Source organism: Thalia democratica, chromosome 8 (assembly GCF_965202585.1).
Source record: "Thalia democratica chromosome 8, ktThaDemo2.hap1.1, whole genome shotgun sequence".
NCBI classification, from domain to species: domain Eukaryota; kingdom Metazoa; phylum Chordata; class Thaliacea; order Salpida; family Salpidae; genus Thalia; species Thalia democratica.
Genome location: NC_139172.1, coordinates 5199100 through 5343278, shown reverse-complemented (window position 1 = coordinate 5343278; position 144179 = coordinate 5199100). Strand labels below are relative to the sequence as shown.

General features: G+C 25.4%; 8 protein-coding genes across 11 annotated transcripts; 5 read left to right on the top strand and 3 right to left on the bottom strand.

Annotated features, from left to right (window-relative positions):
• Window positions 1-14279: 14279 nt before the first annotated feature.
• LOC145842148 (acylamino-acid-releasing enzyme-like) lies at window positions 14280-16663 on the top strand. The gene has a single exon (XM_082949543.1). The coding sequence runs from the start codon at window positions 14532-14534 to the stop codon at window positions 16407-16409; it is 1878 nt and encodes a 625-aa protein (XP_082805669.1). The 5' UTR covers window positions 14280-14531; the 3' UTR covers window positions 16410-16663.
• Window positions 16664-29898: 13235 nt separating this feature from the next.
• On the top strand, window positions 29899-30921 carry LOC145842827 (thioredoxin-2-like). The gene is made up of 2 exons (XM_082950308.1): window positions 29899-29982; window positions 30625-30921. The coding sequence occupies exons 1-2, from the start codon at window positions 29899-29901 to the stop codon at window positions 30919-30921; spliced, it is 381 nt and encodes a 126-aa protein (XP_082806434.1).
• A 3073-nt stretch (window positions 30922-33994) lies between these two features.
• Window positions 33995-42934, bottom strand: LOC145842774 (ADP-ribosylation factor-like protein 8A). Of its 2 annotated transcripts, none has more exons than XM_082950257.1 (8): window positions 42798-42934; window positions 41343-41423; window positions 40971-41044; window positions 39195-39288; window positions 37680-37747; window positions 37267-37337; window positions 36944-36995; window positions 33995-34475 (listed from the first exon to the last, which is right to left on the bottom strand). In XM_082950257.1, the coding sequence occupies exons 1-7, from the start codon at window positions 42918-42920 to the stop codon at window positions 36946-36948; spliced, it is 561 nt and encodes a 186-aa protein (XP_082806383.1). In that variant the 5' UTR covers window positions 42921-42934; the 3' UTR covers window positions 33995-34475; window positions 36944-36945. The 2 variants fall into 2 exon arrangements, with proteins under 2 accessions (XP_082806383.1, XP_082806382.1); XM_082950256.1 differs by having other exon boundaries at window positions 33998-34478.
• An 8849-nt stretch (window positions 42935-51783) lies between these two features.
• On the bottom strand, window positions 51784-59930 carry LOC145842826 (spermatocyte protein spe-26-like). The gene is made up of 4 exons (XM_082950307.1): window positions 59831-59930; window positions 59462-59539; window positions 58428-59302; window positions 51784-51834 (listed from the first exon to the last, which is right to left on the bottom strand). The coding sequence occupies exons 1-4, from the start codon at window positions 59928-59930 to the stop codon at window positions 51784-51786; spliced, it is 1104 nt and encodes a 367-aa protein (XP_082806433.1).
• Window positions 59931-71369: 11439 nt separating this feature from the next.
• LOC145843370 (nucleosome assembly protein 1-like 1) lies at window positions 71370-89684 on the bottom strand. 2 transcript variants are annotated; one of them, XM_082950836.1, is made up of 10 exons: window positions 89551-89684; window positions 83086-83185; window positions 82257-82398; window positions 80448-80561; window positions 78072-78248; window positions 76321-76460; window positions 75035-75200; window positions 74284-74427; window positions 73338-73385; window positions 71370-71898 (listed from the first exon to the last, which is right to left on the bottom strand). In XM_082950836.1, exons 1-10 carry the CDS (start codon window positions 89615-89617, stop codon window positions 71857-71859), a joined length of 1140 nt encoding a protein of 379 aa, XP_082806962.1. In that variant the 5' UTR covers window positions 89618-89684; the 3' UTR covers window positions 71370-71856. The 2 variants fall into 2 exon arrangements, with proteins under 2 accessions (XP_082806962.1, XP_082806963.1); XM_082950837.1 differs by having other exon boundaries at window positions 80463-80561.
• A 17846-nt stretch (window positions 89685-107530) lies between these two features.
• LOC145842469 (protein inturned-like) lies at window positions 107531-109985 on the top strand. Its single transcript, XM_082949923.1, has one exon. The coding sequence runs from the start codon at window positions 107573-107575 to the stop codon at window positions 109781-109783; it is 2211 nt and encodes a 736-aa protein (XP_082806049.1). The 5' UTR covers window positions 107531-107572; the 3' UTR covers window positions 109784-109985.
• Window positions 109986-124366: 14381 nt separating this feature from the next.
• Window positions 124367-130855, top strand: LOC145842659 (uncharacterized). Of its 2 annotated transcripts, none has more exons than XM_082950132.1 (8): window positions 124367-124493; window positions 125488-125632; window positions 126090-126265; window positions 126542-126649; window positions 126942-127074; window positions 128670-128806; window positions 129054-129251; window positions 130427-130855. In XM_082950132.1, the coding sequence occupies exons 1-8, from the start codon at window positions 124418-124420 to the stop codon at window positions 130480-130482; spliced, it is 1029 nt and encodes a 342-aa protein (XP_082806258.1). In that variant the 5' UTR covers window positions 124367-124417; the 3' UTR covers window positions 130483-130855. The 2 variants fall into 2 exon arrangements, with proteins under 2 accessions (XP_082806258.1, XP_082806257.1); XM_082950131.1 differs by having other exon boundaries at window positions 130362-130855.
• A 5112-nt stretch (window positions 130856-135967) lies between these two features.
• LOC145842825 (uncharacterized) lies at window positions 135968-142531 on the top strand. Its single transcript, XM_082950305.1, has 4 exons — window positions 135968-136177; window positions 136438-136624; window positions 137343-137466; window positions 142279-142531. Exons 2-4 carry the CDS (start codon window positions 136552-136554, stop codon window positions 142529-142531), a joined length of 450 nt encoding a protein of 149 aa, XP_082806431.1. The 5' UTR covers window positions 135968-136177; window positions 136438-136551.
• Window positions 142532-144179: the final 1648 nt, after the last annotated feature.

Genomic DNA, 144179 nt, shown 5'->3' with positions numbered 1-144179 from the left:
AATAAATAGAAAGAACTAAATTAAAATATTGTAAACTAAAATATTTAATAAATTATATTTTTCAATATCATAATCAATATAAACCACTGTAATGATAAAATCACTTTTATATTGTAAATTAAAAGCAATTAAGTATACAAGTTTATTAGTTATGCTATATAAGTTTAAGTTTTTTCATGTATTTATTAAAAATAATTTTTTACCTTAAATTATGATTAAATAAGACATCAAATGTATTTAAATTTCAGCTTGATATTGGTGCTCACCTAAAGTTAATCATAACCTAGTTGTTTTTCTACATACTACAAAATTTGTTATAACTCCAATTAAGAATTGGTTTATTTAAAGTTTCAACAGCTGATTGTGAGTTCAATTTGGTGGTAGCCATAACATAACTGGATTGTTGATGTGTTTTTTGTTACACTAACTTTTCTTAGGGATTTCAGTTTTTTTTATTATCTTACATGAAATATTTTTTAGGTAAATATATAATTTTGTGAGAGTTTTTTTCCAAATGAAGTGTAACCGAGAGTTTTTTGCTTTTTTTTTTTTTGTTTTTTTTGTTTTTTAATAATTCTATATTAATTTTTAAAGGGGCTGCTGAATTGCATGTAAAAGACAGAAAAAATGTGAATGCTCACAACTATGGTCAACGGATTGGTGTGGAGAAAGACATTTTGGTCATAGCATCATACATAATGAAAATGATGTAACTTACTTACCTGAAGTAAAAAAAATGATTGTTTTGGAGAAAGAATAAGAATGATGTTTTGCACTTTTTTTTGCTTATCTGAACGACAAACAAATACAGCTCAAAATATTTGGTCTTAGAATTTGGTGCACAAAGAACCTTTCGGTTATTGATTCATACACCACAGATACTTTTTAACATCTTGTCCAGGATTTATCTGTTATTGAGAGTGTTAATTACTGGGTTTAGATCTTGCAAAATTTAACTCTAAGAAATTTTGAAGCCACCTTTGAGACACCTACACCATCAGGACAAAATTGAAGTTAAATATATATACAGTGCTTATTCACTTATCCGGACACTTTCAGTCAGAGAAAAATAAAAAAAAGTTTCAATAACATTCAATAACATTATTGTATGATATAAAAATACTTCAGCTTAATGTTATAAGAAAATTTTAAGTAATTTTATAATTTCTAAAACTTTGTTTGTTATTATGACGTAACAATACTACTAAAGATTACATTCTAAATTTGTTCTAAACTAGTTTAGTTATCAAAAACCTTTGCATGTAAACGTTAAGTCAGTCAGTTTAGAAATCTTAAAAATAACACTATTAGAACACCTTAAAGTTTTTTTTTATATAAACTTTCAGAGCTTTTTGGTAGTGAATTAAATTCTAAGTTGATTTTTGTTTTTGTTTTATAGAAGTTCTGTTTGAATTTCACCTGAAACAATATTACAAATACGTATATAGTTGCAAAGGGTTAGTAAGTCTGATGTTTTTCTATCTTAGAAAAAAAAATATAAAACCAAAAATTTAGCTTTTATTATTTATCATTTTAATATCTACTTCACAATTACTATGTATTTGTATTTATTATGACACTTTAATTATTTATTATGCATTTTATAATAACAGCAGTTGTAATATTTTATGAAAATAAATTTTTTGTAGTTATCCAGACATGTTTACAGAAAGATCTTGCCCAATGTGTCCGGATAAGTGAATAAGCACTGTACTAGCATATTTATTTAATTTTTTTTTGAACTAAAGATAATTTCCAATAAAAAACTTTGATAAGGGCATAGGGGGGGGTAAACACCCTTTTTTGGTTTTTGATCTTATTTTATATAGTCTTTACTAAGCTACAAGATGCTTTTTACAGATTTAAAAAATTCAAAATAATTTTTGAGATATAGCCGGTCAAAGTCGGAGCCGACAATAGGTTCCTTATGGGAGGCGCAAACTAAAACGGCAAATAACTAAAATTCACTAAAAATCTATCTTCTCCTACGTTTTTTGAGATAACTACCTCAAATTTTCAGGAAATGTTCCTTGCAGTATTTAGAAAATTCTGTCGGAAGGAATTTAAAAAAAATTAATTTAAAAAAAATTTATAATAAAAAAAAAAAAAAAACTGTTTTTTTTGTTTATTTTTTATATATTTTTTTTATTTTTAATTTTTGTAAAAATTCCTTCCGACAGAATTTTCTAAATATATCAAGGAACACTTCCTGAAAGTTTGAGGTAGTTATCTCAAAAAACGTAGGAGAAGATAGATTTTTAGTGAAATAGTCTATTTTTGCTGTTTTAGTTTGCACCTCCCATAAGGAACCTATTGTTGGCTCCGACTTTGACCGGCTATATCTCAAAAATTATTTTGAATTTTGTAAATGTGTAAAAAGCATCTTGTAGCTTAGTAAAAACTATACAAAATAAGATCAAAAACCAAAAAAGGGTGTTTACCCCCCCCCCCCTATGCCCATAAAACTTTTTATGTTATTTTCTGTTTTGTACAGACACCTATTTTTTATCTCATGGTTAGTAGTAGCTAATTCTGCTTTATTTGTGGAAGTAAGACTTTCTTGTGTTACATTTTTATGTTATAGTGAGCATTGGCTAGAGTATTTTAGCTCAATAGTCTTAAAACTGTTTATAGAAAAATTATTTATGTGAAAACAGTTTTTAATTGACTTAGTTGTTTTGTTTATAGATTTAAAAAGGCTAAAACAAAACAAACTTACAATTTATAAAATTAAAATATATATTAAGACACTCAAATGCAATAAAAAAATGGTGTCTTTTTTTTTTAATTTCTAAGTCTAGTGTGCACAGAATTTTTGTGAAGTTTACTGTGCACAGCTTATGAAAAGGTTGAAACCAATTTTTTAGCTTCAAGACTATCTTTTACTTCAACTATAAATATTTCTTAAACAATTAATAATATGAAAATATTTTTTTGATACTCATCTTTTTGAAAAAACTATCTGAAGCATAATTGTTTTTATCTGTTGAATTTTTTAAAGTTAGCATATACCCTGTTTTTCAATGTGTAGGTTAGAGTCTATAATGACTTTTTTTCGTTTTAACTTTTCTTAAACTAACTAAGTACTGAATATAATACATAACGTATTCTAATTAATTTGTAAAAAAACTAATATAATTTATAGTCAAGGTTAAAGACATAAAATAATTTGGTTAACAATAAACTTTAGACTTAGGACAAAAACTTTGAGGCACTAAAATAGTTTTAAACAAATATTATCAAAAACTTGAAGGTTTTTAAAAGTTATGTTCTCTTTTTATTTAGAAAACATTAATGACTAACTAAAGTGTAATTTTTAACCGCAAGCATAAAATTAAACATATAAACGAAATATTTTACTAAATAATATGATAAGAAATTATTGCCGGTTATATTTTATTAGCTATCACTTAATCTAAATTTCCTAGTAAAAACGTTTTTTAGCTTTACTTTCTTAAATTTTTTAACTGTTTTTTGTAATTACAAAACCATTTAGACTTAAAGTCAAAAGTAACAAACTAAATACAAATGAAAAAAAAAGTAAAAAATCATACATGAAATAAATTGTCGCAGTTAAATAGATATTAAGTTTACTGCTTTCAAAAGAACTTTCACAGTTTGAAATAAAATAAAAGTTTACAACGAAATTAAATAAACATTTATATAAATATGAGAACTATTCGTATTTAAATTACTCATTACAACTTGTTCAATAGAAAACCAACACATGACCTGTTTTAATTTTGTCCAAAGACTTTTATAAATAGTTAAATCGAAAGACAGTCTTTATTTTTACGTTTTTATATTTTATTAATAAAATTAACATACAAATATACTCTTTATTTTTAAAAAAGTTACATAGATAATTACAGTTAGGTATCGATTGGAAAACAATTAATATGATGAAACTTTTTTTATACTTATTTAGCTTTGGTGAATAATTTAAAGTTACAACTACCAAGTTAGGGACTATATTTGATGACAAAATAAAGTTTGCATAGCAATTCAACCAATAAAATCTACATTTAATTGCAGAACAAAAGTTGCTGACTTTTAATAAAAAGAACATCTAAGCTTTTTCAGACCAACTTTAATTTATTTATTTTGATAAAAAATTAGTAAAACAATTTGCCCCTTACCTCTTTTAAATATTGAAATTTCTTAACTTTGTTTAAATTTTTGCTGAAGTATAAAGAGTTATAAAGAGTTGCAAAACTGTTTGATAATTACCTAGGATGATGTTGCACCAATATCAAACTGAAAATATATTATAATTGATGTCTTTTTTAACCATATTTTAGGCTAAAAATTTGTATTTTATTAGTACATAAATCAAGGTTGCCACTTTACCTGGAATCCTGGAAAAACCTGGAATTTGACAACTTAGGCAAAAAAGAGACTGGAAAAACCTATAATTTTAACAATTTTCACATGTTCAGTTGTAAAATTTCGATTTGACTCAAAAAATCTATTATTGTATGAATAAAAAATGTTTGTCATCATCAAAATTTATTTTATTAGAAAACATATTTAAAGTAGTTTTACAGTATTTTTTCAATGTTTTTGTATTATTTAACTCAGTTTTTTCCTTAAAACTTTACTTTAAACCAAAAATACACCCAAAAATGTGTACTTTTAAAAACATAAAAGAAATTTGGAAAACCTTAAAAAAATTTTTTAATAAGTGGCAACCCTGATAACCAACATTAAACTTATTTATTATAAACTAACAAAACTTAAATATATAATCGTTTTTATTGGCAATATAAAGTGATTATATCAATGCAATAATTAATATTTCTTACAATGTTGTAAAATAAAGTTGATTTAATATTTTAGTTTATTATAAGTAAATTTAATTTTCACTTTGCATATATACAGCTTGTTTAATACAAAGTATCTTTTCAGATTAAACATATTAGGCTTGAAAGATTGATATTTAACCTATAATTAAGGTTATAAAAGACATTAAATATAATCTTTTTTTATTTTAGTATCTCCTCTTTCAGTTTTTTATCATTTTTAAAACTATGTCTGAATAAACTTTTAATAAATTTTAAACAACCCATGGAAACAAGTTTTTTAATTTTCATTAAAAAAGTTTTTTTTTTTGGTTATAATTCTTTTTGGATATAACTCCTACAAGTTGTTTGTAACATCGAAAAGAAGATTTCCTAAAAACTCTAATTAAATTGCTTTAAAAATGAAGGAGGAAATAGGTTTTTAGTGATTTTTCTAAAATTCCAGAAAATCAGTCTTAAAAATGTTCGATTTCATACGGTCGTATATAATGTTTTTTACAAAACTAGTTATATCTCAAAAGTTTATTGATTTTTTTTCTATAAAAATATCTTTAAGTATATACTATAAGCTTTCAAATAAGATTCAATGTTAATTTTTATAAAAAAAAAGTAGCAACCCCCTATTTTATTTTTTTGAATTTTAAGTTAAATGATGAAAAATTAAGTGGTAACACATAAAAAAAAAAAAACCTTGTAAGATGTTAATAAAATAAAATGTTTTTATTTTAGTGATGTAGGATTAATATAATTAATATTTATAAAGTAACTCAAGCAATTCACGTTAAAAATATGTATTGTGTGGATTACTAATCAAACATTAAAGTTTTTTAGGTTAGTTTGATTATTTTTAATAATCTTCAACTTTTTCTATCAAACACACAGGGTTGCCACTCGGTCAGGAAAAGTCAGAAAAATTTAAAAAAATGACAAAAGTCAGGAAAAAATGGGGGGTTTTGAAAAAAAGTCAGGAAAAGTCAGGAATTTTCATAAAATTAAAAAAAAAGTCAGATTTTGTCAGTTTAAACTTACAATAATTACAATTCCTTGTTTTCCAAAGCGTTCAAATGGTAAAAATTAATTAAAAGACCTTTAAAGTCAGAAATTTTTTTTAAATATTTTCCTAGAAATTTACAAAAATATTTAGTATACTCCAATGCCTTCATCTGGTATAAATTAGTAAAATATCCTTTATAAATCTGCAAAAATTTTCTGTTAACATATTGAACAAGTACCCTACTTGAACATGCAGATTTTGTAAGCTTTTTAGTATTGATGATCTGTAGCAAGGACACTTCCATAGTGAAACTTTGATACATAAACAAAAGTTTATCTAGAATAATTTTAGAATCAAAGTGTTTTTTGTTTAAGTAAATAATTGAGTTCTTTATAACTAAGCAGTTAGTTTAGTATTTTATGTAACAAGTTAATGTGTATACTGAAGCTAAATTAAGACCAGATGGAGGAAACCATATCTTCATTAGATGAAGAAGTTGAAGTGCTAATAAAAAACGGAGAAAATAAATTTTAGTACATACATTTTAAAAAAACAGTATTTGATTTAGTTCTTTATTGTTTTAATGTTTTAACTGTAAAAGTTTGTTATTGTTTTAAGGTTTAAGTTGTGAAAGTTCCTTATTGATTTAAGGTTTTAATTGTAAAAGTCCATTATATGTCGTTTGTTTATCTAGATACATTTATGCTAGGAAATGCTATAAAATTGTGTCTTATTTCAGACAAGCTGTTTTTATAATGTGATAATACAAGTATTTTGCTGATAGAGCTGTTTATTACAAACATCAATCATACACAGAAGGTTTAAGTGATGTACTGGAAGTTTGATGATAGAATTCAGCAAAAAACTGTTGTTTTTAACCTATATTAAAATTAAATTGACCTTTATATAATTTTATATAGTTTCAAGTGTTAGGTTATGTATTTTAGAATTAGTTTAATTTAAGAGTTTGATTTAGAAAAGTCAGGAAAATTTTTGTAAAAAGTCAGAAAAACTGAGGAAATTTTTCTCAGCTTGATCAGTGGCAACCATGAACACATTGTTTTTCTAATGGAGAAGGTATGCTTCAAACTTAATTTTATTTTTGACAAAGTTACTGCATGTATTGCAAAAAAAAATGTTTAAATAATATTAATGAGAAGTTAATATTGGCATGAATTAGTTTAAGTTTATCCATCAAGTAATTATAATGTGACAACAAAAAATTTTGGTTGTCCTTCTTTATAAAGATTACATGAAACACAGACTATTTTTACATTTTTAAAGTTTTTGCTTAAATAATAAACTGCTTTGTTTTTCCTTCTATTAAGTTTTGCTTTGTTAAAATAAAATATTAATTAACTAAAACTTTCATCTTTAAACTGTATATTTTCAATATTACATCACAGTTTCCATGCACTCAGGCCAACTCATGTTATTATAAACTGTTTTTATAACTAAAAAAAAATGTTTTTTCTTAAAGTTTTTCTTTTATCTTATAGATGTGAAGTCTTTTTGGTTATTTTATCAAAGTATTCAACATTGATTAATAGATTTTTTTAAATCTTACTACAGTAACTTGCTGTTTTTTTCAACTAAAAATGCAGTATTCTAAATGCTTCTTTTTTTTTTGAAATAATAAAAAATCTAATGTAGTAATACAAAAACATCATATTAAGGAAAAAGTTATTAGCTCAAAAATTATCCAATTTTTAAAACAGACATGTTATAGTTTATTTGTTTAGCATAAGACAGGGTTGTCACACACTCAGGGAATCTCAGGGAATTTTGGCATTTTTCTTTTAACTCAGGGAAACTCGGGGAAGTTTTGATTTTTTCTCTAAATTTCAGGGAAGTTTTTGAAAATCTCAGGGAAACTTTTTTCTAGATCTAGAATGAGGTTTAGTTAATCCAGTTTCAATATTTTGTTCAAAAGTAGTAAATTTTATTATTTAAATGGTTATTTAGAATTTTTTTAGCCTTGCGGCTAGTTCTTCAATATTCTTAGTATTAACATTGTAGTTTTTTTTAAGTTTTAAATTTATATTTACTTAAGTAAAATCAAACAGTTTAGAGAAATGAAAGTTGTTGTTAACTATTCATTGAAAAGTTCTAATAAACGTTTTATTTTTAGTTACTTATGTTGTTTAAAAAACACTATGTTGTACTATTAGTTCTTATTTTTTAAATAATAAAGTTATTTGTGATTTGTTTACAACTACTTGTTTTCAGTAAAAAAATTTAAAATGAATACAGATTAGTATTGTATTACTTTTGTTAAAAAAATAGAGGTTAAATTTTGTTTATAAATAATAATTTCAAAAGTAGTAGCAGAAATGGTAATTAATTTTTTAGTGTGAATGTTTTTATATATTTTACAACTTTTTTGCAGATTTAATTTAAAAGCTTTTGCAAGTATTATGAGTAAAGTACAATTTAAAACCTTGTTTAAAAAAAGTTGGCTTAACCATGAAGACTTCAAAGATTAATTACTTGAGGATGTAGACAAAGAGAAAATTAAATGTAAGTGGTGTGGTGATGATCCACCAATGGCCTTATCCAACATGGGTATAAGGGCATTGAAATTGCACAGTATGTCAAAAAAACATCTTAAATTGAAAGCCTCTAGTAAAAATAATGCAATTACTTCTTATTTTAGTGGGGCTAATAGTTCAACTAGTATATCAGCTGCAACTTCTTCAACAGCTGCTGAAATTTATTGGGCTCTCAAGTGTACCAAAGAAAACTGGTCAGGAAACTCTTGCAATAATAATAACACTTGTTTCCTGATAGTGAAATTGCAAAAAAGTTCTGCATGAATAGAACCAAATATTCATATATAACAAACTTTGGTATAGCCCCTTTTTTTAAAGATGTCTTAAAAAAACAGTTTTGTGCTAGTCTTTTTATTCCATTTCATTTGATGAGTGTTTCAATAAAGTCTTGCAAAAAACTCAACTAGATTTGGTGGTGAGATGCATGAAGAAAAAAAAAATTACACTGTCAATATTTTACTTCAGCATTTTTAGGTCATTGTACTGCAGATAATTTTAAAAAAAGCCCTATTGACCAAAATTCAAGAGTTAAACCTAAAAAATTTGATCCAAATTTCAATTGATGGACCAAATGTGAACGTTGCTCTTGCAAAAAAAGTTGACTTTGATAGAGAGGCTTCAGGTCTACCTCAACTTATTAACACAGGGTCCTGCAGCTTGCACATTATTCATGGTGCATTCAAGTCCGGTGTTGAAGCTACACCTTGGAAAATAAAAAAAGTTTTAAAACATCTCCATTGCTTATTTGATCACACATCGGCCAGAAGAGATGACTATGTAACTGAAACTAGGTCAACCACCTTTCCTTTATCATTTTGCGCCACAAGATGGTTAGAGTCAAAGCAGGTAGCTGACAGAGCCATTTTAATTTGGCCTAATGTTGTTAAAACGGTACAGTACTGGAAAAAACTGCCTGGTTACAAACAGCCACCAGGTCAAGATTTTATAACTATAAGCAATGCTATAAAGGATGATGTATTAATAGTTGTGAAATTGAATTTTTTTAGCTTTGTTGCCTCAATTTTGGTTCCATATTTAACAAGGTATCAGGAAAACAGCCCAAGCATTCCTTTAATGTATGATGATATAAAAAAGTTAGTATACAAGTTAATGAATATTGTTTTTACTACTTCTTTCATGGAAGCCCATTCAAATGGAAAAAAGCTACTTGAACTAAATAATGAGCATTTTCAAAATAAAAGTTTTCACAAAAAAGATGTAGAGTTAGTATGTGCTGCTTCTACTTTAATTCAAGATTTGCTAAATCAAGGTAAAGTTTCTAACATTTTGTTCAAGTCATTTCACAATGAATATAAACTTTTTATATTTGCTATAATAAAAAAAATTAAAACAAGAATGACTGTTGGTTTGAACTTTTTAAGAAGGGCTGCTGTTTTAAATCCAGCATGTCTAATTGGAATGGGTAAAGACCGTTGTGTCAGAAACTTTACAAGGTTGGTCCAACAAGTTGTCAGCATTAAGATACTAAAAGCAAAAGAGGGTGATGACAGCATTAATCAATACATTGATTTGTTAAGTTCTTCTAACACTCAAATACTTTTTGAAAATTTTCTTGAAAAAATTCACAGTTTAGACACCTTTTATTTTGACACACTCGATATCCCAAGCAAGTATAAAGATTTAACAAGAGTCCTTGAGGCTGTTTTTGTGCTTCACAATGGCCAGGCAAGTGTTGAACAGGACTTTAGCTTAAATAAGGAAGTAATATTAACTAATATGGGAGAGATGACAATAAGGTCCCGAAGAATGATCAAAGATCATCTATATGCAAACAGTCTAGAACCAAGCACAGTTGAACTAAGTTCTGAATTGTTAAAATTTGTAAAATCCTCTAGGGCCCAATATTTGGCATATCTTGAGCAACAGCGCTTTGCTAAAAATGTTCCAAGTAAAGGTGATGCTTTGAGCAAGTTAGGAGAACAAAAAAGTAAACTTACAAATCAACTCAAATGTTTGAATGAAGACTATGACAAATATACTGCAGATGCCAACAAACAGTCTGATTTAGAAGCAATGAAAGAATTATTAGCAAGAGGAATAGCTGCTAAGGACAACGCAAATAAACTTGAAAATAAAATTAAAACTATTGATTTAGAAATTGCATACTTAAAAAAACAGTATTAAGATTTTTTTATTAGGTAATGTGAAATTGTTTTAAAATCAAAATTATATTTTCAGTCATTTGAAATAGATTGTGTATGAACATCTAAAAGACATAAAAAAAATTTTTATTTTAGATTATTTTGTATCAGTTGTTAGGTATTAAGTTGTACTTTGATATGAGATATTTCTTTAGCTATTTCTTTAAACTTTCTTTTTGCAGGTTTTTTTACAATAATGTTAAGCTTTAAAGTTTTATTTACTGCATTCAGAACAGTTGCTAGGAAAGACATACAAGTCATAATGAAGTTATTATGTATGAATTTAAGTGAGTTCTTCATATGAAATTATTATTATAGTATGATTAAATTTTGTCAATTAAAATGTCAAACAAATTAAACTTTATTCTTTTATGTAGAAAGTTAACTAACAAGTTTACACAAAGTTGTGCAAAAATTTAGTTTTTAATTTTTAATTGGTTTAAACCTTTTAAGATTGAGTTTTTGAAAACAGTTTTTTTCATAAATTTAATGCAGAAGCATACACATACAACCTTCCTTTTATTATTAAAGAAGAAAAATGAGAATGAGGTATTAATAATTTGTGTTAGAAGAGAAATTTTTTTTTTTTTAATTTGAAAAATACTCAGGGAAACTCAGGGAAATTTAAGGTTACTCAGGGAAATTTTTGGTCACTCAGGGAAGATTTTTTGGCTCAAAGAGTGGCAACCCTGATAAGAGCCAACAGTTAAATTGACTTTGATTGAAAGGCGTAGTTGCCAATGCATGAAGGGACATTTTTGCACAAAGACAATTTTGCATGGATTGAATTTTTTTATTTTATATATTCCTTTTACTTTGTACTATCAATGTTACCCCTAACCCGTGGTTGGTAATTTTTTATTTTTTACTCTTGTGCAAAAATTTTCTTTGGCAAAAAGGACCATTTGTGCAAAAGAGTCTTCCTGCGTATTTGACCTGTTCCCAATTGAAACATTGGAACAAAAGTATATAAAAAAGATATACTAAAGTAAAGGTAAACAAAATAATGAATAATGCAATTGACATTTTTATGTTCCATTAAAATTTCAAAGGAAAAAAATGTAACTAAAACTAAACAAAGCTTGAAGATCTTGAAATTATTGAAACATAAATTTAAAATATACATAACTAGTCAAAAATTCTTAAAGTGAGGATAATACCTGCTTTAGTTAGTTGTTTGTTAAAAATTGAATTATGAGTTTAATTAAAATAGCTTTGCTAATTATGGTCTCAAACTTACTTCTGCCTTTTTATAAAATATCAAAGTTTTTGACAGTTATTCTTTCATCTTTACAAATGTTACAATTACTAATGTGGTCAGATATAGCTGTTTTACCTTTTAGATGTTTTTTGACTCTTTCTATCAGTGGTCTTGATGTAATCCAATGTATTGGATGCTCTTTTCCTTAGAGAATTTATATTCATAGACAACATTGGATTTCAATTCGTCAGGTGTTTTGTCCTTGTTGCTGAAGTAGTTACTTGTTTTGAATATGGTAAAAATGACTTTGAAGTCTTCAATATAATTGTTTAATAGTTTTTCTAGTTTCTTTTTATATTCAGTACTTAATTTTCCAATGTAAAGTATTTTCAAAATAAATTTAAAAATCCTATAAAAAAACTACAGCAAAATAAAAACGTTAAAGGAAAAAATAATGCAACTAAAATTTATTCAAAGCTTGATGCTCTTGAAAACATGGTCAAGTGTAGCTTGTCTTTTGTGTCTAGCTTTTTTTGTTGTTCCCAAATTTTCAAATATTTTGAAAGCTCATTGTAGCTTTCCATAGTCGTTTAGTTCGTATTTGTTTACTTTAGTTTATATGTAGCTTCGTGCATTTCTGCTGAAGACAGCTCTTGTTCTAGAATGAAAGAGTTTGTGTAAACATTTTTATTAAAATTGGTAGCTTATAAACTTTGACTATTGCTACCAACATATATTGGGTACCTCATATGGTATAATATCATCTTTTTCATTCAATGCTTGTTTTCGTTGAAAGTAAAATAATGGTTTGCTTCTTCTCATACTTCTAACAATATTTGAATACTTTTGCTGTCAATGCCTACAAATTCATCAATTCTTGAAGTGTAGCATAAGTGTTGAACTTCTTAAAAAACTTTAAAAAAAAAATCTTAAGTGTCTGTGACAGCAGTATTTAAACTTTTTTCTCAAAATTTTATTTTAAATAAGAATTATTTGATGGCTTCATCTATAACTTTCTCCCATGCCTCTTAAGTATAGTTAGCAGCATCTATCACACTTTCCACAAAATTTAAAACCTTTTATTCATTTTTGAGCTCATAGAATGACAAAACATCTTTAAAAAGCAGGAATTTATGTCTCTTATTAAGTGCTGCAGTAACTCCCAAATCACATGGCTATTTCTAGCTTGCTACATAAAAAATGCACTGCAATACTTTCCCTTTGAAAAGCTTTAAATTTGGCATTATCCATTAGCAAAAGAACTGAGTGGAAGCGTTCTTTAATGTGTCAAAGGATTAAAAGTAGATTAACTAGATTTATTGTAGATAAACAAAGACCAGAATGTCTTCAGTATCCAAAAATATATACCAGAATGTACTTTTGAGCTGTGTTCAAAGTTCCTACTCAAGCGGCAGGATTAGTTTTTAAAAATATTGAAAAAATAGTAGAGTGTCCTGCTGCTTGCATAGGAACTTTTAACACAGCTCAAAAGTACATTCTGGTATATACTTCTGCATACTCAAAACATAGCATTTTTTATCTACAATAAATCTAATTTTTACCCTAAGGCACATAAAAGAATTTTTACCCAGTTCTTTTGCTTTTGGACAATGCCAAAATTAATGCTTTTGAAATGCAAGTATTGAAAATGTGAACCTTACAACTATGGTAAATGGACTTTTGAGGGGAAAAACTTATGGTGTATAGCTACACACTTTAACCTGTACGGCGCTATTTTATTTTTGTATTAACAAAAACAACTTAAAGGTTGAATATAATTTAATAAAATTGACAGATACTTTATATTAGGGGTCAAAGGCACTTCAGTTTAGCAAGGGTTTAGACTTATTTTCAGCAGTGATCCTGACCTTGTGCAGAAAAAATATTCCATGCAGTATTGACAACTTTTGCAAAAATATCAATCCATACAATATTGACTGTTTGTGAAAAAGTGATTTTGTGCATAACAGACCATGTCTATTAATAACCAACTATTAAAGAACTTTCAATGATAAAGAAAGTAGCAGATAATAGTTTTACTAAATATTGTTTTTTTTTTATTTTGAAGGTACTTTAAAGCAAGTTATTTAACTAAACTTTATAGTCTCAAACTATATATCATTCAGGTAAGTTAAACATTGTAAAAAAAGTTTTACAACTATTAACCTATTTAAAAAATGAACTTAATTACTTTAATAGTTTATATTTAAAATAATTTTATAGTTAAATATATAGTAAGTACAGTTGTTTTTTTTATGTTAATAATAACTAAATACTTTAAAAATAAACCTAAACTTTTAAGATAAGATATAGATTTTAAAAGTATAAAATTTTATGTATTCAGTAAACTTAAATTATGATTAATTATTTTTTTAAATTTAGTTATATAGCTTTTATGTTTTATTTAGTTTTTTATAAAACCAGATGATATCTGTTATTTTAGACTAAATATGTTATATTTTCATTCTATAAAAAGAGTTTTTTGACTTTGTAAAGTAATTCTTTTTATGTTATAGTTGGTAAAAAAAACTATAAACAAATTTGTAAGCGATGGTTGAAGAAGTAGTAAAGGAAACAGTGTCAACATATAAGAAGCTTTGCTGTACCCCTGCAATAACTGGGCTTGAAATAACTACAGATTGCGATAACGATGACCTTTTACACTGGGAACTCAGCTATTCTGAAAGAAATTTAGTCAGAAAAAAGAAAGTTGCATATAAAATATTTGGCAGTGTAAATTCGAAAAGTTTTAAAGTGCAAAAATCTCCTTACAACTCAGAAACTAATGAGATCATTACAGCTTACCCTAAGTGTAGTTCCATGAAAGCAAGCGTTGTGCAAGTAAAAAACAAAGATGATTTTGAACAATACATTGAAGTTTGGCAAGATGATTCAAAAATCATGACGTTTGATTTGAAAGCTGAAAACGTCCATGGCCCTGTTTACAACAACCCAATGTTTGGTTGTATGAAATTTTCGCATGATGGCACTAAAATTCTTTACATTGCTGATAACAAGCCTTTTAAATGCACAAAAGAAAAGTATTCTTTTTTGGACAAAAACGCTTTAGATGACTCTGATGAAAAGATCAATGACAGCAGGAGAAACAAATTTGCGTGGGATGACAATTGGGGAGAACAAATGTACAACTGCAAGGAACCAACACTGTGCATTCTTGATTTGAAAGCAAAGAAGATAACAAACTTGCATCAAATGATGCCAAAAGACATATCTATTTCTAGGGCCTTCTGGAGTAAAGATGATAACTATATTGTATTTACTGGTTTTCTTTCCAGTCCTTGGAGGCTCGGACTAATTTATTGCCGTAATAGATCCAGTGGAATTTATGCCTATAAGTTCTCAAATAATTCTTTGAAAACTCTAGTGAATTGCAAGGACTGCATTTATTCTCTAAACTGTACTCCAGATGGATCACGGTTTTTTTATCTACAAACTCATTCCCTCGGTCCACATTCGCAGTGTGCAAAGCTAATGAAAATCACTCTGAGTGATTCCAAATCTTTCACATTTGGGCCACCACAAGTTGTCTACGATTATGTCAAAAATCCCCCTGCAGAAGGCGGCTTTCAGGGGTTTTTCTTGAGAGAAGCTCTTGTTGCAAAGTGCTGGCTGAACAACCACACAATTGTGTTTGAGAGCCAAAACAGGAGCCACATCAGCTTGTTTCAGCTCAACGTTGACACGGGCGAGCTGAACACTTTAGAGCTGGAAGGAGAGTGGAGAATCCTAGGAATAAAAAATCAGCTTCTTTTTGCCTCACACGCGTTGCCAAACATGCCTACTTCATTTAAAATAGGCAGGATTAAGAAAACTGATGGTAAGCTGTCCATGGAGTGGATCTTAGTTCAGCAGTTCCCTCATGACTTGACTGAATTGAAATGGAGCATCATGCAGCATAAACCCAACCTTCACAACGAAAAGTACCCAACAGTGGACTTTGAATCAGTTGTTGTCAGACCAAAAGAAGACAGCAAAGTAAAAGGGCTGTTGGTTTTTCCACATGGTGGGCCGCATGGCTGCTGGAGCACTGGTTTCGATTTTCAAAGTGCCTGCCTGGCAAGATTAGGCTACATAGTACTTAAAGTAAACTACAGGGGTAGCACAGGATTTTCTCAAAATGGCATATACTCACTGATTGGAAATATTGGCACTCAAGACGTACAAGACACCCATCAAGCGGCTCTAGAAGCTGTTGAAATGTTCAAAGTTCCTCCGAGTAAAGTTTTCGTCAAGGGCGGCTCCCATGGGGGTTTTCTCACTTTGCATCTCATAGCTCAGTATCCGGACTTTTACAAGGCTGCGGTTGCGAGAAACCCTGTTTGCAACATCGTGTCCAACACTTGCTCGTCGGATATTCCCGACTGGTCATACTCGGAAGCAGGCCTCAATTTCAACCATTCGGTGAAGCCAAGTGAGCAAGATTACGTTTCAATGCTGAGGAAGTCTCCCGTCAGCATTGCGGACCGCATAAAAACACCACTCATGCTCATGTTGGGGAGTGTTGACAAGAGAGTGCCTCATCAGCAGTCGATTGAGTTCTATAGATTGTTGAAGAGCGGAGGTGTGAAGGTAAAGCTGATGATGTACCCCGGCTGCGACCACAGAATTGCCGAGCTCGAATCTGAAACTGACAGCTTCATCAACACTGTTCTGTGGCTGAGAGAAAATAGTTTATGAAAACGCTGCTGTTAGAATTAGCGTTTTTAGTTCATGTTGTATAGTTCTGTAATTTCTACTTTAAACATATTTACTATATAAATAATCATACATTATACTCATTATACATTTTTTTAAAATATTTTTTAATTAACCATATTTTGATTGATTTCATTTGTACAACTGTGGTATTTTTTACTTTTTTTTCAAGCTTAATTGATTTAAAAACTGTCTTACCATAATATAGACTGAGACGTTCTGATAAGCTAGTATGTTTTCATCATAGTATATATAAAAATTTTGTGTGCTATACAATAAATCTACCTTCATTTTTGCTTTAAGTAAATGTTTTATTCTTTAAAACCTAGAAAGCCAACAAGATAAACTCGTTATTTGTTTATACTAATTTGTTAAAAAGTAAGTTTCTGTTGTTACTTTTCGTAAAATTTTTTTGTTACTCTCTTACAAATAATTGTTAGGGTTGAGAATAAACAAATATACCCGTATAAATACCGTGTTTCGGTGATAAATCCTACGTAAAATTATTTTTCAATTACTTCGTTTCAGTAAATTGCTATAGAAGTTTATACAGTAACCTCTCGGATCTTTACGCACTCGTGACGTTACGCACTCTCGTTTAGTTACGCATTTTAGAATTCTAAAAAATTCAAAAAATAGAAAATTTTAATTCTTTTTAATATTGCGCAAAATAGGTTTATTGTATATTTCTAATTTAAAATATGCTTTTAAATGCTAATTCACCTCTTTATATCTTTATACTTTGTAAACTTATGTTACTTTACTTATTTATAAACATTTAGTTTAGTATAAGATAATAGATAATATTTTAATACAATGTAAGAGAAGTTTATCCTTATGTGGGCAAAGGTCTAATTAAAAAACTTTTAGTAACATAAACAATTTTTATTGAATATTTTTCTTATACTTTATATATTTTTGTTTAAAAGAAGAAATCTATTACAGCACTAAAGGCGAAAAATTTTTAAAGACTATAGAAACAAATTTTAATATAGACACCACACCATTTCTTAATTGTAAAAAAATACTTAATTATAAATTAGGTTCGCGAAGTAGAATAGAATATAAATGTTAAGTATCAAATAAGTCACATACAAACAAATATAAAGCAAAAATCTATTTGTTGCTTAAATTAGTAAATTTTTCTACAAGTATTATTATTTTACATAAATTTAAAACCTTTTTTTTTAAATATGTATAGTTTTATCTTTTGTTTTCAAATTTATAAATAAAGTAAACAAATTATTAAAAGTGGGAAAGTTCCCAGTCTGCTTATAACTAGAATCAATATAAAAAACAGCCATTAAAGTAAGTATATTTGGTACCTCTCGTTTCTTTACGATCTCTCGCATCTTTACGCACTTTTTCTGTGGACACAATGTGCGTAAATAAGCGAGAGGTTACTGTATATTCTAAAAAAATCAACATCTAGATCGAATATTTTATATTAAAAAACAATTACAGTAGACTACCGCTTAAGTACGCAAATTGAACCCGACCAAAAAGTGCGTACTTAGCACGGGTAGTGCGTACTTTTTGACGACATAGTATAATATCAAATTTAGTTGTTTGTTTTCTTTCTTACAACTAGCCACCAAATAATTAAGCCAAATAAACAAGTCTTTTTATTTGAAATAACATTTGATACATAATTATAATCTGCAAAATTTTTTAATAGATTTTAAAATGATTTATTTTTTCTATAAAAAGTTTCTACATAATGCTAGTCAAGCTAAGTTTAGTTAAGTTAATACATTTAATATAATTTTCCATTAACTAAAAAGTGTTTGATTTTTTTTTTTTGAAAGAAAAACGTTTCAGGACTGTTTTTGTAAGAAAGTTTATATCAGTAGAAACATTTATAGTATAAGTGCACAATGATAAGATGCTCATTATATTTTTTTTAATTTTAGTTTTTTGTTGTTGTTGCTTCTTTTTATATGTTTATTTTGACTTTATAAAAATTGTAACTAGTTTTTGTGGTTAACTAGTTTTGTATTATGTCACATTAAAATTAGCCTTTCTTTTGCAGATATTCTGAAAGTTTTTAATAAAAAAAAATTAGAAATTTTAGAAAAATGATTGGAAAGCGTCAGAAAATGACTCTATGGAACAAGTCTTTAGAAAATATCTAAGTCTCAGAAAATTGAGAATTTTTTTTGTCTTTCTATGTAAGTGCGTACTTAAGGCGAGGTGCGTACCAAAAAAAGTGCGTACTTAAGCGGTAGTCTACTGTATATTTGACTAACTTTTCCGAAGTTTTAACTCACTTGACAGATAAAGTATGGAATACAGTAGGCAGTATCAGTTTTAAGTTAAAATCAGCAAAACATTGTATTTTCTTATTCATACTCATTATTTAACTTAGTACCTTAAAAAATATGTTTATCGAAAGAAAGACTCGCATTTTAATAGTTTTTGAAGGTTTCCGTATTTTTAAAAGATATTAAATGTAAACTAAGTAATTTAAAGAGTCTATGTTTTATAAATATATCTTCAAAGTTTAAACAGTCAGTTTTTTTGTAGTTTAAAATAGCTGTTTTATATGAAAAAATTATGATATCTTATTTTGATATTTATCAATTGTTAAACAATTAGATACTTATAACTATGAACAACTAACTAATTTATTTCCATTTAACTTCATCACTTTTTTTGGTTTAAAACATACTAAGCAGTCGAAATTAGTGTACGAGGTGCAAAGATCTATTTTGTATTTTAAAAACCAAAAAATATTTGAAGTTAAAACGACCATCAAAACTTTAGCTTTTCATTTTTTTATAACGTTTTGTGTATAGTTGCTTTATCAAATGCTTTTAAGAGAACGCCTAGAGTAAACTAACTAATCAACAAAATCTAAAAGAATGTTAGCATTGATTTTTTGAATATTAGCTAACGCCTTTTGAAGATTTTTATGTTCTATTAACAATTAGAACTAAGTACTGTCATTTTAGTAAGTTTTACTAATATTTGCCTCAATTTTTTTTGCTCGAAGGACTTAGGTTTTATAACAGCCAAGTTTTACTTAGTTTAAGTGTTTGGTCTATATTGTGGTTTTAATAAATATTAGTGGTAACTCATGACATAATTTAATTTAAAATTTCAATCTATTAATATAAACATATAAAAAAGAAAAATTATTGAGCTAGTTTTTACCAAAATAGTATTCACAAGAGAAAAGTAGAAAGTCACTAAATATTACATCGAAACTCATAGTTCTACAGTTAAAAATCCAAAGTTCTACAGTAAAACAACATTTTTTCAGTTAATAATTGTTCTGCAAAACAATAATTTGAATTTTACAACTGTGTAGTCCGAAAAAAGTAACCAAGTATATTAGAAACAAATTTAAAGACCACATTATTTCTTTTGATAACTAATATAAAAGTTACATGGTTTTTTTGTATAATTTAAATCCTATTAATCAATGTATAATTAATACCAATTATAAAGGTATACTATATAGATTTACCTTTTTTTAAACTTACAAAAAGAATTATCTGTTCTTTATGTAATTTTACCGAAAACCATAAGACTACTGTTTTGCAACGTTTAATAAAAAGAAAATTATAGAATGTTTAACTGAGATCTTTTCCAAGAGCAGTTTTTCATTAGTCTACCTAACATTTCAAGATTCTTTTTTTAAGAATAAAAACAGTGATAAAACAAATTAGTTTATTAAAATTAAAAACATTAAACTAGTCATAAAAAATATTTTCTCATAAGTTAGTTATGTGATTTTTAAAGTATTTATTAGTATTATTAATTTTAGTATTAGCAAGTGATTATCCTGATAGAAATTTTTTTTAATACGAGTTATTTGTGTTACGTTTAAAGCACTGAATTGTTCTACATTAATATTATTTGAAGAAAAAGTTATTTTGATGTCTATATATCTAATAACGTTATAATCGAAGTTGTAAGAATGTTATTAGCTTGTTGGATACAATTTTTAGTCTGACATTTTAGGTTCTGCATGCACAGATTTCTGACTCACTCTAAAAGTAGCAAAAGTTCTTGCATCAATACTTATAATTTTTGAATATTATACGTAGAATATTTTGGCAAACTTGCATGCTTAACGACTGTTTCTTGACAAAGAGGTAGACAGACAAATTAGTAGGGTAGCCACCAATTTTGCTCGATTTGGAATTTATGTATAAAAACAAACCTTAGACTTAGGTATCTTAAATGAGAACGTCAATTTTACTGCATTTGTTTTTATCTGTAGTTTTGTTTTGATTTTACTATGTTCTACCAACTGCGTTCACGAAAACTAGGCTTTCTAGGTCATTTCCATATAGTGAAAGAAAAATAAAAGGCAAAGATACGGAGAGCTCATTGCTGGTGATCGAAATCTCGGACTCCTCAAGCTACACTACTAGTTATATTAAGTACACTAACAGTTGTACCGAATACGCTACTAGTAAGCGTGCGAGTGAGACATAAAGAATTTATATATTTACGTAAACAAAATTTAAAAAACTTTTATAGACTGATATAAGTGCAAGCAAAAACAATAATAACTGCCTTCAAAAACAAACGCAGACTCAAAAATGAAAAAGAAGACAACAAGCTTGGATATCATAATCTAGCCAAATTGTTTATTAAGCGACAAAAAAAGCGCTCAAATATTTGGTCCTAGGACCTAATGCACGAAGAACCTTTCGGTTATCGAGTCGCACACCACGGATGCATTTTAATGTCTTGTCAAGGAGATGATTTTCATAATCATTTTATATTAAAGGAGGTCTATTACTACAACATAATCATTTTAGATACAAAAAAATACTGTTGTAGAAAATAAAACTAGTTAAGCTTATAACTTTTATTTACTGATTTATTCACAAACTTATTAGTTTTGAAACCTTATATCAATAAAATTTTTATAAAATAAAAAATTAACACTTGTTCTACCGTCACTGGACAGTCCTGGACATGACGTTAAACTGTTTTAGTTATAAACCGATAACCGAAAGGTTTTTTTTATTGTACACCAGGTTCTTGGATCAATTTTTTTTGTCGTTCTATAAACAACCACTGCTTTAAACTATAAGCTATAAAAGTACTTGGTAGTAAACTTACTTATTAAAGTTTATATGATTAAGTCTCATTTATTCAAAAGAGCATAATTTAAATGTAAATTTTCAAAGTTTTAATTTAATCGTTTGCCAATAGAGATCCTAGCGAAACAAGTTCACTGGATTATATAAAAACAATTTTTCACAGTAATCTTTCTTTATTACACTAACATATGTTTCTGTGTGAAAACAAGTTAATACACTTCTACGGATCTATGCAAATCCAATGAGTATCTCTTGTATCTGCATAGCTCCGTATATAAATCTTTTTTTAATGTTGAAATATTCTTAAAACACTGAGACTCGCTAAGAGCTTTTTTTAAGGCTGCAAAAACTTCATTTTTTCTTTTTTATAATTCGACATTTCCTCATTAAAGTCCTGGACAAGGCGTTAAACGGTATCCGTGGTGTGCCACTCGATAACCGAAAAGTTCTTCGTGCACCAGGTCCTAGGATCAAGTATTTTGAGCACTTTTTTTTCCTTTAATAAACTAAAAGGCTGCCGAACTCTAAAGTAGAGCGATAAACAAATTCATTTAAAATAACGATTACTTTCTATAAATAATTTGCATGTTTAAATTCAAACGAGCTTAAAATAGTATAAAATTCTGTAGTAATAGGATTTTTTAAATTCGTTTAAAATGGAAAAAGTTGTATCCAATTGTTTATAAGCTGTAATATAAAAAAAACTGTTTAGCTATCAAAACTAACAGATCTAAAACCAATACTTAAAACTTTAGTTTTGTCTTGAAATTTTGGGCTTTTACTTAAACGATTTTAAAGAAATTAAAAATCTTAACTTTTAAAATAAAAAATAGTTTACTTTCAAATATTATTTGTAATTTTTAATATCAGAGATATTTCCATAATATATTTAGTCGTAAAACTAAGTATTATTACTGTAGCATACTATTAAGTTGTATATAACACTTTTTTTTTCTAACAAACTACGCGCATTTTAAGAGTAAAACTTTGTGTCCTTGTATATATACAGTTGTGTGTTTGAAATATTTTATAAAATTGATAGCGTGGCAAAAGTTAGTTATAAAGAAAGGTTACATTAACAATATTTTTTAAGTTAACTACCTATATATTTGTAACACAATACTTAGCGAAAAACGGTAAACTTTAAAATTCAATATCTGAAACAAAACTTTAAAATAAGATTAAACTATTTAACAAAAATATATTTAGTTTTAAACTTCTTATTTAAAATAAGTAAAAGTAGTTCAATTTAAATTATTTAACTTATTTTAAAATTTTCTAAAGTAGTAAAAACTGTAAAATTTTTGTTTGACTTGGTATTTTTAACACTAAAAGACTTTTTAAGTCAATCTTAAAGTATTTCAGTTAATCAATTTCTTTTTTTTTAAGTAAGTAATGCAAACTAAGATGTTCCAACAGGTTAGAAAATAATAAAGTAACTTTTCGTTATTAAACTTGCTTTTTATTTTTCTGTAACTTAGTTTTCCCAATTTTTGTATTTTTTTTAGTATTGCTTAGTTTTTAAGAAATTTTTTATTTTTTTAATCCAAAAATATCTTATGAGCAAGTATTAACTTTACAACTGAACAAAAGTTTTTCATTTTTTAAAAAGATCCTGTTTCTTTTATCGATTTTTTAATTAATTACTGTTTGCAAAAGTTCGGTAACACGTAGCGATCAATTATTTTGAATTTTTATTGACGCTTATTTTTATACTGACTACTTTCAATAATTAATTTACTTTTTACTGATTTTTGTTTAAAATATAGTTTTAATTTATAAATACGAAAGTTAAAACTTTTATCATAGTTAGTAACATTATAGTTTTAGATAATACACTAAAAACACAGTAATGAATAATCTTATACAATGTTACATATTTTATTTTATTAATATATATACTTATAAAATGTATACTTTTTTCTTTTATTTTAATATTTGATTTAATACCAGTTTCAAAACATAATAATAGCTTCTTAAAGCAAAAAAAGATTTGAAGATTAGTTATTTTTGTTTATCATTTCAAAAAAAAAACTTTCAGATGTGTTGTATAAAGTGTGTCCTAATTAGTTACAAGTTTTTAATAACAGTTGTATTAAAATCAAAATATATAAAAGTATATTAATGCTATTATGAAAAATATACAGTCGACTGCAATATATTTACTTTAAGGTATGTGTTTATGTTCGAATTCAAGAACTTTACTTGAAATAACAACATTTCTTTTATTATAGTTTAACTTTCTAAAGAATAACATAAAGCTTTGTACAAACATTTTGACTTTATACTCACAGTTTTAAAAACTTTGTTTATTTATAAAATAATAAAATTGAATTATAAATCAATAAAGAATAATTATTACAACAAACTACAATTTTGCTAAAACTTTTTGAAACTAGACATGTAAGAATGAGTTTAAACGACAAATACATAACAACAGCTGCATGTAAGCTTTTACGAATGATTTTTTTAAATTATAGAATGATTGATATAAAATTATGTCAATATAAATACTTATTTTGGTTTTTAATACTGGTAATTCGTGTTTAATTTTGTTTTCATTTTAGATTTTAAAAACTATTGATAACTAATAAACTAACCATGGATGAACTGGGTTAATAAGTTTTATACATAAAGACTAATCTTTGCTACAATTAACACATTTGAAAGAAAAAAAAACTTTTTTTTGATATGTTTAGCCTCAAGTTATTTTTCTTAATACAACTACAAGTTTTTCAAATAACACTTACTTAATATTATGATATAAAAGTTATTTTTAGTTATTTTTCAGTAGACTAGCCCACGCTTTTTATTGATTGTGTTTTTGTGGAAGCGGCAATTTTGTACATTTTTCTCAAACTAGACCTCAATATTTTGTTAGGAGATTTCGATCTTTGTTCCGACCTCGATTTTATTTTTTTGCAAAATATTTTTCCACTGATACCACTCAATGCTTCCTCGAAAGGCGCTGCAAAAGCAACGTCTTTTTCGACAAAATGAAAATAATTAACAACTTTGTCGTTTTCCGAAGTCTTTACTCTTTTACCAACAAAAACATTTTGCTTGTTCAAAACAGCAAAACTTTGCACGATCGTGTTGCAGTTGTTGTTCTGTCTCACAAGAGGGGATATTTTCGGGGCGAAGCACCCTTTACAAGCGTCGGCGTAAAAATCGCTGTCCGAGTTGTCCGAGTCGCTGGAACACGACACGTGTGACGTCTTTTCAAATATTTTCTCATTACTCTACACGTCTTTGCTGACGACGTTCCTGCTCAAAACCCGCGTCGGCCTCAGAGTGCAGTAGCTCGACCACCTCTTGAGCCTGCTCCCACTCGCCTTCCCCTTGTTTTGGTTGACCGGGAAGGCGAATTTTTTAAAAGGTTTTTTGATGCTTATTTCCTTCGCCCAGTACTCCCTTGCAGACGCTTCGTACAAGCTGCAGTTCATGCTTCTAGCGAACAGCATGCTTTCCCGGCGGGTCACCTCTCTCCGGTTGATCAGGTCGCACTTGTTGCAAACTAGAATAATTGATGGAGCCTTGCTTGAGCTACAGAAAGTAGTTTACAGTTGTTTTTTAGCAGTACAAAACTGCATCACTCTAAAAACAAACAAGGTTTGAATTTATTTTTTGAGCTCAAATGTTTCTAAAACTTATTTTTTCGATACATATAAGTATTAAACTTTCTTTTTCTTTTCTAATTATTCAAAGTTTTTATTTGTAGAGATATTTTTTTGGTTTTTGATAATTTTTATTTCTAAATATTGCAAATATAACACAAAATTCATTAATTAGAAAAACATCAATGAAATAAACACGTGGTGGAAAAAAACTAGCTTAAATCTTTTATTGTTTAGAATATAAAGTAGTGCTACATAAACCAAAAAAAAATGATTTTTATTTTTTGATGATTACAATAAACTTCTTATTTTAAAACCAATGCGTATAATAAACTTTATTACGGTTGATCACAAGCATTCACTAAAATAGTTAAAAATAAGTTAATTAAAATCATAGAAAGCCAAAGATATCGGTTATAAACTAACTTGTATGAAACATTCAAATACAACATGAGTTTTTTAGAAAAAGTCTTCAACTCTTCAAAACTTTGCTTGTCTATTGCAGAAAATATCAAAAAAATGGCAGTAGCCCAGTTTACGTTCCCTTTAATACTTTTACTTTCCATTCCCTGTTTTTCATACACAATAAACTAAACAATATTTGAAATTAAATAATTTAAAGAAGCAACTACTGTATCCTTAAAACTATGTTAGGTTAAACGTTTTTAAATTGAACATGATAATCATACAATCAAATTAAAATACTACTATTTTGTAACTAGTACATAAAAAAATCATGTTTATCTAAGTTGTATATTGTTCTTATGTATTTAAATAAACTCAAAGTAATTTAATTATCTTTATACTTTTTTTTTTCAATAATAATTTCACCCTCTAGTTTAATAACAAAATTTTTGCTTCTCTTTGGATACATGTTAAGTGTATAAAAAAAAGCACAATATCGACAATCAAAGCTATATTTGTAAAAGATTCTAAAGAATGAATTTTCAAAAGTACAAACTGTACCTTTAAACATTTTTAACATTTTTTAGAAGCTAAACGAGATTCATAAATATTAATTTAGATACTATCGATCAAATAACTTTCTGTTTCAAACTTTTTCTGAAGTGTCTTTTATTGTTGTAGATACAGTTTCGTTGTTAATTTTCATTTTTCTTTTATAAGTTTTATCTTTAAAAAACATGTTTTACTTTACTACTTTTCCAAATACATTTTTATTTTTTATCTAAATTAATATTTTAGGTTACTTACACTTTCCAGTACATAAATTTTTTAGTGAAACATTTGTTGAAATAAAATTAAAATTATTGATTTGATAACAGCATACATTTTTCTTAACTAGATGTCATATTTTATACAAAATGTGAGTTGTAAAACGATTTAGTAAAAAAACGAAATTAATTTATCAGTTAAAAAAACTGCTATTGTTTTGATATACCATATGAAAAAGTATTTAAAACACTTTCCTAAAATTCTAACAATAAAAACTAAGTAGGTTTGTAGTTATAATAATTTTACATAAAAACAGTCATAAAATTATTAAACAAACTTTGTAAATAACTTAATAATTAAAGTTGATAAAAAACTGGTAAATTTAATTTTTTTTTCTTTTCTGAAAAGGATATTATTGCTTGATTTTTATAAAATATAATAAAACACTTAAAAGATAGTTTTATTTAAGTATTGTTTGTTAAAGTTTATAGGATAACCTTAATTGAATAATTTTTAAATGTTAAATACTTTATCTATAAATAACTGAACTTAACCTTTATTTTTTTCGTATTCTTGGATGAAACGGGTAGTTAGAAATCGAACAGCAAGTCCTAATAATTTAAAACATGATAATAAACAATTGAAACAATTAAATACAAACTGTTATGTTCGACTTTTTTAGTAAAAATAACAATTTTTACATTTTACAAAATTAAATTTTTACAAGCATCTAAATTTTGAAAAATAGTTAAACATTTGAAAGTTTCATCTGTAGCAAAACCTTTATATAAATAAAAAATCACTATTCAATGAAAAAATATTGCAAAAAAAAAAAAGTTAACAAAAAGCCTAAGTTTTGATAAAATAAATTTTTGTTATAAAACAGTTTTTATACGTTTAAGTTTGTCCCTTGTTCTTATATAGTATTTGAATGATAATTTAGGATTTTAATTAAGTTCGTACGCGAAAAGCATACAAAATGCGTTTTCTTTTGCTTGGTATTAAGTTTTATTTGAACAAAATGTATAAATAACTTTAAACTTTGTTTAACAACAGTTTGTAAGTTTAAAAGAACTCAAAATACGGTTAAACCTCTGTTAACAATATATATCCAGTTTGTAATTCATATGTCGATTAAATTTAATTAAACTAAAAAGTTATGAAGTCGGTGTATAAAAGTTTAAAAAATTGTAATTAATCAGTATTAAATTCTTTTTATGAAAAATATTTCATTTGATAGTAACTTTATAAAATAAGTGGTTTCCTAAAAACTACTATTAATTTTGACACTATATTTTGTCAATAAATGTATTTGTTTTTCTTATGTTATTTTTAATCAACAAATAGTCAAAAGTAAACAATTAATACCAAATTATTTACAAATATATTTTTACTACTTATAGCGTAATTAAACTTTGTTATTAGACTGTGTTGAATGTAACTAATAATTTTACTTATAAAATTGTAATTGAATTGTAATCTACAATTTTCAAATAGGTACAACTAAATTTTATAAATTTTGTGAAATTATTGTTTAATTACAACTGTTTTAGTTTATTCACATATATTTTTGATATATTTTTGCATAGACGATAATTTAAAATCGAATCTGTGAAAAAAAAGTTAATTTTTTTTACTACAAAATTGATTAATTTATCAAGAAAATGTTAATGTCATTTAAACCTTTGTTGATTAAAAAAAAAATACTGTTAATAGATTGCACAGAGAGTAGTCTCCAACTCACGTTTTTTTAAACGTTAAATTGTATAATATGTTTTGGTTTTAAGAAAACAAATAGAGAGATCTCAACTGCTGGAGGAGAAGTAATATATTTATTCTTTCAAAAATTTATTTTACAAACTAAGTTTCGGTCAAAGACCTCTTCAGTGCTTAAATAAATCTAAAAAAAGATATGTGACAGTCATGGAAAATAGCAATTGAACAATTAAATTAAGATAAAAACAAATTATTACTGAAAATTTTTACTTAAGAAACTAAACAAATCAAATTTTAATATTAAGACTGAGTTTTAGTTTTAGTTTTATACTAAAACTCAGTCTTAATATTAAAATTTGATTTGTTTAGTTTCTTAAGTAAAAATTTTCAGTAATATTTTGTTTTTATCTTAATTTAATTGTTCAATTGCTATTTTCCATGAATGTCACATATCTTTTTTTAGATTTATTTAAGCACTGAAGAGGTCTTTGACCGAAACTTAGTTTGTAAAATAAATTTTTGAAAGAATAAATATACGTTAAATTGTATTTTATAAACAATATTTTTTACTAAAAGCTTTTTACTCTCTTTTTCGAAGCTAATGTAAGTTGATATTTTATTCTTCTTCTACTAGTAGATTTTAAATAAAATGGTGAATGTTTATTTTTTCTGATAAAACAAAAGTTTAAAGAACAAGTTGTTTTTTTATCCTGCAAACTTGGATATTAGATTCTATAAATTTAACAAACAAAGCAATCTAACCAGTTTTTCCAACATTCCTAGAGCCGATTAACACTATTTTTAAACTTTCACTTTTACTCATGTGTATGGGACTTTGTTCAAAAAAAACTATCAGTACGAATTTTTATGACTTTGCCACAGCTGTAACTTTATGGAAAAAGTAGTTTTTGCGAGTTCTCTCAAATATACAATTTTTTTTCCCAGTGAAAAGAAAAGTAGTTAGTCTAACACCATATAAAAAATATTTCTGTATACTAACAACAATCCATAAGTTAGCATCTTCAAAGAAAATGATGTTACACTAAATAACTAAAAACTCTGAAAGATATATTCCGTGAAGTTTAATTGTTAATAAGAAATTACGCTAAATTTATATATGTTTTTGTTACAATTCCGTTTTTGATCAATTTCTTTTCAACATAGCAAAAACAAAACAGTATAAACCTAATAAGTTCAAATATTTAGTTCGAATGGCTGACTCTTTTAAAACCTTGTTATGTTTAGTCAACAGTTTTAACTTAAATATTTGGATCATTTTGTAAAAAATAAAATTGACACGTAGTTTTCTTTTAGTGTTTACACTAAAAAGACAGCCAGTTTAATAAATTTTTAAAGTTTAGTATTTAATCGATAATATACTAAGTAAATTAGCGTACTTTAAGATAACTTTTATTATACAAATAATACAGTTCATAAAAAACAAGCTAGAAAATGAATCTGATCTGTTAGTGGTATAAACTTTTTACATTCCTTAAATTCAGTAGATATATCTATGTAAGGTTTATTAAAAATATTTAAATAATAACAACAAAAGGTTTACTATAATATCCATGTATATAAACAAATTTTTTGTTTAACGTTTGTCCCAAATATAGAAAATATTAGAATTTTATTGAGTAAGATATAAGAATATTTTTGCTTTTTAAATAGACAAAAGTTTTTATTTAATATAAGTTTTCGAAAACTCATTTTTGAATAATAAAATTCCAATTTACACAAAAAAAGTGTTCAAAATTATTTTAACTCGAAATCGATAAATTTTGCGTAACATTTTTATTGTTTCGTCAGTATTTTTATACACAAAATATTACTTAAATTTATTTTTATACCATTACAAACTATTTTGTTTATTTTTGTTGTTGTTCCTTAATTTTCACCATGGGTTGTGCCGGAAGCAAAGATAGTCCTCAAAAACATAAAAAACCAACATCATCGAATATAAAGTATATTGAAACACCCGAGGTGAATTTACTATTTATTAAAGCTGCAATCAAATGATTTGGAATTATTTAGTTGTAAAACCTTGCTTATTTCAATTTAGTAGCTAGTATGGTTGCTTTATAAATAAAACTTTTAGGTTTAAGTGCAACATGGTTTTAAAAAGTTAAGATTAAAAGAAGATATTTTAAATTTACTTAAGTTAAAGAATAAACTATCTAAATGATTACTATGTATGAAAGCCTGATCTATGTAAGTGATCTAATCTTTTTTGATTAAATTAACTACTAGATCGTATTAAAATAAACAGTATTAAACAGTGCTTGAAACGACCAATTTATTTTGTTGAATACATATTACTTATAAAGCAGCAATAACAACCAGAAGAATTATCTAGATTAAGAGCTAGTCATTAAAAAAAAAACCTAAAACTATTTCATTGTGTGAACTTTTTTTTACAAGGAACTAAACAGCAAGGAAAAATATTTTATATTTAAAAACTCAGTTTCAATATATAATAATTAAACTTTGCTAGGAGTATAAAAAGTTTTTTTTGTATTCTTTTTCTAATGTATTCAATACAATTATTCATATTCAATATGCAGCGATACTTTGTCAGCTTAAAAACAAGATTTCAATCTTTTATATTTAATTTTTAATTTTCAGGAGTACCACGACGAGATCAACAACCTCAACCTCGGAAAGCTCGTCGTTGTGGACTTCTACGCCCCCTGGTGCCCGCCCTGCAAGTCCATTTCTCCCAAGGTGGACCAGATTGCGAGGGCAAACATCAACCGCATCGTGGTGCTGAAGGTGGACGTGGACGAGGTGCCGGACGTGGCGGGGGAGGAGCGGGTCAGCCAGATGCCCACCTTCAAGTTCTACAAGGACGGAAGGTTGCTGGACGAGTTCAGGGGCGCCCAACCCAATCACCTGCAGGAACTCGTTGACAAGTTGAAGTGAATTGGTAATAAAAAAATTTGTGTAAAAAATTGTTTTGTTTCAATAGTGGAAAGGTAAAATCTAATTTCAATTTTTGCTTGTTGGCAAATTGAATTGAATCTAATACTTGTATCAATCGATGTTCTTTTATTCTATTAAAGTTAAACGCCTGAAAAAATAATACTGTTCATTTAATGTTTATTTATATATAAAAAGGGAAACTCAAAACTAAATTTTTGGAAAAGTAAAACTGAAACTACAACTGCGGCCAATTTTTTAAAACAAAATTATCCCGCGGACACAAAAACGTCTGCCGACTCTTGAATAAGATAGAAATCCGGATCCGATGGATCACAAATGTAATCTTTAATTTTAAAAGTAAAGATAAAGTTGATGCTGATGATCATGAAATATGAAAATATTTCTTAGGAACGACATGAATTACTAAAAATTTAATGAAATTATCTTATCCTTTCAATTAGCTAAAATTTTCAAACTTTTACGGAATTTTATAAAATTATACAACATTTTTGAGTAAAAAACATTTGTTGTTCAAACTAACTAGCAATAACTTAAAATAAGTATCAAATTTTTAATTTTTTTTCTAGTTTGTTAGTTGTAAATTTTATTTATAAGGCAAAAAAGTTTGTTAATGTTGTATTTCATACTTTAAAAATAAAAAGGAGAATAAAAATTATGCAATTTACCTGAAAGACTGTTTGGTTTTTATAAGCTAAGAAACCCTACTAAAATGAAAAGCAAGTCAATTTAAAAAACGGTTTGAAAATATACGATTCTAATCTTTAGACCGCAATCATGAATTTATTGGGACGCGGTCACATACAGTGTAAAACCACAAAAGAAAAGTTGTAGAAAAATTCTAAAATTCGAATTTAAGATCAAAATATTATAGAAAAGTTTTCAGAGAAAATTTAGTGAATATTTTTTTTTCGAAATTTGGCCACCGGATGCCATAAAACGACCAGGTTTCAAGTGGTCTACATACTTTTTAAAATAAGTGATTTTGAAAATGTAAAGACTTTATAACTATAACTAATACATTCTAGTTTAATTGCAATCAAAAAACACTAATATTTGTAAAAATTAAATATGTTTTTACACAAAGTTTTCTGAAAAACTTCAAAACTTTTTTTTAAATTGATAAACTTGCTGAATCACTCTGATGTAATAAAAATCAGATGCTATACTTATACACTATTTTTAAAATAGTAAAAACAAGCCTGTAAGTATACGCTGTTATTTTTCATATTTACAAAAGACTTTTAAAATTAATTTTCTTATACTAAGAGCTAACCAAAGGCGGAAAGTTTTTTTTTAATTTTGAGTCAACGCTGTAAAATAAGCAAAAGTAAAATAATACAACATAAGCTAACTATGTAATATTAAAATATTTAAAACTGAATTAACTTAAAATCATTAAAAAAGCTAGTCTGAGATTAAAAAAAGACTAGTGTGCTTTTAAAAAATTAGGAAAAAACAACTTGAGTTAGCCGGAGATTAAAACTAGCATAAGTAAGTAGAAATTTGGTTTTATGTAATAATTCATAATTCATGGTTGTATGATATGTATAATTTCTTATTTATTTAATAAGTAGTAAGCATAAGTAGCAACCTTGTTTTTTGTCTTAAACCATCAAACTATAATGACTAGATTAAGTTGCTTCTTTTTTATCATAATTTTAAGTTAAACTTGTTTTAAAATTACTCAATAAAAATGTGAACGATTAATATAGTGAAAAATCATCATACGTTTATAATACTTTTGTTTATGTTGTTTTGTTTATTTAAATTAGATTTAAAAAAAATATTATATTTTGTCATGGTTATATGATAAGTATAATTTCTTAAAAAACAAAAAAAAAATAGAAAATCAGGGTCTTTAATCAGTACTTTTAAGATAAGTTTCCTGTAAGAAATTGAATATTGGTTTAACTTTTTTTTTATAATTAATCATATCTTATTTTTGAACCATATTCAAGTTTTTGAATTCTGACTAACAAAAGCTCAGTAGTTGTAAATTTTAAAATGATTAGAATTAAACTTTTAAAATCAAATCAAATTCCAATTTTTTGATACTAATGTTTTTTTTAATTTGAAAGGGACTGATAAAATATTACATGTGGACATGATTTTAAAAACGGTCAGTAGAAAAAATCTTATTTCCATAGAACAAAGATTATGTGCAGCAAGTTACCACAGGATGCAAAATATTTCAAGTTAAAAAGATTAAATGTAAATACTACAAACATCTGTAAAATTTAATAATCCTCATTAATAACAAAAATAATAATTTTAACTAATTATAATTTTTTTACCTCATCTAAATTAACTACTAATCATTTTTTTCAATATAAAATATCAACTATTTTTATCTCCTTACGCCTTCCCCCTTTAGACAATTTATTTACTTTTATTAATTTAGTTGTACCTTATTTACATAAACATGTATCTATTTAGAAACTTTTTTTTTACTTAGTTATCATTTTTTATTTTAAACACGTAAGTTTAAACTTTTAATTTAGGTGTATTTATGTTAGCTTTCTATTCTAAATTGTTGAATATGAGTTTACTTTTTTTTTCTTCTTGTGTGTCCTGTTTAAGTGGCATAGGTTTTGATGCCCGAGTCAAATATTGCACAATAAACAATAATAACATTTTGTACGAGTAAATATTTAACATTGTTTAGTAGTATGCTTGAAACATAAATATATCAATGTAAATAGAAAATTAACTCTCTATTTACAAAATACTAACACAGAAGACGTTTTTGACTTTCTCAAATAAAATTCCATGATTATTAAATCGTTTCAAAAACACATTTGATAAAACATGAAAAGTAAGTTTTACAAAGACTTATAACTGTTACATGGGATCATTATATTAAAAAATAAAGTATCATTACATATGTCACACTCTATTAAGTTATTTCTATACTTTCTATGCCACCAAAACTAATGTACATTAAAAAACCTCTAAAAAGTTAAGAATATAGATAAAATAAATAGTCTTAATTACTAGAATGGTTTATTGCAATAATATTTTTACAAAAATGATATCCATAAAACAAAAACTGTTTAATCTTAGTCAGCAGAACCATTAACAAATTATAGCAATCAGTAGTAAAATATTGTTGAATCAAGTGATAAATTTCTATAGATGAAACTTGCATGTAATTATTTTGACATGAAGGAAAAGAAATGTTAACTTATGTTCATGTTGTTATATGTACATCTTATTAAACTTGTTTTAATAAATTAATATAATGAAACTGTTTTAAATTGTTAAAAAATAACTTTAAAACTTTATTAATATAGAAATATAAATTATATTTGGTAATAAACATCACAGGTCGAAGAAAAACATGAATTATATATATCAAAAAACCTTATTTTTATATAAAACTAGTATAATTAATAGAACATTTAGAATTCCAAAAATATTAAAATATGTTTTAAATAAAAGGCAAGTAAAAATATTCATAGTACTGAAAACTATAAAAACAGATAAATTATAGAAGATTGTAATGACCTTTTTGTCACATCCGTATCACGCTGCTACTGTGAAATGTGTGTTAAATTATGAAATTTATATTAATTTTTTTTATATAATTTAACTTCTTAAAAATTAATTAAATACAAATCAAACTTTGAATTTTAATAATCAAAAATTAAACTAATATTAAGAAATTTTAACACTACAAAAATGTTGTTAGATTAATTTCAGGGTTGCCACTCTTTGAGCCAAAAAATCTTCCCTGAGTGACCAAAAATTTCCCTGAGTAACCTTAAATTTCCCTGAGTTTCCCTGAGTACTTTCAAATCTTAAAAAAATATTTTTCTCTTCTAACACAAATTATTAATACCTCATTCTCATTTTTCTTCTTTAATAATAAAAGGAAGGTTGTATGTGTATGCTTCTGCATTAAATTTATGAAAAAAACTGTTTTCAAAAACTCAATCTTAAAAGGTTTAAACCAATTAAAAATTAAAAACTAAATTTTTGCACAACTTTGTGTAAACTTGTTAGTTAACTTTCTACATAAAAGAATAAAGTTTAATTTGTTTGACATTTTAATTGACAAAATTTAAATATACTATAATAATAATTTCACATCACTCACTTCACACAAAGAACTCACTTAAATGCATACATAATAACTTCATTATGACTTGTATGTCTTTCCTAGCAACTGTTCTGAATGCAGTAAATAAAACTTAAAAGCTTAACATTATTGTAAAAAAACCTGCAAAAAGAAAGTTTAAAGAAATAGGTAAAGAAATATCTCATATCAAAGTACAACTTAATACTTAACAACTGATACAAAATAGTCTAAAATTTTTTTTTTGTCTTTTAGATGTTCATACACAATCTATTTTAAATAATTGAAAATATAATTTTGATTTTAAAACTATTTCACCTTAACTTATAAAAAAAATCTTAATACTGTTTTTTTAAGTATGCAATTTCTAAATCAATAGTTTATATTTTATTTTCAAGTTTATTTGCGTTGTCCTTAGCAGCTATTCCTCTTGCTAATAATTCTTTCATTGCTTCTAAATCAGACTGTTTGTTGGCATCTGCAGTATATTTGTCATAGTCTTCATTCAAACATTTGAGTTGCTTTGTAAGTTTACTTTTTTGTTCTCCTAACTTGCTCAAAGCTTCACCTTTATTTGGAACATTTTTGCTTTGACTCTAACCATCTTGTGGCGCAAAATGATAAAGGAAAGGTGGTTGACCCAGTTTCAGTTACATAGTCATCTCTTCTGGCCGATGTGTGATCAAATAAGCAATGGAGATGTTTTAAAACTTCTTTTATTTTCCAAGGTGTAGCTTCAACACCGGACTTGAATTCACCTTGAATAATGTGCAAGCTGCAGGACCCTGTGTTAATAAGTTAAGGTAGACCTAAAGCCTCTCTATCAAAGTCAACTTTTTTTGCAAAAGCAACGTTCACATTTGGTCCATCCATTGAAATTTGGATCAAATTTTTTAGGTTTAACTCTTGAATTTCGGTCAATATAAATTTAAAACTTAAAAAAACTACAATGTTAATACTAAGAATATTGAAGAACTAGCCGCAAGGCTAAAAAAATTCTAAATAACCACTTAAATAATAAAAATTACTACTTTTGAACAAATATTGAAACTGGATTAACTAAACCTCATTCTAGATCAAGAAAAAAAATTTCCCTGAGATTTTCAAAAACTTCCCTGAAATTTAGAGAAAAAATCAAAACTTCCCTGAGTTTCCCTGAGTTAAAAGAAAAATTCCAAAATTCCCTGAATTTCCCTGAGATTCCCTGAGTTTCCCTGAGATTTTCTACAGTTTGAAAATTCCCTGAGATTCCCTGAGTTCCCTGAGTTCCCTGAGTGTGTGGCAACCCTGTAATTTGTAAAATTGATCAATAAAACGACTGTATTTTTTATGACATCAGTTTTAATCAATTTTGAAAAAATATTGTACGCTTTAAAGTTACTTTTTATATTTAATAAAATTTACAAGTTTTTAAATAAGACTTTAAAACATATGAAGTCTTATAGAGAAAGATTAACACAACCATAAAATAAAACTTTATTTATTGTTTAAATTATGTTGAAAGTTTAACCTAATTTGAATGAGTATTCAACTTTAATTTTTTTTTTAATGTTTAGAGGTTTCAAAAATAATTACATCTTAATAGGAGTAAAAAGTTTAAAAATATTAAATCAACAACTTCAAGTCATGATAGTTAAAAATACTCAATTTTTTTACTGGTAGATATCATAAAACAATTCAAGTAAGTGAAATAAATCAACTCAAATTAAGAAAAAATTTTAATGTTGGAAACAAAAAAAATATTCAGAATGAAAGTTTTCCACAATAATTACTGTGCTAAAACTGCAACATAGATTATCTTAACAGATACAACTAAACTTACAGCACAAAAATATGTTTAAAGTGCTATAAAATCAGCAAAAGTATCAGCTTGTAAGTAAAACAAATATAAATAAAAGAATTTATGATATTTTTAAAACAAACTTTTAGTTAGATTTAGAAGATGAATGTTGAGTGAGCCATTGAAGTGTAATGTCTGAAAAAATAATTAAAAATAAATAATAAACATTATAAATTATCATATAAGAAAAATAAATTAATATTACAAATGAAATACATTTGACTATTTAATAGAAAAATTTTTGTAAAAATTCTTCTGAAAAAAAGCAATTAAAATGTTATTTTCTACTATAAATTGTAAACACTATTAGTTATCGAAATACATATGAACGTTTGGTTGAACAATTTAAATAAAAAAATCATTTTAAAAATAAATTTTGTTTTATGTGCGAAAAATATCAACAAACCAATGTTGTCTTTGTTCTTGCAAGATATTGAATAGCAGCAGATTTCCCGGTCTTGGATAGCTGATAAGTTCCTGGAAAGTTTTTGTTAAAAATTTAACATCAGAAATTAAAACAGATTATTAAAACGTTTACAAATATTTCTTAAAGCTGTTTATTTTTCTACTGAATTTAAAACACTTTCATCATTACTCAACTTCATTATGGAGTACATTTGTTTCTAGTTATCAAAAAAGCAACTGGACTAAAATCAGATTTTAAAACAAACTGCTAATTTTTCTTATGTAATTTTGTCTATTGTTTAATAATGCACGTATTCACCTTTAAAATATAAACGTTTAAAGTTTATACAGCCAGAAAAAACATTTTGAAACTTTGAAAATTGTACATTAAACGAATACTGTATAAAAACAAACATTTTCTCGATGAGTTCTTTTTCATCCAAGGAGGGAGCCAGGTCTCGCTTGTTTCCCAAAACTAGTACCTGGTAATTTTAAACATATATGTATTACGAGCTGCTAATAAAACATACGTAAAATTTATTTTGTATTAGTATTACTTGTTAGCTGACTTGCGTTCTTGTTATAAAAGGAAATAATTTTCACAATTTTTTATATCGAGATAACAAACATATCTACTATTTTTAACTTTCTACTTATATCTATAAACCTAGTAAAGTAAAGTTTTTAAAGCTGGTTCATTTATAAACTATATAATTTTAGTACCTCAATTACCGATAAAATATTTTTATATAATTAAACACAAAACAATTACAAGTTGTTGTTTAACTTGAAAGCAAGAAACTTAAAACTTCTTACAGTAACGACTTTTCAAAACTTAGTTTGCGTGACTACAGATAAATTCTGACATGTTCCTATCATCAATGCGAAATGACTAGTGCAGTGGTAAGTTATTTTAAAAAAATTATAACAAGCAGTATAAACTTAGATAATCAATTATAAACTTGACAGCTAAGTATATAAGAAAGAAATTAAAATTGAAAAAATATAAATATTGAGACTGGCTTATACCTACTTAGATGGACTTATAATAAAGAATCATAACAGTCGGATAAAAAATATATATATAAGAAAAATATCCTTCAAGAGAACCTAGATAAATGACACTTTTGAAAACTAAATACATATATAAATATATACATATATATATTAGAATCTATTTATCTATTTGTTAAACTAATTTTAAACTTTTTCTGTTCATAATCAGCAGCAATGATATAAATTAGTTTAGAAAAATAGTTTGCTATTATCGTATATGAAAAAAAATAATGTATAAAGCTATCTGAAGGTACAAAAAAGATTTTTTTTATTAAATTTTGAAAGACTTTCTAAATGATTAAATAAAATATAATAGCAACTAAACTTAAATTTAAATACAGACAAAACACGTTTATGTTAAGTCACGTGACTTTCTTTTTTTTGATAACTCGCCTTGAGCTAATTTGATAAGTCGCTCACAATATAATAAAAATAGATAATTTTTAGATGTTTAATATAAATAAAGAATCAAAAATATATAAACATATAAAATTTATACTTTATAATGGTTAAAAAAACATTTTAAGATATTAAAATAATTTACGTTTACACTAATTTATTCAATTAGAAAAATGTATGCATTTTTTTTTTAGTTGCATATACAATACATATACTAACAAAACCTTTGATCAATTAGCAAAAGTTCTCTCAGAAAAAAATTAATAAGTAAGAATGTCTAGAAGCGTAGTTTATAATTTTATTGAACAGATACCACATCATATAGACAAAAGTTTATAGAGTCTACACACATATCAATCTGTTTGTTTTAAACTTCTTAGTCTACCTAAATTTATTTCAGTATCAACATATATTAACATGAGTTGACTTATTTTTACAAAAGTAAAGCTAAACTGTACATAATTTAAAACTAACAGGAATGCCTTGGAGTTGAGGTTTTTCAAGCAAGCTGTGAAGTTCATTTCTCGAAGCTTCAACTTTTGTCAAATCAGCAGAGTCTACCATGTATCTGCGAACATTTTGTAAAAAAAATTAATTCAATATAAACTAAAACTATTTCAAACTTTATTTATTAGTTAGCGTAACAAAAATGCTTTACTAGGATTTATTATGATAACCTATGTTTTTTTTTGCTTAAATTACTACTAGTTCAACTTTTTTCAAGATTTATTAAACACTTAATTTGCATTTAATGAATTTTTGTTACAAAATCTATATATTTAAACAATAAAAAGCTTCAAACTTCATATTAAAAAGAACGAAAAAATTACAACTCAGGTTTAATTCTAACTTTTTATATTAGACATAAAGAACAACTTTAGCTAGTAATAAAAGTTATATCAAATCAGGTTGAAAATTAAAATATCAAAATTTCTCACATAAATACAATTAAAACAAACAAAAACAACAACTATAATACTGTGAATTATGTAAACCACAAATTATAACAAAACCAACGTCTTATGAAAATAATGCCTACTCAGTAATAATTAGCTGTATTTGACAATACGATAGTGCTCAATAGTAATCAATATAACTTATAAGTTTCTCATGTATTACAGATAAGCTTTGTAAAAAGTAATCATAATTCTATTCAAAACTAAATAGTTTTAGACTTATATATATGCACCATGAAGTATTAACAAAATCAACAATACATATTTTAAAAAGTACAAATATATTAATTCGATCGTTTTTTATTTGAAAATATACATGTATTACCATCAAATACTACAAAAATCAGATGAAATAATGTAGTTTTTAAAAACAATGACTTTATATTTAAGACTATCATTTTGTTTCAACTAACAAATATATAACAGAATGTAAAAACAAAAACCCACTTATATATTTTAAGCATTTAACTATCTTAAAACATAGTTAAATATAATTTTACTTTTAAGTATAAATAACTACACTTTCATGTTATAAGTTTGTTAACATTAAGAACTGCAAACTTGAAGTAAAGAGATATTTATACTTTTTGTTTCTTCAAAGGGTAGAACTTTAAAAAAAGCTTGTTTTATTCAGCTGACCTTTATCTATACTTAATTTTTTCTTATAGAATTACTTTGTAAAAACGTTACAACTTTAAGGCCATAGGGGGTAAATCACTTTTTTACAACTTGATCTTATTTTATTTTAAACTTATCTCTTGTAATACTTTATTTTTATTTTTAAGACTTTTATTTTTTAAAACCAAACTTTTTTTTTAGTAAATAAATTTTATAAAATTCTCTAAAATTAATTCTTTTATCTAATATAGAGATTTTTGTAAACACTGCAAGATATATTTTTTTAAATTTTAGGTATTTATTTTATAAAACGCAGGAGAAAGGTTTTCTAGTTATTTATACTTATTTATTCACCTTTTTAGTTTTCTCTTCTCATAAGAAACCTATTGTACACTGCAACTTTAACCGTTTATATCTCAAAAGCATGTAAAAATCAACCTGTATATTAGTTGAAATTCTACAAAATAAAATGAAGTTGTGAAAAATTATTTTATCCCCCTTTGGCATTAAAAAAATTTGACATTTAAAACACTTACTTTTATTAAGTAAATATAATCAGAAGCGTTCAGTCCTTGTTTTTTAATAGACTTTTTTTTTAATTTTATATAGCCTACTATCATTAAAGGTTATTTTAGTTTTATATGAATGTACTAAACAACAAAATGATGTTACTAACATGATAGCGTTGACGCCCCTACAATACCTTTCCCACATGCTTCTGAATCTCGGTTGACCGCCAATGTCCCATAACTGTGTATTTCATATTAGAAATAACTTTATATATAAAAATACATGTCGTTTTATTTATCATTAGTATCATTAGTAGTTGTTTTTTGAATTTTTACCTACATTCTAGTGATTAACTAATGTAAGCTGAACAATAATTTTATTATAATTTTTATTTCTACTTAAGTTTGTTTTCACTAAACAAACTAGTTGAAGCATTTGTGACAATGTGTTTAAAAACTTACAAACAAAATATCAAATTCAGATTTTTAACAACTTTATGCTTAGCACAAATAACAACAAATAATTTATCAAATAATACCTTTATAGTGACGCTGCCCTTAGTAACTTTTCTCATGTTGAAGCCAACAGTAGGGATCATGTTTTCATCAAATTGTCCAGACTGATTAAAATTATTTATATTATAATTTAGCTTTTCAATAATGTCACATCTCTAGGTATCACATAAAATAAAAATTAAAAAATTATGTTAAATTATTTAAAAATTAACTTTACCTCTTGTTAAAACATTACTTAAAGTCATTACTATCTTCTCATTGTTTTTAGTTCATCATACTGAATCATAATTTCTTAAACTTTAAAACATACATTAAATACTCAAAACGTAGTATTTATAAAGTTCCAAAAGTTTAAATCTAAAGTGAGATTAAGCATTATCAGGAAAAATCTTAATTTAAAAAGAATAAAATATTTTATTAATTAAGATTACAACATTTTCAGTGTACACTTTGAAACTTTGATTAATTTACAGCATTCACACATAGTATTATTTTAAAGTAAAAGTTGTTTTTATTAGAACTAAATTAATAAAACGAGCTTTCAAAAATTACTTAATGCATTTGTTATCAAATTCATTACTAAAATTAAGAATATATTGTTTATATGTGTTTTAAAAATGTTTTCGTGTAATCATATAGTAAATAATAATTAAAGCAACAAATCTGAAACAATACATTTTAAATACGTTTTCAACAACTATACTAAAATATTTAAATATTTTTTTATTAGAGCATATATTTGTTCACAATTAATATAATCATTATTAACAATTACCAATTTAAGCAAAAATAATACTTAAAGCTTTAGCAACTCACTTAGTATAAATAACTTATTAGCTTCTATTTGAAAACTTTACTCAGCATTATATATTTATTTCTAATTTTAATAACTCAAATATTTTTTGAAGTTAAGAAGTTATGACGAGTAATTAAAACTTTTTTTAACAAAAAACTACTAGAAAAATATCTATAACAGTAGACTATATCAATAAAATATTTAAGTTGCTTTTTTATATACATTAAATAAACAATACATAGAATAAAATTAGAAGCTATGTTTAAATTTACATATTGCATTTTTAAGAATGTTGTTTTATTTAAAAAATAAAAATTATAAAATTATTACACATGTTTAATACAACTATTATTTTACATATACTGTATTTTACATTATTTAAAACTTTGTGATTTTTTATAACATAATCCAATTTTTATAAACAATTTTTAGTATTATAACACATAATAATATACTAAAAAATTATATTAAATACATAAAAATAATGTTACTTAAAAGATGAAAAATTTTTTGCTGCAAGCAATAAATTTAATTCACCTGCTTTACTTTTTATATAGCAAAATTTAACTTTTATTTGACCGTTGTTTTTGGTGATCAAAAAATTTTAGGAAATAATACTGTTTTAGTTTTTTATATAAGTTAAGATACAAAACAATTAAAAAAAAAATATTATAAAACTAACAGCAATGACGTTGACAAATGTAGTTTTACCACTGTTTTGCAGTCCAATCAATGTCAGCTCCATCTCTTCTTTCCAAAACAAAGACTTCAGCCAATCCAAAAACTTACCAATAAATTCAAACATTTTGTTTATTATAACTTCTTTAAAATATTTGTTTAAAGAAAGGCAAAATAACACTATAAACTACTATACTGTAAGAAGAAAGAGCATACAAATTGAATTCTAGTAAACTTTTTTTTCAATATTACCATATTTTTATATAAAAATAAGAGCTTAACTATTTTTTTAAATTATAACTATAATGATCCTTTTGAAGTACAAGGTACTGTTCATTATATAACTAACAAAAATCTATTTTATATTTGAAAATTAAGATAGGTGTCAACTTTGCACAAAATACATTTACATTGGTTAATTTTTTGTAATTTTTTTTGCATAACTGACATGCTTTCACTTTTGTTTAGATCACTTAGTTTTCAGATACCTATTTTTTAAATCATATCTAAGATTTACCACCATACAATTTATTTATATCCTTAACTGTCATTTAATAAAACGCATCCTCAAATTTAACTACCCCAGTCTTAAACATTAAAACATACTCATATCAAAGATTGAACTCCTGTTTTTAAACTCTCACGTAAACTCATAAATCTTAACACAAACTAATTAAATTTAAAACCTAAAAATCTTACACTTCGTTTCTGAACTCTCACTCTATTTGTACAGCAATAGTCTTAAACTTTGACACTTGTAACCTCAAAATAAATATAATATGACACTCTATCCAAAAATAAAAGGTTTAATTGGGCATAACTGACACAAGTCAGGCTCTCACTTGTTCTTAATAATAAAGTATCCTATGTAAAGTAAAAATTATACAATTGAATTAATTATAATAACAGTTAAAGTAACAAATATAACACTATTTAAAACTAGTTAAAGAAATAAACTTGATTGTAGAACACACACATATACATAATTTAAATGGTTGCTTTTAGATACTAACTTTAAATTTTAGCTAAAATTGTGAGGAAAATAATTAGATTAACAACACTTAAATATAACGAAATAAAAGAACTATCAATAAAAAGAAAATTACTTTAACATAATCTGTGCAAAAAAATAGTTTAAAATAAGGTCAAAGAACTTTGCAGATACTAAAAATAAGCAACTTCTTTTAATATTTACTAATGTTATTCATACCTTCAAAATAAAATCATATTTTACTTGAAATAAAAACCTATCTAGTTTTTAAATTTCTATGTATTCATCTAAATCACTTCTGTCACCAAACTTATTTTGGTACTTCATTTTTTTAGATCTTAAATTTTTACAATAAGAATGTCCTTTTCTTTTGTTACTAACTTTTTTTCTCAAACTATTATCCCTTTCAGAATCACTTATTACAATAACCTCATTTTTATTGTTATCATCCGTACAATCATCACTTACTACAATAATCTCATCGTTGTTTAATTTATATCTACGTTTAACACTTATAAAATTTTCATCAATATTATACACTTCTTTAAGAAACCTTGCTCTTTTGGCTATTCCTTTTTCCAAGAAATTATGTCTTTTTCTTGGATAATTTTTATAATCACTTCCTTCTGAATTATAGTTTATGTCTATGTCTGTATTGTTTAAATAGTCATAACTATCATTACTTGAATACTCATAACTATCACAACTCCTCCATCGACGCTTACCAAGCACACAACCACCATTAGGTCCAGTAACATTTGCAGCTTCACGCTTGCCTTTCCGCCCGTACACAACATCAAAACGGACTTGTTCACCATTGCACAATGATGCCATGTACAAGTGAGGGTTTGTTTTGATGATTGCTGATCTGTGAACAAATATGTTAGTTTTGTTGTCATCTCTGGTGATGAAACCGTAACAGTATCTACTGTTGTACCAACACACTTTGCCAGTGACTCCGAGTTCTCTGATTTCTCTGTGAACGTAGGTGACTGTTTGATGGATGGGTTCATTTTTAATTACTGTATCTTCTTCAAGAGTAAGATCAATAAATGCATCTGGTAATTTACGGAGTCTTCTAGATAAGTCAGGCATTTTTTTATTCAAGTAATAATTTAATTATTTTTTTCAATTAGCTGTTTTGTTTATATACTTCTTACACAAAAACAATAATAAACTATATTGGGAAAAATCTGTAAGTAATATAAAATTTAAATTTATATTAAAAATGTGTTTCTTTTAAATTTTATAACAAGGCCATAGGAGTAAATCACTTTTTAAGTAAGTCAAATTTTTTACTTATAACAGTAAGCCAACATTTGTGTTTTAAAGTTGATTTTAAAAAAATATAAGTAGCTTTTGAAATATAAGCAATCAAAGTTAAAGAGTTCAATAGGATCTTTTTTAAGCACAAATTAAAAAAGCAAATACTAACTGTTTTACTAAAACCTATCTCCTTTAGATTTATAAAATTTAATTTTTCAGTCTAATCGTTATTAAGCTTGAAAAAATGTAAGAAAAAGATTTTTTTTTTTTGGAAAAATTTATATATTTTTCTTATAACATTTTTCTTTTTTTTTACAATGTCTGCTTACTACAATTTTTTTGTTTTCTAAAATAACATTTCCTGAATATTTAAAGTAAATTGCTTCAAAAATGATAGATAAATCTTGAGTAAACTTTTTTTTAATTCTGAGAAAATTTGCCATGATTTTTTTTTCACAAAATTTTTCAAGTTTTTTTCCAAACTAGTTATATGTTAAAAGTTGATTGATATTTTGTTGTATAAAAAGTATCCCCTTGAGTGGTAGCTGTCAAATTTGCACAAGTGTACAAAATTGCACAAGATGACAAATTGCACAATGACACAAAATTGAACAAAGATATTCTTGCACAAAGACATTTTTGCAAAGTGACAAAATTAAACTAAGATACTTTTGCACAAAGACATTTTTACAAAGGCTATTTTTTATATTTACTTATTTGTTTTTTAATAACACTGTTACATCTAACCCTTATCCTTGGTCAATAACTTTTTTTTACTATCACTGTTAATGTAGCTTTTTTTATACATATTTTTATTTTGTTTTACGACCACTGTTACCCCTAACCCTTACCCTTGATCAGTTACTTTTTTTTTGTGCAAAATTATCTTCATGCAATTTTGCTCCCTTGTGCAATCTATTCCCCTTGTGCAAATTTGTCTTTTTGCAATTTAGTGCACTTGTGCAACTTTGTTCTCGTGCAATCTAGTCCCCTTGTGCAATTTAGTAACCTCTGCAAATTTGACCTGTCCCCCCCTAGTATATACACTTAAGCTTTTAAAAAAGAGTTAATGGCCTATGGCCTTGAACATCAAACTAACTCTTACAATAAAGTGTGTTTCAAAAACTAAACTTAATAACTTTTTATGAGTTACTTAACTAATATTATAATACAGCTTTAAAATACAACTCCTAAAGAAATTAATACATATGCAAATTATCAAATGAAATTTAGAACAAATTATACTTATTTTTCCAAACATAAAGACTGAACAATAACATATACTTACTCATAAGAATATAATTGATTATCTAGACACAAAATCTCAACTTGAAAAAATGAAATACTTGTAGCTTAGAAACATAAATTATATTTTTCAAATAAATTTACAACAAATATCTTTAAATACAGACTAATTATAAATTTTAAATTTTATTAACAATACAATGTTCCACTTGCATAAAACTATTAAATGAGATCATAAGTTGAATAAAATCTGTAAAAATTTTTATACTAACATGCAGGAAGACAATAGGCTTAACTTGAAAAAAAGAAACTACAAAAAAAAATTAAAACAAAAAACTTAATAAAATCTAAATAAAACTTATAGTTTAAAGTTACTAATAAATGAAAATCATAATTTTATTAGGTTACTTTATTTTAAATTTTGAAAATGTAAGCTATTTAATAATATTATAATCTTAAAACTCAAAAAAATAAATCAATAAATAAGTATACAAACATTTGGCAGCTTTGTAAAATTTGTAAACAGCCAACAAAGAAAATAGCACTTCAACTTTTATAAGGTTACACGCTTTAAGAAGTACTAATCCAAAATAAGGTACGCACTAAATTTTTAATATTACATTTATTACGTTAACCATATTAACCATAACGTCATAAATTAAAATCTACACTAGATACTACAATTACATTGTAGTAGATGAAGAAGAGCAAAAAAAAATCTTAAGCACTTTTAATGGTAGTTTTGAAACTTATATAGGGCTCCCACTAATATTTCAAAAAAAAAGATATAGGGAAATCCATAAATTATAGCAAATTTACAGAAGGCTATCAAAAAAAACAATGAATTTTAACGCTTTAAACATATTTTTTAGGTACATAAAGTAAAAAAGTCATGACTATTTATAAGCACAGTCTTAATAAGATATTTACAGTAGTTCAAGGGTTTTTGAGCTTTAGTAATTTTAGTTAAGTAAGCAAAGTTTAGATTTATTGTATTAAATATTCAAAAAAATGTATCCACTAGGTGGTGCCATATAGTAACAGTTTTGTACTGACATTGCAAAGATTTTGATTTGAAAATTTTTTTTTTACTTGTTTTCACACTGCGCAGTGTTGTTGTTTTGGCTATCAAATTTCAATCTCCAAGCAAAAAAACTTAACTTATAGGTATTTTCAAATATTTTTCAATTAATTCTAGGTATTTTTTAGAAAATTGCAAATTTATAGGGATTTATAGGGAAGTGGGAACCCTTAACATAATATTATGATAGAAAAAACTAGGGAAATATAGGGGGCTGTAAAAGGGGGAGTCACCAAGTAATAATTTTAAATTTACTCTAAATATTTTGGAGCTGATGATGGAGAGCAAAAAAAAATGTTATGCGTTTTAAAATGGTACTTTTTTAGAAGTCTTGTTGTAGGAGACCATAACTTTTTTACTCTTCAAAGGGGGCATTTTGAAAAAAAGTTTGGGAAACCTTGGTTTAAACTTGAGCCTAAATTAAATAAACATAATTTCAGTTTGATATTGGTGATCATACTAACTTCTAATATATTTTACCAAAATTGAAATTAAAAAACTAATCTTCATTTCTTTTCAAAAATGAAAATTTGAAAAAATAAAATAAATTTATTTTCAAAAAACATAAACTCTTTTATTAAACTAATTATAACTTTTTTTTAGAAACAACAAGTCAATGGCCACTTGGAACAACAAATGTGCAGAAAATAGTAAACTACAAAAGCTCTTAAACTCATTAAAGATACAAACATGAACAAGATTACAGGAGAAAATATAACAAATAATTAAGATACTTGAAAATTAACATTTATGAAGTTTCAGATGTAAAACTAAGATTCTTTTGATCAAGATGAAATCAAGAAGGTAAAACAATTGGATTTGAATATTAAGAGATTTTGCCTGATGAAATTTAGCTATAATAGAATTGAACAAAATAAGTTTTGCATATGCATAATCTTACTTACTACAACACTCAACCTTCAATAAAAACTAAAAATGACAATTTCGAGAAAAACTAAAAAACAAATAAGAAGAATAGATGATATACAAGCAAAAATTTTTTCGTAAAATGTATTAAAAATATTGATTTTAACTTTATAAACTAAGATTACTTCAATTTTAATAAAATGCTATTTTAGTTATTAGTTGTTTAAAGTCTTGTGAAAAAAGTCAATTATTTAAATTCATGTAAAAAAAAAATTAAAGCAGTTCTAAAAACATAACACACTTTTTTTATTTTTTAAAGTTACAAGACTCAAAAAAAAATTTCAAAACAAATTTTAAAAAATTGTAAACAAATAACTTAAATAAAATAATAGTTGTGTAAATTAACTATTTTGTTTACAAACCGGTTTCAGTGTGAACAAATAAATTAAATTCTTTAGTTAAAAATTGTAAAAAAAAAACTCCGAAACTACATGACATGATGCTTATAAGTAAAATATATTTCATACAATCAACATTAAAAAATTCGGTTACCAAGTTGCACACTACTTGGATACCTTTTAAAGTCTTGTCCAAGACAAACTTTTAAATTAATTCTTTTAACAAATTAGAAAAAAATACATAATAGTAAAACATATAAGAATTTTAAGATATAAAGTTTAGTTTTTTCAACGATTACATATAGATTTTTTTGATTACTGTGCATTCTTCAAGCGACGTAAAAATTCAAATACAAGACACTGACAATAGTTTGCTTAATATAATTGATAATAAAGTTGTTAAAGAATAAGTTTGTAGGACTATGTGCTTACGCTTTTGGGATTTAGTGAGAATTAAGTTTACTAAAAAGGACAAGCCAAAAAAAAAGTGTCCGTACTCCGTACAAAACAACATCAGCAGATCTTTTATGTAAAGTTTTATACTGTATTTTTTACTTGAAAATAGAACAATTTAATCTAAACTTTCTTGTATAAAAAAAATTAACACCTTGACTATAGATAATTTGTTCAGTTGCTTTTATTTTATTATACCTTTTCATAAAGTATTTGACTTTACAAACTAAACTCCTTTCAACATAAGCAGAGTGCAAATAATTAACTTTTTATAAAAGTTTTAGTTTTAAGAGCTGTAAGTTTGATGTTACGACAATATTTTACTTAAAAATTCAAGTAAGCCGTAACCGTAAATCTAAGGTTAGAATCGAATTCCAGTTATCTATCATTTCAAAAAATTAAACCATTTTATTCAATCAGAAAGCCTATACAACTCAGAAATAATCTGACTAATGATATGCCAACCAAACTATTTACCCACAAAGCTTTCATCATTTATTGACATAATCAATGTAGCAAACAGCCGTATAAAAAAAAATTACTTAGTTATGTAACAAATCCTGTTGCTTTTCGAAAAATATACATCTCACACATTTTTATTTCAACATTGGTATGAAATTAAATTATGAAAGTTCTTAAGTTGTAGGAAATATAAATAAGATCTTAAATAAACTTCTAAAAAAAAAATTTTTAATTTATCAATTTTAACATTACAGGGCTTATTTCGATCAAGCACTAATTTAAAATAAAAGTTAAAAAATAAAAAAATAGTAATAATAAAAGTTCATAGTAATAAAAGTAATAAAATATAAGAAAGAAACATACTAGATGTAAAAATTGAAACTATTACCAATGTGGAGGAATGTTAAATACTTAATTCTAAACAGTTCTAAAGATAAATAACACAACTTCAACAACAAAAGCAACAAGCTCAAATATGATTCGTTATAAGGATTCTTTTTATTAATTTATAAATTGTATAAATAGTGTTTGCAAAAGTGTTTATAACTAATGTATCATTATTAATTGCTATTTTACACTTGTCAAATCTATAGGTGGAATAGTTTAATTATAAAGTTTAAACAAACCGTAAGGTAATAATAAAACAAAATTAAAGTTACATTTTTTTAACATGAATTAAACAAAGAAAGCTGAAGACTAAAATTTACAATTAATAATGTTAAGTTAAATTTATGCAAAAAAAGCTGAAAACTAAAAAGTTCCCCATAATTCCTCATCACTAGAATAAAAATAATAAAAAATAGAAGTATCATTATCACTCCCATAAATTGATCTTGCACTGTGGTTCTTGGAGGTTAAGGAGGCTTTTTTCATACGAATTGTTTCTCGTTTTTTAATTCAAATGTGTCTTCAACAGATTTAACTATCTGCAACGTTTTTAGTTTTACTTTTGTTTACACTTTAATTTAATATTTTTACTTTTGCTTTTTTGAAAAATGTAGTTGATATGTTTACGGAAAATTAAAAATATTCCTTTGTAATTTAAAAGTAAACATCTTAATGATTAAGGGCAGTGCTTATTCTTTCTAAACATTATAAGCTTTATAAGTCATTCTCTAAATTTATCTAAAGTCTAAACATTTAAAATCTACTTAATATATGAACAACCATTAAAATTGTACAATAGCTTAAGTAGTAGTTTTTAATCATAAATTTCAAAAAACAATAAACTAAATTTTGTAAAATACTTATTAAAGCTCTATCATGTAAAATGTTAGTAACAATTCACTATCAAAAGAACACTTTTGTATTCTATACAAAAAACGCTTAAATACTTTGTTAAAAAACAACTTACACTTATTATTTCATCTTTACTAGTTTTTCTATTTTTTCAATTTTAAATTAGGTGGGAAAGTTAAAGAGATCATTGATTTTAACAAAACATTGTTCATCCATCTGTTTATGATTTTTTAAAGTTTTTATAGTTTGTTTCAAAAGTATATAATATTAGTATTTAAGTAGTTAATTAAATTTTCTCCTTTAGAAAATTTTAATTTTTAATATTGGCTGAAAAGTATACTAGTTTATATTGTGTTTATAGTTGTTATTGGAAAAGTAAATCTAAAGGTTTTTAGGCTTTTTTCAATTTATTTGATAACTAGAAAATAAATAATTATATATGTACTTACAAGATTTCTAAAATGTTTATTTTTGATAATATACTATTCTCCAAACCAATAATTTCTGAAAAAAAAAAAACATTTTCTAAGAGTAGTAAACAAAAGAGTATGACCTAAAAGATATAAGTTTCTAGAATTCGTTTTTGACAAAACTAAAAAAATTAATTGCTTTTTACTTTCAGTTAATATTTCATAATAAATCTATATATTTTTATTTTTGCAAAGTGTAAGATTAACAAAAAACAACTAAACAACTTTTGCTTTCTAAAATTCATCAATTAGTTTATTTTAAATTTTTCAACTTAATTTCATACAACTACCAACAAGGAATTAAAAATAAAACAAAGCGTTTTAAGAAGTCTGTCTAAAGTTTTGATACAATGCATATTTTTTTAGCCTTACCTTTTTTTTAGCATAAATACTATTAGTATAAACTTCCAGATGCTCGATAACTATTTCTCGGAGCAGATATGACTGATTTTTCGCAGATTTTTCAGCTGATAGATTTCTTGTTGGTTCTTTCCTGTTGACCCGATACAGTTTCCTCATCAGTTGCGCTTCCTGCTTCTTGCATTCATAATAGATCTATTACTGAACACCTGTATGATAATTAACTTCAGATTAAGATAACTTATGGAATATAAGTAGAAGTAAATAAAGTCTAAAAGTTTTAACTTCAATTTTTTTGTTAATTGTGAAATAAAATGCTTAAAAGAAAATCAGTAGTTTTATAAGCTAGGTACGGAGATCTCTAGGTTTTAAATAAATTAAGTTGTTAGATTTTTTTGTCTTGAACATTGAAAAGTTTAAAATGTTTTAGTTTTAAACAAGTTATTGTATATTATTTTTAAATTAATTTTTTAAGTAACAGCTTTCTTGACTTTGTTAGGAGGTAGCATCGTGAAACTTATTGATTAAAACACATATAAATCAAAAACTAAATAAAAAGAAGACAAAACTAAGCACCAATATTAAGCTTCATAGTTTTTTCTATCAATTTTATATAAAAAGATACAAAAAAAATTAAAAAACGTAACGTTAAAAAAAACGATTTATTTGTACTTAAATATTTAACTTTTTAAATTCTAAATTTGGGAAAAGTTATAAAATTAAAAATCAAAACTTTTAGAAATTAAATTAATGAAATATAGCTATTAAAAATAGTGTTACTGATCAGTGATCACTAACCTTGTCTTAACATATCTACACACTGATAATATTAGTGTTCAAACTAGTCATAAAAACTTGTTTAGAAACATAAACTATGACTGATTTTAAAAATGTTATATAGTTTCACATTCTAATCTAAGCAGTTACTTTTACCTCTCTTAGCTACAACTGAATGGAAAACAAGCTACTTCCAGAATAATTTTGTTAAAATTTAATCAGTTCAAATTAATAATTAATCAAACACATTAAATTACATTTAATATTTTTAAGATGTTTTTCATAATTTATTTTTAAAAATTCTTTTAAGAAGGAATAGGGTATTTTTTGAAAAGTAAATGATCAGTCAAAAAAATTAAAAAGGTTTATTAAAAAAAATTTTTTATTTAAGCTTAACTAAAACCGTTAATTACTGTAACTGATTGTTAACTTTAATCTTGTTTAATAATAAACAAACATGTTTTTATAGCTTAATTCAACTGTAGTTTACTTATATTTAATTTTTACTAACAACTTTAGTTGATATGGTTAAGCCGAAACACATTTCACTAAATTAAATTGTACATAAATAAATTAGTTATGAACGTTTTGTGTCTCAAACTTTTGTGTTAAATAAGTGGTACAAATGAAAATATTTTAATGTTTTGATATCCCATATTCCCAATTTTCAATTTCTTTTAATTGAATTAAGACATTTTAGAATTCGAAAATTCAAGTTAAGACAACTTAAATATATGTACGGTTGTTATAATGACATTTTAGTATTAACCAATGTGTTTTAACATAGTGAAACTTTTTTTTTCCTTTAATTCTAGATATTGAACACCTTATAACTGAAAAAAACTAAACTTGTTTTTGTAATGACATTTTAACTTTAATCGTTGTGTGTGTTTAAACTAAATAAAAATTTAAATTATTCTCAGCTATAACATAAAACGTTTTAAAAGTATAGGAACATTACACTATTTAAAGAGTTCTAAATTCATTTTTTATATTTTAGTTTAGTCAATTTTTTCCCGAAAGATTTATTATAAAACGATCATGGCTCCTCGTTTAGTTTTAATAAGCAATCTAAATTGTTTTTGTGTTGTCATTTGTCACACTTTAAGGGTTTGTATCTGTAAAGTTATAAGTTTTTAGTTTTAGTCAGTGAATTAGATTGACTTTCATGGTGTTTTAAATTTGAATATTAAACATAGATTATACAAAATTTAAAGTGCATATTAGAAGACATGATTTATTTATAACTTTTATGAAGCAAAAACTAACAAAAAGTTATATGTTATTAAGACTGACAATTATTTTATTAGTCACAAAAAAATTTAAGGATATTTAGTAAAAAAGGCTGCTTTAAAGTAATATATATTGTTATTTGTTAATTGAAAAAAAGACATTTTAGTTTCTTTAATCTTAGCTTGTATGCATAACGTTATATTCATTAGAACTATTAGAATATATGACGAAAACTAAACACTGTAGTAAATTAACTAATAAATTTAACTTTTTAATTATTTTAAGTAAATAAATATAAACAAAACGACTTCTTTATAACTTTTTTAAAACTTTACTAGCAGTTGGTACGCAAATTTTACTGATAATATTAAGAAATTTTTACCTTCTTTTTTCTTTACGTTTTTTTCAACCTGCTGATTAATGTTGAAATTTAAAATCTTCTTAGATTTATCTAATCTTTTTTCTCGTTCGATCTTGTCTTTTATCCTGTCGTTCCTTTTTTGATCCAAGATACCACCTCTAGATAAACGGTAGTAATGATATAGATTTTCTAAATGACTTGAAGTATAAATAATGTGTTATTCTACTCACACTTCGTCAAGTTAAAGTGGTATTAGATAAGAACTTTTTTCATTAAAAAAAAATGTTTAAATTGTTCTAATTAGATATGTAAAAATAATAAATGTATACGTTATCTATGATATAAACTAAGATATCTATAAAAGTAACCTTTAACCATATCTTTTAGTAAAAAATTAAAGATATAATGATAAAAATTTAAATTTTTTTAAGGTAAAATTTTATTATGAAACACTTATCTGATACAATATTCATTTCTGTTTGATACTTAAATAAATTTGATAAATTAATTTAATTAATAAATACTCTTTTGAAAAAGCTTATAAAATAAATATCGAATTACGAATATATATACATTTATTAAGTATCAAACCGAAACCGAAACCGGAAGTTCCATTAGTACCAGAAACGTATGATCATGTTCTAAATAATTTATTGATCTTAAATTAACTTTTAACTAGTGATGTACCGGACTCACTATCCGGGTCCGGGTCCGGCCGGATATTGCCATTTTTGTCTGATATCCGGATCCGGCCGGACTCTAATTTGATTAAAAAGTCCGAATCCGGTTCCGGCCGGATTCTATTTTGAAAAAAAAGTCCGGATCCGGTTCCGGCCTGAATCTAATTTGAAAAAAAAGTCCGGATCCGGGTCCGGCCGGATCTCTGTCCTAACAGAGATTTGGTCGGACCCGGATCTAGTTAGTAAAAAAGAGCATACTGAAAAATATTTTTTCAAAAACAAACCCTGTGTAAATAAATAAGAGTCATTTTCGTCAGTTAAAATTAAACACCTGACGTGATTGGCTCATTTTGTACACGTGACTAATTTACATTTGTTTACATTTAAACTATGAAATAAACAATTCAGAAATGCAACTCTTTACATATGTTGTAAAATTGAAAACTTTGGAATGAATACTTGCATTATTTATTGTTTAAAGTTGAGCTCAGAGAATATTTAGAGTTAATACGGTTGAATGTACGAGCGAATGAGAATCACATGACGAAATTTTTCAAACTAAATACTGATGCAACAAAACATCAGAACATGACAGACAGTTTATATGTAAGCAGTTAGTTAGTTTGGTGTACAGCTTGAAGCAAAAAAATATCTTGAACTTTTTTGTGAATGCTTAATGTAAGTAGTGTTTTGTTTTAAAAGTGAATATTTCAACTGGTGTTTAGTTGTTTAAATATTTAAGCCAGGTTTATAGTTTAATAGTTTATTAAAGATTTTACAGTTTCTTGTTTACTAAAAGTTTTATTTAATTTTAGTTCATTGTTTTAAGTCTTTTGATATAGATTTAAATAGCTTCCAGTTTTTAAAAGTTACCAAAGTAATTAATAATTTTGTATATGCTAGTATTTCTTGTTGTGTTTTATACAAAAGATTCATCACTCAAAACTGTCGTGTCTGATTATAAAAAGTAATCTCAGTTAGAATTTAGTATTTGTTAGATATTAATTAAATAAGGTAGGATTTAATTATGATGAGTAGTATTAATAAGTTAAGTGTACCACGATCAGTTCACAACTTTACTACCAAATTGTCAACCTTTGCTAGCTGTTCTACTGATTATTAGATTAAAGTATTTTTTTTCAGTTTTTAAAAACTTTATTCTGACTCACGCTTGTTTATATTCACTCTAGCAAGTTTTATTGACTTAAACAGTGGCAACCCGGCTAGTTTGAAAGTTTTTGGGAATTTTAGAAAATCTTGGACTGCCTCAGGCTAGTTTAGTATTTGATAAAAGCTCAGGCTAGTTTTTTTAGATTTTGAATGAGTTTTAGCTGATCCAGTTTTTAATATTTTATAATTTTCTAGTGTATTTTGTTCAAGAACTTGATTTCAGATTTTTAATTGTAAATAACACCTAAATTTGTAAACCTTGTAGCCAGCTGTTCTACTTATTATTAGATTAAACTTCTTTTTTTTTCAGTTTTTAAAAACCTCGTTCTGACTCAGGCTAGTTTATAGATACACTTTGGCTAGAAAAAAATGTCCATTATGAAATAGGTTAAAAGTATTGATTTTTTTTAGTATTTATAATTCAACGCAGTTGTTTTTGCAGGTGGTGCCTTGCCAACTTTTAATTTATAATATTTTTTTGTTGTGTATTCTACTATAAATTTACAATAAACTCAATTTGTTATTAATAATTTGTCTTAACTTTATAACTATTTGTTTGCTGCAAAGTTATTTACAAAAATGAAAAGATATGTAATTATGGTTGACCTAAAGTATTTAAGTTCCACAAACTTATCTTTAAACATATAAAACAGTATTAATACTAAATAGACTAAACAAAAACTTTTAAAAGTTTAATAAGTTTATAAACAAGCTTACCTTGTAAACTAATGTGTTTTACTAATTTATTTTTAAGTATTTTTAAGAATGTTCTTTGTGAAAGTTACTTTATACTGTAAAACAGACTTTAGAAGTTTACCTTTTTTATAAAAAGCAGTTAGTAAAAAAAAAAAACAAATTTTGTTCGAATAGATGCGTTTAATGTTGTAGAAAATAAATTCAAATAACATCATCACAATAAGACAGCTTTTGTAAAAAGAGAAATAAATTTTTTATATAAAACAAATTAAGAGATTTTTTTTACTTTCTGATAAATTTTACAAAAAAGTTATTTGTTGAGATTTAAATGCTAAAACATAAAATATATCAAATTATTTTTATTTTTAGAAGTCTTGAAGTAAAATTTTATTATAATGTTGCTAAAGAAAGTTTTTAAGAATTCTTTACTTTAGTTTATACTTTTAAGCTATATACTCAAATTATAGATATGGGAAAGGGTCAGAAAAGCACGGAGTGACACTTTAGCACAGTGTGACGGTTTAGCACGGAGTGACACTTTAGCACAGAATGTCACTTTAACACGGAGTGACACTTTAGCACGGCATCTATTTAGTACAGAATTTATTTTGCAATGTCTTTTCTATGCTTAAGCAACATTTGTACTATTATGTTTAAAAATCTACAAAAGAACTGTGCAACATGTAAACTAAAAGTTAAAAAGCTAAATTTTACAAGTTTAAGTTTTAACTAAAATTAAAATAAAGTGAAATTACACACTTTGTTAACTTCTTTTATTTTTAAATATTTTGGTACTTTGACTTTATATTTTCGACACAATTTTTTTTTAAACCTAGCAATATACATTAAATCGATTTTAAAAAGGTTAAACTTTAATAATAATATTAAAACATAAGGCGATATACATTGAAATAAGTAAATACTCAAGGTTAGTAAATATTGATAATTAGTTAACCTTTGTTTTTACAAACTCTGATAATTTCATAACCTACTAATTTTTTTTTTATTTCATTTTAAAAATACGTATAGCTTTAAATATTATAAACACATAAATATATTAAGCTCCTCCTATTTCTACATGCACGAGTCTCGTAACTTTTTTACTTATAATTATCTATGTAATAAAAAAAATATAAACAGATTAAAAAAACGGGTTTATAATTTGTTTTAACATTTTTTTACCCATTTTAGCTTTTTTATCTTTTTAAAACTACAAGAAACAACTTAATTTAAAGTGCTATTATTAAAAACTTTGTTTATAATTTTTTAAAGCGATACTTTTTAGAAGTAATTTTTGCTTTTCATTTTATTATTTTTTAATAATTACTAAGTAATTAAACATCAAGTAAATGAATTATTTCAAAATATCTAACACTATGCGGTGCTGAAATATCATTCCGTGCTAAAGTAACATCGTGCTAAAGTGACATTACGTATTAAAGTTTAATTCCGTGCTAAAGTATCACTTCTTGTTAAAGTGACGCTTTGCTTTTCTGACATCGACCCATAGATATTGTAAAATAAAAAAAAATCTTAGTTTCTTCCTGAGTTCTATCAATTCTTGTTATAAATTTACAGGTATTTTAGCACAAGAATACTCTGCTAAATTTTTTGTTGCTCCACAGGGTTTTTGTGACCATTTTTCTTTATCAAAGTCGTAAACTATCATCTTACGAAAATCTCGAAAAATAAACAGCTTGCTACCAATTGCAATCGCTTCTTTAATGTTACATAAACGTCTTAAAGTACGAAACTGAGAAAGTTTTAAGAAAGTAAACTTATTTGTAATAGAATCGAACACTTCACAGTTATTTGTATTAAACCCATATCCACCAACTAAAAATAGTTTGTTTTTTACCGCAACTGATTTGTGACTGTATCTAACTTCTGTCATGTCTGGCATTTTAGACCATGTATCAGCTGCACTGTCATACGCTTCAACAGTGTTTAATGCTTCATTATGAATTCCACCATTTCTATTTAATCCACCGGACAAGACGATCCTTCCTTCGAATACAGAAGAAGCTGCTGTGATTTTTGCTTCGTTCATACTCGATATTTTGTTTAACTTATGACTTTTTGTACAAAACCCGAAACAACTAGATGTGAATCGCCCTTCGATTTGACCGCCCATAATATAAATAACGTCCATAAAAGACAAAGTAGAATAATACACAGAATCATCAGGCATGCAGGATATATTTTTCCAAGTTTTAGTAGAAAGTGAAAACTTTTCAATTGACCTTACACAATCAAAGTTATTATCCAAACCACCAAACACGTAAACTTCACCTTTGTTACAAACCACTTTGCAACCTCTTCGAGCGGTTTCCATTTGCGGTAAGAATTTTGCTTTACAAAAGTTGTTTGCATCAAAGTATTTTACATCAGTGACAGATTTTTTCGCGGTAAATTTTATACCTCCACAAACTAATACGTGAAAATTTGTTTGGTTGCAGTACCTACGTTCAATGTTGCAACTTGTTGAGTTTAACAGTTTTTTGTTCATAAGAATTGTTTTCATAATGCTAACACACTCATCATCAATGCTGAAAGATGACACTTTTTCTAAAATTTGTTCTAATGCAGGAACTGATAAAAGCGGAAGTCTAACCGTCAACAAAAGTTCTTTTGCATACTTGCTTCGTTTAGTTATATCATGACACAACCAGCTATCTGCTGCATTGAATACTTGCAGTTCTGAGTCAATGTTTAAACCACTGCTTGAAAGTATTTTTACAAGTGAGACAAAGTCCAGTTCTGAAAAATCATTAACCTCAGCAAAAATTGCAAAACATCGCTCAATAAAGCGCGTCAATTCCTCACGCGAAGTTTTGAGCTTAAAAATACCGAATGAGCAGTTACAAACAACACAACTGTTTACTTTTAACCTTGCTTTTATAAACTTGCATATTTTACCTTCCTCAACTTCGTCCAATAAAATACTGTTAGCTTTCATTGATCGTATAAGTGTGTTATCGTCCAAAATCAGGTTTTCTGTAAAATTTAAAGTATTGGTAATAAAGACAACCTCATGATTTGTAATTAAAAATTATAAGTAAATTAAGCTAACAGATTTGTTTATAATATTATTTTTAGAAATTATAAATAAAATTTTTTAGTTAAAATTACCAAAATAAACTTTAACCAAATAAGATAAAACAAGTCAGTTTGATTTTGCAAGACGTGAGTTTAAATAACATTAAAAATGTAGAAAGTATGTTTAAATATTTTACCTTAACATTTTAGATAAGAATATCACAAATAATATTTTACTATAATTCTAACCTATTTTATCAGTGACAAAGCGAGCTATGACATTCTCTCTGCATGATTTGACATAATCCGGACTAGTAGTAGTTGTACAAGTTGATCCATTTTGATTCATAGTACCAGTCTTTGTTTTCTGTATGTCACTTTTATAAGGTACATTTTCAATTGGTGAAACTTTATTACGTGATAAATTATTATTTTGCATATTTTACTTTAAAGTAGTAATCTAAAATTAACGAATATTAGCTGTATTAGACAACTAAATGAATACAGTAGACTACCGCTTAAGTACGCAAATTGAACCCGACCAAAAATTGCGTACTTAGCACGGGTAGTGCGTATTTTTTGACGACATAGTATAATATGAAATTCAGTTGTTTGTTTTCTCTTACAACTAGCCACATATTTTGTTTTGTTAGAGGGAAAGTACCAAACTACATTGTGTATACCAAACATTTTCAAAACATCAATGCGTGTACATTTAAATTAAATTATGACTTAACTATGTTGTATTTGTAGGTTATTATTAACTTTGTCATCTTGATTTATTTATTTTATAGCATTACAGCACAAATATCATTATTCCTTTCACTTTTCTGCAACGACTATATAAATATTTAGTTTATTAACACTTAATAACACGACTGTTACAATCTCAGGCAATTTAGACTACTCAGGATTACTCACCCTAGTTTAAAAGTTGTGAAAGTCTCAGGCTAACTCAGCAGGTTGGCCTTTCTACCTGGAAACATAAAATAATCTGGAAAAACTTGATGACTGAAAATTTAGGCAAAAAAACTGGAATTTCTTAGAAGTTCTAATATAACATCCTTTATTTTGATAAATAAATTGTACATACAACGGCACAGTTAAAAATGTAGATTGAATTGTGTTTTTAAAACTTTTATTTTTCTAGTTTTGTTAACATAGTTATTAAAATTTGCTCTACAATGTTCATTAGTTCAACATCAAGCAACTCACAATGACACTAAATCTTTTAAATGCTGTATTTGTCCAGTAGATAGATTTTTCAAAACTAGTTCTTTAATTTGATTTTTAATTTAAAAAAATTAATTAAATATCTAAAATGATATTAAATACTTTTCAGATAATTTCAATAGCATTGAGTTATGTCAGCTGCTAAAAAACGATTAACTGAGTTAGAAAGATTGGAGATCATTAAACAGCTTGAAAGGAAAAATACACCTAGTAAGCATTATCTTGGAAGAAGCTTTGATGTTAGTGAAGATGCAATTAGAAAAATTTGGCAGAACCGAGATGAGATTAAAAGACGATCTGCTGACATGACTGAGCAAAGAAAAAGCCAAGATTTTTTTCTGCTAAGTACCCTGAGTTAGAGTCTCAGCTTTATGACTTTCTGGATAAGTGCGTACTTAAGGCGGGGTGCGTACCAAAAAAAGTGCGTACTAAAGCGGTAGTCTACTGTATTTAGATTATCTTGAATACTTAAACTATATATTACGATTCAGTTACCAGTATCTTAACTGTCATCTAAAAAAAAGCGTAAAATAAATAAAACGTGAAAACTAAAACATTTAAGACATAAGTTTAGTAGTTATCTTATCTAGTTAAGATCTACTAAGGAGTTCAAAAATTATTAGATTAAAGTATTTTAGTATAATAAGCATATTTATAACGAAAACAAAAAAAAAACTATATTTAAACGACATTCAGTTATTATCTAAAATTTAAGTACTAAGCAATTCAAAGTTAAATATCACAACACGAGCTTAAACTTGGCTTGAATGACTTTTTTTTTGTAATATTTCTTTTTAACCAAACTTTAAAACTAATTATTTTCAAATTCTATTATGCTAACTTGGAACTTTTTTTCTAAAGAACGCTATTTTGCCTACTTTTCACAAAAATTTCCATCGAATTGGAGTTTGATTTTTTTAGTTGGCCCCTCTAAAAATTTTGAGTTTTTTTCTATTATTTTAATTTTACAAGGATTTCACTGAAAACTTTTTTATTTTTCAAAATTCTGTTTATAACATACTCATTAAACTAAGTTTAAACTTGTAATTACTTTTATTTTTTTTTTATACATAAGTCTAAATAAATTTTTCAGAAAAATTTGAATTTTGCACGGAGTTTTATCTTTAACAAACTTGTGTAGTTAAGTTTCATGATGTAATTATACTTTTTTCTCAGTTAATTATTGTTTTTAGAATATATGACCTATACAAGATTTACCTTAACTATTAGCACTTGAGCAAGAAATTCCTCACATACCTTAGCTAAGCTCACATATCTTATTTTGGGTCATATTCTAAAATTAATAATTAATTGGGAAAAATATATAGTTATATCATGAAACTTAACTATAATATTAATATATTAAGTCAGTTAGAAATAAAACTTATAAGGTTTTTTTTTTGTATACAAGTCTGTAAACCTAAAAATTGAAAATCGTGCAACGTTGTAATTTTTCTGAAAAATTTATTTAGGTTTATGGTACAGAAAAGTTTAAAAAAAAAATTAATTACAAGTTTAAATTTAGTTTAACAAGTATGTTATAAAAAATTTGAAAAAAAAAGTTTTCAGAGAAATCCTTGTAAAATTAAAATAATAGAAAAAAACTCAAAATTTTTAGAGTGGCCAACTAAAAAAGTCAAACCCCAATTTGATGGAAATTATTGTGAAAACCAGACAAAAGATCGTTCTTTGAAAAAAAAGTTTCAAGATAGCATTAAAAAACTTTAAAATAATAGGTTTTAAAGTTTGGTAAAAAAAAAATACAAAAATAGCCATTTAATCCAAATTCACGCTTGATGTCACAACTAATGGTTCTAAAAATGATAATTTTCTTAAACAAAAATATTTTGAATTATCTTAAATTTTTGTATAATAATCTAGGGAAAAACAAGTTATTCAGTGTGCGGAAAAAGTGAACTTACAAGAAAGTTTTTTTTTAGGGCTGACTTTTTAATAATATCTTATTGGATGATGTAACTAAAAAATTAAAATTAAAGAAAATATATTTTAGTAGACTAAAATAGAAAAATAACTAAAAGTTTTTTCAGAATTAAAACATGTACAATTCTTTTTTTTATTATTTTAATTTGTATAACTTAAACTTCATGCGTCAGTAGTTTTCTACCGCGTATTTATCGCCACATTTTCAACTCTGCTATGGTGCATAAGAAACCAATATTGAGTTAATATTTTGATTGTTGCTTATAAAATATCACTTAACTTTGTTTAATTTGTATAAGAACTACTTTAGAACCAAAAAAAAGTTGTATTCAATACAAAACAAATAAGTATATATAAAGACATTTTTGTCTTATGAGTACAACCAGTTTATCACTTAATAATCTTTCACAGTTAGATCCCTGTGAAGATAAAATCCTCCCAAAATAACCGAAAACTATTGAAGTTATATTAAACTAGCATGAGAAAATTTAAAACTCAATAATTATTAAATGTGAGTAAAAACTTCAAACATATTATTAAAAATGATCATATAAGTAGAAAACATTATTTTCAAAGAATATTAATATAAGAAAATTTTTAAAATATTTCAAAAACTAGCCTGAGATTAAAGATTATAGCCTGATTTAATCAGAATTATAAAATGATTAAAAATATTCAAAACAAAATGTTTAGACACAAAAACTAAACTAAAACTATTATTAACCAATCCTAAGTATGCTAAAATTCTAAACTAAAGTCAAAAACTTTTTAAGAAGCAAACAAAAAAGGATTAACAAGTTAAAGTGAGTTTAAAGATAAAGTTTTGCCTATTTTTAACATTTTGTTAGCCTGAGTTTTTCTAAACTATCCTGTGTATTCTAAGTGTGTGGCAATCCTAGGCTTTACTTAATATATATATATATATTTTAAATAAATTAAATTTACAAGCATTAAAAAATTTTATTATAATATTTTTATCAAAAAATTACTTAACTCAAATAATTTTATAATTGTTTTTACTTTTAAAGTTAACATGAAAATAGTTTAAAACAATATTTTCTAATTCTAAATATAATACATCATATTAGTTAAAAAAAATTCTTATCTAAACAAAACTTGATAAAATTTGGAATGTGTTAGTTTTTTCTTTGAGTTGTGTCATTAAGATAACTATTTTAAAAACATTAAAATTAAAATAAATTTACCTTTTTTGGAGAAAATTAAAAATTATTAATGATTAAGTAATTTTATAAGTTTTTTTATATATTTTATATGGAAACACATGGCTTATAGGCACATATATTTTCTTGCCAAAACTGGGAAAAAATATTTGTACCTGTTTATTTTATAGTTGTAAAAACTTTTTGTCTTATACTAAAATCTTAATGAAAAACTGTCTAACATAATTTCAAAGATTATTAAGCTTAACTTGACAAAATACTTATCTAGAATAGTTAAAATAAAAAAGACTAATGCGCACCAAAAAATTTCTTTTAATATTCATTAGATTCCTAACCAAAAGGTTTGTTTTATGCTACTTACCTTATAACTTGACATCATTATAACATTCTTATGCTTAAGTTTTAACAACACAGACTAGAAAATATGTACAAACTTTTAGATTAAAAACAAAAATTAATATAGTTTACAACAATAAAATACTTATTTAAAGTATCTATAAATACTTTCCATTACAACAAACAGTAAAATTCCAATAATTTCAAAATATACATTTAGTTAGCTTGATAATTTTTTTTAATTATTACAATTGTTTATCTAATAAACTTTAGAAAGACAATATCTTAATATAAAACTTAAGTATACAACATTTTTACTAATAGAGTAAAAAAAAAAACTTAACTTTAAAAAACAAACTATTTATTGAAATTGATTAAAGTTAAGATATTTTAAGTAAGAGACGGAATTAAAATAATAATTATTTAGTTTCTAAAATATCTATATATAAAACTTTATAAAAACTATAAAAAACTTAAAACTACAAAAGTTTTAGCCACACTTGTTTTCATTAAAAACTATGTATTATTGTTTTTTTCATTTTCAGAACAATTTATTCACATATAATTCAGGCACTCCTAAATGGATTCTAGAGTTTTTTTTTCTATCTACCAGCAAAATTGGTTTTTTTAAATAATATCAAATAAGTATTTTTATAACAGAAAGAAATTAAATGTTTTATATGTATAAGCTTTACTTTTGAAAATAAGATTTTTTCTATTTCGATTAGATTAAGAAAATTCTTACACTTTAAAAAAATAACTGAAATATTAATATTCTTTTGTTTAAGCTAGATGATTAATTAATATATTCATGTTTTTTAATAAAATAATTCAATTTAACTACTTTTAACAGGATTTTCGATGTCATTATTAAAAGCCAATAGCTATATTAATCCTTACAAAAAAGTAGAATTTGAAAAATAAAAAATATGAAAGTATATGTTAAAATGAACGGTTACCAGGATTCCACAAACCAATATTTCTGAATACTGAATGAACTTTGTTTTAAAATGTAACGCTCGGGTAAATAGATTGCGAAGCTCTCATATAATTCTAAGTATCAAGAATATTATCTAAATATGAAGCAGAAAATCTAAAATTGAAATCTACTAGAATGGTATTAGTTTATTATATATTTTATATAATATTATGGTTAAAATTTTTTTATTTTGTTAAAATAATTTTTATTCGAAAAAGTATACAAAATCTAAATCATAAGGTAAGTCTGGGTTGAAAAATTTCCGAGTCAGCAAAAAAGCTTTGTTTTCATGCTTTCTAATGTAGGGTAATCGTGTTATATTTAGTGATGTACCGGACTCACTACCCGGGTCCGTGTCCGGCCGGATATTGCCATTTTTGTCTGATATCCGGATCCGGCCGGATTCTATTTTGAAAAAAAATTCCGGGTTCGGGCGGGTCCTAACAGAGATTCGGCCGGACCCGGATCTAGTTAATAAAAAAGAGCATACTGAAAAGTATTTTTTCAAAAACAAACCCTGTGTAAATTAATAAGAGCCATTTTCGTCAGTTAAAATTAAACACCTACCGTGATTGGCTCATTTTGTACACGTGACTAATTTACATTTGTTTACATTTAAACTATGAAATAAACATTTCAGAGATGCAACTCTTTACATATGTTGTAAAATTGAAAATTCTAGAATAAATACTTGCATTATTTATTGTTTAAAGTTGAGCTCAGAGAATGTTTAGAGTTAATACGGTTGAATGTACGAGCGAATGAGAATCATATGACGAAATGTTTCAAACTAAATACTGATGCAACAAAACATCAGAACATGACAGGCAGTTTATATGTAAGCAGTTAGTTAGTTTGGTGTGCAGCTTGAAGCAAAAAATTATCTTGAACTTTTTTGTGAATGCTTATTGTAAGTAGTGTTTTGTTTTAAAAGTGAATATTTTAACTGGTGTTTAATTGTTTAAATATTTAAGCTAGGTTTATAGTTTAATAGTTTATTAAAGATTTTACAGTTTCTTATTTACTAAAAGTTTTGTTTGATTTTTATTTTATTGTTTTAAGTCTTTTGACATAGATTTAAATAGCTTCCAGTTTTTAAAGTGTTACCAAAGTAATTAATAATTTTGTATATGCTAGTATTACTTGTTGTGTTTTATATAAAAGATTCATCACTCAAAACTGTCGTGTCTGATTATAAAAAGTAATCTCAGTTAGAATTAAGTATTTGTTAGATATTAATAAAATAAGGTAGGATTTAATTATGATGGGTAGTACTAATAAGTTAAGTGTACCACAATCAGTCCACAACTTTACTACCAAATTGTCAACCTTTGCTAGCTGTTCTAGTGATTATTAGATTAAAGTAATTTTTTTCAGTTTTTAAAAACTTTATTCTGACTCACGCTTGTTTATACTCACTCTAGCAAGTTTTATTGACTTAAACAGTGGCAACCCGGCTAGTTTGAAAGTTTTTGAGAATTTTAGAAAATCTTGGACTGCCTCAGGCTAGTTTAGTTTTTTATAAAAACTCAGGCTAGTTTTCTTTTAGATTTTGAATGATTTTGAGCTGATCTAGTTTTCAATATTTTGTAATTTTCTAGTGTATTTTGTTCAAGAACTTGATTTCAGATTTTTAATTGTAAATAACACCTAAATTTGTAAACCTTGCGGCTAGCTGTTCTACTTATTATTAGATTAAACTTCTTTTTTTTCAGTTTTTAAAAACCTCGTTCTGACTCAGGCTAGTTTATACTAGTGGTGTACCGGACTCACTATCCGGGTCCGGCCGGATATTGCCATTTTTGTCTGAAATCCGGATCCGGCCGGATTCTAATTTGAAAAAAAAGTCCGGATCCGGCGGGATTCTAATTTAAAAAAAAAAATCCGGATCCGGCCGGACTCTAATTTGAAAAAAAAGTCCGGATCCGGTTGCGGCCGGATTCTATTTTGAAAAAAAAGTCCGGATCCGGTTCCGGCCGGATTCTAATTTGAAAAAAAAAGTCCGGATCCGGGTCCGGTACATCACTACTTTTAATACAATATAAGACGGCATACTACAGCGGGTAACATTCTGCCCGTGACTAGTTTCTATTGGTGAAATAATGAACTTTTAAACGCAGGTGTTGATGAAAATGCATGAATAGAATTTTATTTGTTAATTTTATGTTAAATTGATAATGTCACGGTTATATTGTTGTAGCTTGGTAAAATATTTAAAAAATATTTTACCAACAAATTTGAGAATTTTGGAAAGAAATACTAAGTAAATGCAGAAAGATCAAATAACTCAATTACAAAACGACCCGACATTGTTAGTAACATCGACAGTAAATTGACACTAGTAACAGAAAAAATTAATGCTGAAAATGAAAGAAAACTAAAAGAAAAAAAGCTTTAAATGTAATAACTTTAAATGTTCCTGAAAGTTGTAACAGTCCATCAGTTTAGACCTCAACTTAATTCAAGATAGTTTAGGTTCAAACAAGTTGACTGAGACTAAACTAAATACTTTGTACCGTGTGGGTAAATATAAAAGCAATAAAACAAGACCAATTATTCTGATACTGAGAACTCAATCTAATAGAAAAAGATTACTGAGTCTTTGAAATGTTCCACCATGTAAGAGAAATTAACATATACATTAACGTTGACCGTACAAAATTAGAAATAGAAGATTTTAAAGGATTAAGAGTTGAACTGAAAAAAAACAAGCAGAAGCTGAAAGCAGAAATTTGAACATTAGGTACATGATTCAACAAAACAGAATAGTTGAGAACACTGGACAACCCTTTCGGTTTAACACCCAGGATCTCTGGGTCTGGTAAGTCAAGTTACTTAAATTCTAGCATACAGCTTTTTAACATAGAAATTTAACAAAATATTGTAGCAAAAATAAATGTACGTTTTATTCTGGTTGTTGTACTAAGGCTTCAAGCGCAGTTAGTTGTAATAATTTAAACTCTAGTAAAAGTATCATACTAAATATTTAATAAAAGTTTCATATCAAAAGATCTATTTTAAATAAGATAAGTTTTGTTGAATTTATATGTGTACAAAAAATTTAGGTTTATTTTTCTTGAATGAAACATTGTTAAAACCTAATATTATTGATCCAAACTTTTGTCCCTCAGTGCACAATACTATCCGTATCCGTAATTATATACTAAGCAGGGGGGAGGCGTTGCTGTTTGTATCTTTGAATTTGTGCATATAAATTCCTAAGTCATATTTGAACATATTTTAAATATCTAATATTTTCTTTGTTATTTTTAATTTGCTAACATTTTATTTCTTATTTTTAAAATGGATGCATCTTACTGCTTAGTTTATAAGTCTGTTAATCTCATTAATTTTACCTTTATTGGCCCTATCCCAGCATAGCAAACCATACCTTACGTGGCTCATTAAAGGTGAATTAAAGATATAAAACAAAGCATTTTCACTTAAATAATATCTTTTTTTATACAGGTTAGCTATTGATTTTAGTAATATAGTTTAAAAACTCTCCATATGATCAGTCCAATTTAGATTACTATCTATTGTAATACCAAACTACTTGTAACTATTTACCTTTTTTATAAATGAGTTATCTATCTTAATATTTAAAATAACGTTTTTCCAATAATCTGTTTCAATCGAATGAAATAAAATGCATATTGTTTTATCAGTATTTAGTTTAAGCCTATTATCCTTTAACCATTTTGATATATTATCTAGTTCCGAATTAAGGTATGCAGTGTCTGTTTTGTAATTGTCTTTTCTTAATGTTATATATAATAACTTATCGTCTGCGAAATTTAATACTTTTAAACTGGTGTTGTTTTGTAGATCATTTATATATACTAAAAACAATAGTGGTCCCAACACAGAACTCTGTGGCACTCCTACTTCTACACCCTCCCAGTATAATTCATGCCCTCCAAAATAAACAAACTGCTTTCTTTCAGTTAAATATGAATTTTTTTTAATTCCAATCCTGACTCTATACTTAAAAATAAAATATTGATCATATAGAATCTGTTAAAAGAAAATATAGCAGTTTAATCCTCAACCACTGTAGTGTTTATTATACGTCTTACCTTTATAGACTAACAAAACTTAATATTAAACCTTTACATACAGGAGACTTGAATTTGACCTCATTGCTTTTTTAAACTAAATAACGGTCAAACTACTATTAATATACAATCAATTTTTGAACCTTATAGAACTAATTTCATTAATTGAGTAAGTATCAAAAAAATTACATGCAAACATCATTTCATTAATGAGGCTTGGCATAATTGTTTTTTTTTTTCTATCGGTGAGTTCAAATATGGAACTAACTTCAAATGAATTAGTTTCTTGCAAGAAAATTGAAGAATTTCGGTTGAAGTTAAAAAAGTTTGACTTGATTAAAATGTTTGGTGGTAAAGTTAAAGGAAATTTTCATCAACCGTTGATTCAATTTTGAGATTTAACTCGGTCCATAGTTGAATTTTTAAAGCAGCGCTTTTCCTCTAATAATCATGAATGATGAGTCCTTTTTCGATATGTTATATGGTCATTTATCTGGCCGGTCTATTTTTAAAGGGCTTGGGACTTTTATTTTTGTTGTTAGTCAATGCATTTTAATGTTTCATGATTGATCGTTCTACATCAAATTTAAATAAATATAAGTTTGTGGCTAAAATTTTGCGTTATCATATGGATTTATATATATCTTTGTTTAAAACATTGAACTTTTTGTGTTTTTTTTTTTGGGTTTATTTGGTTATGTGTCTTTCTGTTAAGTGGCCTAGGTCAACCATATGGATAATAAACTTCAAGATAATAAAGCGGCAACTATTTTGGTCAACAACAAAGAAGTTGCATTACACAACCATATAAGATGAACGAAAAGGACATTTTCTTTTTTTACAATGAAAAGCAATTATCACTTATAAGATTAAGCAGCATCGAGCGTAACTATTACTTCATTTTTTATTAATTATTCACGATGATATTCATTATCAAACTATAATTAAAAGAAAGACAATAGCTCGTTTTTATCGAAAAGTTTGAAAATGACTAAGCTCTTGAAGTTGGATAAATCCAGTCTACCATGTCGTAAAAAGATTTAAATTTTATATATATTGTTTTGAATTAAGATGTATAATTGAAAAGTATAAGTATGAAAAGCTTATATGTAAATTGTTGAACTGAGTTATTTGATTAATATTTATCAAATATAATATTCCGAAATGTTACATCACAGCTTTAAACAAATCAATACTTTAAGATTTTTTTATGCTGCGAAACTAGGTTTATTGTTTTAAACTAAAATATTTCAGATTGGAAAACATATTCGGTCAGATTTAAAAAAACAAGATCTGGATGGTCATTAATTTTAACTCAATTTAACTGTTTAATCTAAGTTGTAGAAAATTTAGGCCGAAATAAAAATTTATGACTTACTTAAAACCAATTAGCCCTGGTTATCATTTCCTAAAATATGTTATCTTAAATTAAAGAAATTTTGATTAACCAAATTAAGTACTTTTTTAACACACCAAGGCTTCTGTCAGTTTAAACTGCCATTCATTTGCTTTCATTCAGACTTTTCAATTTAAAAGAGTATGAACAAATGTTATTAACAAACTTCTTGACAAAACATGTACTAAATAAAAGTTGCTTTAGAATTGCTTATTGAGTTTTAGTTTAATAGATATTAAAAGCTGATGAACGTTTTAAATTAGCTTATCATAAAGCATATCTATAAATTATTAATTACAGTCTTCACTGAATTTAAGTTGTTTATTATGCGCAAAATGGAAATATTTCAGTTATCTTTATATGTCTTAATATTAATTTTAACTAATTTTTATGTCATAATAAATTTAAACCTAAACGTTTATAATGAATTGTGTTAAGCAGTTGTTGAACTTTTTTATTTAGTCTTCACATAACTAAAAGCATTAAAGAAATAATAATTATTTTAGAAAAAATATACAGAGTAAATAAAATGTAACTTGTGTTACAATAATTGTAAAATACATCTTTAACAACAAGTTGAGACTAAACTCATGACAATTTACTTTTTACAATAACAATCTAAGTGAAAAGTAAACTAAGTTAAAAAATATATGAAACAGGCGTGTGTATAACTTATTTATTGTCAAAAACAAACAGAACACATAGAATTGACGAGCAGCGAGGGGCTTCTTTCGTTGCTCTCAGAATCTTCTTCGTCTTAACCACTTACAAAAATTTGTCAATATTTAAAATGTCAGTGTTTGAAAGAAATAATTTAAATAGAGCTTCTACTGTACAATGCAAACTTTATATACATAAATTGAAAATCTAGAAACTGTAAGTTTGAAAGAAACGAAAGTAATCGTATAAAAGATAGTCAAGTCGTGTTATTTAAAAGTCGTGTTATTTAACTGAAAATTGTAAAAAAAGCAATAAACTTTGAAATCGCACTCACAAAGGGTAAAATTCATGCTCATCAAAAGCAACACGAAAAAAAAAATTCACTATCAATTGGCCTAAACTTTGTTTTTTTATTTATAAATACGTAAAACGCGCACACATGTGCAAAAGCGAAATTTTTTTTAATCGCTAGTGGGCAGTATATTCATCTTTTACTGCTGGTTGCATTCTTGAGGCGTTGCTTTCGCGTCCTTCTGGTGAGAATTTCAGGTTAAAAGTTTAAGGAGAGAACGTTAGTTGCAAAACAGCTGTTACAACTAACCTAAACAATGCAAGTTAATTGCATTTTTACAACTTTAAATTTATTTTTGATATAATTTTAATTCAAAGGCGAAAACGTTTTTAAATTTATTAACAAAACTTTTAAGTTTTTTTTTTCAATGTAGAAGCAAATCTCTGATTTTAATGCTTTTATCAAAAAAATATAAATTGTTTATGTGTTTCAGCTATCAAGATAATCCATTATTCAAATTTGATTAGTTCTTTTAAGAAGATAAAATTTGATAAGTTATAAATTTACACACAAGACTCAAGCTTTAGCTATCAAAATGCTATATATAATAAAATCTTTTGATTTAAAAACAATAAATTTACACCAACTAAACATGAACAGTTTTGTGACTGATGCCAGTATAATTATTTTATTTGATTTAACCAGTTTAGATGGTAAGAAAATTCTACACTTTATAAAATTATCTTTGTAATTAACACACCTTTATCCGATTAGGTCAGAATGTCATACAATTTTAGTTTACAAATTTAATTTCAAATAAATCATAAAAAACTTATTCTTAAGAATAAATATCTTTCATCTTGTTTCTATACACTTGAATGACACAACTTTTATTTAACGGCTAACTTATATTTTTTAATAAAAATATTTCAGCTTTTATTTTAATTTAAGATAATTTGACTAAATACAATCATGCGCATGATTATTTGATCTAAGATTTGACTACAAATTAACATTCAACTAATTTAGGTTTATTAGTAAAATTATCAGTCTACTCAAAGACTTTCAAGGAGAATGTACCTAGTAAAATTTTATATTACATATATGGTCCTCTGTGGTTCATGCTAATGATCTGAATTATTTAAAGCTAAAAATAAGGTCATAATTTAAGCAATTTTCTACATTCTGGGATTACAAGTTTATTGAGTATTTCATATACCCCATTAAGATAAAATCATTAAGTTAAAAAGTAAAACATAAAAAAATTTAGGGATGTTGATTGCTTTTCACATTTTGTAGGTAAGCAGTTTGTTGAAATTCGTTTAAATTTAATACTTTTACTATACATGCATTTTCCTTGCCCACAGTTTAGAAGCATTAAATTTGTCTCTGCTTTCCTTTAAGCAGACACCGCATCTAACTTTAATTTATACAACTTGATTAACTCAAAATTACAAACTAGTTTAAATAAAAAATTATTACTTTCCAAAATCATTTACAAGCAAATCAGTTTTTTCCACATTAACTACTGTATTAATCAACTAATAAAATACACGTGTACTTTTCATGCATTTATTGTGAAAAACCGTTTAACAAAGCATAAACTTATATATGAAACTAAGACAAATTATGGCACGTGAAAAGTGAAGATAAAAAGTCGCTGATCTATTTCTCACTTACCTTGGGATCGTAATCGGCATCCTCGCCCGACTCGCCGTCTTCAGAGTACTGAAAAATATTTAAAATAAAAAAATATATGCTTTTATGTGAGTAATGTAAAAAGATTACCATATAATTAAACTCTAAAAAATAGGATTGTTTTTGAAAAATACTAGACTCGGAAAATAAAAAGAACATTTTACAATCAAACTGTCAATTCTTTAAATGATAAAAGACTCTCTGCATCAAGCTAATATAAAAATTTCATAAGTTGTTTAGATTGAGAACATTTAAATAAGACTGATTTTATATTTTAAACTAGAAAAGTAATTTGACCGTACAGTTTTAAAACGTTGGTTTATAAAAATTGTAAAAAGACTTATGTAGGCTTTTTATTTCATCTTATGAGCATACTATTTTTCAAACATGTTGGCAAGCTTTAAAGTTCAAGTAAATAGTTTTTAAATACTAATCTAAATTGTGCTGCTAGTTACAACTGCTTTGTCCAAAGATATTTATACCAGAGGTTCATTAAAATCAAATGCCACTTATATTTTAAACTTAAAATTAATAGAAGTTTTCGTAATTGTTAAGATGCGCAGCATGGAAAACTTGAATGGATAACAGCTTTCAGTAGATATAAACGCATTTCTTTTTCGGTGCTAAAAATTGTACAACGCCATATGCAGAAAACACTTTCTTTGATAACAAAACTATTTCTATTTTAACTGAAGCCTCGTCGGATTCAAATTGACAATTTTAAATCAAATTAAGCTTAAATTAATTCTAGTTTAAATTTAGTGAGACACAGATACCTCATAATATTATCAAACATATTATCAAAGCTATATATTATATAATCAACAATACTCAAACCTCGTAATTCTCATATAATCCAAACACAAATTAAATTAGTTTAAATTCAGTGAGACACAGATAACTCATAATATTATCAAACAACACAAACCTCATCGCCCTCGTCAGATTCTTCCTCCTCGTCATCGTACTCGTCGTCTCCCGTGAAGAACAGAACCGCCCTCGGCACGATCCTCTCCCTCAACAAATGACCGATCTCGTAATCGGTCGAAAGCAGCGCCTCCATGTCGTCGTCCTGTGATAATGTTTAATTATAATAATTTAATTACTCGAAACAATTTTGTTAATTTTAAAACTACTATTTAATAAACAAGTTTCTAAATATATCAAATAATTTAAAAAGTTCATTTAAATTTTAAAAAATGTCGTTTAGATTAAACAAAAACTGTTTAAGAAAAAAGACTAGCTTAAGCAATTGTCGTTTATATATTAAGCAGCAAAACTCAATAGTTATTCATAAATAACTGACAGTTAACTTTTATTTAAAAATTCGACACAATTTTGTTACTCTTAAAACTGCTGTTGATTACCGAGTTTCTAAATATATCGAATGTTTGTTTTTGATGTTATACCAAAAACATCGTTTGGATTAAACAAAAAATAATTCAGAAAAACACTAGCTTAAGCACTTTATTTCTTATGGCAGAAAAAAAGTTAATATAATGAAAATCAAAGTAATCAAATATGTTTTATTTCGATACAAATCCAACATGTTTTGAATTAAAAAATACTTAAAATATGATTAAATCCTTATCACAAATAAGGCTAGCCCAGGATTTTCAGTCCTCTAATAAAATAAAATTATTTAAAAAAACAACTTATAATTTATTTTTTGCACAAACCATTTCGTCTTCGTCTTCAACTGCGGGGGGGTCGAAGAAGTTGAAGAAGGAGTCGGCGGGAACTTCCTTGGTGACAGTCCTCACCGTGCCCTTGTTCTTGTGTTTCTGCTTCTTCTTGACCGTCTTCACCGTCAAGTTCTTTCCCTCCTTCCAGTTTATTTGGCATCTGAAAATAGACGATCATCTTACATGATTTAACAAACAAAAAGAAGTACAAACAAAAAGACATGCTGAAGTACGCATAAGTAATTTTTAGCTTTTAAAATAAACTAACACCAAAATTGATAATATTCAGAAATTAGATTTGATAAAAAAAAAAGAATTGTAAAAATTATAAAGAATTCAGGGTTTAGAAATAGCTGATATTTTATTGTCTATCTTTTTTATTTTCACTATGTTTATTCAAGTCTGTTTTTTTATAATTTATCTTCTTTGAAAAAAAAATTAATAAACTTTTATATTTTCTTTTAATTTTAACGAGAAAATAACTTTAACAGCTTTTTTTTTTTTTACTATATTATAAACTTTTTTTTTTTTTAATTTGAGATTTAGACTAACAAAAAAACTCCTTTGTATTTACAATCATTTTGTACTTATATACAACATATAAACATAGAAAAATTTAAATTCAATCTTAAAATACTAAAAATAGTTAGGCAGTATAAAAAAACAATTATAGCTTAAAAAGTCATTTAAGTTTTAAATAGGTAAAGTAGCTTAGTATGTTTTTATTTTATTTCTTAATGATATTTCATTTACTGCGTAGGCTAATCTACATCCTGAAACTTTTCAGCAAAAGTAATACGACTTAGTTGCTTTTTATTTTGGTTTAATATTTAATATCAAGTCGAAATATACATAAACTGTTGAGAATTTTGATTTTATATAACTTAACACAGGTAAATAATAAGCTGAACTTTAAACAAAATCAATTAAGTTAAATAAAAAAGGTAAAAAATGCTGTTGTATGACATAAAATTTCTGGTACTTATATTAAATCATCTTGATTTCCAATGTTTTTATAAATGCAAGCTTATGTCATGTATAGTTTTAAATAAAAAAGTTAAAAAAATTATATTATAAGTAATTCTTAAAAATATAACGAACAACTGTATATGATCAGAATAACGCTATAATCTAGACAGAAAGTTTAGAATGGAAAGATTTATCCAAAATTATTTTTGTAGTTGTCAACATTTATATGCTAAGAGCATTATTTTTCAACTAGTACAAAACATTTTTTTATTTTTAATGTTACTAATTTCATTGTATTAAATAAAATTTACCCAGTGGTGGACTTGATTTCAGGTCCTTCGTACGAGAAAGGTTCGTCTTGCTCGGGCTCGGATTGGAGCAAGTATTTCTTTCTGAGAACTTTGTCGGTGAAATAGTCGTTCTCAGCAAAATGGAACTCCAGTTCGAAATACTGTGAAAAAAAATTGTGTTCACAGTATTCAATTTATAACAAATTATTTTTGATGTTTAAGGGTTGCAACTCATTGAAAGAAAATTAAACTAATTATAATTGGTTATCAAACTACTAACAACGGGACTGTAATTATTCTTATCAAATTTACAGTCATACTTAAATAAAATATTTTTTTCATTTAAAACCTAGGATTTAATTTTTAAGAACTGGTAAATAATTAATTTATATCTAAAAACAACTGTACTCAAATTTAAAAAAATGAGATATAAATAACTACAACAATTGATTGAAAACATATTTACTAAAATAATTTAAAATAAATAAAATTGGGACACAATATTCCATAACATTAACTTTAATTTATTAATCAAAATTATTTATATTATCATTATAAATTTTAATGTCAGCAATCTAATGAACAATCTGACATTTTAATTAAAGAAGGTGCAAGACTGAAAATTTACCAGTTGAAATCAACACTGTGAAAACAAAATTTAAATAGTACACCAAATTTAAATTGTAATTACAAATTGTTAACAAAATTCGAATATTTAGTCAAGTCAACCTCATTTTAAATTCAAACTGTTTTTAAAAAACATAGAAATTTATTAAGTTTTCATAAGTTTTGAACCATTCTAAGGTAGCATGACCGGCAACCCTTGATTATATATATATATATGTATATTAATTAAATTTTTAACTTTTTTTAAATTGACAAAAAACACTTTTTTTGAACGTAATTAGCGGTTCTTAAAAACTTAACAGCTTTTATCTCTTTGCCTCGTATAAAATTAATTTAGTCTACAAACAGCCTGCAATTTGATTTATTTGGAATGAAATGTCGGTTAAAAAAGTGAATTAAAGTTCAATGAAAAAAATGTATGAACTTTTACGAAAGGTGGTTTTCTCTCTTTTCAAACGTATGTTAGCAGAGAAAGAAAAATCAATAATCTATGGGAAAATATTTCAAACTTGTCTGACCGTGTGCGGTTTTGAATTTAAGTTTATTGATTAAAGTATTTTCTTCTTTAAAAAATTACGAAGTTTTATATTTCAAAAATATTTTACTTAACTTAAATTTTATTGCCATTTTCAACAAAATCTTTTTTTTTTTTTTGAAAAATACTTAAAATATTTAATTTTACAACATCAACACCATTAATAATTTAAGCTTTTATTAAATGGCCGTTTTCTAAATACTAAGGTTTCTCATGCTTTATAACTAAAAAACTTACTACTGTAATCTTTTCAAATTGATATAAATAATAACTTATTAGCATTATGGCCATTCTGGTATATAGTCTTTAAAGCAATGGACAAACAGTCAGGTTAAAAATTATTTTTTACTTTTTGATTTAGATTACAATAATTAAATGTAAGTTATATTAAAAGCGAACCAGCGCAAAAAAATACTATTCATAATTATTTAAATCATTTATTTATTTAATTGAACCAAGTTAAAATTTCAACTGTAGAAAGCAGTGGCCTCTCTTATGATGATACGAACAGTTTTTCAATAATTGTTTAATACGTATTTAGTGCTTATCATTAATGTAACAAGCTTTTGTTGTAGCTCATCCTTAAATTTTCAATGCAACAAAAACCAACCATTTCGGGAGCTTCAGGCGCGGAAACGTTGACTTTGATGTCCTCGAGCATCTCGAACAGCGGTTCATCGTTCTCCTGCACCATTTCCTGGAGGATGGGGCAGCTTTTGAAGATGGTTAGCCAGAAAGACGGGATGCCGGCAACGTTCTCGTCCAGCTTCACTTCGTCAACTTTTTTCTGTTGAATTTCATTTTTTCAAACAACCTTATACTCGAACATAAACTCATCAGTTATGTAATGCATGCTTGAATTTCTTAATTGATAAGTTTTACGAGATAGAATTTCTTAATTGATAAATTTTACAAGATAAAAAACACTGTCACGTAATAAACTTTAGTCATATTTTAAATGCTTTCAAGTTAAAGACTTTTATATTTAAAAAAAATTAAAGTGTAATTTTCACAAACAGCAGTTAAAATAAGCTACTTTATGAGGTTGAGGCCATAGAAGTTCGAAAATTTTATTTTTACAAAAATTAACATTGGATTCAATTTTAAGTTTTCAGTATAAACAAAAAGATACTTTTTATAAAACAAAAGAAATCAACATACTTATGATATATAACGAAATGAGTTATGTAGAAAAAAGAAGTCCAATACAACCGTATGAAACAAGAAAAAATCAAGGCCGATTTCTACAGAATATAAAAAGTCTTCTCAAACTTTCGAAATAAAAATTTAATTTTAAGGGCATAGGGGGGGGTAAACACCCTTTTTTGGTTTTTGATCTTATTTTATATAGTTTTTACTAAGCTACAAGATGCTAGTTACAGATTTAAAAAATTCAAAATATTTTTTGAGATATAGCCGGTCAAAGTCGGAGGCAACAATAGGATCCTTATGGGAGGCGCAAACTAAAACAGCAAATAACTAGAAATCACTAAAAATCTATCTCCTCCTACGTTTTTTGAGATAACTACTTCAAATTTTCAGGAAATGTTCCTTGCAGTATTTAGAAAATTCTGTCGGAACAGAATTTTAAAAAATTAAAAAATAAAAATTTTATAACAAAAAAACAAAAAAAAAACTGTTTTTTTTGTTTATTTTTTATATAAAATTTTTATTTTTTATTTTTTTCAAAATTCCTTCCGACAGAATTTTCTAAATATATCAAGGAACATTTCCTGAAAGTTTGAGGTAGTTATCTCAAAAAACGTAGGAGAAGATAGATTTTTAGTAAAATAGTCTATTTTTGCTGTTTTAGTTTAAGCCTCCCATAAGGAACCTATTGTTGACTCCGACTTTGACCGGCTATATCTCAAAAATTATTTTGAACTTTTTAAATCTGTAAAAAGCATCTTGTAGCTTAGTAAAAACTATATAAAATAAGATCAAAAACCAAAAAAGGGTGTTTACCCCCCCCCTATGCCCTTAACTTTCAGGAAATATTCTTTTCACTGTTTGCCAGTATTTTTTTTCGGCCATCATCAATAAAATTGAGATGTTTTTCGCCATTTTTCGATTATAAACAACGAAAATCACTGCACGATTCAATATTACAATTAACTTGTAGGAAGCAGAATTTTGAAAAAAATTAAATTGGACACCAAAATTAAAAAACGCTATTTTTTATTAAAAAAATCAAAAAAAATTAAACTTCTATTTCCTACAAGTTATTCTAAAAATTTATAAAAAAATTCAGCTGAAAAATATTATAAATAAACTGTCAAAAACTCAAGTGGAAGATATATTTTTAGTGATTTATTTTCGCCTTTTTGGCCCTTTCTATAAAGAAGTTATTACACTCCTTAAATTTAATCGCTATTTTCTCAAAAATTGCCTAGATTTTTTAATAAAACAGTAAACATCATCTGTTTACTTGGTTTTAATGTAAAATAACAACTAAATTACATAAAAAAAGAAATACTCAATCCAAACAGCTGTATACTTATCCCAAAAGCTTAGCTACTATTATCACAGACAGCACTGCAAAAAAAAATCATGCATTTTCTAAATACTTCTTAGCTATTCTTAACATAGTTTGTAAATTTTTAATAGTGTAGTTTTCATAAAACAGTAATTAAATTCAAGCTATTTTTAAGGTTAATGATTAGTCTAAATACCTCGGCTAATAAATCACAGCACTCAAAAAAAAACATGCATTATTAACATTTTTGTATCAAGTTTTTAGTTTGCACCTATAAAAAACCTATTGAACTCTCAATCGTTGATCTCTTACATCTCAATGTTGCTTTAGATTTTTTTAAAGAGTAAAAACTATCTAATAACATAGTTATTCAAGTAAAATGCAAAATTTTTTAAAGGGCTAAACTCCCCCTTCCAGTTATAATAACAGTTAAGAAACCCGAATTTAGCCAATAGTATCAAAAGTCATGCAAAATATATTATTTTTATTCAAAGCATTCGTAAGACGTACAGCGATCTGATTAACCTCGTCCTCTGCCGCGTCCTCTTCTTTGTCTTCCGCTTCGCTCTCCCACTGGCACTCATCGTCATTCGGCTCGTACCTTCCCGCGATTATTTCTTGTCTCTGTTTGATTGTTAATTGAAAAATAAAAAGGGTTAATTGAGTTTATTTGTAAAATTAAATTATTTAATAAATTTTGTAAAATTTTCATTGAGTGCATTCAAGATCACTGTTGAGCAAAATTAAAGTATATTAAATGCTAAAATGAAAATAAAAAACAGTGAAAAAATTCATTACTCGATTGTTTTGTTTTTTTTATGAATTATATATCATATAGACTAGTTAGATTACGTAAATGAAATTTTTAAATTATTTAAAAACATATACTTAACTAATCCATTAAAATTAACTTGGTAATTGATAAAATAACTTAGTGTTGACACTTAAAATAATTAGGATAATTTTTTGCCTGTGTGTATGATTTTAATGGTTAGATAGTTCCTAAACATTTACTATCAATTTAAATATTTAAGTTGCTTTAATAGTGTTTATAATTTATTCTATTTCTACTTTGAGACTAAAAAAACATATTATACAGGATAGCAATTGGTTTTTGAGAAATTTCTTCCAGGTTTTCTGAACTTCTTCAAGGTTTTTGAAAGTACACGTTATCGGGTCTACTTTTAGTTTTTAGTTTAAGGTTAAAAACTGTCTTGAGTAGTATAACAACATTGAAAAGATACTGTTAAGTTACTTTAAATAAGTATTTACTAAAAAAAATTAAGGATGACAAAAAAACTTTATCCAAATGATAGATTTTTCCTTTCAAATCTTAACTTCTTTACTCAGTATGTAAAATTGTTTTAAATTCCTGTTCAATGAAAAATTGTTAATTCAATATTTACAGGGTTTTTTCGAAAATTTTTCAGGTTTTCCAATTTTCTTCCATGTTTTTAAATGTACACATTTTGGGTTTATTTTTAGTTTAAAGTTAAGTTAAAAGTGGTAAGAACACTGTGTTAAATAGTATAAAAACATCAAAAAGATACTTTGAAGCTACTTTAAATATATTTTTAATAAAAAAAAAATTTGGTGATGACAAAAATTTTATAACTATATGATAGATTTTTTTGAGTCAAATCGAAACTTTACTGCTAACATGTGAAAATTGTTAAAATTCCAGGTTTTTTAGTGATTTATGTTCAAAGTTTCAGGTTTTTCCAGGTTTTTTCAAAACTTCCTAAATTCTAGGTTTTTCTTGCTCAAATTATCGAATTCCAGGTTTTTCCAGGACTCAAGGTAAAGTGGCAGTGGCAAGCCTGTATTTACCTGTATTGACAATGAAACTTGTTTAGTTTTGAAATTTTTTGTGAAATAAAATATAAACTAAGTTGCAAATGGAATATAAATACGTTTAAAAACCTACCTATAATACCATATAAAATCATTTAATCTTAAACAGCTGAAAATACTAAATAAATAACAAAAGTAATCAATAAAAAAAGACTGATTCAATAAAAATAGAAATGATCTTAGATTTTGGAAGAACTTAATTAATCGAAGTTTTGCAGGGATAGTTAAAACAAACTGGAGGTTTACATAAATTTTTAACTGTGCTTTTGAAACTTTAAAAGTTATTCTGATTATGGCTCTCCAAGTATATCTCTTAAATCATTATTTTATTATTTTAAAAATTTTACATTATAACAAAAAAAATGCAGAACTTTTATATAATTTTAACCAATATCAAGTTTTAAATATTTGGAGAAATTTTTCAAGAGTACAACAGTTATCATCAAGTGGTATCAAAAAACAAACTTTTGAATGAGTAGGCTCGAACAACTTGTTGTATTTATGCTCGAGTGCATGGACGTCTTTATAAAACTGGCATTCGAGATCACACGTTGTTTTTTGCAAATTCTTCAATGCTTTGATGCGTCTTTGTACTTTCTTGGGCAATCTGTCAAAGTCACCTCTATAATACCTTAGGCAACAAACAAAAAATATGAATGTGAGAAAAACTATAAATGAATTACAAACAACTGTATTTATTTGTAACAACTAATACATTTAAGAACAATACTTTATTTAAAGACCTTTTTTTCTAAAAGTTTATTATTTTGTACTTTAGTTAGCTAAGTTGGTGAAATATAAGAAGATTTAGTATAGAACTTTTCTAACAATTTATCTAACTACATTGACATTTCTAGATGTTAAATTTTAAAACAACTTAGGTCTTATTTATACATAAAAAGGAATAATTACTTATAAATCTTCTAGAAAGTAAAAATGGGAAAAAACATTTGAATAATTTCTTACCTCATTATCTTTTAGCAGTTTTGTTGTTATTTAAAATTATCTCGATTTTTAAATTGGATTTAATTTAAAATAAATATTTAAGTTTCTTATAATTATAAAAACAAGTCAAAAAAGGTTTTTAATTATAACATTTATTTGTAATAAAATATATTAGAAATTAAATTATTTATTTTATTACGACAGAAATAAGCAGTCAATCAATTGAGTAAGGATACACATAATTAAAACTAATTTTCCTTAAGCTTTTTTGAATCCTCTCTTTAAACTTAAAAATTAAGAAACCAAACAGTAAATAAATTTCAATGGACATTATAATTGTAATACTTACGTTTCAACATATCCTGAATTTTTTCCAACCATGCTTTCAAGCTGTTGCTGAAGAGCAGCTAAGACTCCAGGGTTTTGCATCACATCTTGTCTTATGGCATCTGAAAATAAAATTTAGGTCAGTATCTTTAATGTAAATAATATCTGTAATATAACTTGAGATGAAAAGTTTTAAAAATAAACCAATCTAACAGTTTGAGTATTTAGGCCCGTTGCTTTTTTTAAGTTTTTTTTTATACATTGGTCAACCTATAGGTTTTATTCTTGCTATGTTCAATTTGTTTGCCATCAGGCACAAATATTATACTATTAGCTGCTTATTATCTCTTTTTGGAATATTTTTTTTAATCAAAAAGCCTGAGTTTTATAAAAAGTATGATAGCTTAGGTTTTTTAAGTAACCCAAGTACAGGGTTGCCACTCTTTTAGTCAAAAAAAAATCCTGAGTGACTAACAACCGTCCTGCATTTTTTATTTTGTTATCAAAGCAATGTTTCACTCAAAAAAAATTTTCAGTTTTTTTTTAAGTAAAGCCTAATGTTTTCTTATATCTTTTCATTTCAGATTTTATTAACAACTAAAAGTCCAGTTTGAATGAAACATTGTTTTGATTATAAAATTTTTAATTTTAAGTTTTTTTTCAACTTTACTTTTTAAAATCAATAGAAATTAAATTTTTGAACAAAATTGGTTATTAGATATCAAAATATGGCAAGTGGAACAACTAAATTGCATTCAAGTCTAGAAAAAAAAACTGATATTTTTTAAAATCTTAAAACAATTTTATCTTAAAAAAAACATGGCTTGAGTTGTCCTGAGTTTAAAATAAAGTTTAAAGTATAAAACTTGGATTTTTTGATCTTTTTAAATTGCTATGTATGGGAGTTATCCTAAGTGACAATCCTGTGAGTAGCCTAAGGGTATGAAAACACTAAATTAAGGGCATAGGGGAGGAGGGAAGGGGGGTAAATCATCTTTCACAATTCAGTTTTCACAAATTGTTTTATTGAGTTTCAACTAAGCTACAAGTTGCTTTTTACAGATTTTTAAAACTCAAAATAGTAATGAAAATATTTAGCTGGTCAAAGTCTGAGACTGCAATAAGTTCTTTATCAACCTAAACTGCAAATAACTATAAATCACTAAAAATCTATCTCCTCCCAAGGTTTTGAAATAACTACCTCAAAATTTTAAGAAATTTTTCTTGCAATATTTAGAAAATTCTGTTAGAATAAAATTTAAATAAATTAAAATATTAAAATTATCAAAAAATACAAAAAAATCTTTTTTTTTTTTTTATATAATTTTTTTATAATTTTCTTGTGACAATTTTTTTTTAATATTGCAATGAACATTTCCTGAAAGTTTGAGGTATTTATCTCAAAAAAGTAGAAGATAGATTTTTAGTGAAATGGTATTTTTTGCAATTTAAGTTTGCGCCTCCTATAAGGAACCTATTTTAGCCTCAGACTTTGACCAGCTATATCTCAAAAACTATTTTAAATTTTTTAATAGAGTTTTAAGTTGTCTTGTAGCTTAGTTAAAGCTCTAATTAGATCAATTTGTGAAAAAAGTGATTCACCTTCCTATGCCCTTAGGCTTTTTATTAACAGCAGTTTTATTTTAAGTTATATATTAGATTTTATTTTTTTTTTACTTAAGCCAACTTATGCTAGCTTAATAAACAAGCTTGATAAGTATTTTTTCACTCAAGTTTTTTTTGGCTACAAGAGTGACAACCCTGTTTTAAATATTTTTTGTATTATTTTAGTGTTTATAGCTTAACATTGAAAAGCAATTACTATAAACACTTTTAAACTAAAAGTATAAAAAACAGTATTCAAGTATATCAATATTATAGAACAAAAATCATACAGGGTTCGTGCGCGAAATTCCTTTTTATTTAGCCTGACAGAGACCTATTTAGCCTGACATTTTTTCAAAGTAGAAAAAATCACCTTCAGAAGGCATTTTGGGTATCGGGGGTCTTTATTAGCAAATTAACGCAATAAAAGTATTCACAAAACTACTTTTAAAGAAAATAAAAATTTTGATGAATTATTTTTCAACATCTATCAATCCCTTACCCAGCAACTTGAATATTTTTAACTGGTCATTATAATTTCTGCTTCAATGAATGCATACCTTTATTAAATGTTGGGGCTTAGTTACATCCACAACTTATCACCCATATACAAGGTTCGTGTCAATTAGTACTTGAATTTGTCAATTATAAGTTACATGACTGGACCATAAGCTTTTATTAAAACAGAAATGTGAATAAGCCTGTAAAAGAAAAACAAAATGTAATTAAACACATCTCTCAAAAACTTTATGTTATCATTAAATCATCTTAATTTTTAAAATAACTAACTAAAATAATCATGATATTACATAAGTAATTTTTTAGTCTTGTGAATATCTCTAATAACTTTGAATAAACAGAAAATTAAATATGTGAACAAACTGCTAAGAGTATTAATCTATAAAGTATTTGGTATAAAGCCTTTATATTAGAAATTAAAACAGTTTAACCTACTAAGCTCTGAAAAACAAAGCTCATGTAAACAAATTCAAACAAACAGTCAAGTTGTTGAACTAAACTGTAATGTTTAAACTGTACTTTTTTATGAAATTTTATAGTTATGACGTATATAATCAACTAAAAACAAAATAACGAAGATTCTTAAAATTATTTTAGAGATTTAACAAAAGGTTTTAAGCACTTATTTTTACAAATACTGACTGATTTTGTCTTTAATAACTAAATCTTTATTTAGAAATAAATTCACATCTCAATTTGATCTTAATTAAAAAAATTTCATGCATTTGAACTGACAAAAACTGTGATTCTCAAATTTTTAAACACAAAAACTGATTTAGCCTGACGTTTAACTTTTTTCAAAAAAACTGATTTAGCCTGACGCGCACGAACCCTGATCATAGGCCATCAGAATGTTTTTAAAAGGCTTAAACTTAAGTCATTCTTTAAAATCTATCATAATCAATATAGCTGAATATAATTAAAAGGCCAGCAAAAAAATAATCAAAATTAACAAAAAAAGTGAGAGCCTTGTAGCCAAAACTTAAGTTTATTTTTATGTAAAAGAATGTTATTGTGCGTCTTTGAAATCAGTATCAAAATTATCTCATAATCTTTTTCAAAATATAGTTTAGTTGAACATTATCAGGTCACTGAGTTGCTATTCTTTGAGTCAGAAAAAGTATCCTGAAGACCTTTACTATGCTTAAATAAACCTCTTTAAATTTAAAACAACAAACTTTGGATGAGCTGCTTCGGATGAGGTCAGGGTTGCCACTCTTTGAGCCAAAAAATCTTCCCTGAGTGACCAAAAATTTCCCTGAGTAACCTTAAACTTCCCTGAGTTTCCCTGAGTATTTTTCAAATCTTAAAAAAAAAAATTTCTCTTCTAACACAAATTATTAATACCTCATTCTCATTTTTCTTCTTTAATAATAAAAGGAAGGTTGTATGTGTATGCTTCTGCATTAAATTTATGAAAAAACTGTTTTCAAAAACTCAATCTTAAAAGGTTTAAACCAATTAAAAATTAAAAACTAAATTTTTGCACAACTTTGTGTAAACTTGTTACTTAACTTTCTACATAAAAGAATTAAGTTTAATTTGTTTGACATTTTAATTGACAATATTTAATTATACTATAATAATAATTTCACATGAAGAAGTCACTTAAATGCATACATAATAACTTCATTATGACCTGTATGTCTTTCCTAGCAACTGTTCTGAATGCAGTAAATAAAACTTAAAAGCTTAACATTATTGTAAAAAAACCTGCAAAAAGAAATATCTCATATCAAAGTACAACTTAATACCTAACAACTGATACAAAATAATCTAAAATTAAAATTTTTTTATGTCTTTTAGATGTTCATACACAATCTATTTTAAATAACTGAAAACATAATTTTGATTTTAAAACAATTTCACATTACCTAATAAAAAAATCTTAATACTGTTTTTTTAAGTATGCAATTTCTAAATCAATAGTTTTAATTTTATTTTCAAGTTTATTTGCGTTGTCCTTAGCAGCTATTCCTCTTGCTAATAATTCTTTCATTGCTTCTAAATCAGACTGTTTGTTGGAATCTGCAGTATATTTGTCATAGTCTTCATTCAAACATTTGATTTGCTTTGTAAGTTTACTTTTTTGTTCTCCTAACTTGCTCAAAGCATCACCTTTATTTGGAACATTTTTAGCAAAGCGCTGTTGCTCAAGATATGCCAAATACTGGGCCCTAGAAGATTTTACAAATTTTAACAATTCAGAACTTAGTTCAACTGTGCTTGGTTCTAGACTGTTTGCATATAGATGATCTTTGATCATTCTTCGGGACCTTATTGTCATCTCTCCCATATTAGTTGATATTACTTCCTTATTTAAGCTTAAGCCCCGTTCAACACTTGCCTGGCCATTGTGAAGCACAAAAACAGCCTCAAGGACTCTTGTTAAATCTTTATATTTGCTTGGGATATCGAGTGTGTCAAAATAAAAGGTGTCTAAACTGTGACTTTTTTCAAGAAAATTTTCAAAAAGTATTTGAGTGTTAGAAGAACTTAACAAATCAATGTATTGATTAATGCTGTCATCACCCTCTTCTGCTTTTAGTATCTTCATGCTGACAAGTTGTTGGACCAACCTTGTAAAGTTTCTGACACAACGGTCTTTACCAATTCCGATTAGACATGCCGGATTTAAATTATTATTTATAAACAAAAATTTAACCTCTATTTTCTAACAAAATTAATACAACACTAATCTGTATTCATTTTAATTTTTTTTTACTGAAAACAAGTAGTTGTAAACAAATAACAAATAACTTTATTATTTAAAAAATAAGAACTAATAGTACAACATAGTGTTTTTTAAACTACATAAGTAACTAAAAATAAAAAGTTTATTAGAACTTTTCAATGAATAGTTAACAACAACTTTCATTTCTCTAAACTGTTTGATTTTACTTAAGTAAATATAAATTTAAAACTTAAAAAAACTACTATGTTAATACTAAGAATATTGAAGAACTAGCCACAAGGCTAAAAAAATTCTAAATAACCTTTTAAATAATAAAAATTACTACTTTTGAACAAAATATTGAAACTGGATTAACTAAACCTCATTCAAGATCTAGAAAAAAATTTCCCTGAGATTTTCAAAAACTTCCCTGAAATTTAGAGAAAAAATCAAAACTTCCCTGAGTTTCCCTGAGTTAAAAGAAAAATGCCAAAATTCCCTGAGTTTCCCTGAGATTCCCTGAGATTTTCTACAGTTTGAAAATTCCCTGAGATTCCCTGAGTTCCCTGAGTGTGTGGCAACCCTGTGAGGTTTAAAATTTAAATTAAGGATTTTGCAACTAATAAAAATAAAGTTATAGAACAAAATATGTTATATATTGAATTGCTGACTATTCTGCCTCGAATAATTTTTTAATCTTAAAGTAGATATTTTAAGTTTTCAAAATTAGTAAAAAAATTTTTGTTTAAAAGGTTGATTATAGTATAATAAATTATTGCAACATACTAAAAGTTAACAAAATAAATGAACTATCCAAGATATTTTTGAATGATTGAAACTATGCTGAGTTTCTAATAAAAAACTGACTATCCTCAATATGCTGAGTTAAAAAAAATATTTTTTCTATCTGTTATTCACAGCTATCCTAGGCCATTCTGGGATTCTCTAACTTCAAATTTTCCAGAGTTATCTCGAATATGTGGCCATCTAATATAGATTTTAACTACTGTAGTAAAATATTTTCACTCTTTTGGTCTACCCTTAACAGTGATAATGGTTTTGATTTTTCTGACCACTCAAGTTTTTCTTAAGACAAAAAGCTTAAACTTTTGTTGTATTACCTTTAAGTTATGTTATACTATGTGTAATAAATACATGCAATCTACAATCTCAAGGTTAAGTGACAATTTAAATTGTTCAAATTAGTGACAATTCAAATGAGTGAAAATGTCACTATGATAATATTTATTAATTACAGCTTTAGAAGTTTTGGCATCTTTGAAAGATAATGGGACACTAGTTACACGTTATATGCATTTAATATTATTAAAAAATTGTAATGTCATTAAAAAGAAATTGGTTGAAAAGAAAATATTACTGACTTAAATTGATTCACGGATAATTAAAATGAAAGTATCAATCTTTTATGTTTTTGAACAAAAAATAAAACATCTCAAAATGTTTGGTCTGAAGACCTGGTGCACAAAAAAACCTTTTGGTTATTGAGTCGTACACCACATGGATACCTTTTAACGTTTTGTACAGGAAAAAAACGTCATTTAAATTAAATCTTAAAAATAACACACTAAAAATCAAAGAAGGATGTAATATAAATGTTTATCTAACTGTAGTTTCTTCTTTTAATAAGTTAATTATTTGTAATAAGAGTAATATAATTTAAAAACTAACTAGCTTGAGAAACATCCTGGTCCATACTTTCCTTTATTTCCTGTTTAACTTCAGAATCACCAGACATATTTTTGCTGATATGTTAATATTTTCTTTTATTAAAATTGTGTATTGATATTTATTTTTAAATTTTCAGACTTTTCTGGCTTATATAAAAGTTAGCGGGAGATTTTATGAAGACTTGTCTATTTAGCCTGTAGAATAGCAAAGCAGGGCTTATTTATGATACCTAAAATAAAGTACACGTTCCTAGTACACAACAAGAGGTGTTCTAAAAGAAACTACTTATTCAGTACGAAAATTTTTGCTAGGATAAGTACTGAAATTTAACTTTTTGATGAAAAAAAACAAAACAATGCTTGGTTAAACAGCTAAATTTAGTACAATTTTCGTTGTCAAGTATGTACTATATTATCAACTTACTAATTAAAAAGTAAACCTATAAGTCAACTACAAACTAAATGAACTAAAATTATTATTAAGCTAAACTCTAAAGGTTTTATATTATAGTTATTTGTATAAATGTTTATAATAAACTTAAACTTTTATAAAACACGAAATGTAACAAAAACACATTGGTTCCTACGGTGTGCGTGCACAAAAATAATTCAAGAATCTTACTGCTCAACAATCTTACCGATCTACTTACTGCTCACACCTTTTTTAAATTCATTTTTTGTATTTAAGTTAAGAATAATACAAACATAAAAGATTTATATTTTATTTTAGGAAGTTTGTAAATTTAGCTTTGGCTTTTTTGGTTTTTTTTTTATGATTTTTTTTTTCAAACGTTTTCAGCTTGTTATCAATTTCTAAATTTCATATTAACCATATAAAAATTTAAATTTAAAAACAAAGAATAATTACAAAACTATCAAGAAAATATGTATCCTTTCTTTTTTCTGCTAAAATTTTTTCATAAAGTCTTATAAATTAATTTGATAGTTCAGCTTATTAAGTCTAGCTTATAAAACAATTAAGTTAATTTCAACCTATTAAATAACAACTTATTATATATTAAATAAATAAAATCAAACTAGTTTTGTAAGGTGCTTAAATTTTTATATAAAAAACTAGGTATGTTTATGCAATTTATGTTAGAAACTTTATTTAGCCTTTAGATTGCGATAAATTGATCTTGAAATTAGGATCAGAACCCTTTTTTTAAATCGGACAAAGACAGTTGAAAACTATCAAATCTTTCAAGAGTAAATTACACTTCGAATTTTAATTAAGTTCTTAATTAAGTTCTGATCTAAGCTATTAAACACGCACGATGTTAGAGATTTCTGCTTTAGGGAATAATCCTTAACTTATATTTTTTTTCTAAAAAAAAAACAGAAAAACAGCTTCTAGTCTGGTTAGTTTTAATTCTTTTGCTATGGAATACAGGTGGAAACATACAGCTTATAGGAAAAATACAGCCTTCGATTAGATTTTTATCTAAAAATACTTGTTATATACATAAAAACAAATGTTCGAGTGAAGGCTTTAGACTACAATTTAAGTTAAATTAAATGTTATCAGTTGTGCTGATTTAATGGTTACGATTAAATTAAAGTTCTATTTTAAATAGTTTCACAAAAAACTAGAAAGTATAACTCTACATTTAGAGTTTTTTAGATACAATATGATTCATTCGCTAAGTAATAAAAACTTTTTTAAGCCTATCAGAAGAAAGCTGTTTCTATATTTTTTATATCATCTTTTTTGTTGTTGTTGTTGTTGTGATGTTAAAAGTTCGTTACTATTTTTCAAGTACTAAAACAACTAATAAAACTTATTTTTAAAGGTTTTATTCAAGTAATTCTATAAAAATAGTTAATTAATATTCTATAATTCTATAAAAATGAACAAATAATTTATAATTTTTATATTTTTATTTTTTAAAACTCGTTTTTTAAATGTTTCATAAGTTGAGTGATTAGCTTTTGTTATACAAATTTTATATTTTTTACTATCAAACTTCTATGTTTTTTCTTAAATTTTTTTTTTAAGTTTCCCTAAAGTTAATTGACTATTATTTATTGTTTTAATGAGATGTAGATAGAAAAATTAGTTTATAATTTATAAATCGTTTTTTTTTTATATACTGCAGTACACTAGTTATTCTTGAGTTCGTAATTAAGAGTTAAAATAAACTATTAATACTTCAATAAATGTTAACTTTTAATAATTTCTGAAAAAAATCATCTATATATAGATTGCAGTAAATAAACTAAAAACACTCTATTGAAAAAAAAATATCAATAAAAACTTTAACCACATTTTTAGATATTGTAAATGAAACAACTGTAAATAATAATATTTACAAACTAAAAATTAAACTTATAGCGATAAAACATATCGATACAGGCATCAAAATGTAAACTCAAATCTTTATAAGAAAAATAATAAATATAGGATGAAATATTTTCTAAATTTTTTTTATCATTAGTTTACAGCTATTCAACTATGTAATAACTTAACAATACGAAAAATAGAATTACATTATATTTTATTAGTAAATAATCCTGTCTAAAAATAGAATCTCAACCATGTTAAACTTGTTAAAATTTCAAAGAAAAAGATAAAACTTAAGTATTTAAGTTTATGAATTAAAGAAAAAAGTTTACCAAGTTCTACATTTTATATACAAAATTCATTATACTTATACAAGTTATGTGATTAGAAATTTGTTTTTGTCTTAATAAAAGTCGTTTGCTTCAGTTTTTGATTTAAGTTTAATGAAGTTTTTTTTTGACCATAATTAAACTAAAAATAGTTTTGCCAAACTTCTTCAGAAAAATTAAGTTTTAAAAATTTGCGGACATTGTGATTGTAAATTGTAAATTGTTATTGTGATTGTAAATATTTTCTTTCAAAATCTTCCATAGTAATGTGCTAGTTATAGCACAGAGAAATAAAATTCCTAAAAGTAATACATAATAATATTTTGAGTTTAAGTGCACTGTAATACTCATATTGTATTGTTTTGTAAAAATTTTAGTAATTATAGTTTTAAATTAATTAAAATATTAAAAAAACAACTAGCAAGAAAATTAATTTTACAGTTACGTATACAAGGGGCGTGTTTTGATTTATGTTTATATTCTGTTAAAAATTAAAAATATCTGAATATATTTCTGATAAAAATGGAATAAAGGTGAACAAAAAGCGATTGAATATTGTTTTATTTTAAAATACTTTACTTAAAATTGAAAAATGTATATATATATATTTTTTAATATGAAATGTATTCAAATTATAACTTTATTAGAGCTAAATAAAAATTACATAGTTTTAAAAATTAGGAAAAAAAAAACGGACTTTTTGTTTAACTTTTTATTTAAAGTAAAAATTATTTTTGAATGATTTAACAACTTCTTAGGTTTTATTTATTTTAAGTAGTAACTTTTAACATAATCATGTTTTCTTTTTATTTTACAACATTATAAAATCATTGTTTCAAATTTTTTGATTACATCAAGTTTTATATACTTGTGCTATTTGTTTGTTTTCAAAAATGTTCGTTTGTTTTAGATTTTAATTAGAACTGTTTGACTTAACCAAGTAATTTATTTAAATATTATTCAATATCTAATTTTTTTTAGACTAAAACAAGTTGATTAAAATTTTTTATATATACTTCGTTTTAGTTTTTATTGTATAAAAAATTCGTTATACATGCTAGCATAGTTGCCAGAATTTTTCTGCTATTTTTGCCCTCATTCAACTTCTATAGGAAAATTGACATATATAAATTTTAAACCGTTAAGTATCGCCCAAGAGCTAAGTTTAGTTTTCTTTGAATTTAGTAAATGAATTAGTCTACAAATAAAACACTATACTATAGTGCTATTCTTATTAACTTTCAGTTTACTGAAATTAACTTCTTTATACTAAAATACTAAAAGAATAATTCTTGCAAACTAAAAGTACAAGTTCCGGTATCATTTTTTACCTGATTTAAAAGTTGCTTGCAGTTTTTTGTTCATACTTAAAATTTTCAAATGCAGAAGTCTATCAGTTAGGATTGCGTTTTTTGAGTTCGCACAGTCGGTTAAATTTGCAAATATTGAGTTCGCACTGCTATTTAAGTTTGGATTTAAAATTAAAAAAAATTGCTTAGTATTTAACTTTTCAATTTTAAGCTAAGTGAATTTAAGTTTAATATTTGCTTCAAAATATTATTATTAAATGAGTAATTTTTTTATAATTTATTTAAATAAATATATAAAAACATTAGAAAATTAAAGAAAAACGAAAATTAAAACTTTTAAATGTACTAAATGTTCTAATCAAAGAAATCATTTCTTAATTGAGAACTTTAATTTTATATTTCTGTAAATTCAGTCTCAAAATAGCAGTAATAAACACTTTTTTTTGAAAAAAAGTAAATTATAAGATTTTTTTCTATTTTTATTAAATAACGATTCTTTTAAAAATCTGTAAATGAAACTCTACTCAATGTTTAGACTATGATTTTTTTTATAATTTACAGTAACTTCAAAGTATGTAACCTTTTGTAATAAAAGTTGGTTTGAATTTTAATTATAATATTGGATAAAAACATTTTTTTTATTAATAGAGTAATTTATAAAATACATTAAGTTAGTATTGAACTGTAATATTTATATAGTTTTAGATTTTTATTTTGAATACAAAGTGAAGTTTAGTAAGTGTATTTAATGAAAAGGTTATTTATCAGTTTTATAATAAATTATATAAACAAAAAACTCTTTAGTTCAATTAGTTTGTACATATTCCTACAGTGAATATAATTTATGGATAAACTTTAAAAAAAAAGATATCTTTTCTAATAATTGGACGTATACAAATTCAGTACATTTACCTTTAGGATACAGAAAACTTTTAAATTTAAACAATTCCTTAGCCTAAACTTAAATTTTTGTAGCTAATTTAAGTATTTTTTCCAATACTTAAAATATATTAAGTAACTTGTTGAAAATATTTGGGATAAATTAGGTAAAAAGAGTATATTAAAAACTAAAGCTTTATCATAGTCAAAACATAAAAAATACAAATAAAAAAAACAAATCAAAGTAATTGCAGAAATATTAATTGCATAAATGGTAATAGTTCACTGTCTAAAATCCTGCAAAACTATTTACATAACTAAAAAACACATCTTATAAACAGCAAAACATATTTTACAATATAAAAAACCAAGAAGAATTTATTTTAAATTTTAAGCTGGTCTTTTAATCTTTTTTGTTCATCATAATAATGAAAAACAAATGGATTAAAGCTATTAGAATTAAATTGCTTCTATTGGTACTCCTTAAAACTAAACCATAAAAATAATAGGAATACTATTTAAGCTTCATAACTTAATTTTGTCATTATTTTAGGTATTAATTTGAAAATTAATAAGAAAAAGGTCAAAAAATATCAAATAATCTACTGTGAAATTAAAAAGACTAATCAAATAGATTTTAAAAAAGTTTTTCACTATTTTTTTCTAAAAGGTAGTTTTCACATAAAAAGTCGAGCTTACATTTGAAGTTTCAAAATTTCAGTTCTATAAAAGCTTTTATGATAAAAAAATTATGAATAACTTTAAATTTAGTATGAAGAAAATTGATAGAAAAATACAGCTTAAAGTGCATTTTAAGATCAAAACTACTAAATATCAAAATGTTCTATTAAAAACAAAACTTTCAACATACGAGGTAAAAATTTAACTTAGCTTTAAACATTCAATTATTTTTAAACATCTGAACGAAAATAAAGGTTTAATAAAAATATAATATGAATCTAAAAATATTTTAAAATGTTTTTTAAGCTTGGTTTATACAACTGATTTGTTTAAGCATTTCTAAAAAACTAGTAAATCAGAAATCAACAAGACAAATAAGTTTTAACAAAACCAACAATTCATAAGCTGAAACACTGAATAATAAACTGTTTACTATTTCTAAAGTTTTTTAAAAAGTTTGTATACTAAGTTAGTAAAATTTTACATTTAGTGTAAAAAATAGTTTAAATAGACTAAAACTAAATAAACTCTTAACTAATAAAAAATAAGTAGAAAAAACATCAGTAACAACATTGTAGATTGTAAAGTTGGCTTAAAACATAAAGAAACTCCAAAGCAATTAAAACAAATTGCTTTAAACAGTAACTGTTTTTTATTTTTAAGCCACTTAATTAATTTTTCTGTCTAAAAAATAACACCAAAATGTAAAAAAAACCATACAAGGAGGAATTTTTTATTGAAACTATTAATCTTTTAACATACATCAGTTTTAAAAGTTAACTGCTACAGTATATAATTTTTAAAATGTTTGATCTTTTAATAAACATGACTATAAATAATAACTAGAAATTTATTTTTTTGTTCAAAGTTAAATAAATTTAAAAGATCTAATAATACAAAAAAAAAAGATTTTTTTGAACACACTTTAATTGAAAAAGAAGTAGTTTATATAACTACCTAAGTTGTTTTGAAACTATTAGTTCTATATCTTCAAAAAACACAAGAACAACATTTTGTGAACCTTTTGAACACAACTAAAATTAATTAGTGCAAAATTTGTTACATAAAACTGTTAGTAATAAATGAACTAATTAAAAATTAAAAAGGTAAAAAACTTTAAAAAAAATATTTTTTTAAAGTTTACCTGAAAAAACATTTAGAACAAATTACTTCAAGTTACCCTAGGAGTGAAGTATATTATTTTTAATGTATTATAATTAAAATTGCAAACAATTAGGAAATGAAATACTTGGTATATAACAAAGATTCATATATTTATAGTTACAAAACACATATAAAACCAATTTAAATTTTTTTCTTCTAGTTCAAATAATTATCTAAATCATTTTATTGTCTATTATTGTAAATTTAACATTTGTTAAATATTTTTTAAATTAAATGTACTCTCAACTTTAAACAGCTATATTTCAAAATTTGTTAAATAATTTAATTAAACAACATATAATTTAGTTAAAAATCTACAAAGTAAGATCAAGCTATAAATTTTTTCAAAATTCTTTAGCATCTATTAAAATTCAATTCAACCGACACAGTGTTCATGAAGTAATATTAAAGTTAACTAAAAATAAAAATTACAGTGCTTTTGATCAGAAAGTTGTATTACATGCCACAAAAAAAGAGCAAATTATAACAGAAAATAAAGCATTTTGAGTATTTTCAATCTCTAATGTTTACTTAAACTTGGATTAGCATTCTAATAAAAATAAAAATCTTTAAATAAAAATTTTAAAATTTGTTGCTTTTCTTTTGCTTTTTAGTAAAAATATATCTAAATTTAATTGATATATATTATTTTTTTTTAACTGCCAATTTTTTTTTAATTCAAGGTTCTTTGCTTAAGAACATAAGAAAAGTTGTGTAAATTAGTTAAAACTTTTAAAATATTACTACAAAAGCTTTGTTTTACATATGTTTGTATTTGAAACTTTTACAGAAAAAGTTGAATTTCAAAAACTTGTTTATCACTCAAAAATAATTTTTATAATATTTGAAAATCCATTGAGGTTAAATATAATATTATTAAACATTTTAAAACGAAGAGTTAGAAAAAGAATATAAATATTATGAAGTGGAAAAATTGGAATCGTACTTTTATTTAAGTTGTAAAATAAAATAAAAGTTTTGAAAGGTAAAAAACTTTTTTTTAACTAACTTAAAATCCAAAGTATTTTTTTATTTAGGAAAGATGGTCTAAAAATAATTAAATAGATAACTTACAAACATTGCTGAATTACTTAGAATAACTGAAATATTAAAAAAAAGACTAACTAGAAGAGATGAGTCCTCCTGGGACAATAAAATCCTATTTGTTTTGCAACTTTGACAGGCACTATCAAATTGGAACATTCTCTCGAAATCTTAACTAACTTTTTGCGGTTGGCTAATGGCTTAACTAAAATCAGCGCTTTAAGTGATATGAATTCCTGTCAATTCAAAAAGGTTTTTAAAATAGATTAAGTTGAACTAGAACAAACACATTTAATACTAAACAAAAAATATCATTAAAAGTAGAAAGCTATAACATTTATTCAAGTATAAAACATTAAAAATTGATAATTTTGTACAAATACTTCAATTAAAAAGTTAAACAAAAAATAAAAAAAAACAACTTTGATACAAATACAAAATACATTTTATCAAACTTAAAATTTTACTAGAAAAAATTGTGTATTCATTGATAATACTGTTTATCATGTTTATGAAATTTTCGAAGTTAATTGAATTAGATTTAAATTGATTTCATATGCAAAAAAAACACTGGTAAGATATTTATATAACAATACTTTTTTAAATTTTTAAAATCTGCTTATAAACTGATTTCTATTAAAATGACAAAAATTCATACTACAATAAATTTTGTGAAAAAGCATTTGTGGTCAAAATGATTTTACAAATCAAAATAATTGCCAACTTTTTAGGGATTTTGAAAAATTAATCTTTTCTATTTTTATTGTTTACTTACAGGTAGGTTAATTTATTTAAACTTAGTTAATTGATTTTAATAAATTTTTACATTTAATTTTTCTTTTATATATATATTTCTTTAGTTTAAATTTTTATGGTTATGCCTATCTTATTAGAAAACATCAACTCTTCTTGTTTATGTTTATTTTATGTTGTAAAATCATTACAATTTTAATACTAATTTTAGAATTAAAAAATAAATTCAGCGCATGGGCTGGCAAATGGCTAATGAACATTTTAGTAACTTTAAAATTAAACCCAGAGATTTAGTTAGTTATTTATAGCTAGGCTTCCTTTTTTTAAATTGGCTTTGATTCTATTCTGCTTGAAGTTTGATAAAAGTTTTTTAAGCTTAAATGTAGCAAATTTTTACTTTTTTAAAATAGAAAATAAGTTGAAAAAACCTCAAATTTATGTCAAAATTAAGGCCAACAGCAACTACTAAAAATACCTTAGAAGCTTTTATATAGCAAATTTTTTTAGACATTTTGTTTTCTTCGGTTTAGTGTTAAAAAATGTCTGAATTCTTTGAAAATTTGAAAAAAGGGTATATTTTCTCATTAAAAAATTGATATTCTTTTAAAAATTTCATTGATGTATTTATGGTAATATACTACAAAGTATTTCTAAAAGAGAATATTTCTACTGCTTGGTGCTGAAATATCTTCATTTTGTTATGTTTTAGCATATATGATAAGAATTCTATATACAATTTTACAAAATAAAACAGTTAATTAGAAATTGACTAATTTTAGGTTTATACAAACAACATCCTGATGCCTATTTGCTTTTTTTTTTTAAATATCAATTAAAAAAATTAAATTAAAAATTTTAAGTTTTTAAATAACTTATTGTATTTACCAATAACATTTCAACAAAGTTTAAGAAAAATGCTAAAAAAGTTTCTCTAAATTAGTCTTACAGAAACTTTTCTCTAACAATACATTCTGCAAGAAAATTTTGTCAAAACTATGAAGAATTTAAAGTAGTTTTCAAACTGTATAGGCAAAAACTAGTTGGATTTAAACTTACATAATTTCTTAAATACTTAAAGCAGAAAAACAAAAAAAACAATTTTAAAACAAAGAAATCAAACTTTGTTAAACTATGTTTAACTTTTTGTACAAATTTTTTTCAGCGAGATTATTTCATCATACTTAATGGACGACTGTGTTCAGGTAAAGTTTATACAAAATGATAATATTTTAGAAAACATGCATGCTTATTTAGGTCCATTTATGAAAAAATTAATGAATTAACCTGTTACTGAAATTTTAATCATGAATATCTATAAAAACTACATGCAAATAGTAGAGCAGTATGAAAATTAACTTAGTTATCTTTAAATCAAGAAATGCTAACAAATTTTAATAAAAGTTTCAAAGGCATAGAGGGGTTAAACACTTTTTTCACATTTTGATTTTATTTTATTGAGCTTTTAAGCTACAAGATGGATTTTACTGATTTTAATAATAAAAACCAACTTTTGAGATATATCAGGTCAAAGTGGGAGGCAACAATAGGTTCCTTTTGGGAGGGGCAAACTAAAACAGCAAAAAAAGACTACTTCACTAAAAATCTATATTCTCTTACGTTTTTTGAGATAAATACCTAAAACTTTCAGGATATGTTGTTTAAAGTACTTTAAAACTTTGTCAGAAAGAATGTTTTTAAAATTAAAAAAAAAAGATTATAAAAAAATAAACAAATAACAAACAGTTTTTTTTTTTTTTTTTTGTCACAAATTATTTATTTGTTTAAATTCTCTTCCGACACAATTTTTTAAAAATTCTAAGGAGCATATTCTGAAAGTTTGTGGCATTTATCTCGAAAAACGTAGAAGAAGATAGATTTATAGTGAAGTAGTCTTTTTTTGCTGTTTTAGTTTGCCCCTCCCAAAAGGAACCTATTGTTGTCGTCCAATTTGACCTGCTATATCTCAAAAATTAATTTGATTTTTTTTAAATTTGTAAAAAGCAACTTGTAGCTTACTTAAAAATCAATATATAAGACTAAATTGTAAAAATGGTTATCTACATCTCTATGCCCTTAACATGTTTTTAATTGTTATTCAAAATTTTTGGTAGGATGATTTGTTAAAACTAACTTTTTTCAAATGTTGGCTAGTATTAGCATGGTATTTAAGACTTGAGCATTTTGCTTGTAATCTCTTCTTACAATATCTACATCTTACATGGTATGAACTAGAAACATCAGGCATAATCCAGTCTATTAGTAAAATAATATACTGTATTTAATAGATAAGTCTTATTTATGTAAAGCAATAATCAACTACCTTTAAACTCAGGAACAGATTTCCATTTCGAAGTGTATTTTTGTTTATTCTTCCTAGTAGGTGCTACAATTTCGACTGTTAGCATTTTTAACCAGCTGTGACAAATAAATGTTTTAGTGCTTTATATTAAATAGGCTGTTATAAAGTTAATTATCATAAAATAACAAATAATATTTTTTTTGTATTTTGAATTAAATAAATCTTAGGAATCATAATTGTATATATTTTTTACTAAAACTATTCCTTTCTTTAAATTAATCATTTTAAAGTTCTTGAATTAAAGGTCTTTTTCAATATTTTGTTTTTAATTTTATTTCACTTCCATTTATTTGTTCAAAATTTATTTTCAGATTTGTTAACAACAACTGAGGATCTCCTATATGCAAATATAGGAGTAAACATTGTTATGTTAGTAATAAGGTATTAAAATAAATATTAAATATTTTTTTTTACTTAATACTTAGTAAAAATTCATTAGTTAGTTAGATAGATGTTTTTATACTTTTTAAACAACTTACAAATGTATACTTTGCTTTTAACAATTCTAACTACTAAGTTGAAGTAGTTATAATTTAGCTGAGTTAATAACAATCAGAATTGCCACTCTTTGAGGCAAAATAGTCAGCCTGTGTTACCATAGACTAGTTAGAGTTTATAATAAAATAGAAACAAAACGTTTTTGTTAGCAAATTTTTGAATAAAAATAATACTAATTAAGTTTAAATACAAAAAGATACCTTAATAATTACAGAAGAACTTTAAAAATCAATATTTGTAAGAAATAAGTAATAATTAAGGCATAAAAACTGGTATGAGATACTTTAAAATCAACACTAGCATGAGATTTCAAAAAAGTTCATACTAGCCTAAGAGTGCCAAACACAGTATGTATCTGAAACTTTTTTTTAACTGAATATATCTTAAAAGTTAATTGAAACTGTTTTTGGTTGTATAAAAAATCTTACTATAGACTTAATGGATAATACTATAAAAAAACTAATCTACTGATGTGAAATTTCTACATGATACAAACAAATTTTAAAACTGAAACATTTATTTTTAGCACAATCATTTTATCTTAAGTCCACCAAAGAAATTAATGTACATTTTCATTGACTATTTGAATGCTTTAAAAGACATAACTTTATTTTTTGCTCATATATGTAGGATATGGGAAATGTAAGCTGAAAACTTTTTTAATGAAGCAAATCCATCAAACTTTTTTAATGAATATTTTATTAAAACTGTTCTTAATGATTTCTTTTTGTAACATTTAGATGATTAAGATCAATTATTTAACTACCATTTTAATATACTTATTACACAATACTTTTTTTTAATATTTTTAGGATTATTTATATTATACTTTGTTAATATTTTTTAGTGAATAAAAGACATTGTTTAGATTTTGATTAAAACACTTTAGAAAAATTTGTACACTTCCAAACTAAGCTATAAAATCATAACTTCTAGAATTCTTGAAAAACATGATTTATCAAAACCAAAATTGAAACAAAAATATTTATCGAATAACAGAAGAACTTATTTAAGAAGTCAAAGAAGAGCTAAATAGAGTAAATAAAGTGTTAAATATTAAAAAGAAAACATTATATAGCTGTTAAGTTCTAAAATAATAAGTAAAATGTATTTTACTAGTCTAAAATCATTTAGCAAATTCTTGAATAATTAATAAGTATACAGTTAAATTATTTAGTTGTTACAAAAGGGGAGTCTTTAAAGACATTTTTAATAAGAGTTAGCTTATAAAACTGGACTAACTTAAAAACACATGTTAACCAATTTTATTATTTTAATGGTTAACACAATTATGCACATTTGTAGGCTACTTTGTATATGGCTACTATACAAACAGTCCTAGACTTTAAAAATGCTTGGCATTATTAAATTAAATTTTGCAGATAGGTTGTTTCAAGAAATCTTATTTACCCATTTCATTAAGACTCAATCTGTTGTTTTGTTTTTTGAGTACATAGTGACCAGCAAATATGTGCAAAAATTAAGTCAAAGAGACATTTCTAAAAATTAAAAAAAAATTTAAACCTTATTTTTGTTTTTGAAAAAATGATAAACTTATGTTTGAATAAATAGTAGTTTGAAATTAATCAAGTCATTTAAAAATTCATTATAACATTCAAATATATAACATAGATTACAAAAATTGAACTAAAAAGAAAACTTTTTGATAAAAATCTTTAAGTATTTTAAGACTTTAATTACAATTTATTTTTTATTTCTAGGATATTTTAATTTTTTATGGTAGCAACCATCAGATTTACTTCACCCTCTATTTTGCTTCTTAATATTAAATTGAACACTTTGTAAATTTAAAAATTTGTAATATCAGTGTAATTAAGAATTTGGAAATGTTTCATAGACAACTTACTAAGCTTAATATTTTGCTGAAAGTCTTATTTGTCTTATTTTCGTTAAACAATATAAAAAGTTTATACAAGTTTAAATTAACATTTAAATAACTAATTTTCTACCTAAAATAATGAAAAATATATATAACTAACTGAAATTTACTGAATATACTTTTTAATACTGATGATTTTTTTTATAAAAGTTATGAGCATGAGCATTTTTTAAATATTTCAATATTTAATTTATTTGAAGAGCAGTGTTCCTTTAAAACCTTTTATAACGTTTTAACTTGTCACAGTTAAAATTTATTATTTTAAGCCTTACAACTTGTAGTTACAAGCATTGTTACTACAGTTTATAAACTTTGATAAATTATTTTTCAAAATGTTTAGTACAACGAGATTCCCCTTTACGTTTACGTGACGCCCCTCAAGGCCGTTCTGCTATAAAAATCAAAATTTAGGTTAAAAGAGGTTTATGCTAAGCTAACAGCTATTGTGGAAAATAGCTCATTTTTTAACTAATTTTCCGCGTTTCAGCTACATTTGGCTTCTCTGCATGCTAGTATCTAATGTAAGGTAACATTTCACTCTGTAATTAGTATCTTAACTAAGTTTTATAGTTAAATTATTTTATACAAATTAAAGAACTGGATTTCTTACTAAAATTTTGCTTTTTGTTCTACTGGCATGTTAAAATTATTAAAGATTTCTATGTACCTTGGAAATTTTAGACTGTTATTCAGAAGACAGTTATGTAGTTTTTCAAAGTGTACTAACAAAAACTACTATAGAATATACTCTATTGTTTAAAAAAGAGCAGCCTATTTGACGTCTAGACACGCTCTTGACTCAAATTCTATTGAAATTTCTTGTAACTATTTAACTGATTTTAATAAGTTTTTACACTTAAAGCTTTTCGAATTGTACCTTTGATTCTTTGTCAACATTTCAACGAAATATAAAAAAGTTAAGTTAATAGAATTTTAAAGTTTTGAACTTGAATTAATTATAACATAAACATAAAACAGTATAAAAAACAGACTACTCAAACTAAAAAAAAAACATTGAAAATAAGTTGATGTATTGTCAATAGGGCTATCTTTTAACTATAGTTTTTGATATTTAATAAATAATTTCAAAGAAAAATTAAACAACTAAGTTATAATACTTTATACTCAAAAACTGATTTGTCTATCTTTAAACTTATATTAAGCTATCAGATTTGGTAGAGAGCACTGTGTTTAGTGTTAAAGTATTCCATTTTAAACTGTAAGACAATACTATACACTCTTTAAAACTTTATAGTAGCATAATAACAGTTAGACATATTTTCTTATCAAGCTTAACTTAAATTTTCTTGTTAGCAACTGAAATATGATTATAGATTATAGCTAGCCTAAGTCCTGCCTAAACTTTTGATGCAATTTGGTCTTTGATAAACTGTCGCATAGTAAACGGTAGAGGCGCTAAAGAAACTCCAGTGGAAATGAATAATGCTAAATTTTAAATCTAACAACGAAGTTGTAAATAAATAAGTTTAAGAAAACAAATGTGCTAAATACTTTCAATATTGATTGTTATAAAAATATTTTAAAGGAACAGTAGGCTTTTTTAAATTATTTTCAAAAAAAATAAAAATTTAAATGACACATGAAAACTTTTTTATAGATTTTTTACCTTGAAAAAAATTGTGCATAAAGTTTATGTTTTTTGATATCAACTAGTGCTGCTTGGTAGATTTTTTTGCTCAGTTACTGAATCAGTTTTATATAAAAGTTAATATAATTAATTATTAGTTATAATATAATTAACTTTTCCAGCCAAAAAATTGTTTTAGTTTCCAAGAATTTCATATTATAAGACTTTTAAAAGTAGAACAGGAGTCAAAATTAAATTCAAAACTGCATAAGATAAAAGCTATTTGTCAAACACATAAATTAAAAAAAAAAACTTTTAAGTACTCGCTCTGCCTTCATTAATATTAAACTTTATGCAAAAGTTCCATGATTTGTAATTTCTTTTTCTTTTTTTTGTCTTTTTAATTATCAAAAAAAAAGAATATTAAATTGACTGATTTAAAACTCTATATAGAAAATTCTGAATCATTACTCAGAAATAAAAGTGCACTAAATCTTTGTTATTATCACTACTAACTTTAAAATAACTAAATTATAAAGTTCTATTTACTGTCCAAAGTAGAAATAAAATAGTTTTTTGCATAAAACTTGTTTGAAAATTTGACAAAGCCAATAATTAAATAATTCAGTAATAACCTAGCATGATGTCATCCCAATATTGAGCTGAATTTAAATACTTAGCCTTTTGCTCAAAGATATAAACTTTTATTCAAACTTTATATCTTTTTAACTAATGATGTAGGGACCTGTTTTAACCTTAAGGTATTTTTATTTTACAATTTAGTTTTATATTGTTATTTTCTTTATAATAAAACAAAAAAAAACCTGGAATGTGAGAAGTTCTGAAAAAACAACCTGAAATGGCATTTTAAACAGTTTTATATGTTGAATAAGATAAATTCAATTTTATACAAAAAATCTATCATATCGATTAAATTTTTTTGTTGTTACAAAAATTTTTTTTATTGAAAAACTTATTTAAGCTAGCTTTACAGTAATTTTTCAATGATTTAATACTATTTAACACAGCTATTTACCTTAAAATTAATTTTAAACTAAAAGTAGACCCAAAAACATCTACTATTAAAAACCTGAAAAAAATTTAAAAAATCTGGAATTTTTTTTTTAAATCATTGGCTGCTCTGTTTATAATTGTCTATTCATAATTACACAAAAATGTAAGATTCATTACTCAATGTTCAATTGTAATAAGAACAAGCTTAATAAATAAAACTTAAAGCAATATAATCGCTTTATATTCTAAAATAAAAGTGATTAAAGTTTTAAGTTTTGTTAATTTAGAACAAATAAATTTAATGCTATTTATTAGGATAAGAACTACTGAATATACATTTTAATATAAGGCTAACTATATAATTTTAGCTCGATATTGGAGTGACATCACAGTAAGTAGTTACCAATAGTTCATTGTATATACAATGTAAACTTTGTCATAAACCCAAAAAACACAACAATAATATTAAAGCTGCATACAATCAGAATAATAAAAAACTTATTCATTATAACAATTTATAGAAAATAAAAAAATTAAATTGTCTGGCGGACTAGACTAAAAACTGAAATCCAAGTACATGAATGAGTTTTGGCAAAGTTATGTTATTTATATGGTATAGTTAGATCTTTCACGTACAAAATTAAACTCATTAGATATATTTTGCTTGAGAATGAGTAGAACAAACAAGTGTAAACTTACTGTGATCACCATCAACTTTAGTCAAAGTACAACGCACTAACTTACAAACTGGTTAATTAAACACATTATTCAGCAGACCACCAGTCTTTATAAACAAGGGGTTTGTTTAGATTAGAGCCTACAACAAATGCTTTTCAAAACTATTTTTTTCATACAGAAGTTGGTTTCAAATAACAGTCAGTAGCACTACCCAAAGCAGGTATACTATATTGAATGTTGGGAAAAAATTTCAACTTAATGTTTAGTTACTAAGGGTGTAGTATGAAGAGGAGTAAATAACTTGTTTTACAACTTGATCTTATTTTATAGAATTATAACTAAGCTAAAAATTGCTGCTACATATTTTAAATATTCAAAACAATTTTTGGTATATATTGGTTAAAGTCAGGAATTACATTAAGTACCTTAAAGGAGAAGAAAACTAAAGCGGTAAATTATTAGAAACCACTAAAAATTTATCTACTCTAACATTTTTGAGAAAAGTACCTAAAATTTTCATGAAAAAATCTTTTTATTAAAAAAAAGTTATTATTTTTTTTATTAAAAGTCCACTCCATGTCTCAATCTTGTCCAGTGCTGCGCAAGATATTTTTGTAAAATTTCAAGAGATATTTTTTGAAAATTCAAAGTGTTTATGTCAAACAACATAGAAGAAAAAATAACTTTTAGCAAAATAGTCTTTTTTTGCCTTTTTAGTTTGCCCCTAATTAAAAAAATCTACTGTATTCTTTGACCTTAACTGGTTATATCTTAAAAAATAGTTTGAATACTAAAATATGTAGAAAGCAGTCTAGTTAAGTTAAAACTTTACAAACTAAGATCAAGTTGTTAAAAATTAGTTTACCCTACCCCTCCCTACAGCCTTAACTAAGCTGCCTTAAACATTCAAATAATTTTTTTAAATACAGCCGGTTAAAGCTTAAAAACAATAGTTTTGTGTCCTAAAAAATCTACTTGTTTTGTTTGTTAAAAAAACTTAAAAATTAGAAAAACTCCAAGGACAGTTTTAAAAAAATATTTTATATTTTAAGTTATTACATATTTTACTTAGCAAAACACTAAATTTTAACAACACAGCAATTTAGAAATACTTTACTTGTTGTTCAAACTTCTGTATCTAGCAATCAAGAAACACTTCTTTAGTTTAACTATTTATATAAGATGAGCTATACCCTTTCTTATTTAAAAAGTTTGCTTTATAGCTGTACAATTATAAAAATTGTTTACAGTTTTATGCTTAAAATTTATGAACTTTTTTCACTTTGGTGTAATTGAAATTAGTATAAGTTAGATATAAAATAGTTAGTAAAAATTTACTATAAGCTCTTTACTTTTCTCTAAAAAATACGTAACTTATTTTAATATATTTAAAACTGCAATTTTATATATTTTTTGTGTTTGTTTAGTATGGTGTAAATGATACAACTGCTTTAATTTTAACGAGTTGACACCTTTTTAAATTGAATTCACAGACTTGTTTTTATAATGTTACATTCCACACCATTACCAGCAAAACTACAAATGCAAAGACAACAAAGGTTGCCTTCAATTTCATCTGATGAGTTCTCATCCAGCGAGTTCACTTCTGATTACAGCGATGATGATTTAACAAGCTGGCAACAACAATCAACTAGTAGTGGTGAAATTTTTCATCTACTGTCTGAAGAGGTTAAATATACTAGTAGTTCATGCAAAAAAAGTACATACAAGGTTGTGCATGCCATGTTAAGCCCAAGATATCCTCACAAGAAGCATAATAAGTGTGACTTTTTAACAAACATGCTTGGTATCATTTCCCTCAAGTCAGGGTTTCATAGTTATGAAGACACAAAAAATTTGTACATAGTAGTTGATGCGCTAGTCCCTGGCGGCAGTGCTTATAAAAGTGGCCAAGTTAGGTTGGGTGACGTTCTTGTTTCAGTTGAAGACATTAGTGTTGACGTAAAAAATATTGATCAAGTTTTAAGATCACTAGTTGGTAGATCAAAAGTTAAACTCTGTTTTATGCAAGAACCTTCATTCGATTCTAACAAAGTAAACAGTAATGAACTTAGTGAAGTGAAAGTTATAACTCCTTCAACTGGATCAGAATTTCCAGAAATAAAAGCTCCTCACGCAGCCATGTATGTGAAACTCACTGAAAAGCTCGATGCTGACAGCCAAAAAGAAGTTTTGTACAAGTACTGTCCAGAAGCTGCTGAAATGCTGTTTCACATTCATGGCATGTACCTCACTATTTTTGACATCCTCATGCACAGCTTCAAAGAGGATGCAGTTTATTCCAAGCTGGAAGTTGCTGGTGAAACTATTTACTGCCTGTTCAACTACAACAAAAGTTCTAATTGCTTGTTAGTTTTGTGTTTTCCATCTGTTAATTTTAGTTTAGATATTTCAAAGAAAAGTGTAAAAGAATTTGTTGAACTGATAGAAATTATGTATGGCAGTCTGTACAACGCTTTTTCAGATCCTAAAAATAAGTTGAGGATTGACTATGTCACTAAAAGATTTTTTCTGGTAAACTCAAATATATACAGCCTCAAGTTCAAAAACTTTATGTATCCTGGAGTACAAACAGTAAAAACTAACTCAGAAGTAGATTTGAGTTTGAGATGCTTGCTATCTGAGTTCACTTCAAATGACTTCACTTTAGATAACAGTTCTCTTATAGCCACAAGAAGACTTTTCACAGTTGATTCCTCTTGCTTGTTTTACAAAGGGTACTTGCTTGCCAATCAAATGTCATTTGAAGATTTGCACAAAACTCATCTTTTTTGTTTCAATCATGCTCTTTTTGCATTTTCCAACCAGCAAAGGGTTGATCTTTTAGTTGTGTGGAGAGAGGTGTTTCCCACGATTCAGATAGTAGTTAAAAACAAACAATGTTTTACAAACAGGCTTTACACTTTTGATGTAAATCACAAAATTAAAAAGTTTCTTCTAGTGGTTGGTTTGAAGAACTCTCTATTGTGTTCAATTGTGAGCATGTCACCATACAACAGCCGGGGTATGCCAAAACCACCTTCTCACATTGTTGACATGGCTCAATCGTTACTGCTCCAGTTTCACAAGAAAAAGGTTCTCAATCAGGTGAAGCAAGCTGTTAACTTTCAAAATCCAAAAGTAACTTCTGCTGATAAACACAACAAAGAGTCAAACAGTGCTTTCACAAGGTCACTTTCACAATCTTCTTTCAAGCTTCCTTCGTTCATGAAGTTTTCCAAAAACAAATATCAAAATAGCAAAGAAGATTTTGTCAATAACAGAAGTAATGCCAAGAAAATGTTGTTTAGAAATTCGTCGTTTAGCTCACAAGAGTCTTTGGATGAAAACACTTTAACTTCTGCTGATATTGATACAAAATCCAATGAAAAATATGTCACTTTTGGACAAGTCAACAACTTATGTTGTTATATTTATGAGTGTTTGTCTTCTAAAACATATACAGCTCCGACTGTTTTCCAACTAGAACAGTTTGACAGTGACCTTCAAAATAAAATGTTGACGCAGTTCAACATGTATTCTTTACTGTTTAAACGAAAGTTCTTGTCAAATAATAACTGTGTTGAACAAGGATGTGAATTTCAAATTCATCACCAGTCAAAATATTTCAAGTTTAACGTTGCTGCAAGAATAATTGACAATAAACTTTTGATTTTGTGCTATAAAAACAACTGTCCACAACAAAACATGTTTGACATGGCATTTAGACTAATTAGCCAACAAGAAGTTTAGTAGAACAAAATAAATCAAAGTTTTAAATTCAATATCGAGTTTTCTTTTAAAAAACTTTAGTTGTTTAACACTGTGATACATATTTTATTTTTAAATCCATTGTAAGGTGCAACTTTTTTACTTTACAACAATTTTTTTAAACCTGTGGACGGCGTTTTCTGTAAATTAGTTTTTGTAGCATATTATAAATGGAATAATACTAAATGATACAGCATTAAAGTTTTATTTATTGTATACTACGTGTGTTTTTGTTTTGCAGTATTGGCCTTTTTTGTTCTACATTTAAGTTTTTAGAACTTTGGATTAAATAAATTATGTATATATAGAACTAATCAATTTTTAAAGTGCTTACAATTTATTATGTTTAAATATTTTCTTTGTTTATTTCGTGATTTAAACACAAATGAAACTGAGGCTTATTATTTCAAAGTTTTTTTAACTTTTTGAATTTAATATTACTTACAATTTTTTAATTATCAAACTTGTTTTTAAACATTTAAATTAATTAGTGGTTCTAAAGCTTTTGAACTTTTCATAATTTATAACAAAAACAAGTTAGATCACTAACTGTGCATTAAATGAAAAAAAAGTTTAATTCTATTTATTATTATTATTATAGTTGTGAACGAGTTATGAGTTTAAAACTGAAAAAAGTATGTGATGTATACGATATAATGTATAAATGGAGTTTGTAATATATTACTTTTAAAACTGAATATTTTGTTGTACTAAAACTAATTGAATCTTTTTTAGCTAGACAGTTTTTGAAAACCTATTTTAGCTGAATATTATTCTAACATGATAAAGTAAACTTGTATAATTAAAGTGACTGAAATTGTGTTGATTTTTTCCACAGTTTGCAAACAAAATTACAATTTAATAACTTTTGTTTTTCAAAACTATGTTTAAAAAAATATATCACAATCTTATAACTGATTCCATAAAATCAGTAAGTAATGTTTCGAGCTTACTCTAATACAATAATTTTCAAATATTTTAAAAACTTAGCGTAGTAAATCAATAAAAAGATTCTGAACACATTGAATAATTAGATAATTATAAAAAATACTAAAAAATGAATGTTCTTCTTGCTGCAAATTTCAATACTGATAAAAAAGTAATTATAAAGTCTAAGCAACTTAAAATATTAAAAAAAAAACACATAAGTATTTCGAAAGTATTTTTCATGGACTAAAAAATCTATGCTTATTTTGAAACTTGCTAATAAATTATTTATTGCAACTAAATACTGTATGTTTTTTGTTTGAAGCTGTTTTTAAATAAAAACTTAACTTGTTCTATGAATTTTTGTTTAAACTTATGAATGTAGTTATTATCTGCTATCATTTTAATCTATTAAGATGCTTGAATCTACTGAATGCTATTATGGCTAATTTAATTTTTTATATTCACTTATATAACATAAATTATTTTCTGTGATCATTATTTTTAATCCTTGATAGAAATTATTTTATATAAAGTTTAGCTATCTAGTTTCAATTAACTTATCTAGTTTCGAACTACTTTTATGGTTGATGTTGATAAAATCTACCCTATTAAATGTCTTACGATTTTTTTTTATGCAGTACAAAATCTGTAACGAAGACTAAAATTTTGTAAAACATAAAAGATCCACGTTTAAAAATAAAATAAGTCTGAAACTAAAACTAGTGCATTTTACTTTTGACAAACGAAAAATAAAGTATTGTTTTATAACATAAAATTATAAACTTTTAACAATTGAATTTTAAACTTTAATGGGCGTAGTTTTTAAGTAGATTAATATGTCTTAACAAAATAGGTTGTAATTTTATGAAAAATAATCTCTTAAAAGATGTTTTGTAATTTGTAATGTTTCACAAGTCTACAGTAGGTATTTTGTTGTATTAAGTGAAATTTAAGAAGCATGAAATTTATTAACCTGTTTTAAGTTATGACTTTTTGTGTAAGAAAAAAGTTTTCAGTGATGATTTGCCTAAACCATTACTATATACAAAATGTAACCACAAACTTACACTAGATGCTTTAAAATACTTTCTTAATATAATAATTTAATGTTTTACAGCAAAAGTATAGGACAGCTACCATTATTAACATTTGTGCAGAATCAAAAAAATCTCTATTCACTTTTAATTAATTAAAATCTGAATGTTTATAATTTTACCAACAAATTAATCAATAAACTTATCTCTTAATGTTATTCAATGCTAGGTTGGTTTCAAAGTTTGTTTTTTTCTGGTAAAAATATGCATATTAATGGAACTGTATAAACTATTTGTTTAATTAAACTACAGTCGATAAATATTATAAAACTTAAAAGAAGTGAGAAATAAAAACAAAAGGTGTATTGTTTACTTTACAGCTTACATAATTGTGTCATATAAGTAGAAGTTTATGTTAGCGTAGAGGCGTATTTTTAATGGTTTCCTGTGCGACCCCTGAAAAAACTAGATAAACGTATAAGACTATTGATTATGGTTTTACATTAATATTTTACTAAAAACTCATATCTATATGTTAAATTTTAGATACAATGTAAGGTTTAGTTCATAATTTTTAAAGAACTACGGCAAAACTGACGTAGTTTTAAAAGTTTATGAACAAAAACTTGACAAAGTATTATAAGTAAATCGAAGTTTATGTAGTATTTAGACCAGGGTTTTCCAAAAATTTATTCACATGGCTCCCTTTAGAAAAATTAAAAAAAGCCATGGCCGCTTCCGACAAGATTTATCAAAAAACTACATTTAAATACACATGACACTTTTTTTGCTGTTCATCATTAACTCTAAAGTATTTAAAGTAAGTTTCAAATTATGGCCTTGTAGCTTTCCCTTTGACAGCTTAAGACTGCCTAAAGTTCGGAAATCTTCCCATATATCTAAGATTAGTTTTGAAACTACCATCAAATACGCATAAGACCTTTTTGTTTTTTGCTCTTCATCATCAACCTCAGAATATCAAGTAGAAATTTAAAAATAATTTTAAATTATGGCCTTGTGGACCCATGTGCTCCTTTTACTACTTATGGCCCCAAAAGGAAACCTTTGTTTTACTTTGGGAAACCTCCCGGTTTAGACGGACAGACCCCGTAAGGATGATTAAACATCATCAGTTCAAAATAACTTACATTAAAAAAATTAAATAGTAAGAAAAGTAGCTACAACTGTTAAAAAAAAGCAATAATTGGAGGTCTGTAATTATCAGCGAAACAGTTGTAGTACATTGAAAAAACATTTGCTGACTATCAATGTAACATGGCTTACTTGTTTACAGCACTCTAATACTTGTATACTAACTATACAGTCAATAAAAACTTTACTCTACAATAAACTTGACTCTTAGTAAAGCTCTTAATTCATAAGAAAAAGTTTTAAGTTGAAGTATTTTTTTGCTGGAGTACAGTTCTCTTAGTTACAAATTTTGTTTTAAGTGCGTAATTTAATTTAAAAAAATGCTGGGTACACTATTTCGGACGGGTTGAGCACAGGCTGTAACAGTGAAAAACAAGTTAATTTTTGAACAACAATGCGACTGTACTTGATCTGGAACAAGAAGAAAGTGAAGCGAGTGAAGAACTTTGGTGAAGGATACAAAAAAAACTTTTGACCTATTTTGCTGCTTTTAAATATAAAAAAGTCATGCGTTATTTTGCCTTCCACAAAAAGTTTCATTAGTGATGAAGATACAAAAAACTTTACTGTGCTTATGTTTAAAGTTTAATTTTTATGTTAAAAAGCTGTTTAATAAAAATTAAAGTAATAGACATAACTTACAGGAGAAACTTAGTTGAAGTATTTGTCTAACTCATATTTTATACAAAAATTTATGTTAAGTTAAATTTTCATTTAAAACTTAAAAAGCCTCTAGTTAAAATAATAAACTATATGTAACTTTTTTAAAAAAATTGTACGTTAAGCTTATACTCTTTAGTTGCTTTAAGTTATAGATTTTTATAAAAACCACATTAAAAGTACAATGTACATATAATATTACAATGACTTTTGAAGTAAAAACTTTACACTTTACATTTGACTAAAATAGAATTAAGTAAATTTTTAAATTTTTTATATAAAAACTTAACTTAGTTTTAAAAGAGATCATAAATTCCTAGTACAAGCTTAAGTTTAAAAGTATTTATTCAACTCGTTTGTCTAAAGTTTAAATTTCATAATTTGGAAATTGGTTGTATTAGGCTTAAAAAGACTAAATAAAAAATTTTAAAAAGAAAAAATATTTTTAATTAAAAATTGTTTTTGATAGCATAGAAAACCAAAATAATATTTTAAATATTTGTAAGAAACTGATAAAAGTGTAGTTAAAAACTAATGTAACATTTTAAATGCTTTGCAATAAAAAACTTAGCCATTTATTTGTAAGCCTAAAAATTATTAAAAATAATTAGTTTATTCTAAATTTTATTGAGTTTAGTAATTAAAAATGTTGGCAATCATCTAAAAAAAAAAACATAAAACAAAAGGTAATAATTCAAACAAACAAAAATATACAAACATAATTAGTTTTACATGATTAACGTTGCTCCTATTGTCACTAAAAAAGGTTTTAATGACCTAATGTATTCTAGTGATTCCTACTAAAAAAAACCTAGTTATAAATAATGTCAAAAAAATGACAGCAAACGTTTTATTGCATGTGAAATCATATTTAGTTTTATTGCAACTTTGTAATTCTAATTGATAATACTCTCCTTACCTTAAATATCTAAAGATAATTAAATAAAAACTCTATTCGATAAAGATAAAGAAAACTTTATTAAAAGTATTATAAAACTTTGTATCAAAAGTTGTAGTCCTGGAAAAGAAGCTAAAAGATATCTGTGGTGTGCGACTCGATAATTGAAAGATTCTTCGTGCACCAGGACCAAATATTTTGAGCGTCTTTTTTTGTCGTTCAATAAACTATATCAAAACATTTCAATACTTTTAGAAAAGAAGTTTTTAGTAGTAATAGTAACGCTTACTGCATCTAAAATCTGTAATCTGTTTGAACCTGCCAAATTTGGAAAAGTGTTAAAGGAAAAGCTGATAAGTTTTGGTAAAGCAAAAGATAATGAACCGACCTCCCTAAAAGCTGATTTCTTCGTTTAAAAAATGATCATGTAGAAAAAAATCAAAATATTATTGATAAAATAGACAATTAAAAGACTTAAATTGATACAAACAAGTATTTCGAATAATTTTTTTTTTAATAGTGTAGTAATATTTTTGATATTACCATCTGTTTTAGACGATTTTTATTTTTAAACATTAGGTTAATAAGAAAAAGTAATATAATTTTTAGTGCTATGTTATGATCAAAAACTTATGATTAAAAAAATCTTATCTATCAGAATTAAAACATTTAAGACTTAGTATAAGTTTAAGTAATTGAAAGTTTAAATATTTATATTATAGAGACAAAAAATTCGAAAAAAAAAAATTATACAAAACGTAAATAAGGATTTCCGAAATCATCCGGAAAAAATAGAAACTATGAGTAATAGAAACATGTTTTCTGAAAAGCAACTTTAAATTAGTGGTTGTAGAAGGATAATTTGATAAAAACAAGCTACAAAAGTGTTGAGAATATTTTTAAGTAAAGTATTTTACGGAAGTAAATCTCTTAAAAATAAACGTAGTAAAATATAGTTTTAAGCTAATGAGACAAATTATAAGCATTTACTTTGTTTTACTGTTTTTGTAATTTAATCAAAATTTGATATTGTCAGAAACTTAGAAAGTTAAGTATTGCAGTTAGAACTATCTTAAACAGTGACATAAACACATTAGATTAATTAATAATTAAAAAAATAGTAAAGAAGTACATAATACAACTAAAAGTAGTTAAAAAAAATATATAATTTTTTTTTATTACTTAGTAAACAGTAGTTAAAAATGTTTTAAAAAACTACTAAAATTATAAGTAATTAAAAAAAGTTTACCAAAGTGTTCAAAGTAGCACCACAACTTTACTGTTGAAAAGCAATGTTGTTACAAAAACAACAGTAATTAATACTAAGTAGCTAATACAATTACAAGGAAGTAATTAAAAACAATTTATTATTTATATTTCTCATTTAAATCTTGTCTTGTGGAAAAACATATCATACTTTAGGTTGCTTGGTATCAAATAAGTTTCTTGTTGAAATACATTGAATTTAATAACTTTACGTGGAAGCCAGGTCAGATAAACTGTTTTGTACTTGTATTAAAACTAAATTTTACGAAGTTTTTAATTAGTAAGTAATACTACTAAACATTGAAGCGTTTGTTATATAGTAATTTTTTGCTGGAGTACGCACTTAATTAAGGCTTAAAAAAGCATACTAACCCGGAAGATATCACGACAATTTTTTCTTTGGAGTCAAAGTACGTATTCAACTGAAAGTGCAATTTCTCAAATGTAAATAGGTAACTAAGAGCCTGTACTCCAGAAAAAATTACTTTAATTAAAAACTTTGTCTTATGAAGACACTTTATTAGTTAAGTTTAATTCAGATCAAAGCTTTCGGTGACTGTTTATTAATGTATAGTAGATAGACAAGTATTAAAGAACTGTAAGCTAATGAGCTATATTACAATAGAAGTCAGCAAATCTTTTTTTAATGTACTACAACTGTTTCGTTGATAATTACAAACCTCAAATTAATGAAATATAAGTTTTTTATTAATTTCACTTACTCTTTAATAGTTATAGCTTATTTTCTTACCATTACACTTTATAAAGTAAATTATTTCGGTCTGTTTATGCTTTACATGACGAGGTTTGTAAGTAACGGATAACAGTAGTACATTACATAAATATTGATTTATTCTTGATACAGTGTCATAGTTTTTGTCAATTTTGTAATACTAATAACAGCTTTAAGTTCTAAACTTTTTTAGTTTAGCGGAATTTTTTTAATAAACATAAATATTTCTTCTATTTTTGAAAATTATTCTGCTTTTGACATAATATGTTTGTACATACGTATATATATATACAAAATATATATTAATAAAACACTATGTTTCTATAAAATCTTTTTTCAAACTTTTCTAGTGAACGGAAAAGATCTTCGTGTAAGTTTGTTGATTGTAAAATAAAATATATGCATATATATCCGTAGAGTATGTAAAATATTTTTTCATTGTACAAAATTTTGATCGGTGCATGAAGATTTATATATATACAGAAAATAAGGTGATTATTTAAACTTAATAACTTTCTACAGAGCCCATATAAAGGGATTTTCAATAATTTATTAGGAAAATACGATTTTAAAAGTTCTAGAACATATGTTTTATAAAGACAAAAAAAATTCTTTAATTTTTAGCTGGTTCATTCAAAATAAATAGCATTTTTGAAAACAAAGATGCAAAAGTTGTAAAAAAAAAACAATTTTTTTTCTTACTTATGACATTCAAATAACTTAACCTACAATCAAGTAAATGTTACTCTCAAACTAAATACTGAACACTTATTTTTTTGTAACGTTTATAAATACATTTAACCATTAGTATTTTTAATTACTTAAACGTATTTATTTTACTTTATGGGAAGTTAACTATTGTAATATTATAGTTATATTATAGTTACTGACTTTAATATTTTTATTTAACTGTTTCCAATTGCAATAAAAAAAGCTTCTTCAGTAAGATAATAAAGCACAAGTCCTTAGCTTTAATTACTTATAACTTTTTGATTTAATATTTGAATTATAAAAGTGAATAAAATTATAAGTCAACTTTAGTTTTATACTTTTAGTTAAAGAGTCAGTTAAACTTTTACTTACACCAATTTTTTAAGCAAATAAAAAATGTTGTAAAATATAAAATTCAAAACTTACGTTTTTTTAAACTGGTAGTAAACAATAAGCGGCTTTAAATCGAAATTTCACGGAAATGTTAAAAACCTGTAAATAAATAAAAAATCACATGCATCTTGTTTCAATAAATAACTTGAAAAAAGTATTCAGAGTTTTCTTTTACTTTGATCAGTATATATAGTATACTTTTATAAACTTAAATTGTTTTTGAACTCTTTGTTATCATTTTTAATGTTTCAAATAATAAGTTATACTTTTAAATAAAGCTTTACAAACTCTTAGAATTTGTTTAAGCTAAAAAAATATTACTATAGATAGTTTAATTTAATACCTAGTCAATAAACCTTTTCACAACTTTTTTTAAACAAAATACTTGTTTTGGTTACTAAAATCAACCCGCATCCTTTTTTTTATATGTTTATAATAATCAAAAGTAACTAAAATAGTTATGTACCCTCTAGTTATAAATGTTGATTTTTATGACGGGGTTAGATATTCTATATTTTAAAAAAGTTTTGTATTAACAACTTTTTTTTTAAATTGATTAAATTATAATATTTTTAAACTAGCGTTAAAGTTTTGAAATCGTTTAAAAATACTAAACACCAAAACTTGTAAAAGCTTATTTATCATTACATATTTATCTTAAAAATATCCTTAAGTTATATTTAAGTTAAGTAGAAAAATATTATTTTTTTTTAGATCAATTTTCATCAAAATGAAGGAAATTGATCAGTCAATCTTGGAACTAGAGATTGGTTTAGTCAGCGAGCGAGAAAAAATCGATGATTTAGTTAACGAAGTATCCAACTTAAATTTATCTAATAATAGATCAAATACTCCTGCTAGTTCTATTAGGAATAAATATTGTAAGTTTTTGTTAATTTAGGTTTTAAACTATGTCTGATGTCTTAAAAAAAGTTTTTAAAGATTAAAAACCAATTAATCATAAAGAGTTGAGGTTTCATTATTGCGAAGTTATAAAATTAAATTTAAGTCAAAAGTTTCAACTATCTTTTAAAAAACTAGTAGTTTTCAATTTTTTAATAAGCTCTTATTTTTCAGATAGACTTTAAATGTATTGTAAATTTTGTTAAGTACGTGAAACATTTACAACATAATTTTGTAAATAATCTATTCAATTTTTTGGCAGCTTATGCAGAAAATACGAAACCTTCTCCGAAAGAATATCCAAGTGCAGGTAAACTTTATATAGAAAATTTTATATAAAAATTAAACATTATGAGTTGCTGTTTAATTCATTTTTAAATTTAAACTTAGATGCAGGTAAACTCTTAAATGATATTTCAAAAAAGGTTTTTTTGTTAAATTGTCTTTTAAATTACTATTCAAATAAAATGTAGTCTTTTTAGCTTGAAAAATAATCAAAATACTACTTTACTAACTTATCTAAATTCTTATTTCTTTCAAAAGATAAAATAGTCGAAAAAATGTGTTTGTTGCATAAAACATTGAAAATCAATAAGTAAATAATTCAAAGGTAATCATTATAAGAAGTATAGCGTACTCAAATAAGTACTAAAAATTACAGGTAAAAGCAGCTTGGAAGGAAGTCGCATCGAGAAAAACCTTCATAAATCCTATCTAAATCATCTAAAAGATCTTAAGAAAAGAAAACAGCTAAATGTGCACAAGTCTGATCAGTCAGAAGAGTCAAGTGATAATGAAATCATTTTACCATCTATTATATCCACTACCACCGATCACGTATCCCGCGGACCTTCACGTACAACAGTCGGTGAAAGTCGGCCCTCCACCAGTCAGTCACATTCGGGCGTTGCTGGTTTGAATTTTGGTAGATCAGGTTCGCAATCGTCCAAGAAAAAAGTTCTCAGCTCGTTCGACAAAGTTTTGACGCCGCACTACACCACCAACAAGCACCCGAGCGAGTTTGAGAGGAGAAATATTTCTTTCGAAACCGACCTGCCGATGTACGTGATCAACGACTGGTACGCCAAACAGCGTAGTAAATGGGTGATGGGCGGAGAAAAGCGAATGCGGGTTGAAAAGTACGAACGAGAGCTTTTGAAATGTTTCAACGAAGGTTCGTTGTTCACTTGTAGAGGTATTTCGGATCTGATGGCAAAAACTGAACTGCAATATGACGAGATCGTTGAGTGGTACAGAGTGCTGGGAAAAAAGCTCGACAGGTTTTATTCGGAATGCCCGAACCCGAATGAGGAGACCCTTCGGTCGAAAAGTCGTCAGTTAGGAGTGGAGTTCGAACCTTTGAAAAACTGGAGGCACCAAGAATGTAAGAGTCTACCAAAAATTAAAATACAAGAAAGAACTCGCAGAGTTGGTAGGACAAATAGGAATGAAAACAATTCTTCTCTAGTAAGTAAATGGTCTCTTGAAAAAGAAAAGGATAACCTGAGTCCTTTTTATTTTAAAAATCCGGTACCAAGCATCCAACTGATGTTGTCGATCTCCAGAATGTTAAACTGCACTCTCGCCGAAGTCAAAGATTGGTTCTCCGCGATGAGAGCAACGCACGGTCCGGTACAAGCTACCCGTACAGTGAGCGTGTACGATGTAGCAAAGAGACAGGTGGACGCCGGCTTCGACTTGCAAAAAACAATCTCGCACTGCTTCACCGAGAAACAGCCTCACTTCACCGAAGATCAGCTGGAATTTTTGAAAGAGTTCTTCTACAGGGATCCGTATCCGTGCAGGAGGATGATTGCTAGGATGTGCGTGAGGCTGGGGTGCAGGCACGAGAAGGTGGAGGGTTGGTTCACCAGGACCAGGTTTAAAATGAGAGCGGAGCACTCTGCTTCAACTGGTAGTTTGAGTAGTAGAGTTTTGCCGACAAATCAAAACGGTTTTGAAGAGTCAAGAACTGACTCTTTTGTGAATACAAGGGCTAGTGATGCCGAAGATGAAACAAGTGGCAGAATTGATGCATTGTAATATTCTCTTTTGCGCGAACTGTTGCAAAACAAGACTTGAATTATTACTTTAAAAAAGAGGAAGAGTTAAATTGTTACTTTGATAACTTTTTTTTTTACTTTGTACACTAAATGACTTATTCCCACCGCTAAATTAAGTATAAGTTAAAAGCAAAAACCGTTTTTTAAGAAATAAACAGTTTTTTAAGTACTAAAAATATAAAACTTTTAATAACGGTAACATTTTTTTGATTGACTTTTTATGTAAATTTAGAATGCTAACAGTTTTTTTTTATCATAAAATTTTTCACCTCTTACAACGTTTGCTTTTTATTTTAGTTATAAAAACTAAGAAAAATAAAAACAAGGTTTTTTTTTTGTATCAGTATTGTTAAACTTCATTTTCAGCCAAGTTTTTGAGTATTTTAAAATAGAAGAATTACTAAAACTTTAAAAATTGTTAAAAAAAATAATTGTTAAAAAGAATTCGTATCACTTATGATTTGATCAGTTTTTTTAATAAAGCTAAATCAAAAAGCGTAAAATTTTTAATTGAAGTAGTTTTGAGTTTAAAAAAAAGCTTAGAAGTATTAAAAAAAGTTTATCTGATTTGCTGATTAGAACAAACCTTACACTTTAAAAACTTATATCACCATACTACATTTTGTTGAAATTAATACAATTATAATGCAAAGTCTGAAAAATATAAAAAAATTATAATAAATTTAATACTAAAAAAGTAAATACATAATGAATAGAATAAACTTATACTTAAAAACTTTAAAGAAAGAGGTAACAAAAAAACTTATAAAAACTGCTAGAATAGCTTTAAGCTGCTATGAATAAAGTTTTAAAAAAGTTTATTGACCAATTATATCAAAATTAAGAATTATGTATTAATTTAAATAAAGAAAACTTTCAAGGTAATGTAGAAATTAAAGTATATATTCATCAAATGTTCGTACTAAATTGGGGCAGTAGAGCTTTTTTATAAACGCTAGCAAAACATTTTATATAAGTTAAGAACTAAGTTGTAAATGCTTAATTTGTATTTAAAAAGAGTGTTAACTTAAATTAAAAAAAAAATATTTAAAACGTGTTAAATCTTGATTAAAAATAATGATAGCTTAAGTTAATTTTGAATAATACTATAAAAAAACCGCTTATAAAACAAATTAACCTAAGAAAAAAACAAATGTTTCAAGATCATGAATAAACACGATAAAAATTTATTCAAAAAAGAAAACGAAAACAATAAGAACGTATTTTAATTGAAATATTAAATTTTGATCGTTAGTTAATTTTGCATGTCAAAAGACAACTATACAACACAAAATGTAAAGAAAATACAATGAAATGGTTTATACCATTAGTTTGTTCTTGTCATCGGACCTATAGTCTATCAGATTATACAAATTACCTAAGCAGGGCCAAAATTTGCCTCTATGTTTAACTAATGTTGCAAAACAAATACATTGGAGCTTTTTTAAGCTAAACACAAAAAAAAACTTTCAGTTAAGTAAGTTACTAGTTCATAGCCAAATTTCCTGGATTCTTAAACAAAGAACACTGAATAAATGTTTGTTTGTTACAAGTTAAAAAAAAAATTCTTTAATTTTCAAAGTAATTTTTTCTCAAATGTACACGAAACAAAATAATTTTTTTTGACCAGTTGAACCTGCAAAGCTTTGTTATAGTGAATTTGTCCCTTTAACTTAAAAAGTTGACTACCTATAGTTTAGATGTTGAAATAATGCTTAAAGGACAGTTTTTAAACTAAAACTTAAGTTCAATTACATTTGTCTAAATCTTATTCTTTTAAAACTAAATGTTAAGTTTTAAAAATTTCCCGAATGTTATGTTTTTTATCAAAGGTGTTTCGATAATATAAAACATTAAATTTTACAACTAAAAAATATTATTAATCTTATAATAGCACATAGGACCTTAATTGCGTAAAACTAGAATTAAGGAATGAAATTTTAAAAAAAATGTTTGTAAAGCTTTACAGATATTTTATTTTATGTAACTTTTGCACGGAGCGTCTTTTTAGAACGAGATTCACTTTTGCACGAGTGGACAGTTTTGCACAAGTGTCACTTTAGCACGAGGGAAACTTTTGCACGTAGGGTCACTTTTGCACGGTTTTAATTTAAAAAGGCGTCCCTTTTATACCACAACACTTTGCACAGTATTACATTGTTACATTTGCAAGGTGTTATTTTTGCACAGTGACATTTTGCTACTCTCGGAAGAATATGAACCTTCGTGCTAAAGTGATGCTCGTGCAAAAAAATTGCCGTACAAAATTGTCTACTTGAGCAAAAGTTTCACCCACCCATTGATTTTAAGTAGTCTAAGGTTGTATCTATTAAGTTTTCCGATCTACATAAAAAAATTCTATTAAAACGAAAGTTATCAGACTTTAACTGTTAGCTCATATCAAGTTTTTTCGCTTTATCCGTTTTATTATACAGAAAGTATATTTTTTTATAATTAAAAACAGCAAACTAAATTCATATTTTATTTAATTTTGTATTTTTTGTAATTCGTTTTTAATTTAGTCTTGTTAATGTTTAGTAGATATTAAACATAAACTTTTTATAGCAAAAAAATACTTTTTTTAGTAAAAATTTTAAAGAAAAGTTTTCAAATAGGGATTATAGGGTGTTTTTGAAAAATAAGTCGGCTGATTTGTTCTAAAACATTTTTTAAAATTAAAAACTGCGTATTGAGAAAATGTTTTACTAGTTGTTTTTAAATCTATTTAAATCTGAGGATTTTAAAAGTATATACATATATTTCCTTGCGGCGCGCTGAAATTTTAATTTACGAAAAAAAAAGAAAATATGTTGATGAAAATACTAAATGAATTTATAATTTAAATCTTTTAAATACTTTTTTAAATAATAAAAAAAGCAGTAAAATAACTACATGTTAAAGAAGTTTTTAATAATTTTTTATTTAACTATTTATTTTCGATTTTTAAAGACAAAAAAAATTGAAATAATTCAAAGCCCTTCAAATCGCCTTGCACAAACTGGCATAACTTTTGTTATAGATGGAGTTTTTTTAGTTTACTTTAAAGCACTAAGTGCGTAAGAATCTTGGCTTTCTACCCTCAAGTTTTTAAAGAGAAATCGTTTTTTTGCTATTACCAGTAGCAGGTTTACTGTGAGTAGTACATTCTTTTTTATTTTAAATTCTTTATAATTTTTCTCATTTTTATATAATGCTCAAATATTACGAAAATAAGTGTAATTGAAAGTAAAAGAAATGGGATGGACTTCAAAACACTTTATATTCTATTTCTAAGAAAATGCAATAAAAACGAGGAACATAATACTTTCAGATATAAATCCATAAGAAAAGTATTAACTAATTCTTTTTGAATTTTTTAAAAACTTAAATGAAGATATTAGCTTATTTCTTTTTTATACCTGCAATCATAGAGTTTTTTTTTTAACAAGATAGCTAAAAAAAACATAAGAAAAAGAAAAGTTAATCTTAAAAACCAAGTAAAATTTAATGGTAAAATAAATTTAAAAACTAAAAGCCAACATAAACAAGTAATAGTTAAACAATTAACATAATTTTTTTTGTAAAACTTCGTTTTAAATGATTATTAAAATACTTTTTTATATGGTCACATTTATAAAGAACACAAGAGATAATTGTTAGTAAAAACTGATAAAGTATAATAAATTAGAATACCTAAGCTTGTATGTCTTTAAAAGCAAAATGTTTAGGAAAATTTACTTCAAAGGTTTATCAATGGTTGTACTCGTGAAATAAAATAGCCTAAAGCAATGAAGTTAACTTCATAAAATTTATTAAGTTTTATACTACACTTAAATGAGTACTAAAAAAATATTATATTTATGAGCTAATATATAGTTGTTATAACTTTAAGGTATGTATTTTAAAATTAGAGTAGCAGTATTTTTATTTTTAGTTTCTCAGTCATATGAATACGAAGTATTCAAAACAAGTAAGTTTGTTATTTTTTTTCTGATGTTAGACTATTATTTACCTAAAACTGATTATACTTTACATACAACTCGCAGTTTATATTATTAAAATATCAAGCTACAAATAAAATAATACTAGTTTCAGTAAAAAAATAATAAAAGTAATATAGTTAATAAATTTTGCAAAATAAGCAGCAAAAGTTTTTACAATTCTGTAATTTATTTTTAAAAATACTGTTGCTTGTTTTAAAAGTAAATACAAACAGCATGTTGATCTGTAAAAAAAATAAATTTTCTGGTACTATTTTCAGTCAAAACATTGAATAGTAAAAAACTAAGTAGTTGTTTAATTTTTTCTAATAAGACTATGAAGTAGGCATACTTTTTATAATAGTACTATTACTGTAACAAAGAAAGATATAGATTTTAATTTTTTTTTGTTTTTTATAAAAAAAGCACTACATTAAACTTGCAATGTTCTAGTTGTAAAGAAAACTAAGTTAAATTATAAATTTTAACTGATTAAATAAATTTTTATACAAACTTTAAATTTGCTTAGTAAAGATATGCTAAGTTGTTTTTTGTACAATTTAAAGCGTTGTGTTCTAGTCAAACTTATTCAACCTCGTAAAATTATCATTTAAGTGAAAGTAAAACTAAAATTATGATTGCAACGTAAAGTGTTTTGAAAATAGTTTAAATATATTTTTATAATGCTATTCAAGCTAAAAGTATTGTACTAAAATTTGTACACCTATTTTTATTTTTTATGCTTATTTTTAGACAAAACATGTATATAACCAGTTTCTTTTTTCTATATAAACTTTGTAACATATTTAGAAATAAATTTACTTTAAGTTCTTCGGAAACCTTAGTATTTTAGTCGTTTCTTTTTTAGACTTAAATTACATTGTTTGTTAATTTTTGGTTAAGTAAAAAAAAAGATTTTGCTCAAAAATCCCTTTGTGAATTTTTATTTTTGTTACTACTAATTTCTTTCTCATCTTTTTTCAGATCCGAGAGACTGCTGCTATTTAGACCCATTGGAACCGAATGACGGGTGCAAGACAATTGTGGTGACCGCGAACAAAAAGATTCAGTATTTCGAAACCCCCCTGTACCCCCAACCTTTTCCGAAGAAAATGATCTGCACGTGGGCGTTAGTTAACGTTGTTTCAAGTAATTGCTTTAAACACCAGTGAAGATTTTGTTAAGTACTAAAAATATATAACAAATTTGTAAGCAGCTATTTTTTAAACAAAAAATTTTTTATTGAATACCTTTATTTTGACTTAAAAAAGTTAAAACTAAACTAAAAATAATCAAAAATAAGTGCAACATCAGTTTTGAAAAATGTGTTTTTATTAATTAAAGTTTTTGTAAATAGAAAATAAGTATAAGATCTTTGTAAATTTTCGCTTGCACAGTTTAGAAAAACAGCTAAGAAAAATCTTAAATGATTAAATTATTATTTATTGAACAAAAAAATAAGCACAAAAAAACATCCTGGGACTTTTTATACGAAAAAACTTTTCGGTTACCTAATCGCACACAACGGATACCTTTTAACGTCTTTTATAGGGCAAAACATATTATCGTATTTTTATTTTTTCAAGAATAAGGATAAACCCGGGATCTCGAATACACGCAGTAATTGAGAAGTTTCACCTGATAATTCCCGACGAATCTGGCTGTTACGTGCAAACCATCATGATAAGGTCTCCTGCCACAGACGGGTTGAAGATGGGCCCGTTTTGTGGGAAAACTGGCATTCCAATTATAAACACTCCAGGTAGCTTTTAATTTCAGTTGTTTATTATAAAAAAGTTGTAAATTTGTACTAGAATTTTAGAAACTATTGTTGAATGTTTGAAAATTTCGTAAAACTTATTATTAAGTATGTTGATAATTAAATTAAAACAAATAAAGTATAGTTATGTTATTCAAACAAACATCATAGTCAATATGAAAGTTTTCAAATTTCACCGTTAAAATTTTTAACTTGTTTAAAATGTTTATAGAATATTTTTTAATTATTATATGTTTTCAAAAAACTACATATTTTAAGACAATCTGTTATTGATCCAACTAATTGACCTGGGTAGCAAATCTCATGCCCAGTACAATGGATTTAGAGTGAAGTTTACAGAAAGTTACGAAACTCCAAACATAGAGTGTAAGTTTGTTTGTAATAAAATCTAAAGTATAATAGATTGTAATAATATCAAATTCGAAGTCTTGAAAAAAGTTATACTTGTCAAAGTTACAAAAAAATACAGTACGGTTAGTTTTAAAACTGTAGGTGTCTGTCATTCCAACAATAAAATGGATACTAATATAAGTTATCTAATTTTTTTTATAAATACTTGGTACTTTTTTTTTAATATATATTTAAAAATTGTTTCTTAAAAAATTTTCAAAACATAAAATTGAACTATTTAAAGTAATGCTACTTTTTATCTTATTAGTAAGACCACAAGGGTGGTTTCACAACGAAGGTGTTCCTTTCTCTATGAACTACGCTCAAATCAACCATGTCATATCAAAAATCGACCCAGCAAAAAATGTTGAACTTAAAATAGATGTGCCAAATATGGAAGAGTTAGTGATACGTAAATTATGTTTCGTAACTACTGTAAATGAAAATGCAAAACTAGTAATATGATAGAATAAATGACCAGGTATACTTATTTATATAATTAACCTCCTATTTATTAAAAGAAAAAAATAAAAAAGTCAAACTTAGCTATGTTTCAAAACATTTTATCATTAATAGTTTTTATTTAGTGAACTTATATTGAAAACTTGCAAAATTATTAATTTTGAAATAATGTTAAATGTTTCTAAGTAACTCTACAAACATTTGTAGTTAAGATAATGAATTTTTAAATAAATTTGAGTTCTACTTAAATTATCAAATACCAAATAGTATTTTTCTAAACTCTAACTTGCAGTATTAGACCGAATAAAAAATATATGCACTACTGTATGAATTTTACACTGTTTAAGAGTTTTTAAAAATTTAACTACAAAATAAAAAGAAGCTAGTAAATATAACGAATTAAACTTATTTCGAATTACATTAGTCTTTCAATAAGCTTAGCTTTAAAATTACTTAACTCTATTTTTACACTTTTCAAAAAAAAATATTTTAGTACAACTTACAAAATATAAATTTATTGTCGAATATAAAAACAACAATATAAAGTAGTGTGATTATTTAGATTCAAAAAACTGATAAAAAATTGGAAACAAATAAATCATAAGTAAAATTAAAACGAAGCAACTTTCCCAAGCTTTTCATCTTAAAAACTTTTCCCAAGATTTTTAGATTAAAAGCAATTTTTTGAGTTTTGATTATTTGATAAAAAGTTTTAAACTCATAGTTATTTTTCAATATAAACTTGCTGTACAAACTTTATTAGTTAAAACTTAAATAACAACAAATGAATACGTTTTAACTATTTTGTACAATTTCGATTTTTAAAGACAATAAAACTGTTGATTTAAGAAAAATTAATTGAAATGTATTTTTATAATCAAAGATTTTAAACTAAAAAAATTGTAAAAACTGATAGTACTTCATACTTCTTAAGAAGTTTGATTTATGTTCTGTCGTATAGTTTTGTTTACTGTAAAACTTTAAAAGGTTAACAAAAATTTTTTTGTCTTAATATTTTGGTTTAACTAAGTTTTGTTGAAATAATAACTTTCTTTTTTTGAGTAGTTTTACTAGATTTAATAATAAGCTTTAATGTCGAAATTGTATATACCTGAATGACTTTATAATTAAACTACAAAATAAACAACTTTTAAGTATACATACTAATAATCATAAATTTAAACTTTGCATTTTATAGAAATGATCTTAGGCATGAGAATAAGTTTCGTAATTTGTAATTAATCACAAAAAATCAGAAAAATTAAAAACAATCATTAGTAACTTCAAATTGTGTTACATTGATAGAAGTAATCATTTTAATAAATTACTTATTTAAACTATTTATTCAAGTTTATGTATTCAAGTTTATGTGCTCGTTAAGTAGAACTAAACAATACGATCTCCAAAATTTAAGTTTAAATTAAGTTAAGTAACTTTGCCTTAAAATATAAAAGAAAAAGCAGTACTTAGATTTTAGAAAGTATAAATCAAATTTAGTAATAAAAAAAGTACTAATTACAACTTTAAATTATAGAGATCCAAGGCTTTTACCGACAAAGATTCCAACTACGAAAACTCCGGAAATCTATGAACGACCGTCGAACAATGTGAGAAGAAGACCAATTTCAAGAAGACCTACTCAATCTCCTGCTACGAAGTCGAGACATTGGTGTAAGTTTACTATGATTTTGAATTAATAATTGTAAGATGATAATGTTGAATGAAAATACCCTCTCTTTTGATTGATAATACTTTTTTGCTGTGAAACCTTATACTTCGTTTTAGATTGAACAACAAAAAATTAAGTTTGTTTATTCAAATTAAGTCTATCAGTACAATAAAAATAAGTCTTTATACAAAATCAATTAAATTATGTTGATTTTCAAACGTACTTTATTTGTTTATTTGTAAATTATAGTGCACAGAGACCAGCCTGGAGTTAACAATCAGTTACCAAATGAACCTTATCAGAAAACTAACAAGACTTTAAAAATCGAGTACATCATTGGTATTGCGGTGGGAGTTTTCATAGTACTTAGCTTGCTCATTGTTGGTTTGGTAAAATGCCACCTTGTGAGACGAGCAAAAAGAAAAGAAAAAATGAGAAAAAGGGAAGGTTAGTAATAAGTAAATATTTTATCTATTTTTTTTAAAATTTTAAAATTTGGTTTTTAGAATGAAACTTTAACTATTTTAAATTGTAAAAATTTGCCGTTAAGTTTTTTTTTAATATTAGTTTTTTTTCAACATCAGTCTCAAACTCTACCCCTTGCAACGATAAATAATTTCTGGGGAAAAGCGAGTGTGTTACATCATGTGTAATTTTACCTGCCTCATTAATATTTAACTTTTAATTATCCAAAAATAAAAAATATAAAAGATCTTTTAAACGAATAAAAAACCCTTGGTGACACGGCATTTGGAAAACACTCACAAGGCTGATTTCTTATCACTAAAAAATTCAAAGCTTTGGAAAATTATGAAGCTCAAATTCCCAAGCAAGTTTCACCGACACTACAGCCAAAAATATCACACCAATAATCCAACCATGTGATCACTGTCACTAGATAAAACTCACAATGAGTTGTTGAAAAAATAAACAGTAATTATATTAAAAACATTAACGTTTAATAACTATCTTGAAACCTATTAAGCAACTATTTAACTGCAATATTACTCAGAAAAAAAACTAAAACTAAAAACTATTAAGAAAAAATGTAGTTTCTGAAACTTGTATAGATAGAATAAATTATAGTCTAATAAAATCAAGAAAAAAAAACGTAATATAACTAACTAATGAACAAACAAGTTTATATTAACAATTAAAAAAAAAACACAACAAAACTGGAAAACAGCAAATAAACAATTATGCATAACCATATAAATGTTTTTCCTTATCAACAGACCAAAACTAGCTAACCATAAATTAAAATAAACGCACACAAAACTGACCATACATATACTAAGATAAATGTATGACAAAAATAAAACCAGTTAAGAAATGTATGCAGGTAACACAAATTACACATGCAAAGCATTCTAAACTTACCAGCATACCAATACTGCTTGCAATTATTTCTGCAAATACTACTTATTTTTTTGAAAAACTTCAAACAGAGATTGTAAGCTAAAAATTAAAAAAAAATCATAAAGTTTAAAACTTATTTTATTAAGCAAAGTCTTACAAAGTTTAATCACAGTATTTAATTTTTTATACATGCTTTAGAATTGAAGCGTAAACGAAATTACGATGAGGGTTTTCAACTCGCTCCACCAACCAATAAAAAACAGAAGTACTTGCCCTACAACCACAAGAACAAGTGCTACAAAGAGAAACGGAACACTGATTCTGTATATTACAACACAAGACCGAGTAGAAACAATAGACCTTTACCTAAACCGAGAAATACTCATAGTTATAGAACAAGCATGCCGCATGATGTTCCTTATGGATATAATAGATAAAATTACAAGTAGAAAAAAAATTTAAACGACTTTTTTTAATGTCGTAAACAAAACAATAGCCAATATTTTTTTATGAAAGAATATAGTGAAACTAGTCTAAGTTTAAAAATTTCTTTTTTTTTCACTAAACCACTAAATTATATTAACAGCTAAATGATATGTAGTATTTTGTTGTTTAATTATAGTCTTTAAAATCTTTTAACTACTTTTTTTACTTTGTATACCACTTTTAGTCTTAAGTTTTTCTAACATGTAAATCACTCCTTTCTGAATTTCGAATTTTTTTGAGCTTATGTTACAAGTAAAAAATATGCAAGCGTGACTTTTAATCAATAAAGAATACTTTTATAACTTTTTGAATATATGTTAGGTAAAGCTTTTTAACAAACTGTAACTTTTTTTAAAACCAAGATAATTTTTTTTACTTGAATTTTATCTAAAAATTCTAAAAACTGTTAACTTTAAATTATTTTTATGCTTTAATGTTTGTTTTTGCTGAGAAAACTAAACTTATTCTGAAGATACAGTTGAAAAACGTTTTTAAAGCATGTTTTACATTTTTTCTAAACACTAGTTTTTTCTACAAATGTTGTCCTAATTTTTATATCCAATGTTGCTTTTAATTACACTTATAGCTTTGTACAAGACTTTAAGTCTTTTTTACCGTTTTTATATTCATAGCTCTAATTATCATTGTTACAACAGCTCAAATCTGTAAAAACTTAAATCTTCAACATTAGTTATTTTATAATAATTAAAAAGGAGTTCATAGCAATATTGAAACACGCAAACTCATAATAAAACTAAACAAATAATTTTATAAAAGCTGAAGAAGTTTAGTTAAGTTATTATAAATATAAATAAAAATATATTTAAATTTTTAAACTTTATGATTTAAGATAAGTTGTATAGTTTATAAATACTTTTTATTAGAAAAAAACTAACGGTTAAGGCTGTAATACTTAAGTTCCTGAAGAATTTAAGTTTTAAAGTTATAGAGTTTGTATATAAAGACATAAATTTTCAGATTAATAAGTATATTAAGCAGTCTTAATGTGTCCAGGTATAAGTTACACTAACAAAATTTTCCTAATTAAAGTCTAAGTATTTTAAAAGCTCAACTACGATGATTAAGTATATTTTAAGATAAATCTTTTAAGATTTTAGGATATGAAAATTGTCTTAATTTTTTTAGCGTTTTTTGTTTAAAAGATTGTCTTAAAAATCATGAAAAAGTGTTAATTTGTATTACATATTATTTAGGTTTTATTTCTTTTTAAACTAGAAAAAAAAGTTTAGTTATGTACTCAATGGTTTTAAGTCTTGTTTACTTTTATTCATTACTTTTTTCTCCATATTTATAACATTTTTGAAAGCAACAGTATAAAATGAGTTTTTAAAACTATTAAATATAATAATTTACTTACTTTAGCGTCTAATAACGATACGCTTTGTGATTAAATCTTATTTTTATTTATCAGAGTATAACATTGATATTAACGGAAAATAAAGTTATATAAATTCATTCAAATATATAAGAAAAAGTTAAAGCTGATGATATATATATATCGTTAGTGTTCACAGTTTTTTAAATTAAATTTCTAAATATTTATTTAACGTTTGTTTCTTTTGCAAAAGTTTTGAAAAAATTCAAACAATTTTTTTTGGGTTGATTGTAAATTTACAAAAAAATAATTAGTTTAAGGGTAGAAACAGTTAAGGATACTATTGTTTCTACTTGTCAATTATTTTTTTTGATTTCCAAGTTTTTTTCTTAAAGTCTGATTTTCAAAGAGGGTTTGATCGAACCTTTATTATTATTTTAAATATATACTTTAACTCCATATTTAATACACTGTGTTAGTTTTTTTTCCTTTAAAATTCTTGTTTTTACCTCAACTTAAAAAAAAATAATTAAACGTTATAAACTAAAGAGTAAGAAAATCAACTGTAGAAAAAACTATAGATACAGAATATCTCAAATGAGAAATGCTATGTACTTGAATATAACAATAAAATAATAAAATTTACTAAAATAAAAATAACAATAAAATACTCTTGAAAATCAGCATTTTTGATAAAATATACTGCATTATATGAAAAATTAGAAAAAACGGTTCTTAAAGTATTACACTACAAGATAAATGGATTTTTTTTTATACGAATGTTTTACTAAAAGCTTTAATCTTAGCATGTTTTTTGAAATATTTGGTTTGTTTGAAGTAGTACAAAGTATCGTACTCACGGTTAAAAACTATCATTTAAGACAAACCTGTAAAGTAAACACAGAATTTTGATCTGTACTATGATATTATTTAGAAAATATTTTTTAAAATAAATTTTTATCTCACAAAGTTAAAACTTTTATTTTTTTGTATTCAAAACAAATCATAAACTTTACAAATACTTCTTTTTGGTAGCAATTATTTTCTTGGAAACTTTGGTAAAGCCAAAAGCCGAAGACGTACACTGTAACTTTAAGCTGTACAGTCTTTTTAAGGATAAAAATAATCTTAACAAAAATAAATAGTTAACATAAAGCAGTGATCTTTAAGATAAAAATACGTTTTGGACTCAAAACATTTTGCTAAATCATGAAAAACTTGAAGTTTGTAAAGAGTTTTAAAAAATGCAAAGCACAAACAAAAACAGTTTATTAATTTTTTATCATTACAAACTTGAAATCAAGTGTTTATATCGGTGTATAAAAGTAATACCTACTTAAGGTCTTTAAGATCATGCCTTAAATTAGTAAGAGTAGTTAAAAGTTTATGAGCACTGTTAATGTTTATGAATACAATCAGTTAAAATAAGCATATATGATACTTTGCTAAAACATTAAGCTCGTGTGATAACACATTGTGTTGCTCAGAAGTTGTGTTTAGCTAGGGATTTTTTTTTGTAGTAGGTTTACTAGTACCTAAAATATTATCAGTGGATTTCTTTCGCGTAGGTTAGTTATCATTTTAGAGAGGCTGTTGATTGATTAAGGATTATATTTATTTTATTAGAACTCTTAGTTTATACTAAAAGCTATGTCTATTGTTAGTGGTTGAACTAAGTAGAAATTAACTAACTTTATAGTACTTTCAATATTAAATAACTTACAAAGTACTATCACTAACAATGTATTTTTTTACTTATAAAAGTAAAACTTAAAAAAAAAATTATGATAATCAGCTATAAAATTTTATTTTAAAACTTAATAAGTGTAGCAATAAAAAAGAAACTAACACTTTGTGCCAGTCAGAGCTCGTAGGTCGCTTAAGGGGCATTTTTAAACTAAATATTTTGTTTCTCAGTAACTCGTACTAAAGCCTGTTGAAACGGTCACTTTAAACGTTTGAATGATTCAAAGCCGTGTTAGTTGAACAACAGTAGATTTCCAATACCTGAGAAAGGACCGTTTTTGTACTTAAAACAGACTGAGTTATATTGGCAGTTGTTCAACACCCGAAGCTGGCTTGTTTTAGTAATAAAAAAAACAAAAAGCTATCTCAACGATTCGTTCTAAAGACAGATTCAAGAATGCAGTCTATTACGTTTAACAGACTACTTGGGTTGTACAACAGGTCAGGTTGTTTTGACAAATTAGAAATAAGGAAAATGAATATTTTCTAGACTGTTATTATACTTCAACCTCAAGCACACAAGTTGCCTAACACTATTTATATGACTACAACAAACAAACTTGTTACCTAACAAAAGGAGCATTGCAAAACTCAAATCGATATAGCTTAGTCTGTTTTAGTACCAAAATAACCCTTTCATAGGTAGACTGTAGTCTGATTATCGAAGTGATATGGTCAGACCTTTATTATAACTTGAGTTTTTCTCACGGTGTATGTAAGTTCAGGCTTAGAATTTGTTTGACATTCGATTTCGGTTTTATTTAAAAATGATCAAGCATACAAAACAACTAGTAAACTTATAATGTCTCAGTTTTTAAATTTAATCGAAACTGTGAAAGCATGTTCTTTTCAATTACTTTAAGTCAAAGCTATTAAAACTAATATAAAAAAAACTTAAAAAGTTTTTTCAACTAGTTTGAGATAAAACATAATAGTTTAACTTATATGTTTATGATGATAATTTTTATCATATATTTATTTAGAAAGATATGTTAGATAACATATAGAAACATATTTAGAAAGATATATACATGTTTTCTCCATAGTAAAATTCTTACTCTTTTATAAAAGAAAAATTAATTTGCTGTGTTTAAGTAAAAAATCATAGAACAATTCAAAAAGTAACTAATGTTAATGTAGTAAGTTTAATTTATTTCAATTTTTTAGTTTGTTTAAAAAATATTTTGTAGTTTATTAAATCTTTTTGTTAAACTTAGTATTACAATAAGTTATGATATAACGAACCTCGTTTATTTTCTGCTTAAGTTTTAAATTTAGAGCCATAACTATTTAAATAAAAAACAGCAATTAAAAAAATGTTTAAATTTATTGATCACTTATTGTATTAAAAACTAAAATATTTTGCAGTGCCAACAAAAATTGAAAACTAAACTATTCATACTACCGTTTGATTTATTAACTACAGTTTTTATCTTAAAGTTTTATGTACGAAAAGTTTAGTTTTATTATCAAACATAGCACTTAAAAAGTGCACACATGTTTTCAATATTCGTTAAAATAAAAACTACAATAATTTTTATGGAAATTGTTCATTAACGCAGTTTTGTCTTCAATGTTTACAATTGTATTTTTATTTTGCCGTAGGCTATTTATAGTATTGTATAAAAAGCACATTTTCATTTGCTTAGTTAGAACAAAAAGTAATGTTAAATTTAGATTGTTTGTTTATTTTATATGTGTATATATTTTTTCAGCGTCTTAGCTTTTAGTATAAGTGAAGTTAATAATAAAAAGATGTACAAAAAGTATAAAAGCAATAAAAAATAGTTTCATAAAAGTAGACCTTAGTTCTATACTTTTTAGATCAATTACAAATTCTAATGCAGAAAAATCAACTTTTGGATCAAATACAATAAGTTTAGTTTTTTTTTATTTAGTTAAGTAGCTTTTAGTGGTTTTCAAAATAGAAAATAATATACATGTTTTATATTTTTAAACTTCAGATGCTTCATTGTCTTTACTTTTGTATAGTATACTGAGAAAAACAATCATTTTTGTAAGTAATTTTTAAAGTTTATTTTCGTAGTTTTTTATACTTTTATTTACTTATATAACGAATTTAGTTAAATTATAATTTTTGTTTACCTGTAAGTGATTGTAAAAATTAAGTCTATAAAAGATAGTTTTTGCAAAAAAAAAAACCTTAAAAAAACTTAGATACCTAATGTAGTTAAATACTAAAAAAAAACTTACAATAAGTTTAAACAAACAAATGGTATCATCAAAAGCTTTCAACTTTTCCCTCACAATATCTTTTTGTTTTTTCTTGAATGTAACTCTAAAAAAAACCAGAACATCAATAGAAGAGGAAAATATTTACGCAAAAATTGGAAAACCAATTACCATAAATTGTCTTTTTAAAGATTTCAAAATTGATAGTTTAACCGAAAACAATCATAAATTCAGTTGGTTTTGGAAAAAAAGGGTTTGTTAAATGTTAAGAATATTATTTATCATTTTGTATTCTTTAGTTGTTTAATAACTATAAGGCAGTCAATACTTTTATTGTTTTTTAAAGATCATCTCAGTTAATTAGTACTTTATTGAAATCTACTCCGCTTTTAGTAGATTATTTAATAAATAAACTATAAAGTACGAATTTGTGCAAAAACTGATTAGAGTTTTTAAAAAACAATATACAAACCCAGTAGATAAAAATAACTTATGTTAAACATGAATTTCTAGAAAACATCAGAGCTAAAAGAAATATTTCAAAATAATTCTTCACTATTTCCTGATGCAAGTATTGCAATATCTTCAAATCAAACAGTATTAAGCATAGACTCATATCTTAAGATTATGGATGGAATATTTGTTTGTGTATATGGTTTAGATACAAAGTATGAAAAAATAATTAACTTATTTGAACTAGGTGAGTTACTTTAAAATGAAAAGAAAAAGGTTTTTAATTGAATTAAATTGTTCTTTAGTTTATAAAACATAATAAAGGTTTTAGAATTAAACTAACATATCAAAAAAACCAAAAAAGTCAAGGTAAGCTAGATTAATTAAACAGATTACAAGTTTTTGAAATTAATATGTTGTACGTTTACTTTTTTGCATTTATTTCACTAAAAATTTTGTAGTTAATGGTATTTTGTATAGAGTTTTAAATCTTAAAAACTTTATCGTAACTTATAGTAATTTTCATAAGTAAAGTCATATTACTAAAGTGGTTGCTTTGAAAATATATACACTCAATAACCTGGTAAGCACTAACAAATTTATTAAACAATCAACTACTTTTTTCAAAGATTTGATAGTCTGATTTTGAGTTTTCATGTAAACTATCGGTACGGTATCTGTTTTCTATATAGCCGTTCTATCTGAATCTTTTCTGGTAAATTTTAAACTCTTTAACTTAATATACAACTTTGCAGATAAGACTAAATAGTCTGTTCCGTTAAAAATGTTTTTATAAGTTTTTACAATATAGTATTTTTACAGCAACAGGAATACTACAAAAATAAAACAGGAAATAATAAATTCTATATGCCTATTTTAATAAAAAAACTATTACAAACTTCGTTTATGTAGATGGGCATTCATAAGTTATACAACTGCTTAAATTATTTTAATTTATTTTTCAGACCAACGGAGGAATATTTCTCCAAAGTCATGTTCTACAGGTTTGAAAATGACGACTATCAATTGTGAATTCTCTGAAAGTTTTGATTTTTTCGAAAGCTTCGCGTACTACTGTGAATTTGAAATGTTAGTTTTTGTATTTACATTTTTATTAAAATAAAATTAGTTTGCTTCAATACCTTTAAGAAGTGATTCTTTAACGTTATAAGCTGTGGACTTGGATAAGTGCACACAGTAGTGATCACTTTTACAAAAATCTGCGCACACTAGACCAGTGGTTCTAAATATTACTAAAAACTGTGCACAGAAAGAAAACTCTAAAGAAAAATTTTCATACACAAATTTTGCTTCAAAACATTTAGAAAAATAATTATTTAACTGTTTAAAATAATTTTTTATATATAATGTATTAAAGTTTACAAGAACTCTAACAAAATATTTTGAAACAATTTAAAGTAAAGTGTATAAATAACAGTGAAAGTATTTTTGATATACATAAAAATGTTATGTGTACAAGTGAACATTTTGCGCTAAACTATTAACGAAGTACTAGTTTATACATTAAACATTAAAACTAAATTCAATTATTTTTTAATAATTTTTATTATGTTGATGATACTTAAAAAAATTAAAGATAACATAAGATGAGTATATTTTTTACAACTTTTTCGAACTTGATACTTTAGGCACCTAGTTCTAATCTGAGTAACTTAAATAAAAATACTTGAGAAACCTTTTTGGACAGTAAATACATTACAATTTGATAACACTGCATAAAGCTACACTTTTTGTAAAAGGATTAATGTTTTTATTACTAAGCAGCTGAAATTATATTTTTAAATTTGAACTTAAATCAAAAATAAGTGTTTTAATTTATTTTTTTTATATAAATCCGTACTTATTTTGATCAAAACGTACGTAAAACTTAATATTAGTTACTTTAGTGAACTTTTACAGTTTAAAGCTACAAACGAAACACATATAGTAATATATACAGTTATTATAACTTTATTCCCTAAAAAGAACTAACATAAAAACTTAGTCTTTAAATATAAACTATCTTTAGAGATTTTGGTTGTTTCAAATTATGAGTTTTATTGTTAAAAAAGTACGTTTGAAAACGTTACCAAACAAAATAAAAAAAGTAGATAACTAGACTACAGAACTGCTATATTAGTATTGAATAAATAGAAAATTAAGCTCATTTTAGAACTAATTTATTTGTAGAAAACATTTAAAACTACTAGTTTAAATAGTAGTTGAGCTCAAGGAAAAAAATATTTCAAATAAATTCAGAAACTAAGTTTACTCTACGTCTAATTTTCATTAATAAAAATATCGTTTAAAAAAGTAATTTGTTAACTAAAATAGCGTCAGCCATAACAGATAATTAATAAAAAAAAGCTTAAAGAATTTTAAAACTAAATTTCAAACGTGTCTCCTTTTGTTAACTTTAACTAAACTTAATAAACTTCTTGAAACATTTAAACTAGTCTTATGAAACAAAATACTCTATTGAACGACAAAAAAAGACGCTCAAAATGTTTGGTTCCATGACCTAGTGCACGAAAAGACCCTCGGTTATCGAGTCGCACACCACAGACACCTTTTAACGTCTTGTCCAGGACACCGTTAATACAACTTAAGCTAAGCATAAGTCCTTAATATGACGGTAAACTGTTCTGGTGTATGACTCGATAACCAAAAGGTTTTTTCGTGCTTCAGGTCTTTAGACCAAACTTTCTAAGCGGTTTTTCTCGTTCAATAAGTAATATATATATATACAATTTATTAGAAAAATAATATTTCAAAAATACTGCTACACGTGTTTCATAAGACTAGACGCCTTAATCTTCAGCCAGCTAAATTTAAAATAAAAAGCACTTTGCTAAACATAGAAGCGAAAGTTATACAAAAAATCAAAAAAAAGTATGACGTAATATTGAGCATTACAAGAATTCAGTACAAAAATCGATTTTTACTAAAATTTACAAAAAACAACAGTTAAGTGACTATATAATACTTCAAAATTTATTGTATTTTAAGAGGAGCTTATTCTCCTACTTATATGTATATATATATAAATAAAATAAGGTTATTGTTCAAACTTGAACACCTTCTACAGAGCCCATTTGGAGGGCTTTTAAATAATTTATTGAAAAAGTACGATTTTAAAAACACTGGTACTTATGTTTCATAAAACTTTAATTTTTCATAAAGCTTTAATCATCAGCCAGTTAAATTCAAAATAAAAAGCACTGTACTAAACAAAGATGCAAAAGTTATACAAAAAAACAAATAACATTATGACGTGATATTGTGCATTACAAAAATTTAGTACAAAAATCTTCCATCTAACTAATCAAACAACTATAATTCACAAATACAACAGTTAAATGACAATAAAATACTTCAAAATTTACTGTATTTTAAGAGGAGCTTTTTCATATGTCGACAAGACGATATGAATTTGCTGCTCTTATTTAAACAACCTTAATTTTTTAATGCATATATAAGGGCTGTTGATTTTCTGAAGCACAGCCTACAAACAGGGTTATTTCCATCTGCTACTGGCTGCGCTCTTTTTATCACCTCCCAAGTAAATTTAAAATCAATGTTTTAGCGCTTTAGGCCGCAAACATACTTCGAAAGCTCAGTCTCATTTTTGTATACACCACCTTTAAAATTTTTTTATGGTTAGCATACCGAAATCTGAACTGAGTGGAACATAAGCCGATGTAGAAATTCTTTTAAAGGTCAGAGTTAACTGTTGCCTTGTAAATAATGTTCTTTGAATGGCAATTGTCCCCTTTCAAATCATATCTACAGCCACCAGCGCAATTACATTGATTTTAGATTGAAATACTTTTGTTTAAAGTCCTTTGATTATGTGACTTAATTAATATCTCCAAATTCGCCATATATGAATAACCGATTCGCATGTTATGTTTGTTAAAGATCTTTGATAATGGGTTACTTTTGTAGAAAAACTTTTTACTAGGTTTATAAAATCTCTGCCGATATTTGTTTTAACTAAAGTACAGAACGGGGGATTACACCAAATTATATTTCGCTTTCTTTTATTTTTATTGGTCGTTTTGGTTTTTTGCTCAGTTGTTTTAAAATCAAGTTTATTATTGTAATGTATTTTTTCATTATTAATTCCTTATCTTGCTTTGTCTTTAAAAAGTTTTCTTCGTTGCTTGATCTTTTATTTAAACGTTGATTAATTATTTTTGGTATTTGTTTTATAATATTTTTTGGGCGGCTAGAACATTTATTTATATACATAACTTTTGCGTTTTGTTTTTTAAAGGCGTAAAGGAGATATCATACAAGTTAAGCTTCACATCCAGGTAGTCAGTCGTCAACATTGGTGATACAACGGTGACTCGTAACCTCATAGACTTGAAGAAGGCGTGCGTTTGTTTTTTAACCTTTCAACTTTAAAGCCAAAAGAGTTAGGCAGTACAGCTAGACCATCGTCCCTGTACAACCCAACTCTTTCAAACCAAATGTATTTTTCAACCCGTCCAACAAAAAAAGGTCCTACTTATTCACATAACTCTGCACCCATGAACGATCCCTGCGCTACATCAAAAAGAGAGCTGGCTTTTAATATATATGTATAAAATAAGGTTATTATTTAAACTTGAACATCTTCTACAAAGCCCACTTAAAGGGCTTTTAAATAATTTAAATGACTAAAGCGTTTAGCTTTATAAAACGTATGTACTAGTATTTTTAAAATCGTACTTTTCCAATAAATTATATATATATTTATTTATTTACTTCTATAAAAACAATAGATTAGACAGCTGTTTCGTACATTAAATATAAAACTGCATGTACTCTTCAGTAAAATTACAAAGTTTATCTTATAAGGTGTTTTATCGTCTATATTGTTTTTGTTTAGTATTTTATTGATTTAATTTATAACAAAAACAATATAAACGATAAACACACCATAAAAGATAAACTTTGTAATTGTCGTAAAGAACCATGCCCTTTAAACAACCAATGCGTAGTGTCAAATATAATATATGAAGCAACAATAAAATCAAAAAAACAACAAATAGTACTTGGGATCCACAGGAAACACTTTCAAACAAAGACACAGAAACCACAAATCATAATTCAACAGTATTAACAAAAGACATACAAAGGAACCAGCGAACTACATATGGAACTAAAAAAAGATAACAATAAAGACTACAAAATTAAATGGGAAGTATTAAACAGGACAAAATTAAAATTCAATACTAAATTCGGCTGCAAACTTTGTAACTTAGAAAAAATATAAATCGATAAGTCAGATAAGAACATAACACTAAACAAGAAAAGCGAAAGACAACACATATGCATCCATTACCAAAAATACTTTTTTATCAAAATTAAAAACTAGGTAAACATTAAAAGAAAGTAAAATTAATGCCGCAAACACGAGTAGTTTAAAATATTTTTCCAACAGTTTGAAACTTTCTAAAATGCATAAATTAACAAGCACAGTGTATTTTTCAAGTTCAGTTAAACGTAAAATAAACTGTACTCTTACTACGTCATAATTATTATAAAAAATTTCAAAATCTACATTCCTGGTTACAACTGTAATAAACTTTAGCTTACTGAGGAGTACATGAAGTTTTATATTTCATGTACGAAACAGCTGTCTAATCTATTGTTTTTATATAAGTAAATAAATATTTAGCTCCAATTCAATTTTTCGAGCACTATCGACCAGAACTTTTTACAAAATCTTTAATATGTATATACATAGTCCTGCCAGATTTTGTATCTTGAAATAAACTTTATATATATATACACTTAATTATTAATATATTATTATTAATATAAATATACATATATAATTTAAAAGAAAACTATAAACAAACCATCTAATAACTAAGTGGTTATCTTTTAATATTAATCTAATTTTAGTCTTCAACCAAGTGACATTATGTGTAAAGGTCGTAGAAACGTGTGTAATGACAAAGAATTAAACTCAATAACAATAAAAAATGGCACACCGACATGCGAACTGATGACTGGTAACCTGAAACTTTTTTCAATTTTAAGTTATAAGCATCCTAAGGAAGTACTAGTTCACATTGTCCCTAAGGACAAAAGAAGTGAGTGTACTAATTGCTCTTCTCTTCAGAAAGTCATCTTTAAAAGTCAGTTTGTTTTCTAAATTTGTAGTAACTGAACGACGTTTTCATTGTTGTGTGTGTAAAACTTTGAAAACAATGGGACACGTTCAAAATCCACCCGCAATCAAAATCCACCCGCGATCAAAATCCACCCGATCAAAATCCACCCGATCAAAATCCACCCGATCAAAATCCACCCGAGTCAAAATCCACCCGATCAAAATCCACCCGGGTCAAAATCCACCCGATCAAAATCTACCCGGTTCAAAATCCACCCGATCAAAATCCACCCGGGTCAAAATCCATCCGATCACAATCCATCCGAGTCAAAATCCACCCGGTTCAAAATCCACCCGTTCAAAATCAACCCGGTTCAAAATCCACCCGATCAAAATCAACCCGGTTCAAAATCCACCCGATTAAAATCAACCCGATCAAAATCAACCCGAGTCAAAATCCACCCGAGTCAAAATCCACCCGTTCAAAATCAACCCGGTTCAAAATCCACCCGATTAAAATCAACCCGATTAAAATCAACCCGATCAAAATCAACCCGAGTCAAAATCCACCCGCTCAAATTCCACCCGGTTCAAAATCCACCCGGTTCAAAATCCACCCGATCAAAATCAACCCGAGTTCATTTTTTTTCGAAATAAGAATTAATTTCTAATAGAATTTTGTAATATTGAATAAAGTTATATGTTTAAACAACTGTTGGTATAAAAAAGAGTAAGTATTTATAAAGGAAGAAATTTTAATTTATTTAATAAAATAATTAAAAAAATAAGTTAAACAATATAATTAAACAGCATTAAAAAAAAATTTCATAGTAGCTTTACAAGTATTTAAAATGTTTATAGTTTATTAATGTTAGTAGTGTTGGTGTTACTTTTAAAAAAAGAAGTTAAAAAAAAATAAAAAAAGAATTACGCTCAGTTTCAATCCATTTAAACTTCCTTCTAATTTAATTTCCCAAAGTCAATCATAATTAAATAAAAATATTTACTAAGGATAACTCATAGTAAATTAAAATATCAAAACTATAGAAGTTTATAAATTAGTAGAATCTTTAATAACATTTATTAAGCTAAAGAAAATTACAAAAATAAAATACCAAATAATGTAAATTTATGGAAAATGTTAATTAAATGTTACAAAAAGAAAATTAAAATATTAATCTAAAATTTTTGAGCTTTTTTTTTGATGTAAAAAGTTTTGTGTTTTGTGCTTTACTTAAATTTCAAAATAGTATTACATACAATATTTTATTATATAAAAAATTTCAACTAACAGTGTTTATAAAAAATAAAATATAGATAAAGAATAATATAAAATTGCTACGTGATAATAAAATAAAAATCCTTTGTTAAATTTGGAAAAACTATCACCTATTAATTATATTTTAAACATTATTGTTTTTGACGTGGAAAAGACGTTAAAAGATATTTTTGGTGTGCGACTCGATAACTTTAAGGTTTGTTCGTGCAAGAGGACTTAGGACCAAATATTTTGAGCGCTTTTATTTGTCGTTTAGTAAACAATTTATTGACGTTTCTTTTATTAGTAATTTTTAAAAACAGAACATAAATTTTAATATAAAAATACGAAAACTAATTTACTAAAAATATAAATGAGGAATATGTAAGAAATCAATAACTGTTTTAAAACAATTTTATTGTTTTCTATCTA

What these genes read in the sequence shown, in the direction of transcription:
- LOC145842825 (XM_082950305.1), top strand. Translation starts at nt 136,552, where the DNA reads ATGGATGGAATATTTGTTTGTGTATATGGTTTAGATACAAAGTATGAA. An exon ending in AATTAACTTATTTGAACTAG is followed by an intron (nt 136,625 to 137,342) that starts GTGAGTTACTTT and finishes TTTATTTTTCAG; the next exon opens with ACCAACGGAGGAATATTTCT. An exon ending in TACTACTGTGAATTTGAAAT is followed by an intron (nt 137,467 to 142,278) that starts GTTAGTTTTTGT and finishes ATCTAATTTTAG; the next exon opens with TCTTCAACCAAGTGACATTA.
- LOC145842774 (XM_082950257.1), bottom strand. Translation starts at nt 42,920, where the DNA reads ATGTTTGAATTTATTGGTAAGTTTTTGGATTGGCTGAAGTCTTTGTTT. An exon ending in CTCAACTCCAAGGCATTCCT is followed by an intron (nt 37,748 to 39,194) that starts GTTAGTTTTAAA and finishes TAAAATTACCAG; the next exon opens with GTACTAGTTTTGGGAAACAA. An exon ending in CAAGAACAAAGACAACATTG is followed by an intron (nt 36,996 to 37,266) that starts GTTTGTTGATAT and finishes TTATTTTTTCAG; the next exon opens with ACATTACACTTCAATGGCTC.
- LOC145842826 (XM_082950307.1), bottom strand. Translation starts at nt 59,930, where the DNA reads ATGAATCAAAATGGATCAACTTGTACAACTACTACTAGTCCGGATTAT. An exon ending in ATTGGACGAAGTTGAGGAAG is followed by an intron (nt 59,303 to 59,461) that starts GTAAAATATGCA and finishes ATGATTTTTCAG; the next exon opens with AACTGGACTTTGTCTCACTT. An exon ending in AAATGCCAGACATGACAGAA is followed by an intron (nt 51,835 to 58,427) that starts GTTAGATACAGT and finishes ATTATCATACAG; the next exon opens with GTGTTCAGTAATAGATCTAT.
- LOC145843370 (XM_082950836.1), bottom strand. Translation starts at nt 89,617, where the DNA reads ATGTCTGGTGATTCTGAAGTTAAACAGGAAATAAAGGAAAGTATGGAC. An exon ending in CCAGGATGTTTCTCAAGCTA is followed by an intron (nt 83,186 to 89,550) that starts GTTAGTTTTTAA and finishes TTTTATTTTCAG; the next exon opens with ATGCCATAAGACAAGATGTG. An exon ending in GAAATCAAGTCCACCACTGG is followed by an intron (nt 75,201 to 76,320) that starts GTAAATTTTATT and finishes GTCTATTTTCAG; the next exon opens with ATGCCAAATAAACTGGAAGG.
- LOC145842148 (XM_082949543.1), top strand. Translation starts at nt 14,532, where the DNA reads ATGAAAGCAAGCGTTGTGCAAGTAAAAAACAAAGATGATTTTGAACAA.
- LOC145842659 (XM_082950131.1), top strand. Translation starts at nt 124,418, where the DNA reads ATGTATTTTAAAATTAGAGTAGCAGTATTTTTATTTTTAGTTTCTCAG. An exon ending in ATACGAAGTATTCAAAACAA is followed by an intron (nt 124,494 to 125,487) that starts GTAAGTTTGTTA and finishes ATCTTTTTTCAG; the next exon opens with ATCCGAGAGACTGCTGCTAT. An exon ending in TCCAATTATAAACACTCCAG is followed by an intron (nt 126,266 to 126,541) that starts GTAGCTTTTAAT and finishes ACATATTTTAAG; the next exon opens with ACAATCTGTTATTGATCCAA.
- LOC145842827 (XM_082950308.1), top strand. Translation starts at nt 29,899, where the DNA reads ATGGGTTGTGCCGGAAGCAAAGATAGTCCTCAAAAACATAAAAAACCA. An exon ending in AGTATATTGAAACACCCGAG is followed by an intron (nt 29,983 to 30,624) that starts GTGAATTTACTA and finishes TTTAATTTTCAG; the next exon opens with GAGTACCACGACGAGATCAA.
- LOC145842469 (XM_082949923.1), top strand. Translation starts at nt 107,573, where the DNA reads ATGCAAAGACAACAAAGGTTGCCTTCAATTTCATCTGATGAGTTCTCA.